The sequence below is a fragment of the Gorilla gorilla genome, chromosome 8, assembly GCF_029281585.2.
Source record: "Gorilla gorilla gorilla isolate KB3781 chromosome 8, NHGRI_mGorGor1-v2.1_pri, whole genome shotgun sequence".
Lineage (NCBI taxonomy): Eukaryota > Metazoa > Chordata > Mammalia > Primates > Hominidae > Gorilla > Gorilla gorilla.
Genome location: NC_073232.2, coordinates 105,982,547 through 106,126,725, shown reverse-complemented (window position 1 = coordinate 106,126,725; position 144,179 = coordinate 105,982,547). Strand labels below are relative to the sequence as shown.

The 144,179-nt window shown below is 41.7% G+C and overlaps 1 protein-coding gene and 1 long non-coding RNA gene across 4 annotated transcripts; one reads left to right on the top strand and one right to left on the bottom strand.

Annotated features, from left to right (window-relative positions):
• Positions 1-52,733: 52,733 nt before the first annotated feature.
• LGI1 (leucine rich glioma inactivated 1) lies at positions 52,734-93,143 on the bottom strand. Of its 3 annotated transcripts, none has more exons than XM_004049805.5 (8): positions 92,554-93,143; positions 92,082-92,153; positions 73,443-73,514; positions 73,276-73,347; positions 60,714-60,785; positions 57,972-58,141; positions 57,542-57,706; positions 52,734-53,925 (listed from the first exon to the last, which is right to left on the bottom strand). In XM_004049805.5, exons 1-8 carry the CDS (start codon positions 92,766-92,768, stop codon positions 53,090-53,092), a joined length of 1,674 nt encoding a protein of 557 aa, XP_004049853.1. In that variant the 5' UTR covers positions 92,769-93,143; the 3' UTR covers positions 52,734-53,089. The 3 variants fall into 3 exon arrangements, with proteins under 3 accessions (XP_004049853.1, XP_018891151.1, XP_055208487.1); XM_019035606.3 differs by having other exon boundaries at positions 52,734-53,144; positions 92,554-93,070; XM_055352512.2 differs by lacking the exons at positions 73,276-73,347; positions 73,443-73,514 and having other exon boundaries at positions 92,554-93,071.
• A 49-nt stretch (positions 93,144-93,192) lies between these two features.
• On the top strand, positions 93,193-141,321 carry LOC129524953 (uncharacterized). The gene is made up of 4 exons (XR_008668943.2): positions 93,193-93,432; positions 100,925-101,102; positions 104,802-105,601; positions 138,557-141,321. It is a non-coding gene; the product is annotated as an uncharacterized lncRNA (long non-coding RNA).
• The last annotated feature ends 2,858 nt before the right edge of the window (positions 141,322-144,179 follow it).

Genomic DNA, 144,179 nt, shown 5'->3' with positions numbered 1-144,179 from the left:
GGGGCTTTTATTGCCAATGAAAGTGGCTCTCAGCAGGAAGGGGAGCTGAAAAGGGGATGAAGCAGGAAGATAATCTTCCCCCAGAGTCGAGCCATCCTGACCAGACTCTTCTCTGAAGTTACATCATCAAGCTGTTCCTCCGAAGTCAAGCTGCTTCTCTCTGACGTCCTGCTGCTTCTCTTCTCCTCCCTCTTCTGGCAGAGCCTGGGGTATTTATGGGCACAGGATTGGGGGGTGGGGTGGGCCATGGATGGTTTTGGAAAAGGCAACATTTGAGCAGGAAAACAGGAATGCATGTTCTTGCTTTGGGCTGCAGTTCCAGGCCTGAGGTTGGGCCCCTCACTGGGGACTGCTCTCTTCTGCCCAGAATTTCCCTGCCTCCTGTCTCTATCATTTTGAACAATAAATTAACTGATCACCCTATCCTACCCAGCAGAAACTTGAACCTATGACTTCTGCATTCCAAGACCACTGCTCTGTTTGCCAGATTTTATTAATCCCAGGCTCCCTGTCACTGTCTCTCCTGGTATCTCCAGGCCTTTGCCAAGGCACACCACTGAGTACACTCAAATCCAGTGATCTGTTTAAACAACAGTTTTCTTTGAAATCTGCCCGGTTTCCAACTGGCTAATGAAGGTCAATCACAAAAAGTTTCTATTAAGAGGTAATTAGCAAGATGAAAATAAGCCTTGAAGTTTAATTGTTCAATGTGCCTTAAGGAATCCTCAGGAGCAGCTTGAATGTTTGTAATAAACGCAGGACAAAGATGATGTTCATTTTGTGTCAATGTTTAATACCTTACCCAAGGCAATTTTTATTAAACTGCAACCTCTGAACTTTTAATGCTCTCCGAATTTTTTAAAACAACAAAAATTGTGTAAATGAACGAGTTACAAACCCATTCAGGATTATTTTCCTTCAAGAGTGTGTCTGAGCAGAACGTCAGTTTACTTTCTGCAGTTAATTAATTCTGCCTTTCTTAAGCAGAATGTCTGATTGCCTTAAGCGATAGAGAGGCTTTTTGCTAGAACAGAAAGCTGTCTGCATAGTTTATGTTAATACAAACCTGCAGGCGGTAAATGACTGCTCTTTGGAAAGAAAGCAAATGGCTACTTTGAAACTATTGAGATGCATTAGGGCTCTTGATTTGAGAAACAGGAAATACTAGAGCAAAAAAACAAATTGATTTAAGCCATTCATAGACTAACAAGCACTCCTAGTCCCTTTGTGAACTTTGGGTTCTTGGGCCCAGCCCTCAGGCAAGTACTTGCTTCCTTCCATCCACCCCAGTGTGGATTCTCCTTTCTGCTTTGATCCCTGAATTAATAAACCACTCTGGGAAGGAGGGTCCTTTAAGTCAGCATGGAACCACCACCCCCAACCTCGGCCATCAAAAATCCATAAATCATTCAAAGCAGGAATTCTTCATAGCAGGAAATGAGCCTCTTGAACTTCACTTTAATTTCCCATAATCTTTGGAATTATAAGAGATAATCTGGTTCATTCTCCCAATTTCTGGTTAGGAAAATGTTAAAGGTGGTATGTCTTTTATTGATATCTGAGGCTCTGGATGAGATGAGTAGAAGTTGGAACTAGAATCCCACTCTCCTAGGGCAGCACTCACTCCACTGCACCCTCTGCCACTAACTAGAGACTGCAGAGACAGGGGTTTCCATCTTGCCAACAGTGCTGTGTTCTGAAGGTTCCCTTGTATGTTACTTATTTGGAACCTGGGACACACTTTGTCCTAGAAACATGTTTGTTTAAAAGGTGGCTGGGTTCTCCATCCAACTTAAAACCAGTTTTAACCCACATCACTGCTGCGGTCCTCAAAGCAGCCTAAGCCCTTGAAGGGGTTCAGAGTCTGCCACCCCAAAATATGCCACTCTGCACAAGGATTCTTTTGAACTGAAGACAACTGAGAAAAACAGACACAGACTAAGCTCTCTGCCTTTCCCTGTATGCCTGAGAGTGTTACCAAAAAATGAGGGGTTCAGTCCTGCCTGGTCCTGCTGCTCACTGCACAGAATGCCAATCACTGTGACAATGAGTATTGCCAGAGAAGAAGACTTTAATCAGGTGCTGCAGGCTAGGATGACAGGAGGTACAGTCTCAAATCCCTCTTCCAACGGACTAAAATTGGGGGACTTAAATACTGAGGAACGCAATGAAAACAGGAATTAGGGAGGGATAAGGAAGCAATTGTGATGGATGAGGGTCCTGGGGTCTCATTGTCTGAATGTGGTGATTTGATGAGTTTCAGTTCCTTGCCTGAGGGTTGGTTTCTTTTATTTTTATTTTTATAATTATTATTGTTTTGAGACAGGGTCTCACCCTGTTGCCTGGACGGGAATGCAATGGCATGAAATCATGGCTCACTGCAGCCTTGACCTCCCGGGCTCAAACAATCCTCCAACCTTAGTCCCCTGAGTAGTTAGGATTACATCTACATGTGCCTACCACTGTGCTGGGCTAACTTTTTGTATTTTTTTTTTTTTTTTTGGTAGAGATGGGGTTTCACCATGTTATCCAGGCTGGTCTCAAACTTCTGGTCTCAAACCATCTGTCCACTTTGGCCTCCCAAAATGCCAAGATTATAGGTGCATGCCAATGTGCCCAGCCAAAGGGTTGGTTTCTTGAGGAAGAAACTCAGATGAGACAAATGTAAGCTTCAAATTTTAAGACTGAGGCTGGGCATAGTGGCTCATGCCTGTAATACCAGCACTTTGGGAGGCCGAAGTGGGCAGATCACCTGAGGTCAGGAGTTCAAGATCAGCCTGGCCAACATGGTGAAACCCCGTCTCTACTAAAAATACGAAAATTAGCTAAGTGTGGTGGTGCGCACATGTAATCCCAGCTACTTGGGAGGCCGAGGCATGAGAATCGTTTGAACCCGGGAGGCGGAGGTTGCAGTGAGGTGAGGTCACATCACTGCACTCCAGCCTGGGCAACAGAGCGAAACTTCATCTCAAAAAAAAAAAAAAAAAAGACTGAGAGGGTCAACTTCTACGTTTATTCAAAACCTCATAAATATAACTTCCATGGGACAATTAGGCCGGTTTCAAAAGAAGATGATAAATTTCCCTTGTGAAGTTGTCCTCGCCTCCACTTCACATACCAGGAGTGGGATAACAACCTTATCCCAGAAACAAGATGGCACTGAGGAAGAGTCTACCCACACAAACCTTACTAACTAGCCTTATCTTCCATTAGACTCTTCATAAATTCACCTCCCACAACTTGATGCCCCTACTAGCCTAAGCCCATGTTGCTTTTTCTTTTTGATACAGGGTCTTGCTCTGTCACCCAGGCTGGAGTGCAGTGGTGTGATCATGACTCACTGCAGCCTAGATCTTCCAGGCTCAAGCAATCTTCCCACCTCAGCCTCCCAAGTAGCTGGGACTACAGGCATGCACCACCAAGCCTGGCTAATTTACATATGTATGTATGTATGTATTATAGAGATAGGGTCTCACTATGTTGTTCAGGCTCGTCTTGAACTCCTAGGCTCAAGCAATTCTCCTGCCTTGAACCCCCAAAGTGCTGTAATTACAAGCATGAGCCACTGTGCATGGCCCTAAAACCCCTTTTTGTTTGTTTTGTCACATCTCTACAAATGTTTTGTTCTTTTGTTAAGATGCTATATAAACCCCAAGTTCTTTTTTTAAAAACATTTTATTTTACTTTATTCTAGGTTCCGGGATACATGTGCAGGATGTGCAGATTTGTTACATAGGTAAACGTGTGCCATGGTGGTTTGCTGCACCTATCAACCCATCACCTAGGTATTAAGTCCCACATGCATTAGCTATTTATCCTGATGCTCTCCCCAGCAATCCCCTGACAGGCCCCAGTGTGCATTGTTGGCTTCCTTGTGTCCATGTGTTCTCACTGTTCACCTCCCACTTATAAGTGAGAAAATTTAGTGTTTGGTTTTCTGTTCCTATCTTAGTTTGCTAAGAATAATGACTAGCCCCAAGCTCTAACCACCTCTTTGAATTACTCATTTTTGAGTTTGTTGCACAAGTATGCATGATGTACACATTAATGAAATTTTATTTTTCTCATTAGTCTTTCCTTTGTTAGTCTAATTTGCAGCAGCACCTGACCCTCTCAACCAGACCAGAAAACCTAGAAGGGTAGGGGAAAAATATTTTTTTTCCTTTCCTACACACCTCTAAAACTCTAGTGCTGGGCGTTGACACTGGTTCCTAAGCCTTTCTTTTCCCTTTTTTAAATTTTCTTTGTAGAGACATGTCTCGCTCTGGTGCCCAGCCTGGAGAGCAGTGGCCTGATCATAGCTCACTACAGTCTCAAACTTCTGGGTTAAAGCAATCCTCCCACCTCAGCCTCCCAGAAGCTTGGACTACAAGTGTGTACCAACATGCCCAACTATTTAAAAAAAATTTTTTTTTAGAGATGGGGTCTCACTATATTGCCCAGGCTGGTCTTGTCCTCCTGACCTCAAGCCTACACCTTTCTGAAAGCTACGCTCTGAGGTCTGGGAGAACCCCAAATAAGCCAGGGTACAGAAAAAGAGAACTACAGTGTGTCCGGAATTGGTGGGTTCTTGGTCTCACTGACTTCAAGAACGAAGCTGCGGGCCCTCACGGTGAGTGTTACAGTTCTTAAAGGTGGCGTGTCCAGAGTTTATTCCTTCTCATGTTCAGATGTGTTCAGAGTTTCTTCCTTCTAGTGGGTTTGTGGCCTTGCTGGCCAAGGAGTGAAGCTGCAGACCGTTGCGGTGAGTGTTACAGTTCTTAAGGCAACGCGTCTGGAGTTTTTTCCTCCCAGTGGGTTCATGGTCTCACTGGCTTCAGAAGGGAAGCTGCAGACTTCCGCGTTGAGTGTTACAGCTCATAAAGCAGTGTGGACCCAAAGAGTGAGCAGCAGCAACACTTACTACAAACAGCAAAAGAACAAATCTTCCACACTGTGGAAGGAGACCCCAGTGGGTTGCCACTGCTGGCTCGGCAGCCTGCTTTTATTCCCTTATCTGGCCCCACCCACATCCTGCTGATTGGTCCATTTTACAGAGAGCCAATTGGTCTGTTTTACAGAGAGCTGATTGGCCCATTTTGTCAGGGTGCTGATTGGTGCGTTTACAATCCCTGAGCTAGACACAAAAGTTCTCCAGTCCCCACTAGATTAGCTAGATACAGAGTGTGGACACAAAGGTTCTCCAAGTCCCTGCCAGAGTAGCTAGATACAGAGTGTCGATTGGTGCATTCACAAACCCTGAGCTAGACACAGGGTGCTGATTGGTGTATTTACAAACCTTGAGCTAGATACAGAGTGCCGATTGGTGTATTTATAATCCCTTAGCTAGACATAAAGGTTCTCCAAGTCCCCACCAGACTCAGGAGCCCAGCTGGCTTCACCCAGTGGATCCCACACCAGGGCTGTAGGTGGAGCTGCCTGCCAATCCCGCACCCTGTGCCTGCAGTCCTCAGCCCTTGGGTGGTCGATGGGACTGGGCGCCTTGGAGCAGGGGCGGCACTCATCGGGGAGGCTCAGGCCGCTCAGGAGCCTATGGCGTGGGGGAGGCTCAGGCAAGGCGGGCTGCAGGTCCCGAGCCCTGCCCCAGGGGGAGGCAGCTAAGGCTCAGCGAGAAGTTGAGCACAGCAGCTGCTGGCCCAGGTGCTAAGCCCCTCACTGCCCGGGGCAGGTGGGGCCTGCCGGCTGCTCCGAGCGTGGGGCCACCGAGCCCACGCCTACCTGGAACTCGAGCTGGCCCGCAAGCACCCTGTGCACACAGCCCTGGTTCCCGCCCGCGCCTCTCCCTGCACGCCTCCCTGCAAGCTGAGGGAGCCGGCTCCGGCATTGGCCAGCCCAGGAAGGGGCTCCCACAGTGCAGCGGCAGGCTGAAGGGCTCCTCAAGTGCTGCCAAAGTGGGACCCCAGGCAGAGGAGGTGCCGAGAGTGAGTGAGGGTTGCAAGGGCTGCCAGCATGGTGTCACCTCTCAGAGTGATGGAGTAGGTGGCACTGGGGTATCTCTTGGAGGTCTAGGGGGTACTGGCAGAGAAGGGGTTGGATTTGAGAGCTTCTGAAACTGGGGGTGGGGATTGTGGAGAAGGACGTTTTTCAATTACAGGAGAGGCAAAATGCTCCTTCTATCCTTCCAGGTTATTTGGCTTGTCTGTGAATTAAATTGACATAAGAGATTTAACAGGAGAAAAACAATTCTAATTATGTGTGTATGCATGAAGTCCCACAAAAATATGAGACTCAAAGGAGCAGCCAGATGATTGAGATTTATGTATCACCCTTGAAGCTGTCCTCACAAGGGTAACAAGTGTTCTGGACAGAAACATTGTTATAATTAAGCGTTAATCAGGCTGTACTTTGGCCCACTTCCTGGTAACTGAAAGTCGCACAGCACTAGATAATGACCATTTGCATCCCCACTGTTGCTATAGGTGGGATTTCTGATGTTAGAATCATAAGGCTTTTAAGAATTAATTTGTATCTCCATTATTCTTACAGATAGAATTTCTGATGTTGGAGTCATAAGGCCTCTGTGTTTAAGAATTGCTTAAGAGGTTTTTTCAGATCCTGAATTCCAGTGGAAGAGCTGATGCCAACCGTTTGAAAGATCCCCACAGAAGAACTGAATCAGCGTGAGAATACAGTTTCCTTATCTCCCTGTCCCATAATTTCCCCCATGCACACTTTCACCCATCAATGATCTTCACAGTTAAAATCCCTAGCCCCAAACTCCTCAGGGAGATGGATTTGAGGTTTCCTACTGTCTCCTCATTCAGCGGCCCTGTGATTGAACCTGTTTCTCTACTGCAACCTGGTTTTGACGTGTTGACTTGCTGCACATCAGACAGTGAACCTATCACAGTTACACCCTGAGATACAGAAAGGAATAAGGGTTTGGGGTTCCTGCAGGGTGGTGGAGGCAAATTACAGGAAGGGGAGGGGAGGAAATGTATGGTGAATGGTGGTTGCCTTGCTATGCAGATAAAAGTCTCTCAGGTGATAAAAGTCATCTCTGAGTAGCTGTCTTCTTCCTACAGATACCTTTACTAATGAAGACATCCTTTATAAATGTAAATTTACTTTACAAAAGAGGACATTTGTGCATTATTTTAGTTGGGGAGAAGTAAAGAGCTTTTCCCACGTTGACTGGTTCACAATTTCTTTTAGCTCATAAGAATCAATATGCCAAAGTGGCATATTTTGAGATGATGTGTTTTGAACCTCTTCACAGGGCTAGAGAAGGATCCAGCGGGGGAGAAACAAAGGTTATTTTACGAACTCTTTTTTCATAAATTAAGTGGTCTGATAAGTTATGATGGGGCTCAGGGCATGCCACCTCAATACAGGACTGCGAAAGACCAGAATTTACAACTCCCAAATATGCCTTTTTGATATAAGATTATTTTGAGCTGGTTATCTTGAGAAACTGCAGACACAGGTGAAGTTCTGAAAAGTTACCCTTTTGTGAGAGAAATTTATGTCTATAAAGGAAATCTCCATTTGCAAGGGTGTTTCCCTCTCACACCAGGAAGACTAAATCTCTAAACATACTTTTTACTTTTATTTTTATGTTTTTTTTTTTTTTTTTTTTTTACTTTTTGTAGAGACAGGGTCTTACTATGTCACCCTGGCTGGTCTTGAATTCCTGGGCTTAAATGATCCTCCTGCCTGGGCCTCCCAAAGTGCTGGGATTATAGGCTTGAGCCACCACTCAGCCAAGACACCCTTAGTCAATGGAGAAGACATCAACCAAAATCTGCATAATAAACCTGGCTGTGTTTATGGCCATACTCTTCATTGTTTGTTTCAGAGAATGATAGTATTTAAGGCTGAAATTTAAACTCTTTCTTTGGGGTCTACTCTAGAGATTTACTTATTTCTCTGGGTTATCACTCATGTATACAGAAGGTGTACATATTATTAAATTTCTGTTTGTTTTTCTCTTGTTAATCTGTCTTTTGTTATAGAGAGTCTTGGCTAAAAACTCATGAAGGGTGAAGGAAAAATTATTTTTTCCCCCTTACAGTTCTAAAATGCCTATATGAAATTAGAGTAAATTTGGGAAGTGGTTCTCTTTTTATAGCAAAAGAAGTACCAGGAACAGCTCTAAAATACTCCCTTGGAGGGCCAATGACTGGATTAGTTTATCATTTCAAGGCAGTCTCATCAGAAGATAGCTATGGGTCTCCAGGGTGCCTGATGCCAGATCCTGGTCTTCCCCTAGACAGACTTGCCCCCAGGAGGTGCCTGGATGCGTAAATTGAAAGCACTGAGCATCTGCCCTCTTGTGAGCCCAGGAGTGGGGCACTCTTGGCTGAGCTGGGTACTGAGGAAGGGGATCTCTCTGCCCCCAGGATTTCCTACAGCCTTGGTTGAGATCTAGAATTTACTGACATCATCACAGTGGGGGCCCGGCATGGCCACTTGGACTTTATAAGACTGGCTTTCAACACAGATGCACTTGCCAGTAAGAAGCCACTGGCTGGTGGACTCAGTAGACTCAAGTACTGTTTTAAAATGTAGATTTTATTATTATTCAGGTTTGATGAGGCCAACAGATCAGGAGATGACTGCCATTGAAAAGATAGTTTGTTACAGTTCCCAAGAAGTGGGGACGATCCATACCACGGTGTGTGTGTGGTGGGAGGGGCACACTGGGAAGCAGCAGGGTTGGTCAGGAGGCAGAGGGAGGGAGGGGAAAACTCGAGCAAGAGCCTTTATTCCTGCTGCAGGAAGAAGCAGGTGAGGCAGGGTAAGCAGGCTTAGGATGGACAGTTTGAATAATTTCAGCTGGCTCTGATACATAGGGGGCTATGTCTCATTGTTTGGGAATTGGCCCTGGGGTGATTAGAGCAGAAGGCCCCAAGTGTGAAAGGAGGTGGGTATGTGGACTCTGGGTTGGTTGGTTTGCATATGAAAGGCACTCTCCAGGGGAGTCTGTACTGCCTCCAGGAATTAGTGATCCCTAAACCCCAGCCCTAAGCCCTAAGTCAGGGAGGGGCAGCCTCTTCAGGGTCAGCAAGACCCCAGATGTCAAAGCTTCAGAATACAGAAAATAAGACTAAGAGAGGTTGCTCACACCTGTAATCCCAGTGCTTTGAGAGGTGGGAGAATCACTTGAGGCCAGGAGTTTGAGAACAGCCTGAGCAACATATTGAAACTCTTATGATGTCTCCACTGCACTCCAGCCTGGGCAACAGAGCAAGATCCTGTCTCTGAAAAAAACAAAAACCAAAACACACACACACGCGCACACACACACACACACACACACACACACACACAGAGCGCACAAGAAACAGAGAGAGCAAATAAAAAGGCATGATTAATACAGGTACTCTCTGCTTCGGGAGGAGGAGTGTGGAAGCTGAACTTTGGCTGAAGTAAGCTGCCCCCGACCCCTACTCACCACTCTCCCCATGGATCTTGGATAATTCAGGGAAGGAGATACTTGCCTCCTACTAGTGAGGTAGATGGGGCCTACAAGAAAATAATTTTAAAATGCCAAAGAGGTGACCATGTTTGATCTTTGAGTTTGTGCAGCATTCCGTGCCAGTTACAATAGTGAGACCTCAGTTGATTAGTTGTAGAAAGAATTTTAAAGCACTTCAAAACTTCTTTGCAACTGTCATTATCCTAATAAAGTGGAAGCAAAAAGGAAATAAATGAATATTTAAATCAATTTAAAATGTATTGACCTCAACAGAACATTTTTGCAAGAAAGTTGCAAATATATTTGCAAGAAACTAATTCCTCAGGGATTGAACACTTTCAGGGAATTAGTTTGGTGGGAGTCAAACAGCACAATAAGCATATATGATCAAATACAAGGAGACTTTAAATATATATATATTTAAAGATGTATCTATGTATATATTCTTACTCTGTGTATGTGAAACTATGAGCTTGTTTTTTGACCTAATTCTCATTTATTTTCCTCGAAAGAATTTCTGTCCAATGTCTCCTGAGATGCTGTCCTCTGGTGTCCAGTTTATTGTTGAATAATGTTGCATTATTGAATAACTACCAAGTATTAGCACAGAGGTTATAATAATAAAGCACAAGCCTTATTCCCAAGTTGCTCCTGGACTAGGGATGAATGATTCTTAATGTTTTCTGGGTTGCAGATCCCTGATCATCCCTGTGGGGGTCCACAGATAGCAGATTAAGAACCCTGTTCTAACAGGAAAGGCAGACAAATAATTATACTACACGGTGCTCTATCCAACAGTAGATGGGTCTGCAACAGTTGTTCTTTACTTTGGCTGCCCATGAAAACATCTAGGGAGTTTTTTGTTGTTTTTTTTTTTTTGACAGAGTCTTGCTCTTTCGCCCAGGCTGGAGTGCAGTGGCGCTATCTCGGCTCACTGTAAACTCCGCCTCCCGGGTTCACGCCATTCTCCTGCCTGAGCCTCCCGAGTAGCTGGGACTACAGGCGCCCACCACCACGCCCGGCTAATTTTTTTTCTTTGTATTTTTTAGTAGAGACGGGGTTTCACCTTGTTAGCCAGGATGGTCTCAAGCTCCTGACCTTGTGATGTGCCCCCCTCGGCCTCCCAAAGTGCTGGGATTACAGGCATGAGCCATCACGCCTGGCCCATCTAGGGAGTTTTTAAGCACCAGTCGTTTGTTCCCTCATCTAGAGGTCCTGATTTAGTTGGTCCGGGTAGCAGCCTGGGTATCAGGAGTATTATTAAAAAGTTCCCTGGAAGATTCCAATTGTAATAAGTGGAAAGGTTCTGCAGAAGCCCAGTGTGATGGTTAGTTTTGGGTTCATCTTGACTGGATTAAGGATGACCTAGAGAACTGGTAAAGGATTATTTCTGGGTGCATCTGGGAGGGTATTTCCGGAGGAGATTGGCATGTGAGTCAGTGGACTGAGTGGGGAAGATTCACCCTCAATGTGGACAGACACTATCCAATCCACTGGGGGCCCAGATAGAACAAAAAGATATTCTCTCCCTTCTGGAGCTGAGATACAGTCTTTTTCTCCTGCCCTTGGACTCCAGAATTTGCACTAGCTGCTTTTCAGGTTCTCAGGCCTTCAGTCTGGGACTCAGTTCGTTTCCTTGTTTCTGAGCCTTTGGACTTGACCTGAGCCATGCTCCAGCAACCCAGGGTCTACAGCTTGCAGATGGCCTGTTGAGGGACTTTTCAGCCTCCATAATCACATGAGCCAATTCCTCTAATAAATCCCCTCTCATCTATGTCTATGTATACCCTCTTGACTCTGCCTCTCTGGAGAACCCTGACTAATGTACACAGCAAGGGCATGATTAGCTCTAGCATTCCCCCAAACCAAAATAGCCCTCACCCTACCCTGAGAAAAAATGAGAAGCAACTCAAAGTAGAAAAAAACCACCAAGAACCAAATATGACAGGAGAAGCAAGGCCAGATCTTGCAGAACAAATGTGTGTGGAGAGAGAGCATTGAAGCACTGTTTTCAGACAGCATTCAAGATGTTAGGGTGTGTTTGAGAGTTGGTGGTGGCTAAGTAGGGCTAGACATGACCAAACCCTGCAAAGCTATTAGAACAATGTTGTCAAGATTGGAAAATGTGTAGTTATAGAACATCCAGCAGACATTAATTAGCACAAGAGACCATAAAGGCCAGGACCTGGTAAAACTGGGCTGGAGGGAATTAACAACAGGAATAATAATTGCACCAAAATATTCATTGAGAGCTTACCATACTATACTATACACGCATTTTTTCATTTCATCCTCACAACTGGTCTTATAAAATAGTTTTGATTATCCTTTTTTTATACACGGGGATATTGGGGCTTAAAAGTATGAAAGACAAAGCGCATTGGACAATTAAGGAGATAATTTTACCCAGGCAATTGCAATACAGAGAGTGTTTATTTATTTATTTATCTATTTATTTTTTTTGAGATAGGGTGTCGCTCTGTCACCTAGGCTGGAGTGCGGTGGCACAATCTCAGTTCACTGTAACCTCCACCTCCTGGGCTTAATCAATCCTTCCACCTTAGCCTCCCGAGTAGCTGGGACTACAGGCACATGCCACCACTCCCAGCTAATTTTTCGTATTTTTGCTAGAGACAGGGTTTCACCATGTTGCCCAGGCTGGTCTTGAACTCCTAAACTCAGGTGATCTTCCTGTCTTGGCCTCCCAAAGTGCTGGGATTATAGGCGTGAGCCACCACACCTGGCCGGAGAATGTTTATTAATGAGGACCATCTCAAAGAAAGTGAAGGAGGCCTGGGTTTTATAGAAGCAGGTAAGTGAGGGAATGAGTCTTATAGAAGTCCTGAGGAAGGATGGAGGCAGGTCTTGTCATGAAATATGCTAGGGCAGGGTGGTCCTTTTCAAGATTAGCTATTTCCTGATTTTGGAGTATAAAATGGTGGAGGGGTTTCTTAACACTTGCTCTTTTCTCAGGGCTCAAGTAAAATTCAATATTATCAAAAGGTTGAGTAACTTGTCCAAGGTCAAGCAGCCAGTAAGTGGCCCAGCTGGATTCAGACCCAGCCTGACTGGTGCAATCTGTTCTGGATTTGTGGCCAGAACATCAGTTTCTGTAAAAGGAGGAATTGGATGCTATTCAGGCAGGAAAAGCTAGGCAAAGGGAAGACTCCAGAGAGCAAGATCCAGACTTAGTTATCCTGTGAGCCTGGGTGGAATCACAGGAGTTGGGTTCTAATTAAATAGTTCTTGGATCACTGTTTGAGAAATGCAACAAACCAGGGTCCAGGACAAGGGCCCTAGGCTGAGAGAGTCCCCAGGCCCCCTATAGACAAGAACAACTAGGAACTCGTATCAGCCCCAGGTGGGAGCTGACTCTGCTCTCCTCCAACCTTAGACACCCCTTGGTGCTTAAACAGACAGGTGGGCGGATATGCAGGGAGCCAGAGAGGCCTGCTCCACTTTTGAGCTCCCAGGGTGATCCAAGTGGCTAGCTGGCAGAGCAGCTAGAATGCTTCATGTTAATTAGCCGTTATCCTCTTGGACTCATTAAGCAAGTTCAAGGAGCTTTATTGCTTTGTTGACTGAAGGTTAAAATGAAAATGAGCTTTTTGAACTTGTGTAGTTTAATAATTAAAAGAGAGAGAGATAGTTCTGTGCTTTCTAATGCACAGGGCCTCAGATAAATTTTCCTGAGCGTTGTTAATGCCAATGTCTTCTCATTTAATAACTATTGAGCACCCACAATGTGCTAGCCATTGATAGAGAATGCTCAGTGACTAAAACAGATAAATATCCCTCCCCTTCTGAAACTTACAATCCAGCGACACAGGGAGATAATAAACACAATAAATGCATAAATTATGGGGAATTATAGGATATGATATGTGCTTTAAAAATTAGAGCAAGGTAAGGGGGCTTACAAGTGCTGGGGTGGGGTGCCGCAATTTAAACAGGGTGGTCAGTTGAGAAGTTGATAAGCGAGCAATGGTTTGAAGGTGAGAGAATGAGCCTTTCCGATACCTGGGAAAGGGCATTTTGGATGGAGGAGCTAGTGCAAAAAGCCCTGAGGTGGAAAGATGCCTGGTGTGCTCAGGAAACAGCAAAAAGTTCTGGCTGGTCCAAAGTACAAAAGGGGGAGCATAATAGAAGATGTCAGAGAAGTGACAGGGCCAGATGGAGTAGGATTGTAGAGGCCTTTAGAAGGACTTTTGCTTTTATTTTGACTAAAATGGGGACTAGAACGTTTGTTATCATATTACTAAAATTATTGTTCTTATTCGCCTACTCTTGGAGGAAGAGGCTTGGTCCTGCCAGAGTCACAGGGGATTCAGGACACCAACCAGGCATAAGAATGCCCATGTCCAGATGTCACTCCATGGCAGCAGTCAGAAAAGATGGGGACAGGGCAAAGACATCAGCGTCATGGTGAAATTGAGGGAACAAACAGAAGAAGCCAGAATTATAGGACTTGATTTAACTCTCTCGACTTCTGAGACGCCTTCACTTGACTGATCTCCCAATGAGAGCTGGGGACTCTTTTCATTGACTCAGAACTTGTCTCATTACAGCACTGATACATTCTATTATACTTGTCTGTCTGTCTGTCAACCTTCCCTCATAATCTCAGTTCCTTGAAGTTAGGGTCCCTGTGTCATTTATTGTCCTTTTTTCCCCACGTGTCAAACTCAATTCTGGCATATAGTGTCTACTCAGTGAATGATAAATGGTGAATAATAACATTTATTGAGTGTTCCTTATGTGCTGGGCATTGTCTTTGCATCTTATATGCATTAACCCATTCAATTCTCCCTGAAACTCTCAGAAATAAAGACTATTACTATCTCACTTCAGCAATGAGTAAATTAAGTTTCAGAGAGGTTAAGTAACTTGTCCAAGGTTGCTTTATAAGTGAAGAAGCTGCTATTTCAACCTAGGCAGTTGGAGTTCAGAGTCTGTGCTATTAACCATTACAAGATAAATGGATGGATGGATGGATGGATGGATGGATGGGACAGGTCAAAATTATGATACAGAGTTTGAATCAGTGTTCCAGAAGGGAGCAAGGATGGGAGAAATATTAAAATTTATATTTACTCATTAATAACTTGATAGTAGTATTGAACAAAACCCCAGGGGGCCAAAAGTACCTGTGTGCTGTTGAAAGAAAAAAGAAGAAGGAATGCGGAATGGATTTAAAAAGGCAATAATCTACCTGGGCTCTTACCAGATGCACTAACATCCCTAGCTTTGGCCCCCTTGGCTCACTAGCAAGGTCATCCCCAGGTTCTGGAACTGCCAAGTTTGATGGCCAACGCTGCTGGAGTGGGGGCAGGAGTGGGAGATTGTACCATGAAGGGTTCTCAAATGAAGTGAGTGTTTTTGGTTTTGTTTTTAACTTTTATTTTTTGAACTGTAATTCACCTAAAATGATATACACCATTTTTAAGTGTTGCAGTTCAATGAGCTTTTACAGAGAAGGTGAAATTTAGTGTACAGTCCTGGAGGAGTGAGCAAGAAGTTAAAGGTCAGGAGTGCACAGCACATGCAGGTGCACAGAACACTCAAAGAGCACGAGGTCTCTTGTGGCTGTAGTTCATCCTGAGAATAACATGCTGTTTGGGTATGGCAAGTAGATAAGGACGGATAAAAATCCAAAGGAAAGATAAGTCTGGCACATGTCGGAGAGAGGACATTAGTTTATAGTGCAGAGTTTTCACATTGTCGTTTGTTATGAGTTGCTATTTTTCTGTCTAAAACCTTCAATAAGAAGGCCTCTGCCTTTTGCTTTCTCTTTGGAATTCATTGATTCTTTCAATTTTATTTTCTTTATTTATGCCCTGTGGTGCTATTCCATATTCAAACAGCTGCAGGTGATGTTGCTTTCCTTCCCCCAATCCAAGCTACTGCATTAACCCCCACATATCCAGCCAAGTTCTGACGGGGAAGCCATTTATTCTTGAGGATGTAGATATGAGCATCTGCTCCATTTGGGATCATTGTTTATGGGCTGTGAATAAGAACACAATTCAAAGGTTATGAGAAAGGGCAGGACATCTACAATATAAACACATCAGCCCCCAAATGGAGAAGACATGCCAGATACAATGAGAGCTGAGAAATTAACTGGCCATGGTTCAGTTATTCAATACATAGGTAACTAGTACTTTCTGTCTGCTTGGCATGCCTTCTCTTTCTACCCAACTTTACTCAAATGACATCTTGTGTCCCTGAGACCTTTTTTGGGCATGCTATCTGAAAGTTCCCTCCCCAAATAAACATTTCCTATGAACACTTCTGATATGGTTTGGATCTGTGTCCCCACACAAATCTCATGTTCAGTTGTAATCCCCAAGTTGGAGGTGGGGCCTCATAGGAGATGATTGGATCATGGGTGCAGTCTCTAATGGTTTAGCACCATCCCCCTAGTGCTGTTCTCATGATAGAGTTCTCATAAGATCTGGCTGTTTAAGAGTGCGTAGCACCTTCCCCCTCTTTCTCCCACTCCTGCTCTGGTCATGTAAGAAGAAGGCCTGCCTCCCCTTTGCCTTCTGCCATGATTGAAAATTTCCTAACAAGGGCCGGGCATGGTGGCTCACTCCTGTAATCTCAGCACTTTGAGAGGCCAATGCGGGCAGATCACGAGGTCAGGATATTGAGACCATTCTGGCTAACACAGTGAAACCCCATCTCTACTAAAATACAAAAACTTAGCCGGGAGTGGTGGTAGGCACCTGTAGTCCCAGCTACTTGGGAGGCTGACGCAGGAGAATGGCATGAACCCGGGAGGCGGGGAGGTTGCAGTGAGCCGAGATCATGCCACTGCACTCCAGCCTGGGTGACAGAGCAAGACTCCGTCTCAAAAGAAAAAAAAAAAAAAAAGAAAATTTCCTAACACCTCCCCAGAAGACATCATGCTTCCTGTGCAGCTTGCAGAACTGTCAGCCAATTAAACCTCTTTTCTTTGTAAATTACGCAGTCTCAGTTATTTCTTTATAGCAGTGTGACAATGGACTATTACAGAAAATTGGTACTGAGAAGTGGGGCATTGCTATAAAGATATCTGAAAATGTGGAAGCAGCTTTGGAATTGGGTAACATTACAAGCAGAGACTGGAAGAGTGTGGAGGACTCAGAAAAAGACAGGAAGATGAGGAAAAGTTTGTTGTGACCAAAATGCTTATAGTGATATAAACAATAAAGTCCAGGCTAAGGAGGCCTTAGATGGAAATGAGGAAATTATTGGGAACTGAAGCAAAGGTAATTTTTGTTATGCATTATCAAAGAACCTTGAGGCAGTGTGCCCCTGCTCTAGGGATCTGTAGAACTTTGAACTTGAGAGTGATGATTTAGGGTATCTGGTGGAACAAATTTCCAAGCAGCAGGTCATTCAAGATGTGGCCCGGCTGCTTCTCACAGTGCATGTTCATACATGGTGAGCAAAGAAATGACCTGAAACTTGAACTTATATGTAAAAGGGAAGCAGAGTATAAAAGTTTAGAAAATTTGCAGCCTGGCCATGTGGCAGAAAAGAAAGGGCCATTTTCAGGGGAGGAATTAAAGCCAGCTATAGAGATTTGCATAAGTAAAGAGGATCCAAATGCTGATAGCCAAGACAATGGGAAAAAGCCCTCCAACGCATTTCAGAGACCTTCGAGGCAGCCCCTGCCATTACAGGCCTGGAGGTCAAGGGGGGAAAAATGGCTTTATGGGCTGGCCCCAGGACCCCTTGCTACTCTGTGCAGCCTTAGGACACTGCTGCTTGCATCCCAGCTGCTCCAGCTCCAGCTGTAGCTAAAAGGGCTCTAGTTACAGCTTGGGCTGTTGCTTCAGAGGTTGCAAGCTGTAAGCCTTGGTGACTTCCACATGGTGTTAAGGCTGCAGGTGTGCAGAGGGCAAGAGTTGAGGCTTGGGAGCCTCCACCTAGATTTCAGAAGATGCATGGAAAAGCCTGGAAGTCCAGGCAGAAGGCTGTTGCAGGGATGGAGCCCTCGTGGAGAACCTCTACTAGGGCAATGCAGAGGGGAAATGGATTGGAGCCTTCACACAGAATCCCAGTTGGATCACTGCCTAGTGGAGCTGTGAGAAGAAGGCCACCTTCCTCCAGACCCCAGAATGGTAGATCCACCAGCAGCTTGCTCCCTGCAACTGGAAAAGCTGCAGGAATTCAATGCAAGCCCTTGAGAGCAGCTATGGGGCAGAGCCTTGCAGAGCCACAGGGACAAGCTGCTCAAGGCCTTGGTAACCCATCCTTCATACCAGTGTGCCCTGGATGTGATACATGGAGTCAAAAGAGATTATTTTGGAGCTTTAGGATTTAATGCCTGCCATGCTGGATTTTGGACTTGCATGGGGCCTGTAGCCCCTTTTCTTTGGCAGATTTCTCCCTTCTGGAATGGGAGTATTTACTCAATGCCTATACCCCCCATTGTATCTTGGGAGTTATTAACTTATTTTTGATTTTATAGGCTCATAGGTGGAAGGGACTAGTCTTGTCTCAGATGGGACTTTGGACTTTTGAGTTAATGCTGGAATGAGTTAAGACTTTGGGGGACTATTGGGAAGGCATGATTGTATTTTGTAATGTGAGAAGGCCATGAGATTTAGAGGAGTTAGAGGTAAAATAATATGGTTTGGATCTGTGTCCTCACCCAAATCTCATGTTCAATTGTAATCCCCAATGTTAGAGGTGGGGCCTGATGGGAGGTGATTAAATCATGGGGGTGGTTTTTAATAGTTTAGCGCCATCTTCCTAGTGCTGTTCGCATGATAGAGTTCTCATAAGATCTGGTTGTTTAAAAGTGTGTAGTACCTCCCCCATCTCTCTCTTCTTCCTGCTCTGGCCGTGTAAGAGGTGCCTGCCTCACCTTCACCTTCTGACATGATTTTAAGTTTCCCGAGACCTCCCCAGAAGCTGAGCAGAAGTCGTAATGCTTCCCATACAGCCTGTAGAACCATGAACCAATTAAACCTCTTTTCTTTGTAAATTACCCAGTCTCAGATGTCTCTTCATAGCTGTGCAAAGACAGATTAATATATCTTCTCTGCTTAGTTTTTTTCCTTAACACTTGTCACAATCTAGCAGAGCATATATTTTACTTATTTATCTTATTCATTGTCTGTCTTCACCACCAAAATGCAAGCTCCAAGGAGACAGAGGTCTTTTTTCACTGCTGTTTCTGTCATATCTAAATCATAGCAGGTACTTTAAAAATATTTTTTGAATGAATGGATTGTGCTAGGTTCTGTTAGGAACAAAGAGGCTTTGAAGTCAAGAAACATCATTCAGTGATGACATAAGGCCTTCAATTCAAATAACATTAAAAAGAAATGAATGAATCAAGACAAAAGTTTCCACATCAATAACAGAAACACAAAGAGCTTACCTCAACCTAATTAACCAACTTATAGATTGAACAACCTTGAAATTCCTTAACATTTCTTTAAAAGGAACAGATTATTTAGCAGCTTCCTTTTTAAAAGCAGGGAACATAATTATAGATACATAGACTTCAGAAGGGTAAAGGATTTACAAGTCATATTTGCATGTTTTTAGGAAAATTCTGGTTTTTGCAGGTCTGAAGAAATGAGGAATTGAGACATTCAAAACAATTAAACCAAGGATGCAGATAACTACATTTAATATTATGATCTTACTTACTGGGAAGTTGTGTGCAGACTTAATTTCACTGACTTACGGGAGCTTTCAAAATTCTATTTTCCAGTTATTTTATCTTTGACTGAACTCTGAGTTTTTAGTGATTAATTAAATTTGTTTTTCTTTGCCACCTAAATTTTAACAAAATATTCCATCAGACAAGTAGATTGTGGCAAGTGTTATTTAGGTTTTTTAAAATAAGTTTTTATTCATTAGAAAGGCTCACAAGTTTTTTTCTGAGATAACATTTAAGAGAAAGTCACACATTTGAGTTTTTCATGCTAAAACGTTTCAAAATGTAAAGTTTAGGCTGGGCACAGTAGCACATACCAGTAATCTCAGCATTTTGAGAGGGTAAGGCGGGAGTATCACTTGAGCCCAGGAGTTCAAGACAAGCCTGGGCGACATATTCAGACCCTGTCTCTACAAATAGTACAAAAATTAGCCAGGCATGGTGGTATGTGCCTGTAGTCCCAGCTACTTGGGAGGCTGAGGTGAGCGGATCAGTTGAGCCCAGGAGGTTGCGGCTACAGTGAACCAAGGTTGCACCACTGCACTCCAGCCTGGAGAATAGACAGAGAGAGAGAGAGAGAGAGAGAGAGAGACCCCGTCTCTAAATAAAGCAAAATAAAATAAAATGTAAAGTTTATGAAGAATTAATACCTTTCACCCCTTGCGTTTACATTGGATATTGACTGACTTGCTGTTTTTTCTCTCAGTGTCAAATCAGAAAACCCTCTGCTACAGTTTGAGGAAAAGTCTTCAAATGTTCAACTTTTGTGTTTTTCTGCACTGAACTTGCATAGATGAGTGGCTTTTAAAATGTAGTTCAGGATTTACAAAGTGGTCCACATGGATTCTGGGGAATGGTGCAAGTGGGGGGCCCCTGCAGCATTAATGTTTCTGGTATGGATTAACAAACATTAAAGGCATTTAATGTAAACATTTAAGTTCATTAATTCATTCATTCAAAAACTGTTGTATTGAGTACTTACTAAATGCCAAGCACAATGCTAGGTGAGGGATTATAGCTGTGAACAAAACAGACATGGACTAGCTCTCATGGAGTTTACTTTCTAGTGCGGAGAAAGATACCAAACAGGCAAATAAATGAGAGATAATTTTAAATATATGACTTGCATTCTAAACAAAATAAAACAAATAAAACGGTGCGATGTGATAAGAGTAATAGAGTAGGGTGGGAGAGATTTGGTGCTTAAGGACAGCCTCTCTGAGAAGGTGACATGTGCTAAGACCTGAATGACAAGAAGAAAATTAGTCCCAAAAGATGGACTGAGATGAACTGTCGATCTCAGCTTTTCATGCCTGGAAAATTGTAATCAATTATCAAACTTATTTTTCATTCTTCCCTACACGTACTTGCTGCCCCAGCCAGGCATATGTCAAGAGTGACAACCTTCACCTCACCCCTCCATGGAGGTGACACATTCTTCAAAAGCCAAATGTCTTGATGCCTTCTTAGTCATAAATATTACTGTTTCTTAAATAATAGTAAAGGGCAGGGGAGACAAATTTTTTGGCATTTCTTGGCATCTGGGGAAAACCATCCACCTATTCCATACACCTTTAGCCTGGGGAAAAGGGAATAGAGTGTTATGTGAGGAAGACTTCAGCAAAGGTCTAAAACATGAAGGTGAGTTTTTGGACTCCAGTGTTCAGCTGACTGGGGCACCAATCTGTGAACTGACAATAGTTATTTAGTGTTCTGTATTCATGCATTGAGATCTGATTAAACCCTTTGGAAGATTCCTTCTCTTATTTCCAGTGGAACATCTTGCAGCAGGAACCTGAGGCTCCGTGTTGAAGCTAGGTTCCTGCATCTGCCACCTGGATCTTAAGCCACCCTGTCACTGAGTTTCAAGACCCTTCTAACAGTAAGTGCCTCCTATGACATGTGATATGGTTTGGCTGTGTCCCCACTCAAATCTCACCTTGAATTGTAATAATCCCCATGTATCAAGGCTGGTGGAGATAATTGAATCATGGGGGTGGTTTCCCCCATACTGTTCTCGTGGTAATGAATAAGTCTCACGAGATCTGATGGTTTTATAAAGGGGAGTTCACCTGCACATGCTCTCTTGCCTGCTGCCATGTAAGATGTGACTTTGCTCCTTATTCACCTTCTGCCATGATTGTGAGGCCTCCCCAGCCATGTGGAACCATGAGTTAATTGAATCTCTTTCCTTTATAAATTACCCAGTCTTGGTATGTCTTTATTAGTAGCATAAAAACAGATTAATACAACATGCTTCTCCTGCCTCTAAGCCTGTAGACTCAGTTATTCTAGAATGCTCAAGGCTTTCCAATGGGCCTGTGCAAACGTTGCCTGTCATTTAAAGCTATCTCCTCCCTAAAGTCTTTCCCAGTGACTCTGACTTCTCACAGCCCCTGTTGTGGTCAGCATAATATTCTCCTTGGCTATGACTTCGTAGACCTGCATTCTTTTAAACTCTGCTCCCAGAGACTATGATGATCAGCCTGGTCCAGGAACTTACTTTCCATCTGAAGGAGATTCAAGGGGAAAGAGAAAGAGAGTGGCCAAACAGATAGAGACAGGACTGATTCTCTGCTTTCTACAGTTCTTGGGTGACTTCAGAGACAGGCCTTCCTAATTTGGATCAAACTGGTCTTTCTAGTTCAAGACCACAGGTCACAGTATGGAAGCTTCTTAAACTTTAGGAGCAGAAGAATCACTTAGGAGGCTTACTACAAATGCAAATTTCCGGGGGTCAGCCCCAGAGGTTCTCCTTCAGTAAATCTGGTGAGTCCTGGGAATCTGCATTTATACAAGCACCCCCAGGTAATTGAGATATTGCTTATCTGTGAACATTTTGTAAAATACTTGCATAATGAAGTGCAAGGAACGATTGCCCACCTCTGCCTCTTCTGTGTAACAGGGTTCTCTATTGTAAGACAGGATCCTAAAATTCTAGTTCATCCAACAAACATTTATTTAATCCAGTGTCATACTAGGCATACAGATTAGGCCATAAAAATATTTGGGACATACCTATACTAAAAAGGTATTAGTTGCTTATCTCAAATTCAAATTTAACCAGGCATTTTGTATTTTACTTGGCATTGCCAGGTGGCATGGGGCTGGGAGGAATTGCTGCAATTTGGGTCCTCTGGCAAGCAGACTGAGATTGGAGTTCACTGCTCAGGATGTTTATTAGGAAGCACCCTTGAAATCAACACATGTGGAAGAGAGAAGGAAGCTAGATCAGGCTGAGAAAGAAGGCAAACTGAGATGCAGGCCCAACATCCTTGACCAATCCAACAGGTGGCTGTGAGCCAAAAAGCATCAGAATTGCTCTGCAATGGACTGAAATAGCTGGGACTTTATACGCCGGCTTTCATCCATTACTGAGTACAAGCCATCCCAGGAAGAGTGTAACACTAGGCAAGGCAGCTGTTTGCAGCTGAGGCAGGAGCTGAAGGGGCAGCAGCACTCTTAACAGCCAGGTAAGTCCTTCTTTGAGTGGGGATCCCTCTTCTTTGAAGGCAGTGAATCTCAGCCGGGTGCGATGGCTTATGCCTGTAGTCACAGCACTTTGAGGGGCCGAGTTGGGTAGATCAGTTGAGGTCAGGAGTTTGAGACCAGCCTGGCCAACATTGTGAATCCATCTCTACTAAAAATACTATATATATATCTAAATTAGCCGGGTGTGGTGGTGGGCGCCTGTAATCCTAGCTACTCTGGAGGCTGAGGCAAGAGAATCACTTGAACCCAGGAGGCAGAGGCTGCGGTGAGCTGAGATTGTGCCACTGCACTCCAGCCTGGGTAACAGAACAAGAGTTTGTCTCAACACACACGCACACCCCCCCCCCCCCCCACAAAAACGTAGTGAATCTCTGTGGCCCCTACAAGAGTCTGAGAACTAGCTACGAAGCCAGTCTGTGGGTTCCAGCCATTAAAAATTAATGTGATCTTATTTTATACTTGAGAGATCATAACACCTGGATATAGTGGTTACATTGATTCAGCCAGAAGCCTCTGGCCTACAACAGTATACCACCACTGGCTTTTTTGAGCTACTTCACAGTGTGATATTTTTGTGGACACCAATTTTCAAACCTCCACAACCCAGAAAATAGAATTGTCCAAAGTGAATGAGTGATTCATGGTGGAAACTCTCAGGGTTTAAGGAACAGAGCTGATGGAAAGCTGTGACAACCAGCTAATCATGAGGCGATCAACGCCTTTCATTCCAACAGTAGATTGTGACCAGGACAGTTTACCTAACACTGTCTCAGGGTTGCTGTATTTCCCATTCTTCATCCACTTATTCAGCCAACTGGTGCTAATTGAACTTTGGGCACAGAAATAAGAGCTCTTATTCCTCACATATAGAATTCCTGAAAGCTTCCTATTATTAATAGGACAGCTTGAGTGAAGATGGAAAGGTTGTTCTTGATACTTAATATGTTTAGGTATTTCACTCTTTCATATCTTCCAATGCCTCATTTGCCTTTCTTTGAAGCATCGCAGCCTCTCTTTCCTCTACATCAATAATTTATATATTTAAAAAAGCCGCACTGGTTTCCATAGCAACTTCAAAGGTGAACAGCTCATCTAGGCCAGGAGGATCTTCAGAAACTGTTTATGATAAAATCACCAGGTCTTCTAGAAAAAAAAAAAAGCCAGCCACTTAAAACATTTAAAAGCTAACACTGTGGGAGAATACCTCCCCCCAAAACATGCGCGCATGCACACGCACACGCGCACACACACACACACATACACACACACACGAGAGAGAGAGAGAGCGAGAGAGAGAGAGAGAGAGAGAGAGAGTGGCCTGATGGTGTACTGTGGAATTTGGTGCATTCTGGCATCTTTTTACAGTGTGGGAATGGGGCACAATTCCCTTAGCGACGTAGGCACAACACTATGCTGGGGGATGTGGGACTGGAGAAAAGGAATGAACCCTAACAAAAATGAGAATAATATTTTCCTGCTATAAAGTTTCATGGGGACCTCTTGGGTGCCCAGGGCTGAGTTCCTCATCTTTGTCAAATGTTGAAAGAATGCTTAAGATTCGATTATCATATTTCTGATTTTGTAGAGGAAGAATACAGGCTTAGAGAAAAATGGTATTTTGGAGAGCAAAGGCCAGAAGAACAGAAAATAGAGAGAAGGCGGGTGGCCATGAAAATGTACCACTCAGGTCTCCTACTGTGAAGAGCAAAATTGCCTGACTGGCCCCAGGTGCTGCTTCCGGATTCAGCACCACAATGTCCTGAGCCACACTCCCCAGGGGGCTGATCCCTGGGATGGCTGAGCATAGCAGAGGCACTAAGGCAAGCCCACTCCAGCAAGAGGTGTGTGGCTCTGACTCGAGGACTGTGGTTTGAGATGCTTCCTCCCCAGTGCTCCTTCCTGTCCAATTTCTTTCCCTGGGAGTCAGCCTGCATTATAGTCTGAAACTCGTCCAGCCTTCTCCCTCCCTCAATAATTCTTCTTGTGTGTCTAATTCTTCAAAAACATCTGTTTCTAGTGAACCCAAACTAGGGCACATATCATTTGAAATGGACAAAACACAGAGAAGAGTTAAGATGCACTTTGAATATGCTGGCCAAAGTCATCTTGGTCTTTAAAGGAGTGAAGAATGAAGTGAGCCTCGTGGTTCATTAAGAATTCAGCCAAATGGATGCTCAGCACCTTGGGCAGACAACTGTGTGCAGTCCATGTGCTCATGATCAAACTTGAACAACTGCTCCTTAAATTCAATGGGTGTTGACACATAATGTTAGTGACCAAACTTTATGGAGCAGAAGGAAAACAAAATGCCAAACTTCTTTTTTTTTTTGAGACGGAGTCTCGCTCTGTCACCCAGGCTGGAGTTCAGTGGCATGATCTCGGCTCACTGCAACCTCCACCTCCCGGGTTCAAGCCATTCTCCTGCCTCAGCCTCCCGAGTAGCTGGGACTACAGGTGTGTGCCACCATGCCTGGCTTAATTTTTTGTATTTTTAGTAGAGACGGGGTTTCACCATGTTGGTCAGGCTGGTCTCGATCTCCTGACCTCATGACCCACCCTCCTTAGCCTCCCAAAGTGCTGGGATTACAGGTGTGAGCCACTGCGCCTGGCCACAAAATGCCAAACTTCTTAAAAGAATAGCTTGAGTGTGTGATTCACTTCATTGGTCTCTGTGTAACATTATAGTTTGCATAATATATAATTCTATTATAAAGCTGGATTTTCTTCCACAAATATCCCGGTATGTCTTCATTTTCCCCCTCTTTCATCCCTATGATCACGAATCACCTGAAGCCCTCATTGTTTATTACCAGACTTACTTCAACAGTCTCCTGTTGGTCTTCCTGCCTCCTTCCTCCAAGCTCCTGGGACTGGACAGTTGATTTTTCTAAACCACAGATTTGACTACATCAACCCTATGCTTAAAACCCTCCAGAGGTTCCTGCTCATTTCTTTCAAAATAAAACTGAACTCTTAAATTTGGCTTATGAGACCTTCAATGAGGCAGGTGACACCCTCTGGGTTTCACTCTCTTTACTCCTCAGCCAGACACAGGAGTTTCTTGGACTCTTAAGAGCCCTTCTTTAGAGTAGCTTGGCATATCCTGATGAAGTCCAGAGAGAGAAAGGCATGTCTCAGAGAGAACTGTGGGTGTTACTTTTGGCACATTGGGTATATATATATATATATCTGACCATATTTTTGAGTGACTGATACCAATTTACCACATACACCATGGGATATTTCCATTAATAAATTCAGGTGTTTTTTTTTTCTTCCTGGAAAATTTTCTTAGATTATACTTTTTTAACATCAACTTTTTTTTTTTTTTTTTTTGAGACAGGGTCTCACTCTGTGGCCCAGGCTTGTGCAGTGGCGTGATCTCAGCTCACTGCAACCCCCGCCTCGTGGATTCAAGTGATTCTTCTGCTTCAGCCTGCAGAGTAGCTGGGATTACAGGCACATGCCACAACACCCAGCTAATTTTTCTACTTTTCGTAGATGTGGGGTTTCTCCATGTTGGCCATGTTGATCTCGAACTCCTGACCTCAGGTGATCCACCTGCCTGGGCCTCCCAAAGGCCTGAGATTACAGGTGTGAGCCACTGCACCCGGCCAACATCAACGTTTTGAAGTTTAACTCACATATATAAATATGTACCAATTTTAAATATACAGTTTAATAATAATAATAATTATTATTTTTTGAGACACAGTCTCGCTCCATTGCCTAGGCTGGAGTGCAGTGGCATGAACTCGACTCACTGCAACCTCTGCCTCCTGGGTTCAAGCAGTTCCACCACCTCAGCGTCCCAAGTAGCTGGGATTACAGGGGCGTGTCACCATGCCCGGCTAATTTTTGTATTTTAGTAGAGATGGGGTTTCACCATGTTGGCCAGGCTGGTCTTGAATTCCTGACCTCAAGTGACCCACCTGCCTCAGCCTCCCAAAGTGCTGGGATTACAGGCGTGAGCCACTGTGCCCAGCCCAGTTTAATAAATTTTAAAAATGTATATGTTCATGTTACCATTACCACCAAGATAATACATTTCATTATCTAAAAAAACTCCCTCCTGGCCCTTTGTCATCATTCCCCCTACCCAAACAATCACTAACTGAGCAGCTTTCTGCTGCTGTAAATAAGATTTACCTTTTGTCAAATTTCATACAGTAGGTACTCTTTCGTGTCTGGCATCTCTGACTCGGAATAATATTTTGAGGTTTATCCTTGCTGCTGCATTGCTGGGTCAATTGTTCATTACTTTTATTATTGAGTGTATGCCACAATGTGTATCCTTTTACTTTTGATAGGCATTAGGTTATTTCTAGTTTTTTTTTTTTTTGCTGTTATAAATAAAACTGCTATTAACATTTGTATACAAGCCTTCGTGTAGACACGTTTTTATGTTTATCAGGTAAAACTTAGGAATGTAATTGCTGTATTGTGTGATAACTGTGGGTTCAACCTTATAAGAAGCAGACAAATTATTTTCCAAAGGGGTTGTAACATTTTGCCTTCTCGACAGCAACGTATGAGAGTTTCAGTTGCTTCAAATCCTGGCCAACCCTTGGTATCATCAGTTTTGATCATTTTGGCCATTCTAGTGAGTGTGTATTGGCATCTCATTGTGGTTTTACTTTACAGCTCCTTGATGACCAAAAAGTTTGAGCATCTTTTCATGTGCATATTGGACATTCATTATCACCTTTTGTAAAGTATTTCAACATAGCCAATGTTAAAAATTGGGTAGTTTGTCTTATTACTGAGTAATAACAGTTCTTTATATATTATGCATACAAGTTTTTGGTCCTATGTATGTGTTATGAATATTTTCTCTCATCATGTGGCCTATTTCATTAATAATGGTATATTTGAAAGAGACAAGTCTACAATTTTGATGAAGTTCAATTTATCATTTTCTATTTTTGTTTTTCATGCCCAATCTAAGAAATCTATTATTTATTTATTTATTTTTTGAGACAGGGTCTCACTCTGTCGCCCAGGCTGGAATGCAGTAGCACGATCATGGCTCACAGCAGCCTTGACCTCCCAACTCAGGCAGTCCTCCCACCTCAGCCCCCTGAGTGGCTGAGACTCTAGGCATGCACCACCACACCCGGCTAATTTTTGTATTTTTTGTAGAGATGGAGTTTCACTATGTTGCACAGGGCTGGTCTCGAACTCCTGGGCTCAAGCAATCCACCTGCCTTGGCCTCCCAAAGTGCTGGGATTACAGGTGTGAGCCAATGTGCTCAGCCAAGAAATCTTTGCTTATCCCAGATCAGAAATATTTTCTGCTATGTTTTCTTCTGTAAGTTTTATATATTTAAATATTATGTTTAGGTTTATGTTTCATTTTAAATAATAAATTTTTGTGTATGATATAAAGTAAGAGTTGAGGTTCATTCTTTTCATGTGGATGTTCAGTTATTCCAGCATTATTTGTTGAAAAGACTACTCTTTCTTCATTGAATTGCCTTGGTACCTTTAGAAAAAAGTAATTGACCATATGAGTGTGGGTCTATTTCAGGTCTTTCTACTCTGTTCCATTACTCTATATGTAAATCCTTATGCAAATAACACTTTCTTGATTACTGTTCATTTAGTAAGTCTTGAAATCAAACAGTACAAATCCTCCAACTTTGTTTTTTTCCTCAAAACTGTTTTGACTCTTCTAGATACTTTGCATTTCCATATAAATTTTAGAAACAGCTTATTAGTTTCTACAGTAAAGTTTGTTGGGATTTTGATGAGTCAAACCTGTTGATCAATTTGGGAAGAACTGACATCTTAACAATATTGAGTCTTCCAGTACATGAACATAGTCTATTTCTCCATTTTAGATTATAGGCTTAAATGTGAGTTTTATTCCATTGTTTTATATGTCTTCTTCAGGGGTTCAAGTGATCTATATCTTTAATTTTCTTTGTTTATCTTCCATTTCAACCACTTTCTCTCTGAATCTTTTTGCTTCTGTTTTTAGTTCATTTTTATTTTCTTGTTCATTTTCCTGCCTCTGTTCAATCTTCTTAACTTTTCAGTTTAGTCTACTCTCCATTGGGTGTTTGTAATTTGGCCTTTATTCCTAAGATGATTTTGTCTTTTTCTTTCCTGAGTTGAATCAATCAATCAATTTATAAAATATGTACTTATCTGTTGTTTTGTTCATTCTGTTCTTGGTTTTCAAATATCTGATTCAAGGTGGTTTTTTTATATTTCCAAATATTTGAGGATATCAATTCCGTTTAAAATTTTGTGTTTTGTTGTTGCTTTGTGGTTCTTTTTTGGGAAGGACTTCATCAGCTAAAGGCTTTGACTTTGATTTTTTTTTTTTTTTTTTTTTGAGATGGAGTCTCGCTCTGTCGCCCAGGCTGGAGTGCAGTGGCGCGATCTCGGCTCACTGCAACCTCCACATCTCTTGTTCAAGTGATACTTGGGCCTCAGCCTCCTAGGTAGCTGGGATTACAGGTGTGTGCCACCATGCCCAGCTAATTTTTATATTTTTAGCAAAGACGGGGCTTCACCATGTTGGCCAGGGTGGTCTTGAACTCCTAACCTCAAATAATCTGCCCGCCTTGGCCTCCCAAAGTACTGGGATTACAGGCATGAGCCACTGCGCCTGGCCCTGATTCTAATTTTTATTCCCCCTTAAAGTAGCTTTACATGGATTTAGGATGCTTCATTTCATTGCATTGTATTTCATGAAGTTATTTACCATTTCTAGTTCAAGATCACCCTCTTCTGTCAGTGTAGTGAAATGCAGTTCCTTTAAGGGATGGCTATCTTGTTTTTTAAAGTTGTGGGGTGAATAATTTTCTGTTGTTTTTTTTATTACTTACCTATTCCAGTTTTATAATGTCCTATTCTGGTTTTATTGATGTTATCTTCTTTTATTTCCCTGAAAATTTTAAACAGTTTCATTTCAAAGTTCTTTTTAGATTCTTCTGTCACTTTAGAATGTAGATCTTTGATTTGTGATGACCTTTCAGTGTGCTCTGTGTCTTTTAACTTTTGCCGGAAAGTTCATATTGCATGAGAATATTCTCCCACACTTCCCTTGCCTGTGAGGCAGTTCCTTGGCTCCCTTAGTCTTGATCTCATAGGTTGACTAGACTAAACCTATGCCATATGTTTGCAGCTCAACTCAGAGCTGCTCATTTCTGGGGTGAAAATTCTCCACAATGCACGTGGTACAGACTGGTGTAAAGACTCACTCAGAATCCCTGAGTTGAAACCACCTTTGCAAAGATTATGACAGTAAGAGAAATCTGATATGGCTGACTCCATCTTGCTTCTAGCCTCACAGGTTGGCTGTCTTCACTCATTCCTGGGCATAGGACAAGCTAACATATTCTTACTTTTAACCAAATTAAAATTTATAGTTTAACTTGGAAGCAAGGATGATAATAGTTTCTCCCTGAAATGAATCCTCTCCTTGTTGGGGCCAGGGGGCGGGCTGAAACTACTTTCATAAGACTAATGAAAGGCCATAAGATTAGGATTCTGGGAGGGGCCTGAATTCTGCTAAAATGTCGGTATAGTTTTTATGATCCCTTACTTCTCAGGAATCGTGTGGCCAGAGGTCACAAGATTTATGACTTCCCTAATTGCTCATATAGATAATATCACTATTGTAGAACTTAAGATTGGTCTTTTGAGATGTTTTTCAGACTGATGCCACCCAGACTCATGACTCATAACTCAACTGTTTCTGTGCCCTCCTCTCCCACCAAGAGGTGGACTCAGTGCACAGATGGTGACCATTTTCCACACCCCTATGATTGCATTGCCAACCAATCAGCAGCACCCATTCTCTATCCCCTGCCCACCAAACTATCCTTGAAAAACCCTAACCCGTGAGCCTTTGGGGAGACTGATTTGAGTACTAACTCTATTTCCCCTGTGGCCAGCCTCACATCAATTAAACTCCTGCAATACCATGGTCTCGGTGAATTGGTTTTGTCTGTGCAGAGGATGGGACGAACCCATCAGGCGATTACAGAGTTGTTGTAAAGATTATTTTAAGCTGAAGACATTTGAGACTCAACAGATGCAGAAAAAGACTTTCTTGGAGCTTTCCTAATCTGACGAAAAACAGCAACTTTGGGAAATGAGACTACCATAAATCCCTTCTCCTAGGGAGAGTCCTAGCTGTGAAGAAGAGAGAAAGGCCACTAACACCTATGTAAATAAAACATCACAAACTTTCTTATCTCCCATTTATTCTCATAAAAATCCAATTGTCTTTCCTAAGGAAACCTATTTGTTCTTCTCATAGGAGCCTTTTCTCCTTTTTCCTTCCCCTACTATGTTAGGTACATAAGCCCTGAATTCTAACAGTGAGCACAATCACTGAGGGCATCACTGAGCACTCCTGTGTGTATGCACATTGCATGCTTAAATCAACTCTTTCTTTTCTCTTGTCAATCTATCTTTTGATGGTTTAGATTCGCAGGCCCCCAGGCACTGACTCTATGAAGGTAAAGTGTTTCCTCTCCAGCACCAGGAATAGCACTGATATGGTTTGGCTCCATGTCTCACTCAAATCTTATGTCAAATTGCAATCCTCACGTGTCAGGGGAGGAGACTGGTGGGAGGTGATTGGATCACGGAGGTGGATTTCCCCCTTGCTGTTCTTGTGATAGCGAATGAGTTCTCATGAGATCCAATGGTTTAAAAGTGTGTGGCACTTTCCCCCTCATTCTGTCTCTCCTTCTACTCTGCCTTGCTAAGACATGCTTCTCCTTCACCTTCTGCCATGATTGTAAGTTTCCTGAGGCCCCCTGACCATGTGAAACTGTAGAGCCTGTTGAACCGTGAGTCAATTAAACTCCTTTTCTTCAAAAATAACCAAGTCTCAGATAGTTCTTTCTAGCAGTGTGAGAATGGACTAATATAGGACTCTGCTTTGGACACTGACCCTGAGCAAGTGGTGTATTTCTGCCACTGTTCTAGATGTATGGATGAAGTTCTGTCATCCACTGTTCTTGGGTAGCTCCCCACTACCAAGGGCTACATTCAGTCCTTCCTCTGGACTCCAGTCTTGTTTGCCTAGTTCCAGTCTCACTGTTTGTCCCTGTGGTTTTATACTTTGCTTATTGTTTAAGTTTTACTCCTTTTTTGAGCCAGTGACATTTTCCTCTTGCATTTTTAGAGAAGCATAGAAATATGTATTTAATATCTAACCTGTCATTCCTATGGATTTGGAGCACAGGAAAGAGGATTATGAATGCATTTGCTCTGATATCTTTATTAAGAAGTTTTCAGGCCTTTTAAAAAGTGAGAATGCCAGTATTTATCTGAACTCAAAACAATGGTTCTTGATCCAGTAATTCTGTTTCTGGAACTCTTCCTAGAGGAAGTAATCCAAAAAATGGGGGAAAAAAGCTTCATATACAAAGATGTTCATGGATGTATTACTTTCTATGGTAAAGATCTGAATATATTATAAATATTTCCCAACAATAAATAAATATTAATATTTCCTTTTAATATAATATTATGCAGCTACTAAAATAATACTTTACAAAGAATATATGATATAAAAATGCTTATTATAATACAAGGGAGAAAATTTGTAGCCATTTTTTGTTGTTTTATACAAGCATGCATTAAAAAATAGCATCGAAAGACTAATAAAAAGAAACCACATCAATGCTAAAAACGGTTGTCTCTTAGTTTTTCTTTATTTTCAAAATTGTGTGTTATGTATATGAATCGCTTTTATAATAGGAAGATACCTAAATAAATATATTAACAAAAAGCTGAATGATAGAAGGACATTTTAAGACAGGCATCTTTCATGATTATAGAGAATGGATTGGCATACTACAAAATGATTGCTTCTAAAACACACAAATAGCAGAGGAAGCTTTTGTGTTAGAAGATTATTGGTTGTGATTAGATGGGTTTTCAGCATCAGGGCACAAGAAGCACCAGTTTGGTGACATCGAGCAAGGAGGCAGGGCTACAAGGGACTGGCAGATGGCAAGAACCTACACTCTGCAGGCAAATGGCCAGGCGCCAGGATCAGATGAGGGAAAGGGCAAGCTAGGAGACTGCGCCAGGGGAGCCAGTGGTAGGGGCCGGACAGGAGCCAACACTTATTGAGGGGTTGCTGAGTTTGTGCCAGGCACTGTTTTGGATCCTGAAATACAGGTGGAGAAGACTGACACAGTTCTTGCCTTCATGAAACTTACAGTCCGTGGCAGGGGTTTCAAGCTGTTTTCTTTTTTTTGGAAAGGGCTAGATAGTAAGCATCTTAGGTTTTGTGAAGCTATACAATCTGTGTTACAATTACTCAGTTCTGCCACTGTAGCTTAGTAAAAGCAGCCACAGACAACAGTAAATGGATGGGTGTGGCTAGGTACCAATGAAACTTTGTTTACAAAAATAAATGGTGGCTAGACTTGGATGGTGGCATAGTTTGCCACCTCCTGATCTAAGTGGAAGACAGACAGTAAACAAGTAAACAAGTTAATATGATGATTATGGATTGTGATCATTGTCAGGAAGGAAATCAAAAGGGTGATCTAGTAGTGAATTAGTAACACATTACATTTTACCTTTTACCGAGATGTGACATCCATACAATAAGGTGCACAAATTCCAGGATATAGAATGTTCTTAACACCTTAGAACTGGGTCCTGAAGCATTAGAATGACCTCTCCATCCAAAGAACTGGGCATGGGGAAGCATTCCAGGCAGAAGGGAAAACAAGTACAAGAGTCTGAGGCAGAAAAAGGTTTCGCATCTTCCATGAACAGAAGGGGTTTTCATGGGGCTAGATAGCAGTGAGCAGGGAATAGGGTGGGATGCTGTGGGTAGAGGAAAACCCCACAGACCTTAGAGGCCATTGTGGACATTCTGTATCTTATTCTAAATGTTATAGGAGAGCAATGGAGGGTTTTAAGCAGAATGGCATGATCTGATTGAAGTTTCAAGATGATAAGTGAACTGCTGTCTTCTTTCTGGACTTTTCTGTAGTAGTGTTCAGTTAGGACTGGGAACTGGGGCTAGGGGCTGGGGGCTGGGAGCATCCAGCCTCAGCTGGAGCTGAGATGGGCTGTGTGAGGAAAATCCATTAAAGAACACCATTACCATACACCACATACTGAACCATAAACATTGATTTATTTTGTAAAACACCTCTTTGAAATATTACTGTAACTAGATTTATTGGCACCTGTTTCCGAGCACTTAATTAGGAGATACTTTAAGAACTGTGCATCAAAGACAAGAACCTGAAGAAAATGCAAGCAGGGGGTTAAGAGGTGAGGTGAGCTGGCAGGTACAGATCTAGCAGCAGCAAGTCATGCTGCCGAGGTGGAGGCTCACGGGAGGCGGGAGGAGGGGGTCAGAATATATCTTTAGTGCCCAGGAAGAGACCCCGGTGGTTTTTGGAACCAGAGAGTTGAGGTTTGCTTTCATTGGTGTGGCTTGGTTCTGATTTAATGTTTTGAAGACATATTGTAGGGAATAGTTACAAAGTGTCCCTACGATGGTGAAAAGAGGGGGGTGGTGAGGGGGCAAGAAGGAATGGAGTTTTGTAAATGGAGAATTAGAGGAAATGACAATTTGGGGCCAAGAGCCTTCCTCCTTCTCTCCCTACCTGCCTCTCTTCTTTTCTCCTTCCTTCCCTTTCATTTATTTACTTACTTATTTATTTATTTACTATCTACCTTGGTTGAATGTCATCTCCTTTCTTTTTTAAAAATGCAGGGGCGAGAGACCAAGAGGAAGAAATTGAATCAGTATGTACTGCCTTACTAAGGTTGTCATGAAGCAAGCGCATACTAAAATATTGTTCATGTTTGTCTGACATTCAAATTTAACAGAGCACCCTGTATTTTTATGTGCTAAATCCGGCCATCCATCTATGCCTGTGGCTTGGGTTTTGCCATTTCAGCGTCAGCGAGTGAAACCTCCTCCTAATTACTCCCTGCTAATTGGAACCAGCTGCCACCAGGAGGCAGCCGGGCGCTGCTTCCACCCAAGACGAGGACAGTGTCTGAGATTCTAGGGAGCTCTGAGTCTACCTTCCTCTCGAACTCTCCTGACACCCATTTCCAATTCTAGCCACAACTTTCCACTGCTCTCTCCTAATCTTGCTTTAGTAAAAATAGCTAAACTTTAAAAAAAATTATACTCCATTTAAAGGTAAAAAGAACCCATAACATCACATGCATCTTGCCTCCCTAAATAATTGCAGTTAGAAATTAATTCATCTTCCTTTAAAAACCTGAATTTAGCCTAGACTAGTCACAGCTTCTGTCACTCGCCCCTTTGACCTGGGGGTCCCCTTCGCTCCCAGCTTTTCCCGTGTCCCTGTCCTTGCTCCCTCTCTCCACTGTGCCCTTCCTTCTTCAGCTGTCACTATGGTTACAGGGGGACCTGTTTCTGTGATGCCCTCTTCCATAGCCTGCTTCCGAGGTAATTTCCCCAGTGAATTCCACCTCCTCTCAGTTATCTCTGCCCTTATCCTACTTCAATGAGTGGGGGGGGGGGGGGGGGGGGGCGGGGAATCAGAGAGAGAAAGAAAGCACATGCATCCAGCAGCTCAGATATCAAAATTCTTTCTGTTACCAGGAGACTTTCTCCAATCAATGTTGCCTCTTCTTTTGTTTTCCTTCTTTATGAGGAAAAGCTGTTCCCGACTCTGCCTCTTACTCTGGCATAAACCTAAATCCACTTATAAAAGTTAACTAAACACCTCTTGGCCTTGTGACTGTAACACTGAGCAACAGTTTGCTTCTTTGCATACCTCCAATTCTGGGGTCAAAAGGGTCCCTTTAGGGCAGAAAAATGAACTGAAGAAAGAACACCAGCTCTGTCACATGGGGGAGACAGTGACACAGAAAATGTTAACCAAGCAGTCCAGGCCACAGGGAGATGTGTCCAAAGCCCAGGGCCCCGTAATGAGAGGCTACAGGCAAAGACTTTCCCAGAGAGGTGGAGAGGAAGCGTCTCCAACAGTGTCCAAGCAGCAAAGGTGATTCCAGAAAGCTTATGGTGAAATAACATGGAAGCAAAGATCACAAACAGCAGTGTTTTGATAAATATTTGGATGTTGGTTCGTTTGGTTTCTGCTAATTTGAGATTCTGTGAGTTAGATAATTTTCTTTGCTTCTCATGAGATATGGGATAACCTACTCAAATTATGCAAATGCTCATTCAAAGGAGGAAGCAGAATTATGTTAGTCTCTTCTATAATTCTATTGAAATGATGATTCATAGGGTCCATTCTCAAAGAAGACTTGCATCAGATTAACGCAGTCCAGCAACATTTTTTTTTAAATGTCATAAAAGGGCTGTAACTCACAGGAACTCTTCTTAAAATCCCCATGTCCTCACCCTTCCACTCCCTATTCACAGCTCCTTCTGGTCTCTTTCAGAATACAAATTCTGACACCCTCCTACGGCCTAACCTGTGAGTTACTTTGTGTTATTCTCCTCTTCTCCCAATTCTGCTCCATGGGAGTCCCCAAAAGAGGGCTATGCTGGGAAGGCTGTGGGAGAAGAAGAAATTGACTAGAAAAAGCTGGAACCTTCTTTAAGTTGTAGGGCAACTGGAAAGCTGGGAACACATTGACAGCAGCACTTTTGCCTGGTTAAACTTATATTGTTGGTCTCAAAATGTAAGTTTCCTGTAAGTCCAGACCTGTTGGGATAGTCATCTCACCTAGTGGCGACCTTGAGTGGTATTTGGTACTTGCTAAGCTGCTGCACATGAAGCTGTGCTGTGTTCAAGGGCAGTAAAATTCAACTACACTCAGTCTGCCTGCCCTTAACCAAGGAGGAAAGCAAGGTAGTCTGTGTGGGTATGAAGCCAGCTCTCTCATTGCGTGTACAATGCCTGCCGTGCTCACCATCACCTGAGCCAGATCATTGACCTTCCTGCTAGGAGGATAGAGGGCAGAGGTCTATGGGAAGATGAAAGCAAAGTGTTTGTTACCACACCCCCTTTGTTATGGAGGTGATGGGCATTGTTGATATAGGTGATGCATGGGCAAATCTGCTGACATGCTAAAAGGATGGGTAGTTGTTCATGCTGAATTGAATTAATTGTTTATATCTTGGCTGAGTCATTAGGAATCTATGTTACAGTCTCTGACTTTGCATGATCCAAAGCTGAATTCCGTGACTGTTATTCTGATTTTCCTCTTGGGATGACCAGGCTTTGGGGGACTAATCCAATCTTCCAAGGTGGGCCAGTGGATCGATTTCTGGGAAGAACAGAAGCTTCACGAGGGAGACATAGATATGAGTACTCTCTTCTTGCTAAGGAAAGTCTATTTAGAATACCAAAGCAAGATGCTATTAAATACTTTCTTCAGTTTCATTCTTTTTCTCTGTCCTTTACTGCCTTCCTTATCATCTGACTGAGGCAGGACCTTGGCAAACCTTATTCAGCAAAACAAATTATCAGAACCCTGGGAACCCCTGGACTCTGTTCTTGGAATCTCCGTAACAGTCTTGCTGGCCACTGTCTAGGAAGAAAATTTCTTTCCCCAAAACTCGTTGCTCACATTAGTTATACCTTTTCTGGGATCCACCCTTTTGTGGTCCCAGTGTCCTGGAGCACGGATGTTCATAGTGGCTGTCACATGGGCACTGTGGCCATGTGCATGGCAGGGGGGTTCTGCTGCCCTCTGTTGGCCACAGCAGACTTGGTCTGGTTGTTAACTACTGGGTCATGTCCGCCTCTGGCAAAAGGCTGCAGTTCTTGCCCTCTAACTCTCCTTCCTCAGCATTCCTTAACAGGTACCAAATCCTCCTATTATTAAGCATTGGATGAAGCCACGTTGCAGCTCCCATGAAGAGTTTATCTAACATTCCCAAGTGAATGATTCTAGCAGTCTATCTAGCATAGGGATCATGAGTTGTTTCTGGGAACGGCCCTGAAATATGGTCAGAAAATGTCTGAGCTCATCAACTCTGTCCTGACTCTCATTTGATTTGCTGTCAGAGAGTGATATCCCTGGATCTTGCCCCTACATAGTGTGGTAGTTTCTATTTGGAAGCCTCAAAACACAAAGCCCCTTCTATAGCATAATAATAATTATTATTATGATTAATCTGCTACTGCATCCTTTAAGTGGTGAGAATTACAGAAATCCCAAACATCAGCATCAGTTTGGTCCTTTAAACTAGAAATAAAGGGGAGAAGATTTGGAAATATGCTGATGGGGGCAAAATCAGTTATTTGGAAGAAAAAGGAGACTGGGTTTAGATACCCTGATGTGCCAGGTTATTGGGAATCAGTAATATATGCCAACTTTTATTTTACCATGAATATCTCCTCAAAGTCTTGGACAGGCTTCTCTCTGGCCCTTCTGAGTACACTAATGCAGGTTGGTAGTGTGGTTTCTGGAATGTACTTCTAGGAGGGTCCATTTACTAGGCAGCCTTTTTTCTTTGCTGTGGAGGAGGCTTTTAGCAGATGGGAGTGTTATATAATGGTCTGCACTTTGCCCCTACATGAGTGTAAATATTATAAACATGAACATCTGGCTGATATTACTGATGTCTACAGGGCATATTGGCCTCAGTTTAGGAGGGTGAAACAGTGAAACCCTCATCAAACAGTGACAAATCCAAGAGATGGCTGAGGTGGGATGGGGAGGGAAATTAGTCCCTTTTTTTTTTTTTTTTTTTTTTTTTTGAGACGGAGTCTCGCTCTGTCGCCCAGGCTGGAGTCCAGTGGTGCGATCTCGGCTCACTGCAAGCTCCGCCTCCCAGGTTCATTCCATTCTCCTGCCTCAGCTTCCTGAGTAGCTGGGACTACAGGCGCCCGCCACCACGCCTGGCTAATTTTTTTGTATTTTTAGTAGAGACAGGGTTTCATCGTGTCAGCCAGGATGGTCTCGAGCTCCTGACCTCGTGATCTGCCCGCCTCAGCCTCCCAAAGTGCTGGGATTACAGGCTTGAGCCACGCGCCTGGCCCCCTTTTTTTGTTTGTTTGTTTTTGTTTTTGTTTTGTTTTGTTTTTGACATAGAGTTTCACTCTTGTCACCCAGGCTGGAATGCAATGGCGCAATCTCAGCTCACTGCAGCCTCTGCCTCCTGGGTTGAAGCGATTCTCCTGCCTCAGTCTCCCAAGTAGCTGGGATTACAGGCGCCCACCACCACGCCCAGCTAATTTTTGTATTTTTAGTAGAGACAGGGTTTCACCATGTTGGCCAGGCTGGTCTCGAACTCCTGACCTCAGGTGATCCGCCTGCTTCAGCCTCCCAAAGTGCTGGGACAAGCGTGAGCCACCATGCCCAGCCAACTTAGTCCCTTTTAATCTTCATTGTGGGGAAACTTTCCTTTAAGAAAGTTATGCAAGTATTATACGAAAATAATTTTTTAAAATCAAATAAAGGAATTTCAATAAAAAGTTGATTTCTTTCTTTTTAAGGCTGAATAACATTCTGTTGTATGCATATACCACATTTCTTTTAACCATTCTGTCAATGGACATTTGGGTTGTTTCCACACACTGGCTATTGTGAATAGTGCTGCAGTGAACACTGGAGTGCTAATATCTCTTCAAGATCCTGATTTCAAATTTTCTGGACAGTCCCAGAAGTGAGATTGCTGGTTCATATGATAGTTCTATCTGTACTTTTTTGAGGAACCTCCATATGGTTATCCAGAGCAGCTGCACCATTTTGCATTTCACAGTGTACAAGGGTTCCAATTTCTCCACATCTTCACCAAAACTTTTTGTCTTTTGTTTTTTTTTGATAATATTCATTCTAGTAAGCGTGAGATGATGGCTCTTGCTGGTTTTGATTTGCCTGTGCCTGATAGTGATGTTGAGCATCTTTTCATATATCTACTGGCCATTTGTATGTCTTCTTTGGAGAAATGTTATTCAAGTCTTTAGCCCATTTTAAAATCAGGTTATTAGTTTTATTGCTATTAAATTGTAGGAATTCATATTTTTGATATTAACCTCTTATCTGATATATGGTTTGCATATTTTTTCCTATTCTGTAGGTTGCCTTTTTACTCTGTTAATTGTTTCCTTTGCTGTGCAAAAGCTCTTTCAGTTTGATGTAGTCCCACTTGCCTGTTTTTGCTTTTGTTGCTTGTGCTTTTGGTATCATATCCATGAAACCACGGCCCAGACGAACATCATTAAGGTTTCCCCTGTGTTTTCTCCTAGGAGTTTTACAGTTGCAAGGTGTGGTTTACTTTTGATATGCTCCCTCTGCCAATCCTTAGGAGGCAGCTTTTTCACTCTGTTAAATCATTTAAATCGTAAAGATGTATTTATTCCCCTATAATTAGCATTTTAATCCAAATACTTAAAAGAGGGGGCAAATTGGGAAGGGAAGAATGAACACCACAGCCGAGTGACTGCAGATATAAAAAATCCCTTCGTTAGTTTGGTTGTTTTTAATTAATAATTGAACTTAAGGCTGGGCGCAGTGGCTCATGCCTGTAATCCCAGCACTTTGGGAGACCAAGTCAGGCGGATCACGAGGTCAGGAGATCAAGACCATCCTGGCTAACACGGTGAAACCCCGTCTCTACTAAAAATACAAAAAAATTAGCCGGGCGTGGTGGTGGGCGCCTGTAGTCCCAGCTACTCAGGAGGCTGAGGCAGGAGAATGGCGTGAACCCGGGAGGCGGAGCTTGCAGTGAGCTGAGATCGCGCAACTGCACTCCAGCCTGGGCGACAGAGCGAGACTCCATCTCAAAAAAATAAATAAATAAAATAAATAATAATAATAATAACAACTTAAATAAAGAGGACCCAGAGGCAGCTGTTTCTAATATTGAATCATCACTGCACATGAAAAACGCATTTATTTCTATGCTATGCCCTTTTTTCAATGTAGATAATTGATAATTTCTTTTTCTTTTTTTTTTTTTTTTTTTTTGAGACCGGGTCTTGCTGTGTCACCCAGGCTGGAGTGCAGTGGCATGAACACAGCTCACTGTAGACTTGACCTCGTAGGCTCATGTGATCCTCTGGCCTCAGCCTCCCAAGTAGCTGGGTCCACAGGTGCTCACCACCACACTTAGCTGATTTTTAAAATTTTTGTAGAGATGAGATCTCACCATTTTGCCCAGGATGGTCTCAAATTCCTGGACTCAAGTGATCCTCCTGCCTTGACCTTCAAAAGTGCTGGAATTATAGGCGTGAGCCACCATGCCCAGTCCGTAATTTCTTAATCTTGCAAATCTACCATGCAAATGCAACTTTGAGCCCTACCTTCTAACTTGTCCGTTACAACTCCTGAGCCCCTCATATACAAACTTCCTAAATATCTATCAGACTTCACCCTTATGACAGAGTACTCTTGGGGCTACAGTTTAAAGCAGAACTAGGCAAAGGCCTCTTCTGGTTATATATCAAAGGATAATGCCATATTTCCTTGTCATTAATATTTTCTTTCATTTATTCATATATTCATGCATGTATGCAACATATGTGTTGAGCTCCTACATATACCAGTCACTTTGCTAAAAGACAGAGATACAGGCGTGAAGAAAACACAGCCCCTACCTATAACCTTCATATTATATTATATCAGTGTGGTTTTCATTAGGGCTGTTGGCAAATCTTTGTTTATTTCTATCTCCTTTCAGACACATAGTAGGATTATATTTCACTGTCCCATTGGTTTAGGCATGGCTATATGACTGGCATTAGCTAGCAAAACATGAACAGAAATGATGTGTCAAATTCCAGGGAGATGCTTTGAGAGCCAATCATGCCTTTTTGTCATGCCTCTTTTTCCTTCTGCTAAAGCGACTTACCAATGTTCCATATACTGACTAGTCTACCAATGCATACATGAACGTGTGATTATTATTGTGACTTGCACATAGTTCTTAGTTTCATGAATAAGAAGTAAATATTTATTATTTTAAGGCACTAAGATTTGAGAGTTACAAATAAACCTAGAAAAGGGTTACCAAATAACCCTGCCTACCCTGATTGATATAATCCATGTGAGTATAGCAGTCAATTACTATACTTAGTCAGGTGTGGTGACTCATGCTTGTAATCCTAGTACTTTGGGAGGCTGAGGCAGGAGGATTAGGAGGACCAATTGAGCCTAGGAGTTTGAGACCAGCCCCGGCAACGTAGCAAGACCCCGTTTCTACAAAAAATGAAAAAATTAGCCAGGCGTGGTGGTGTGCATCTATAGTTTCAGCTGCTTGGGAGGCTGAGGAAGGAGGATCACTTGAGCTCAGAAGGAGGAGGTTGCAGTGAGCTATAATCATGCCACTGCACTCCAGCCTGGTGACGGAGTGAGACTCTGTCAAACAAACAAACAAACAAACAAAGAAACAAACAAAAAACCCCAAAAAACCACTAAGGCTCTAATTTGAGAGAGACAAAGGTTTAAATCCTAGCTCTTCTATCTACTAAATCTACTAGCTACATGACTTTGGGTAGGCTTCTGAACCTCTCTGAACTTCAGTTCTTCCTCTGGAAAATAAGGATAATAATAGGATTGTAGTAAGGATTAAATGACTAAATGCATGTAAAATAGTACATGTTCTGCACATTGTAAATGCTTAATAAATTGTAACTATTTTTATTGCTTTCAATCATTAACAACATTTTTAGCCTATTAAACATAGGTACTCAGTCCATCTAAAGACAGGAAGAATGTGTGTAAGGCAGCTGAGTTATTGTACTAGATGGAATACTGTGTTTTAGGAGATGTGGGAAAGAGTAAGTTCTTCAAGATTTGGGTGAAAATAAGTGCATATATGACTATTTTGTGATAGTAGTGGGAAAGAGGTCTTTATATTTGGTCTTTTAAAATAGTATCTGTGCTTATTCACACTCCATTCAGAGTACTAGTCCCTCTTTACTAAACCTTGATGAATTCTGTGCTAAAAATACTTCTTTCCCATTTGGTGCACTGAAATGTCATATCCATTAAACACCGACATACCAAATGCTGCTTGCAGATACTCAACCCAGCAAACCCAAGTCAACAGGAAATTGGATCTTCCTCAGCTTGTTCATACTGCACATCTCAACAGATTATTCTGAAGGATTATCTAAATGCTAATTATTATCTTAGAACTATCTTAGAATTACGAAATAAAGAACTCATCTACTATAAAGAAGGTGGTATTGGGTCAAGGTCTCCAAACTTTCAAGCTGTTTTTTTCCTCCTTTATACCAGATAGTTACAGAAATTTCAGAACTGAAAGGGACTTTTGGGATGACCTTGTCCAGTTCCAATATCTTCTAGAAAATTGAGGCACCAAGAAACTTAAGTGTCTTGCCATGGGTAATGCTTAAAACTAGTATGTTCTAGAGCTTTTGGACAACTTTTTCTAACCACAGGCTTGGAGCTACTAACATGATACTGGTTAGTCCAATGTGGTTATTTATATCAGAGGCTCCCAAATCCCAGTTAGTGGGCTGGTCGTGGGCTATCAACATCAGAATCACTCAAGGAACATTTAAAAATAAAAATTCCTGGGTTTCATTCTTTGAAAATTCAGGTTTGATGGGTTTGAGGTAGAACTTCAGGAATCTGTATATTTAGTTAACTTTCTAGGTGATTTTGGAGTGGGGCATCCAGATTGGGGAACCATTATGAACAGAAGTCAGCGTTTTATGTTCTATTCTCTGCTGAGATTGGCCTGTGATAATTTTAGCCGCTGACTAGATACTTGCAGGAAAGCTAAATTAGGAAAAGTCTTGGACCACTAAGGAGCCTCTAAGATTTTAATCTGCAAGGCCAACCTCAAGGTGATTAAAGTATAGAGAGAGGGGAGCTAGTGCTGCCCTTGACAGATACAGATTGATTTGAGATGGAAGCACATTCAAGTACAGAATGGAAAGTGATCTAAGAACACTTGGTCTCTCCTCTCCCAGAGACGGGTGGCCACTAAATTAGAATTGGCAGCTTGACTTCACTTAGGAAAACATCATTCTGAAACAAAGGATACCGGTTTAAATATTTTAAACAGAATATTTGAGGGAACATACTTTAAAACTGCTTATAGAAAAGGTAACAGTAAATCATTATAAATAATAGACCAAGATGGGAGGTTATATTTTGCCAACTTTTGAAAAATAAGAGCTGGAAGGGATCTTTGAAACCTTTTAGTGAAGGGATTCTAGACACGTCTGAGGGTGTGGCCATCCTTTAGTAACTCTGGCTCTCTAAGCAGAGGTTCTCAAAAGAGACCACACCTCCTACTGATAGCATTTGTTGTTTTGCCTGTCTGGTATTCTTTCCTTCCTTTTAATAGCACTCCAATTTTACTTTAGGGAATCACTCTTACCTCACTCTCACTCTATGTGGTTCTCATCCGTGGGTTCCAGGGGTGGGAACATGGCCCAACATGGGCCAATAAGCATTCTACCCTTAGCCACAACAATTGCATCAGGATGGGCACTGGGCCGATGAGCACCAGCCCTGAGCTTTTGTTAGAACTACTAGAGAAGAGGAGTTCCCAGCCTTTCTGTTGGGCAAGGCTACACCAGCAAGACTAATGTTGGAGCTGTTGGTAGGCATTTTTCCACCATGAAAGGAGGGACTGACTTAGGAAAAAGTCAACATAGACTAAAATAGGGCCAAGAGTCAGGGAATGACAGATTTATGAAAATATCATCTGAGCATCTGGTCCAGATATTTCTGAAGCTAGATGTTCTTTTATGTTTCAACTAGTTTAGTTAGGCTTCGGTAACTTACAACCAAAAAAAAAAAAAAAAAATTCCTGGCTGCCATGACTCCTCAGGGATCAGAATCTGGGCTGTGCATTTAGAAAAATCCTGATAATTCTGATACACTCCTTGAGAGTGGACAGGATTTGAAAACAGGAAATGGGAGTATGCATTTACTCAGTGGAGCACTTCTAGTTGAGAATAATTTAAGCTAGTTGAGGAAATTTGGCCAAAATCACATGGCTAGAATACAACAAACCTCTTGGGAGCTTGATTCTGTCTTCTTTTGGGAAAAAAAATATATATACATATATGTATATATATATTTTTAAAAAGTAAAGGCACACATCACTTAATATAAATTTGCTGACAGGGACAATGTGGTAGAATTGCTTCATTTTATCATTCAGGGATATCTGACTTTTATTGACGCAAAAGCCACACAGAAATTTGAAGAGCTATTTTTCACACAGTGTTCCCTCCACTGATGTAAAAACAATGACCACATTTTAACAACAGCAAGTTTTATTGGAACATAGGTAATTTTCTAGAGGCCAAAGTCCCTCAATGTTCCTCAATAAGAATGCATGCATATCACACACTGTGACTCCTGTTGTCTTCTATGTTGGAGCACACCAATGCTGCTGGAGTGGTCCGCTCACTTCACTGCCACCTTCTACCTGTAACTTCTTGGTGGGCCCCACTGCCTCACCTGGGTTTCTGTTCCACCTGTTCTTCTAGAGGTCCACAGACATCCTCAGCTCTCACAGAGAAAGATGTGATGGGGTGTAAGCATTTTCCACCTATCCTGATCAGTGATTACAGCTCCTATACAATAATGTACCACTTCTACAACTCATACCAGCTTAGCAGAATGGAGTGGTCAGATGCAGGCTCCCAGGTCAGACTTGCTAGCTGTATGTTCATGGACAAGTTGCTAATTTCATTAGTAAAATAGAGGTATTCAGAGTAACCACCTCCTGAGATACTTGTGAGGCTTATACAGTATTTAATCTGCAAACCCACTCTATGACTATCATTATTCACATTTTGCAGATGAGTTTGATTAGCTTGTCCCAGGTCCTAGAGCTAGAGGAGGCCATATTGGGATGCAAATCAAGGTCTGCCTGACTCTTAAACACATGCTGTTACCACTATGCCCACTGCCCCGGAGAGAGAAGTATTGTGGACATCAACAGGATTGACCTACAGGCAAAAAAACCCAGAAAACATGTGTCATGATTCATTTCTTCTTTATACCCTTATAGAAGTTACTTTTGCCTCTTTCAAGTCAGATTTTTTGCATGCTGGCTTTTAGAAATAAGCTCCACTGGTTTGTAAATTATTTAGGGGTAAGGACAATTTTTTGCTCATTTTAATTTTCTTTCTATCATCTACCATAGTGCTTTGCACATAGTAGGTGTTCAATAAACATTTTCAGTGAAATTGAGCTTGTGTTGTGTCCATACATATAAATACCTACCAAAAGCTCTATGATAATGGAGACACATCAAATTTCTGAGTGGCGTATCTGTCTATCTGGCAGTTTACAGAGTTCTGAATTTTTGATATATACTTTGTCTTTAGGCACTTTGTAGCGTGGTGCCACTGATGGATAAGATCCAAATGAATCTTTCTTTGCTTCTTAACTGGTTGTATAGCTGTGGGAAAGTTACTTTGCTATTCTAAGACTCTGCTTTATCATCTGTAAAACAATACTATTATCATAGGATTAGAGTACAGATAAAGCCCTTACGATAGAGACTGATTCATAGTAAGTGCTCAGTAAATGTCACCTATCACTATGATTAAATTAAAATGTTAAAGAATATGTCCTATATTAAAGACATTTTATTTTAGAATTGTTAAATATGTGTGTATAGACAGGGCCAAGAGAATGAAGTATGAACAACAATTATCCTGAGATCTGGCATTATTAAGAGGACCGATTTCTGGGATACAGATTTGCTGGGAATTACTGTTAAAAGCTCCAGCTAGGGAGGATGCTCCCTCTGGGGCATCTCTGAGTAGTACTGACCACAGATGTGGATTCCTCTCTGGGGATAAAAATTTCAAAGGGCATAGGCTTTCTGAAAGTGCTAGTGTCAAGCTTCTTGCCTTTTTACTCCCCATGGCTTAATTCAGTCAGTTCCCATCCTTCAGTTTTGTGAACCAGGTCTTAGGTAGATCTGCAGTGTGTGTGTTTAATAAGGATTTACTCAGGAAATAAATTGTGTCTCTTTCACCTTCAAGCCTACCCAGGTTACCAGTGGGGAGCTGGCAGACTGTCAAATCCTATTCTTTTGGGGTAATCCATGGCCAGGAGCTTTTGTGGAGCTGGGAACTCACTACAGGGGATGTGGCTGCTTGTCAGAGATGCAAACAGGAGCATTGAAGCTTCTGGGCTTAAGTGAGTTGATTTTCACCAAGTTTTTGGACCCTCTTCAAAAAGTAGGACTATTCTAGGAGCTTAGGGGTGGCATGGATGGAAGAATCACATATTTCTAAGACACAGTCCTGACCCTCAGAAATGTGTAACCTGGTGGGAGAGATGGATATATTGACAGCTAACCATAATGCAAGGTCGCGTGAAACATGAGCCTTGCTCATGGTACAAAGCAAGGGGCCAAGAAACCCAGAGGAAGGAGAAATCACACCTAACTAGTTGGTTGAGAAGGACTAAGATTTCAAAAGCTAGAAAAGCAGGGAAAGGGCATTCTGGGTGGTTGGAGCCACTGAAGCACGGAAGCATGTCAGTGCTTAGATGAATAGAGATTGGCAAATTGTGTGGGTAACTGGAGTGTGGGCAAGGTAGAGGATGCAGGAGTGGGAGAAAAAACAGGCCAGATCTTGAACTCCACCTTCAGGACTTTCTAGGGCCATTTTAGGTCTTCTTGAAATGTGTTGTCCCTGGAGGCCCTGATGCTGTTGATAGAAATCATATTAAAATGCCTTATATCCCACATTATGATTGATATGTAATGATAAGAGCCGAGTTGAGTGAGTTGAGCTGTAGTTGTTTCAGTTCAACTATAGTTCATCTATAGTCAGTTGTTTCAGACTATAGATGTGGTCCTGGGACCAATGCCAGTCCAGGGAGAGTTTGGAATCAGTTTGGGATAAGTACAGAACTTGAGACATTACCACAGCAACCAAGTGTGTGATCGTTTTTCCAGTAATTCCTTTTTAATTTCCAAAAAGATTGGTTCACAATATATTGGTCCAAAATACACTGGAAATTATAAAATTTTGATGGTTCAAAAATTTTCATACATTGGAATTTTTACATAAAAGTTTAGAAGCATTAATCTGATCGAAATAATATTACATTTTGAAGACATTTGACATTGAAAATGAACTTGAAGATAGAGCAATAGAAATTATACAGTCTGAACTGTGGAAAGAAAAAGGATGGAAATACCTAGTACTTACCATCATATCTACATTACAGTAAATTATGCCTAAACCTTCTGAATTAGTTGGAGATAATTTTGTGACAAGTACAGGAATCCATTCAAACTAACCTGAAACAAAACAAAATGTGTGTGTGCCTGGGTTGTTGTTAGAAGGTTATAGAAGTCTCTTGTATTAGTCTGCTTTTATACTGCTAATAAAGACATACCTGAGACTGGGTAATTTATAAAGAAACAGAGATTTAATGGACTCACAGTTTCACATGGCTGGGGAGGCCTCACAATTATGGCGTTAGAGCAAGGGGCATCTTACATGGCGTCAGGCAAGAGAGAGCTTGTGCAGGGGAACTCTCCTTTATAAAAACCAGCAGATCTCGTGAGGTTTATTCACTACCAGGAGAACAGCATGGGAAAGACCCGCCCCCATGATTCAATTACCTCTCACGTGGTCCCTCCCACAACACGTGGGAATTGTGGGAGTTACAATTCAAGATGAGATTTGGGTGGGGACACAGCCAAACCATATCATCCCTTGAGGAATTCAAGGGCAGGGAGATGAATCCAATGTTAACCAGCATGGAGGCTGCATACATATAAAGACCTGGTCCCCTTTATCTAACTTGAGACAACTGAGAAGGGACATCCCAGCTCAGTTGTCTCAAGTTAGAGCAGCTACCAGGTTGCCTGAGGCTTTTATTGGAATTTTGTCACAGTTCAGTGCCTCCCTCCACCCAATTCTATTTCCATTTTCTCCTTCCCAGGTGATGACCTCAAGAGGACTCCTGAATTAATGTCTGTACAGTAATTTCTCAGAGTCTGGTTACCAGGTAACCCAACGAGGAACACTGTACCTCCCCATCTTCCTCTCACTATCCCTCCCTCCTCACTTCCTCTTCCTTTTTGCTCTCCCTTGTTCCCTCTTTTCCTCCCTCTTTTTCTCACCCTTTTTCTCTCTTCTTTCCTCTCTCTATTCTGTCTCCTGCTCTCCGTCAAACTGCGTAGTTTCTCACCTCTGCTCCTTTCTGAGCTCTCATGTCATTCTCTTTTCACTTTCTGACCAGTTTCCTCAGCTCTTCAGGCACATGGACCATGATGGCTGCCCCCAGATGGTGTCTTCAGCTCCCCAGTCACCATCACTGTGGTATATGCTGTTGGTATCTCACCCCGATGCCTTTACTGGGCTGATGTCCTCATCTTGCAGCTGTTGTGGGTATCAGTTAATAACAGCTCATATGTGTACCCTTCTCTGGAGGACTATCCTTTACCAACTGGAAGCTTCTCTCCTGGAGATGCCCAAAAGGTTTTGCCCCACATGCCTTAGCCAATGACTGTCAGATGGGTGGGGGCATGCAAAAGTCCATCCTCCTTGCCTCAAGGCAGGACACACTCTGTGGTACAATTCACACTCTGGACAGCCCCCTAGGATCATGTGCAGGCTGCTTTTTCCTGTCTTTGCATAGCATCTTCCCCTGTTCCATGCTGCTCCTCTCACTCCCTTCAGGTGTAGCCTTGGAGCACTCCCTCAATCAATCCCTCTGCCTCTAAGGAGCCTGACTTAGGCTCATCTCCTTACAGATCCTGTGCCTGTGGCAAATTGGCTCAGCCTTTGCTGTCCTAATTCCAAATATCCAGGAGACAGAACTCTCTTAAAGTTCTCTCTCTTTGAACTCCCATTCAAAGACCAGTGCTCCCTACGTGCAGCTTGGCTCAGGCTGAGCTCAGCCCAGCATCTAGGACAAACACCTGGAGTTCATTTCAGGTGAACATTGGGAACACATTACAGGTGCAACCTTCTGTGGCTGCAGAGGAGACAGAGTTAAATAGAATAGGGTAGATGAAGGGTACATGGAAAGGGGACAACTCTCAGAAAAGGCTAGTCAGTTCCTGCAAAGGTGAACCCTACCCATGTCCTCCTCCTCAGTCTTTCTTGAATTAATTTTCTTGGTCTTCTCTTTACCCCTCATCAATCTTCCCATCTACATGCCAAGTTCTAATCAGATAGTGAATGTTTGAAAAGTGGCACCACGTGATGGAGAAAGGACTAGGCTGAGTGTCAGGATGGATGATGATCCTAATTCAGCTAACTCGCTTCACATACACCTCTGGGTCTCCAGCTTTAAGGTAAATTAGAGAGTCAGTTTGCTAGCTTCAACAGTCAGTGCTTTTCTGAAAACAAGAAGGGCTGGCTGGGTGCTTTGGCTCATGCCTGTAATCCCAACTCTTTGGGAGGCTAAGGTAGGAGAATGTCTTGAGGCCAGGAGTTGAGATTTACCTGGGCAACATAGCAAGACCCTGTCTCTACAAAAATTTAAAAAATTGGCTGACTGTGGTGGTACATGCCTGCAATCTCAGTTATGCACGACGACCACTTAGCCCAGGAGTTTAAGGCTGTAGTGAGCTATGATTGCACCACGACATTACAGGACCCTAAAATTAAAAAATAAAAACAAATAGAGCAGAATCTGGGTCTTTTAATCTCTGCATTCCTGAATTCAGCACAATGCCTGGCAGAAAGAACATTGATAACGTATTTTTTAAAAGGAGCTATTCTCAGCCGGGTGCGGTGGCTTATGCCTGTAATCCCAGCACTTTGGGGGGCCAAGGCAGCGGATCACCTGAGGTCAGGAGTTCAAGACCAGCCTCATCAACATGGCAAAACCCCATCTCTAGTAAAAATACAAAAAAAAAAAAAAAAGCCAGGTATGGTGGCAGGCGCCTGTAATCCCAGCTACTTGGGAGGCTGAGGCAGGAGAATTGCTTGAACCTGGGAGGTGGAGGTTGCAGTGAGTCCAGATGGCGCCACTTCACTCCAGCCTGGGTGACTGAGCAAGACTCCATCTCAAAATTAAAAAAAGAAAAAAGGAGTTATTCTCTAAAAAATGAAATGATGGAGAGTTACATTAAGATAATAAGGTAGAGCATGATCCCAAAGTATGCACTATTCTGAGTGTAGGGTGCCTGTTGGCAATAACTATCACTTGGTAAGGGCTCAGTTGTGCCAGTTCCATGTTAAGTATTCTACTGCTGTTGTGTAACAAATCACCCAAAAACTTAGCCATTTAAAACAATTTAAGCCATTTTATTATGCTCATAGAGTCCGTGGGTCAGGCATTTGGACAGGACACAGTGGGGATGGCTTGTCTCTGCTCTGCAATGTCTGGGGCCTCTGCTGGGAAGATCTGAAGGCTGGTAGTGACTTGTCAGCTGGGGCTGGGATCACCCAGAGGCATCTTCACTCACAGAACCGGTGGCTGAGGATGGCCTTGTCTGGGTCTGTTGACCAAAGCACCTATGTGTGGTTTCTCCATGGGGGCTGGGCTTCAACACAGAACAGTAGCCTCAGGCTAGTAGAACTTTTGAAGGTGTGTCTGCTCACAGCTCCAAAATCAAGTGTCCCAGTTTACAAGATAGGAGAGAAACTTCTTCATTTTTATTACCTAGCCTCAGAAATCAACTATATTATTCCCACCACATTCTTACAAGCAAGTCATAAACTAATTCACGTTTAAGAGTAGGTGAACTAGGTACTGCCTCTTGATGGGATGGGGGAGAGGCTGTCACAGAGCACATGCGATGGCAGATATTGTTGTGGTCATATTTGGGAAATAAAATCTGCCTTGCATGTACTGTCTCAATCCTTCCATTATCTTTGGAAGTAGGTATTATTGTCCCTCTTTACAGGGAAAGAAACTGAGGCTCAGAGGGGCTAAGCAGGTGTTCTCCAGTAGCATATGATGCTGCTTACAGGAAAAGGGAACTGAAAAAAATAAGACATTCAAAGGCCAGTTCGGGAGTGAGGTATTCTTCTCTCCCATAATCCTGATGTCAGAGTTAATATCTTCCCCATATGGGAATCTGGTTCCTGTGCATAACTCCCCAGGGAGTTGCTTCCCAGAAACTATGTAAGTATGTGTGTACCTTTGATGCCTCAGGTCTTCCAGATATGCACTGTGTGCCAGCAGCTACTGTCTGCCCTCCCCGACCACACTTATATGGCAAAATAGTCCAGCAAACAATGAGCAGGAGCAAGCTCTGACCCCCTCCGTGAAGGCAGCACACAGAACCAGTTTGTGCCAGGAATATCTTCTCTGCCATGATCCCCCTTTAAAATTACATCTTCCCTTTAAGTGCAAACAAGAACCTAGACTTCCAGAAAGTCATCTTGATACTCCCAGGATACTTATAATCTGGAATCTTTAGAAGGTACTTGGCACTCACTGCTTGCTCTGCAGGTTTTTTGTGTTCTAACACCCCAGTTAGTCTTCTAAGGCCTCAGAGGGCAAGGTTCATGCCCTATTCTTCCTCAATCCCCCACCCCTGCTGAACAATACCCCATTCTTAGTAGGGAGGCAATGATTAGGTCAAAAGGCCTCAGAAAGTTTATTATGATATTATAACAGGAGGACACGTGCTTCTTTAAAAGCATTTTTTGAGAGCCTACTCTATCACCGGCATTGTGCTAATGACCCATGTGATCTAGAAGCAGAAATTTAGAAAATCAAATATGAGCCTTTTGGGCACTCTGCAGCAGGTAAATAACAAATCAAAATTGCTATCTAGAAGTGAAGCATCCTTGGTCAGATTAAGAGGCCTTCATGACAGGTACATTTGAGGCAAGCACTGTAAGGTTACAATCTCTATCAGCTGTCAGATGTTTAGAAAGACCCTAAATAGGGTATTGAGATCCTAATTCTTGATTTTACTTTCTCCTAGAAATTGTCCGAGTGATGATTTTAGCTGGGCTTATCAGTCAGGAAAGGATGGGTCTTGCTGTCCTTAATTTCAAATCAGTCTTCTTGTAGTAGGCAAATTTCTCTACCTTTCTTTTAATTTGTCACCATTTCACCTCAAATTATCCCTAAAGGCCATGACCTTTGGAAATACCTTTGAATGTTCAAAATCAGCTGATCCAGCCACAGATAAACCTGGTCATAATCAATGGGTAATCAATATCATATTACCCATAATTTTGTCTTCACTCATTCTTCACATCGTAAATCCTTGATCCAAATACAATACTATTATATGAAACTATTTCTTCAACATACCAACAACAAGAATGAAACAGCTCCTGTAAATAATTACCTTTGGGATATGAAAGAAAATGTAAACATTTTATTTGGCAGTTGTTTCTGAACACATGAATAAATAAATGGAAAAGTACATATTAATATTTCTTTTTGGAGTAACAGATACCATTAAACGCTTATTTACACATCTTCACTGCAAAGAACAGTTACACAATTAAATTTTGTCTTATAAAAGGTAACTTCCCACATCACTGGACTGGACAGTTAAGGATGGAGATACTGGTAGTGCTTGGTTCTAGCAGTCTCAATGTTTGAAAGGCATTCATTTGCAAGTGTGATAAGAAGAGTCATCATGCATTGAGTTCATCCGGGTCATGTACTGTAGAAAATTTCTGATGGCAGCCACAGAATTTGGTGTCTCATGCGCTTAAGTCAACTATGACATGTTTGTAAATCTGTGTATTTCCCTTAAAACTGGAAGCAAAAAGAAAATTACGCTTATTAATGGACACATGTGTGAATGATCTTGGTGCCTGAACATTTAATTCCTGAAATTTCACAAATTTGGCTTTCTCTGCATCCCAGTTATACACTTGAGTAAAGGAGTAATCACTTCCAAGAATTGCATATTGGTAATTATTTATTTGAAGAGGCTGGAACACCATGGATCCTCGCGATGGCATCCTCTGAATATCCTGGAACGAGGAGCCTCCCCATTTCATGACTTTGGAATCACCAATGAATCTTGTCAAGCAAATGTACACGTCCCCTTTCACTGAGAAGTGCTTCACTGCGTACACATCCTCCATGTTAGGAATGTCAGTTTGGTTAGTGAATAATTGTGTTGCTTTGTTCCACTGATAAATTACAGGACGCTGGGAACTACTAGACAGAATTAAATGAGGCGTTCTGAGTGTCTGAGGTGTTCTGACTATTTCTAGATATTCCACATCAGTGTCCCTGTACCACGCGTGTAAGGATTGATGGGAGTAGAATCCGTTTCCGTTCCATTTGTAAATGGTAGTAAAACCAGCTTTTGAACTGTCAGCAACAACAAAGTACCAGTTGTTTTCAATCTTGAATGTTTCAATGTCATTGGGTTTTCGGATTTTGAGAATTTCAATATCCTGGATTTTTATGAATTTATTTGCAAAACTGTCTCGCTTATAGATGTGAGAACCACCAAACAGCTGGGCCACAATAACATAGAGCTGAGTTTCAATGACTATAGGCTTGCATACTACAGTGGATGTGCCTGGGAAAAGACAAAGGAGAGATTAGTTGTGTGGCCATCCTCTTTTGGAGCATGTAAACATGCAGGCTGGGGCCATACAACTTCCACCCAAATCAGCCTGAAACAAGAGATCTCCTTGGTTGATTAGGCAAGGCTGGTCTCCAAAGCCCAATGGCAGCAGTGTCCTAAAGTTCTGTGCCTTTGTGCCTCGTGGGGCCTTGTTGCCAACAATTGAGTTGTTAATGTCATATCTAGCCTGCGCTAGACGTTCAGGACACACAGCTATGGCCCGAGTGTTCTCCTCTTATTTCTTGCAGAAAGAAAGCATTAGTTTCCCTTACACAAAATGAGTTAATCATAATTCTAATGAAAACTACTGTTTACTGAGCATCTATTATGTGCTTTCTCAATTTACCTCATTAATTTTCCCAACAATCTTAAGAGATAAATATTATCCTTTTTCCACATGAGTAAACTGAAGCTCAGAGAGGCTGTTCTGGTAGCAGAAGGCAGAGTTTGGGATTCAAAGCCAGGCCTACCAGCATCTCTATGCTTTTAACCCAAGCTGGGGACAAGTTAGCTATTCCAGGACTTCAAATTTGGTTTATCTAAGATCTTAGATAACCAAAGGCTAGCGTTGTGGTCTGGGTAGCCCATGGCTCTACTGTAATTGTTTTGCTCTAAGTCTGAACTGCTTCCTGCTCTAGAATAATTCGCCTTTCCCCTGCAAAGAAAGGAGATGCCACTTGTCACTTTTCTGGAGCTTTAGGTCACTGGTGGCAGGAGTGAAGAGAAGGAAGAGGAATCTTTAAGAAAATCGAAAGAAGGGTGCAGCCACGGGCAATGCTCCTGAAAGTTATTTTGGAAAATCACAGAAAATGATGTGGGATCTGTCAGTGGCCTAGCTTGGTATCCTCTGGGGAAGAGTTTGACATTTATCAGTAGATTCTGATCTCGCAGAAGGAGTTTGGCTCTAGAAAATCCAGAGACAGCTGAACAAATCTGGGCTTTAGGCCTCTTCTGACTACAGCGCTAGTGCGGGGCAGAAAGTTCTACATTAACTCTTTCTACTAATTGGCTTCATCCATAGTCAAAATAATTTTATTTGTGACTCTTTTCAGGGCTAAACTGATTGTATGATCTTAAGAAAATCATTTAACTTCTCTGAGGCTCAGTTTTCTTTTCTGTACAATGAGACTTTAGACTAGATTAAGGATGGCCACCAGATTCCAACACATGTACCAATACTGATTGACTCATTGCGTGTGATTGTCTGGGGAACTGTGTTGAGAAGGATTCTGTGGCCGTGTCTGCACTCTACATGAAAGATTCCCATGATAGATTAGTGGTGCCTGTCTAGAGTGAAGGAAGGGATAATGACTGAGTATGGGCACATATTTGTCATCTGCTATGGTTGGAATGTTTCTGTCCCTCCAAAATTTATGTTGTAGCTTAATCCCCAGTGTAATAGTATTAAGAAGTGGGGTGTCTAGGAGGTGATTAGATCATGAGGATTCCACACTCATGAATGGAATTTGTGCCCTTGCAAAAGGGCTTGAGCGAGTCTGTTAGATCTTTTTTTGCCCTTCTGCCATGTTAGGACACAGAGAAGGCACCGTCTTTGAAGCAGAGAGTGAGCCCTCACTAGACCCTAAATCTCCTCGTGCCTTGATCATGGAGTTCCCAGCCTCCAGAACTATGAGAAATAAATTTCTGTTCTTATAAATTACGCAGTCAAGGTATTTTTTGTTACAGCAGCAGGAAGGGACTAAGACATCATCCTAGACAAGATGAGCTCTGAGATGTGTTCAGAAAGTTTGCAGATGTATGATTTATTTCTCTTGTAAGTGCTCATCTAAAGAGTCGTTCAAAGAAATTGATGAACCATACACAAGTAAGAAAAGCCTGGTTTCGACTGCATGAAACCCTGCTATAGTCCACTGGAAAACTTATGGGGGCCTAGGGAAGCATGACCTTCTTCCTTTAGAGAGGAGGATTCTAAAAGAAAGGAGGATTCCAAAAGGGTCTCAGTTTGGAAGTGATCCCTTTATTTAAGCAACCCCAGCCTCAAGCAAGCCCCAGACTTGTCTTGGTCCTTTGAGCAATGAGGGTGATGGCTACCAGCAAAATCTATCATGACCCTCCATGCCTTGTCTAAAGGGTTACCTTTTATGGGGAGGTGTGAGTGCTCTTGAGAGCAGATTTAAAGGTATTAGAAGCTAAAACTGATATTAAAAATTGTAGAGGGAGCCCTATGTTCTAACTTATGACTTATAATTTTAAAAATTATTAAAATGGGACAGCAACTTAAGAGATCAGCTAAGTAAGCCCAGGCAAGGTGGTTCACTCCTGTAATCCCAGAACTTTGGGAGGCCAAGGCGGGTGGATCACTTGAGGCCAGGAATTCGAAACCAGCCTGACCAACTTGGTGAAACCCCATCTCTACTAAAAATACAAAAAATTATTGGGACGTGGTGGCGCATGCCTGTAGTCCCAGCTACTTGGGAGGCTGAAGGACAAGAATCGCTTGAACCCAGGAGGCTGATGTTGCAGTGACCCCAGATCATGCCACTGCACTCCAGCCTGGGTGACACAGCAAGACTCCATCTCAAAAAAAAAAAAAAAAAAAAAAAAAAAAAAGAGATCCAGATAAGTAAAAGTTTTCATAGAAAGAATTAGATTCCGGCCGGGTGCGGTGGCTCACACTTGTAATGGCAGCACTTTGAAAGGCCAAGGTGGGCGGATCATGAGGTCAGGAGTTCAATACCAGCTTTGCCAATATGGTGAAACCCTGTCTCTACTAAAAATACAAAAATTAGCTGGACATGGTGGCACGCACCTGTAGTCCCAGCTGCTTGGGAGGCTGAGGCAGAAGAATTGCTTGAACCTGGGAGTTAGAGGTTGCAGTGAGCTTAGATTGTGCCACTGCACTCCAGCCTGGGTGACAGAGCGAGACTCTGTCTCAAAAAAAAAAAAAAGGAAAAAAGAAAAGAAAAGAAAGAATTAAATTCCATGGCCAAATTAAGGGTGAAAAATATTGGAAAAATTTCCTCACTGCAGGACTTCTCAGATCTACAGGTGTCTGTATTATGAACCTACAAGACCAAGATATGGTTCATGAATTTATTGGACCACAAAATCCTTTTCATTACAAGGCATACATTAACATTTTGTAGAAGACACGTTTGTGTAACAAATTTGAGACTTATTGATCTAAAATAACCTTCTTATTTTATAGTTAAGAAAAAGGGGTTGGGGGTGTCAGTGAGTATGAGCAGCTTGCCCAAATAGACTGTGGCAGAACCTGGACTAGAACTCATGATTCACCATCCAATACTTTTATTTGAAGAAAAATAATCAAATATTTACTGTTTATGTATTATACTAGACCCTATGCTAAGTTTCTTGAATATGTGTTCACATGATCTTATTAACAACCTTGTGAGTTAAGTATTAATATTATTCCTGTTTTACAAGTGGGGAAATTATGGCTTAGAGAACAATCCCAGGTCACTTAACAAATGGTAGAGTTGGAATTCAAATGCTAAAGCATTTCCCTATACCACTCATCTTTCCTTGTTGCCCTTGGCTGAAGCAGTTTAAATTCCCACTCAAAATATCATTAGGCTTTTCATACCTGTAATGTTGTCATAATTCCGGAAGGTCTTTTCCACATGGTCCCATTCAAGGAAAATGCATTTTCCAGTAAAAGGCTGAGCGATGACTACATACTCATCATTCAAATAAGAAAAAGTGTCTATGGACAATGATTGATAAGGCAGGTCTTGAGACTTTGCAAATTCTGCAAAAATAGGAAATGATAAGTAACTGTGAGCTAATACCTCTTTCCTTGGCTAGATCTTAAATATTCACAAGAAATACGTTTATTTCAGAGAATGACCATTTTACTTTTAAACACATGAAGCATTGTCAATGGTTCATAATTTTTTAAAAATTAAATTGCTCAGCTAGTTTTTAAGATATAAAAAATATCAGTTCCTGCACATGAAAAAAAAAGGTAGCCCTTATTTTAATTTTTTGAGGTGGAATGATGATCAGTACATTACCTGTAATGATGCAATCGAAATCCTTCGAGGAGAGACTATTGATTTTGCGCTTCTTGTATTCTGGGGGGCCTTCGCAGTAGATGTCTTCAACAGTTGCATTGGTGTGGCCAAGCCATTCCACTAGCCATTTCAGTTTACAGTCACAATTAAATGAATTACCCCTCAGGTCCCTGTAAGACAAACTTCAGCTGCTTTTGCTGTACAAGGGCCCTACCCACACAGGAAAGAGTTCTACATCAACAATTAACATGTGCAGAATGACCTTACCCGGCATTGCATCCTGCCCTATAACCTGCCTGGAACCTGACTGACCACTCATTCACTTTGGGCTCAGAGAGTTAGCACCATGCACACTTGAAGACTACCCAGTCAATGGAACCTCATCACTTACTCCCTCTTGAATTCCAAAGCGGCTTAGTCTAGGGCTGTGCTGTCAATAGAAACAGTATATGAACCATAATTGTAATTTAAACTTTTCTATAGCCACATTAAAAAAGTAAAAAGAAGCAGGTATAATTCATTTTAATAATATGTTTTATTTAACCCAATACATACAAAAGATTATCATTTTGACACATCATCAGTATAAACATTATTGAGATATTTTACATTCCTTTTTTATACTAAGTCTTTGAAGTCCAGTGTGTATTTTATACCTATAATATATCTCAATTCAGATGCTAAATTTTACCAGAAATAGGTGATCTATATTTGGATGTCATAAAATTCATAATTGAAAAAAATAGGTGTATATACCCAAATTATTCCAAGCATACTTAACATTTTCCAATAATTGAGCTGAGAATCAGCTTTTAAATTTAAATTTAACTGTTAAAAAATTAAGTAAAATTTAAAATTCAGTCTCTCAGTTGTACTAGGAGCACATTTTAGGTGCTCAGTGACCATAAGGTCTGGTGGCTACCCTATTGGACAGCACAGGTCTAAAGGACAGAATGTAGTGATTATTGTAATGTATTTAATTAAATCAAGTGAGCTATTTGCTTTTCTTCTTCCTCACAGACATAATTAATCCTGATCCTCTTCCATGGTCTACAAATTCAGTTTAAATAGGAAATGACTTTGACACAGCAGAGTTAACACAGACATACAATCGCTCATGCCTATAATAAGTTATACAGCATAGACCATTTACATGTCCACATATGACCCCAACTCACCAAGTTCTCTGTGTATTTGCATTGCTTCTGTTCAGGAATTCCACCTCCTTTCCTGGTCACACAGAATTCTTAAGATAGGTGCTGCCTACTCTTCACACCACACATAAATAATTTTTAAACGCCCAAACATTTAAAAATGTTTTTTAGAGAATACTTTCAAGAAAGCCAAGAAATCCACTAAAAGGCAAGTTGGCATGGATCCTTGTACTTCTAAGATAATTCTTGATTTGGGCATATTAGAGTAGGTCCAAAAGGCTAAACCCATCTTGGGATTCCCATGAGAGACTGAGCCAATTTCAATAATTTTTTGTTTTGTCTTTCACTAGTGTAGGGTATAGACTGACACAAAAATGGGGTAAAGGACCCCCAATGAGCTACATCCCACGTCACCCATGGAGTGTGTTCTAACTTCCAAGACACTCCCAGAACTGACCTAATCTCCCAGGAGAACTCTGAGCCACACTAATGAGTGGCAACCTTTCAGGCTACTGTAAACCAGAGAGGATAACTATGGTCTGTCCAGGACTCTCTTGGAAGAATCCTGATTTGGGCATTCTCCTGGAATTAAACCATATCATTCAGGAATTGAGGTAATAGACATGGAGGAGGGGCTGGGGAAATACTGCAAGGAACAAAGAAAGTTTTTCATTAGGCTACTGATTTGAAGTTAAATACTGGGCTTGGAAGAAAGTACTTGACTCAGATTTTCTTTTTGTTTGTTATTGGAGAAAAGTTGTTTTGAATATATATTCTACAGACAAGTACCTGAATAATTTTTTTAAAAAGCTTTTGTTTTCATATATCCTTTCATTTGTTCTGTCTTCCACCTTATGACATTTAAATACCTTTCTAATGTTCTGGAAGGCAAATAATGAAGCTGAATTGCTTTTGAGAGGTTTAGGCATATATTACTTGCTTTGCTTACAGCAAAATATACAAATTCCTTGCAAAGATCTTTCACTCTGAGGCTTAAAAGTCAAAGTTTGAAAGCTCTTTTGTTTGAAAAAGGGTCAAAAATAATTAAGTTCATTCCCTTCCTGGGGCTTAAGCCAAATTCCTGGGGATTAAGCTTAGAGTTGTTGTTCGGTCTAATGAGAAAAAAGGCAAACTTTTCTCCCTTCCCCCACTTCCTGCTCCATTTCTCTGTTGATTGACCAACCCAAGGATGTAACCTTTCATCTTTATTCTGTCAGTTTCCCAGACTCCTTTATGTTTTTCCTTTGTAGCCCTATTTCCTGGACCTCATGAGAAAAAAGGGATTTTGAAATTTCTAGCCGGGTCTCTTCCCACCCCGTCAAAGTCCTTTATCATCGCTCCCTGCCGTATTGACACACACTTTGTTAAAGGAATGCCTGGGTGCCATGTATTCAGAATTTCCAATGATAAATACCATAGAAGACTCAAATGTTAGTCCATGTAAATTTAAATTTTTGGCCAGTTAAAATTTAGATTTAAAAATCCTAATTTTAATTTAAAAGCCAATTAAAAATTATAATAATACCAGGCTTCCTTGTTAATGACTGCAAATTAATTAATTGTTCAGTGATTTCTTAGGTCCTCTTACACATTTGTTAAAGAATCCAGGCCTTTGAAAATATCTTTTGGGAGTGTCTGGAGATTGTTGTTTGCAAGGCTCCTGGAAAAAAAAAAAAAAAAAGATGATGTAAACTGTAGTGATAAATTAAACAAAGGCATTTAATGATAAAGCTTAGTTACGAGTCTCTTTTATCATTTCCGGCCTACTAAAAGACTTGTGGTCCTTTTCTTCTTCTGAACTACTACTCAGATTCCTGCTATTGTCCTTTCAGTTCCTAACCTGTCCACTCCATATTTATTTACTTTTATTTCTTGAGACAAAAGTCTCGCTCTGTCACCCAGGCTGGAGTGAAGTGGTGTGACCTCAGCTCACTGAAACCTCTGCCTCCCGGGTTCAAGTGATTTTCCTGCCTTAGCCTCCTGTAGCTGGGATTACATGTGCCCGCCACCATACCCGGCTAATTGTTGTATTTTTAGTAGAGACAGGGTTTCACCATGTTGGCCAGGCTGGTCTTGAACTCCTGAGCTTCAGTGATCCACCCGCCTCGGCCTCCCAAAGTGCTGGGATTACAGGCGCACTCAATATTTAAACAACACTTTATGTTGGTTAAAAACAACGATTCCTGGGCATTGATCTTTCCATTTAGAACAGAACACGAGAGATTCACACTCTCAGACACTCAATCTAGGGGATATCTCCCAAATGATGACTAACCAAACTGGTGAGTGTCCATCTCCAAAATGCCCCCCCTCCTCTTGCCTGGGCTGCCCCTTCTGCCTGCTTCCTCCTCGCTTGCTCCGGAGAGCAACCAAACCTCCAACCCACAGTGCCAGTAGCTCTATCTCTTCCCCAGCACATCCTTTCTCCTTTCTAAAGCCCACGCCTCCTTTTCCTTTCTAGCACCATTCATTCCAACTCAGAAAAAAGTTTTCTTATAAAAACCTATCCATCTATTCTCTTTAATCATCCCCCTCTTTCTCCTTCTTCTGGTTCTTTTCCTGTGATCACAGGAATGATTTTCCCTTTCCCTTTCTATTTGTTCTTCCGTAAATCACTAGAATGATTCTAATCAAGGTTAATGAGTAAAAAATTGTCCTGATAATGTCAAGGAAAGGGAAATGTGTCCCTAGTACACAAATATAGACATAGCACAGTGCTAATGCTGTATGACTGGGGAAGGTCACCAGGTAGTGTAATTTTCTATTTTTAACCAGCACCATATATATACACGTTATAAACTTTTCTTAGAGGTGTTTTTTTTTTCCACAATAAAAATAAAAAACTAAACTAAAACTAAAGAGCCCATACCATTAGCCCCTAAACCCTTGAAAATTCTCTCAACTTCCCTTTAAAACATTCTCAAAAGTCTATGTCTTCTACCTCCACTAATTAAATATAAGGTCTCTCAAGTGCAAACATTCATGATCTTTAGAACTTATTTTTAAGTTAGTTATGTTGTTTTTCTAGGTTTTAGAAATTACTGCTAGTTTGGAAAATGGTTCTCAATGAACCTTGGAGTGCAAGAATAGGAACTGAGTCAGAATGTTCCATTGTCAATGGCGGTCCAATTGTGACAAAGAGCATGGCTTTTGGAGTGATTCTGAGCTACGTTGGAATCCTGACTCCAGCATTTACTGGCTGTGTGACTTTGGTAATGTATCTTCTTGGAAATTCAGTTGTTTCATTTTTAAGTGAAGATAATAATACCTTATCTCATAAGATTATTGAAAAAAGGAAATGAGATAATCAAGGATGGTGCAGGCATCTGAACTACTCTTAGAGTGGCTGGTGTCGGAAGAGAACGGCTTCTGTACGTATGTTGTCCAAGAAACAACGTTTAGAAACAGACCACATGAATGAACTGCTATGACTGTCCACATACAGCAAAATTAATAAAATGCTGCTAAGGAAGACTATTCAAGAGAATGTCTCCATAATTCATCTTACTGACTGGTGTTTGAATGAAGAGATTTTCTGATGTCTTGGACCAGTCCAGAGTCACTCCCATGTTATGTGTCTCAGTTTATTTTCTGGCACAATGTGGCTTAAAGTTATCATACTAACTTCTAAGTGGATGTCCCTTCCTCTGAAGCTGGTAAAAACTGCAACTGGCTGCAGGGCATAAATTTAGAGGAGGCTGAGTCACAGGACAGTGGGCATGCAATGATTAAGTAGTCAAATCCTGAATTACTACTGCCAATAGGGGCTATACAGGAGAAGGCACCATGCTTGTCTTACTGTCCAAGGGGAATTCTTTTTTTTTTTTTTTTTTTGAGACAGGGTCTCACTTTGTTGCCCAGGCTGAAATATAGTGGCGCGATTACAGCTTACTGCAGCCTCAACGTCCCTGGCTCAAGTGATCCTCTGGGCTCAGCCTCTCCAGTAGCTGGGACCACAGGTGTGTCCCACCATGCCCAGCTAAGTTTTTTTTTTTATTTGTAGAGACAGGGCCTTGCTATGTTGCTCAGGCTGGTCTTGAACTCTTGGGCTCAAGCTATCCTCATGCCTCTTCTTCCCAATGTGCTGGGATTACAGGTGTGAGCCACCGTACCCTGTGGGATTCTTTTAAATAATGAGTGAATCTGGAAGTTCTACTTCCTGCCCAAAGGAGTAGAGCTTTAGGCCTCACATGATCCACGTGCAAGCTAACCACAGAACAGATGGCAAAACAGAGCTGCAGACTCGGAGCTATGGGGCTTCCAGAATGGAGAGGTGTATTTTTGCAAGACAAGATGGAGGGCTTCTAATTCACCAGAATTGCGAGATGGGGCTGAGAAGGACAGGCTGGCCCGATGGGCTGTGGAATGAGGCATTAAATTTCCTGAGAACCTCTTGTGACAGGCTTTTGCCTTGGGAATCAGTGGGTGGGGGAGGCAGGGGAGCCAGAGGGAGAAATGGTAGGTGGATTCGCTGAACCCAGCGTCAACCCTTTGCTGCTCCACTACCAAAAATTCAATGAAATCCTTGCCCACAATGAACTGCTCTTAGAGGAGAGAGGATGAAGCTTCATGTCTAGGTTTGGTGAGTGATGGGCATGAGAAGGCTGCCTGGATTCACTAAGAGAAGCAGACTCAAGAGGAAGTAAGATTCAGAAATGAGAGTGAGGCTTCCAGACACCCAAGGCTAGGGAGCTGGAGTTCAGACAGCTTCCCTAAGTCTCTGGGAGGCCCCAATGACAGGTTACATTTGGATAAAAACAAAGCAGGCAGAGGCATTTGGGCAGAGAACGATTTAGGAAAGCAATGCTGACAGAGCCTGAGAATTACTCTGCAAAAAATGTAACAGGTTGCCAGGGCATGGTAGCTCACGCCCGTAATCCCAGCACTTTGGGAGGCAGAGGTGGGGGGATCACCTGAGGTCAGGAGTTCGAGACCAGCCTGGACAACAAGGCAAAATCCTCTGTCTGCGAAAAATACAAAAATTAGTTGGGTGTGGTGTGTGCCTGTGGTCCTAGTTACTCTGGGAGGCTGAGGTTGGAGGATGGCTTGAGCCTAGAACTTGAGGCTGCAGTGAGCCATGATCATACCACTGCAGTGAGCCATGATCATACCACTGCACTCCAGCCTGGGTGACAGAGTGAGACCTTGTTTCAAAAACAAAAACAACAACAACAAAGAGATATAAGGGATTGTGTAAATAAACTATGGTCCATATGTAACACGGAATATTTTGTAGGAGATTTTTAAAATGAGGTAGGTGTAGGGTTACTGGAATCTTTCACTTTTCTATGTAAATACATATTTATGTTGTGAGTTTTTATCATCAAGCATGTATTATTTTATAATCAGAAGAAACAAAGAATAAAGTTGACTTTTTGAAAGGATCCTGTTGCTTAGTATTTGTATATATCTATGGTTCTGTCCAGTGAGGGTTCAGTCATTCGAAATCAATCATTTGGCTGCATTTGTCAAGTTCCAAAGCTACCTACAGGGTTAGATTAGGAATTACCGAACTCGGGGGCCTGAGTGGTCAGGTCATGCAAATGTCTTTCACAAGACATCCTGCAGGAGGTAGCTGCCTGTTTCCTGGAAAACTCTCATGCGGTTTCAGGCCCTCACCCTTTAGGGAGGTTTGGGGCTACAGGGCAGCCGAGGCTTGAAGCCACCGCTGTGGTTCTTTGTGCCAGCTTAAAGCCAGCTGTGATGAGGGCCTGTTGTCTCCACAAATCATCATGGGCATCTGAGGGCTTCAGGGAGATTTGCTGCAGCGGAGGGCTGCTGAGGGCACCGGGGTCAGGGGCACCAGGAAAAAAAAAAGGGCAAGTCACGCGACGTTCCCTGAAGCCTCCTCAGCATTTACTCATTAAAAAAGGGGTAAATAGAATGAGATCCTGTGTCTATCAGGGAATTTTAACAGCTAGAGAGACTGAGATAGCACTTTGTGGGTTAGGGTTAGGGTTATTTTAGGGTTGATATTAGGATTATTTGATTCTTCAGATTCCACCTCTGCACCGAGTTTTGCTACCAGAAAGCAAAATACCTGGATAAAATTTTCCCAGTTCTGTCTTCATCCCACTCCCAGCTTCACAGAGTAATGATATAATAATATTATTATTAACTTTTCCTCAACAGAAGCTCTAGTTGCTATACGTGCTAAGTATTTTTAAAACTGGTTGTAGCTATTCTTTCCTGCATCACTTAGTGTAGTGTAGTGGTTTAAGTGCCAACTTCGTCCAAATCCACCAGGGATTAAATTTGAACGTCATCACTCTTAGGAATGTGTCCTTAGCCAAGTTAATTTCACCTCTCTGGGTTTCTGTTTTGACATCTGCAAAACTGAGTAAAGGATATGAATTTCACTTATTGTGAGAATTAACACATGTAGCTACTAATATTTTTATATACATATCTTTGTAATGGAGTCCAGGAAAAACTGTATCTGCAGGTGAATTTTTAAACCTTATGTGTTAAGACCACAAAACTAATCTTTTTCTTTGTTGTTATTGTCATTAAACAGTGATATTAAATATCTAAACACTTTAAAATATTTGCTTCAGGAAGCTGAGATCATCTATTCTTTCTGCCTCTCTTAGTAGGGATAATCCTATGCATTGGTATTCTTAAAAGTCCCATCTTTTACTTTTATTGATACACACACACACACACATATACACATACTACATATGCACATATATATGGAATAATAATTTCTTCACTGCAAGAAAAGTTGGAAAGTGCAAAAATTATTTTTTTAAAAAAGGAGAGAAATAATAATCATAGCAGAAGTAACCACTGTTAAGATTTAGTCATGTTTTCTTCCAGCCATTAATACAGAGCCCATCAAAAGCAAGTGATTCTGGAACGTCATGTTACGGGTCCTGGCCCACAGAGTGTCTAGTCCTTCTCTTTCCTCTAGAGTGTCATGATTAGAGAGAGTGTCACGAGTTGAGAGAGTGTCACCCTGAATTGCGGTAGGGGACCCTCCTTCCTCTGCAAAGATCTGTTAGCCAAGAGCTGTTAAGCAGAGCTGAATTTTAATACTAGATATAAGAATTCTTAATTCTTAGGAATAGGAGGAAGAAAAATTATGAAGGACAGAGAGGCAAGGAGTCCCAGGTAGCCACCAGAGTTGTCAGGAAAAAGACTTTCTACATGTTTTGGTTTAAGGAGTACCAGGCTCCTGTGTTGGCCAAAGTGGACCCCTTGCCAGTCAGACTCACTTTAGGGCCCAGAACTCAGCCACAGAGTACAGGGGTGACGTGGACAGGGAAGTGGATATCTGAGTTTGAGCTCGGGCTATTCCCTTTTCTATAAAGTGAATGATCACTGGGTCAGAATGATCTCCAAGTCCTATTCTTGCTCTTAAATCACAGCTTTGTCATTTTCACTGAGAGGCTATGGCTTCATCTTTAAAATTAATAGATGACACTAGGATAGGTGATACTTTAGGCCACATACTTAGGGGTCAGTGCGTTTGACAACCGGCTTTTCCAGCGGATGGAGATCACACTAGGTGGCACTAGAATATCTGACTGGGGTGGGGTGGAGCCGATTGGGAGAGGGGTGAAGACACAGTCAATGAGAGACTTGAGGAAACATTTAATCAATGTTCCTTTATTTCTAGGATAATTCTGCAATGAGTACTAGAAGGATGGTTCTCTTTCCATTATCTGTAGTGCTAGCATAGTGCCTGGCACAAAGTAAGCCCTCAATAGATATTTTTATTTATTTATGTATTTATTTATTTTGAGATGGAGTCTCACTCTGTCACCCAGGCTGGAATGCAGTGGCGCTATCTCGGCTCACTGCAACTTCCGCCTCCCCGGTTCGAGCAATTCTCCTGCCTCAGCCTCTTAAGTAGCTAGGATTACGGGCATACGCCACCATGCCCGGCTAATTTTTGTGTTTTTAGTAGAGACGGGGTTTCACCATGTTGGCCAGGCTGGTCTTGAACTCATGACCTCAAGTGATCTGCCCGCCTTGGCCTCCCAAAGTGCTGGGATTACAAGCATGAGCCACCGCACACAGCCTAATAGATACTTTTAAATGAATGAATGAATGAGGCAGGCTGGAGTAGACGAGAGGAAGCGTACATATCTAGGCAAAGAAAAGAGCAGAGAATGCTCCTTTGAGGCCCCCTGTGCCAAGGCACTGGGGGAGAAAGCTCAAAGCCCTGTGAGTGACTAGTGCAGTCCCCACCAGCTGGTGTGGACCCCCCCCCTCAGGAAGGACCCTCCCTCCCCACAGCCCCGCTGTGGTAGAAATCCCAAGGCAACGTGGAGGCTGTTTAAAGTTGCCTTCAACTAAGCCCCATTCTCTAGGTCCTGATTCAAAGTTCACCTAAGAAACATTCTTTTATTTATTTATTTACTTATTTATTTATTTGAGACGGAGTCTCGCTCTGTCACCCAGGCTGGAGTGCAGTGGTGCGATCTCGGCTCACTGCAAGCTCCGCCTCCCAAGTTCATGCCATTCTCCTGCCTCAGCCTCCCGAGTAGCTGGGACTACAGGCGCCCGCCACCACGCCCAGCTAATTTTTTGTATTTTTAGTAGAGATGGGGTTTCACCGTGTTAGCCAAGATGGTCTCGATCTCCTGACCTTGTGATCCGCCCACCTCGGCCTCCCAAAGTGCTGGGATTACAGGCGTGAGCCACCGCACCTGGCCAGAAACATTCTTTAAAACAACTGAGATATTGCGCAGCTGAATGTCTAGTTACCTTGAAACTGGCTGAGTAAGGTCAAGTGTTCTCAAAGGCAGACGGCCATTCCTTCTTCACAGAAATGATGACCATTTCCTGCCCTTTGGTGTATTCATCATTTACCCAAGAAAACCTCCGATTATGACTGTGGAACCCACTGGAAAGTCTTCTCTCTAAGGCAGACCAGACTGGCTCAAACACCACGTTTGTTTCAGTGCCACCGGGCTCTGCTGCTAAGAAAGCATCGCCCACAGCCATCTGGGGTGCACCCAGCCCCCCTGCAATGCAGATTCTCAGCTTGGGTTTGTGTCTCTCTGAACCTGCGGCGGTGCAAGTGCAGTTACTTTAATTTCATAGAAAGTGTTTAAAGGGGATATACACTGTAGCATTTAGAATCCTGATTCAGGACTAATGGAGGTTATGCAATGAGTTTTAGTTTTTTCCTACACAGTGGTGCTTACTACATACCAGGCCCTGTTCTGAGCACTTTGTAGTTACTTAAATTTCACAGAAAATGTTTAAGTGGTATATACACTGTAGCATTTAGAATTCTGATCCAGGACAAATGGAGGTTGGGCAGTGAGTTTTAGTTATACAGTGGTACTTACTATATACCAGGCCCTGTTCTAAGCACTTTGCATATATTAACTGACTTAATCTCAAGACAACCTTAGGCACTAATACTCTTAAATGCCTTGTTATTCCCCATCCCATTTTAAGAGATTATTATTATAACCCCATTTTACATGCCCAGTCTGTAGCACAGTGAAGCTAAATGGCCTGCCCCAAATTCCACAGCTGTTAAGGTGCAAAGCCGAGGAACTGATCTGAGGTAGAGAAAAGTGCACTTTGAAGCCTAAAGTCTTAAAAATGAAACTAATGGCTCAGATAGATGCCAGATTTATTAATAAGTAGTAAATAATGGAAAATAAACTTGTCCTATTGAGCTGGCAGAAAGACAGTTGAACCCAGGCAGTCTGGTGGCAGAGATCACCCTCTTAGCTGCTACATTGCACTACCTCTTTACATATAAGGCAATGTGAAGGCTAAAACAAAGACATCCTGTGCAACTGATTGGGAACACGCAAGCATCCTGAGTTTGGGGACTGTTATATAGTCCTTTGTACCCCCTCAGTGCTGAGCAACCATTGGATACTCTACAATACATATAGATTGATGATAATTTTCTCCAAATATTTATATATATGCATGCAAACAATGCTCGCTCCACTGGGCCTTAGCCACAGTGACACTTAATGGCACACAAAACAATCATTACTAAAGACTCATAGGTATTACTAGAAGCCAATACATAATGTTTGAAGATTTTGTCATCATTGGCCATAAGCTAATTTTTTATTCATAAACTAATTTTTTATTCATGTTTTCCTGATTACCAAAATAACATATATTCATCAGAAAAATTCAAATATACAAACGATTGCTAAAATATACAAACCATTCAAACATTAAAGTGAAACATGCATAACATTAGAACAATGATTCAAAATAAAGTAATTGAGAATCCCAGCATTTGACAGGCTTTGAAAGGACTTAACTTTAAGAAGTCTGTCTCCCTTTTTAAGGGTTAATTTGCAGGGTTTTAAGGGTTAATTTGCAGGGGAGGGGGGGATCTCGCCTGATAGCCAGGTATATATAATAACTTTTTTATTTTTATTTATTTATTTATTTACTTCTTAGAGACGGAGTCTTGCTCTTTCGCCTAGGCTGGAGTGCAATGGCGTGATCTCGGCTCACTGCAAGCTCCGCCTCCCGGGTTCATGCCATTCTCCTGCCTCAGCGTCCAGAGTAGCTGGGACTATAGGCGCCCGCCACCACGCCCAGCTAATTTTTTGTATTTTTTAGTAGAGATGGGGTTTCACCATGTTGGCCAGGATGGTCTCGATCTCCTGACCTAGTGATCCGCCCTCCTTGGCTTCCCAAAGTGCTGGGAAGGCCACCACGCCCGGCCTATAATAACTTTTAAGTTATCTGTAAATGTCTCTTAGAAGAGAAATCTACTGACATCTCTGTATAAGAAGGTGAGAAAGTGCATTGTTTCTTAGGCGTGAACTAAATTTATATAAAGGCACAGGTAAGGGAGTGGCTTTAATGTTAGGCCAGAGTGGGAACCAGCTGGACCTGAAAGTATACGTCTAATCCCAACTATCTGCATTTTGAGATGAAATATGAGGGTAGGTCTCCTGTTTTCAGGATCTTTTCTTTCTTCTCTAGTCATATTTTCTCCTCAAATCATGTCCCATGGAAGGATCCAGCCAGCTCAATAAAAGCTATCTGGTCCTGCAGTAACTGGCACAGTGGACATAGCACCGGACGTCTCATCAAAGACGGTGGGAGCTGTCTGGCTTTACCACTTAGTAACTGGGGAGCAGCTTCAACTCATGGTATACCTCCACTTGCTCGTTCATCTATGAACGTAGTGCTACTGCCCTGTCTCTTTCACGGGGTCGTCAGGAGACTATGATGAAGTCAAGAATGTGAGAAAGCTTTGTAACCTCTTCCTGCAATGCATGCAGGTTAGAGGGTGAGGTGCTAATTCCTCACAGCTTGAATGTTTGCCTTGATTGGGAAGGATTGATCTGAGGTGGAGAAAAGTGCACTTTGAAGCCTAATGTCTTAAAAAGGAAACTAATGGCTCAGACAAATGCCAGATTTATTAATACGCCATAAATAATGGAAAATGAACCTGACTTACTGAGCCGGCAGAGGGAAATTTGGGTTTCAGATCCTCCCTACTCCATCTCTCCTTGAAAGACAGAAAGGAAAGAAGGAAGGAATAAAAGAAGGAAGGAGGGAAGAAAGGAAGGAAAGAATGAAGGATGGAAGGAAGGAATTGTACCATGAAGAATAGCATAATTTGAAAGGAGAACATAACTTGGGGACAAAGGCACTCAGTGAGAAAATATTTGTCCAATTTCTCTTGCTAGCCTGAGCTTCTCTAAGGTGGGACTAGATCTTACTCATCTTTGTAGGCCCTACTCCTTGTAAAGCATGTGTCACATCTTAGAAACTATTTAAGATGAACCATATGGCATTGCCATTTTTGTAGATAAAAAACAGCCTAACATTGGCAATGCCATATCAGTCAACCTAATAAGTGTTAGCTAAAGATACAAGAGACCTAAGGGTCATATTCATTTAGCCACAGCCTTAACCCCTGTTCCCTCATAACACCTTCCTACCTCCAGCACCAGCTCAGAGAGGTGGGACTTCTCTTTCACTGCCTGTTAAGAGTCATGCCTCTCTTTGAAGGCTGCCCTTGGTGTTCCTTGAACCTGAAATTTTCTGGATGTTAAGCGTGTTCTGTATCAGCCTCTCTCTCTTATAGGCTCCATACTGCTAAAGAAAGGGCATCATTAAGACCCACATTTAAATTCCCATTTCATTTGATACACATAATAGGCTCCAGTAAACAAAATGGGTGTCCTACACTAGGATGTCAAACAGACTTTTTCTTTCCCTTTTTCCTCTTCCCCTTCCCTCCTTTCTCTCCCTTCCCTTCCTCTCTCATCTTCCTTCCTCTTTTTCTTTCTCCCTCCCTCCTTTCCTCTTTCCTCCCTTCCTTCCCTCCCTTCCCCTCCCCTCCCTCCCTCCTTCCTTCCTTCTTTCCTTCCTTCCCTCCTTCCTTCCAAAACAGGGAAACATTTTTTCCTGTTCTGTGCATGGAGCCTGAGAGAAACCACAGGCTTTTAGGCTGGAGAGGAGACACAGCTGGATGAATTGGGCAGGTGAAGCTTATATCTGGGTTCCTCAAGAGGACACCAGAGTCCTACATCCTCCCTACAGCTCTCATGATGCTAAGCATTGGACAGAGGCCGTGTGGATTGGGATGTATGTGAATCTAGTGGATTTCAAGTTGAGGTCATGAATTTCCATTTCTCCTTCCATATATTTGTTTCTTTTGTTTATTTGTTGTCTGAAAAATGAGGTTTGGCAGTGTTGAGCTCTGTGATAAAATTGCATAGCATTCATTCTGTAAACAGCCATCTTTGCATCATATCATGTCATTGACATGAAGAGTAGTATTGCAAACACTGTTTTTTATTATAATAACTCTATACAGAAGCCTTGAAAGGTATGATTTTGTAAAAGATATCTGGCTATTAGCTTCTCTTTGCTACAAAACAAGCAACAGGAGAGAAAGGGGCCTGGTGGAGGCAGAGTGACAACCGCGTGGACACACTGGAAATCAGGCTCAGTCCAAGGACAGGCATTTTTGTCTCCTTTGTTCCCTGCTGCATCCTAGGGCCTAGAGCAGAGCTGGGAATGAAGTATGATGAGAGAACAGGTTAAAGCTGACAGAATGACTATGACACTTGGATCTCTTGCATCTGTATCTAGAACTGATAAGATACATATTAGGTAGATTGAGAAATAGCTGTTGAAAGGATGAAGAGTCACTGCAACTCAACAATTAAGTAGATGTTCTCATAATTCCGTAACTAATCAGCTCACGAGGCATATATCCCCTCCAAGACTGTTTCCTCATTTCTGAAACAGGGATTATTGTGCCTGTTTGGCAGGATTATTGAGAGGATTAGATGAAAAGTGATGTAAATGTTAGTGCCTTTTCTTTCCATGCTCTTCTAGTTTCCTTAAAATAATCTGTGTGTATGTGAGAGTGTGTGTGTGAGTGTGTGTGTGTATGTACATGTGTGCCTGTGTGTGTGTGTGTGTGTGTGTGTGTGTGTGTGAATGTGTTTGTCTGTAGAGGGTGAGGGAGGCTAGAAGAAACAACTTGTTTGGGTCCTGTTGTTCAGGGTTTCTCAACCTGCCCACGATGCCACTTTAGGCTGGATAATTCTTGGTCGTGAAGGGCTGTCCTAAGCAGTAGATGTTTAGAAGAATCCCTGCCTTTCACCCACTAGATGCCAGTTACATCCCCAGTTGTGACAACCAAACATGTCTCTAGATATTGCCAAATGTTCCCTGGGAGACAAAATTGTTCCCTGTTAAGAACAACTGCTGTTAGCTGTAATCATCCATTGAGTAATTAAATATTTCACTGATAAACAAGTTGATCAGGTACTTTGAAGACATCGCCTGTGGCTATATTATGTTTAAATGTATATAAAGTGAGGGCTTATAGAGAAAAAAAAGCTGATATCAAATTATACAGTCAACCCATAATGATCCATGAAGCAAGTAATGATGTAGATAATAAAAGAAGTTATTTCAGGCACACAATTTCCCTGCATTAGATTGCTTTTCTAATTATGGTTGGTTTTGGATAAAAATATTAATAGTAATCAATTTATTGAACACCCTCTGATAGATGACAGGGAAAGATGGCAAGTGTGCATGGAGAGAAGTCATTTGGGTTTCTTAAATTTTTATGGACACTCATAAAGTAGGTGTATTAACCACAGGTGATCAAACTGCATTGTCCATTAGCAAGCTTAAAAAGTAATAGCAACATTCATACTTACAAGTGAATTAATGACTTTAGTCCCCGGAAAGTATGTCTTGAAATTGACTTGATGTTGTTGTTTTCTATGAATCTGCAATAAGTTATAATATTTTTTGTCAAACAGTTACAGGAACTTGAGAGTACTTGTCCTGAATCATCATGTTTTAAAAAAGCTTTTCTACTTACAAATACTCTAGATGTGGAAGACCAATAAAAGCATCATCACTGATCACATCAAAGGAGTTCGATGTGAATAACCTGCCCAGAAAAAGTACACAATGAAAATGGTGAAACTGACAGATTGTCAATCATGGCTGCTTTTATCTCTCAGAAAAATGAGTGGGAGTTGTATACAGAAAAATGTCTGCATGGCTGTCTGCTACAGTGTTAGTTATGCAGATAATCTATGCAGCATTTTTTTACTCCTAATCATCTCCTCATCAAAGGCTCATCAAGGGGTGCCTGGTGCCCGACTCCTCACAATGACTGCCACATACCCTGGGTGACATTTTGAGATACAATCAGAGCAGCTATGATAGCCAAAGCAGCCAAAGCAGCATTTTACATATTTTCATGACAAAGGCACTAACAATCTTTTCTGCTTGTTCTAGAAACCTCTGGAGTGTTCTAACTGGCAAAAACAATGGTACTTTGTGGTTTTGAGCCTGGGAAACCTAAAAAAAATTAAGCTGCATGCCTGGTTTTGCTGTGACATCTCGTAACAGACAGGCAGTTGACACTGGCTCCATGAACACCAACCAACCTCCTCCTTTGCAAACAGACTGAAAATGGGAAACATGAGGTTTGGGAAGAGTCTTAGACCCATTTTATTACCGAATAGTTGAAGCTTTTACTTGGACAAATATATCTGCAATTTCAAAATCCACAAGGATTTGGTTTAGAAATTACTGATGAAAAAGAACATCAATCAGCCATCCCACACCCTGTTGAACTCCTTGGAGAACTGAATGAGAGACTTAAAAGAGGTAGTTTTAGGCCAAACAGTACAAGAATATATTATATTATGTCAGAATGTAATAATAATAGTAATTCTGTTAGTAAAGCTTATCACTTTTACTTTTGAAGCCAGGGATTAAATGTAACTACCACTAACTAGCTTAGTGAATTCACCTCTGAACCTGTGAACTAGACGAATTAAAACTAGGAGATCTCACTTTCTGAACATTTATGAGTAATTTATTTGTCATCTGGGATTGCTTCAAATAATCAGAGGAGGGGGACAACAAGGGGTTAGAGAAGAATTGGCATGAGTTGATAATTTTTGAAGCTGAAAGATGGATACACGAGAGTGAATTTTACTATTTTGTCTACATTTATATATACTTAAAATTTTTCATAAAAATGTGGAGAGTGGGGGATAGGAATGAACCAACCAAACAAAATGAGATGATTTCTTGCATTTCTTCCTAAACTATCAATCCTAGAGTGGTGTTGGATTGTCTTCTAATCCCTCATGCCTCTAATGTCATGGCTTTGTACCCAAATAATTCACGAGGCTCTGAAAAGCCAGCACTAATGAACAGTGACACATGTTAGAATTCCATGTTACTAAAACAAATTCAAAGCTGTATGATTTCCATCACAGCTTTGGCAATTGTGTCTCTTCTCACTTCACGGCTCTGGAAAACAAGAAGACTTCTCAGCTTGACTCCAAGGTAAGCTAACACCCAAAGGCTTCCTTAGGTTCCAGACTTTCATTGCATTCAGTATAGGCAGCATCAGCAGTGGAGAGAATGGAATAAGGCAGAAATTGGTATACACAAATATTATACCTCCCACACTCACTGATTTGAAAAATGGCCCAAGGACCAGGAACTTCTCATATTCCAAGTTGCCAGAAGAAATAGTTTCCATTGCTACTTCCCTTTATGTTAAATCAGATGCAGGACATAGTGGGAAATGAATATTAGGGGGCAGAACTTGCCCATGCATGTCACGGGAAGAAAAGAGAGGATTTCTGCTAGATTTTTTGTCTGCTTGTTCATTTCTTATCCCTAGCACCTGTGATACAGCGCCTGTCCTCTAGTGGACACTGAATAAATATTTGTTGGACAAAGAGGAATTCACTTTACACTAAATTCTGATCATTACAAGACTACTGGATTAAATATTTCTTACAGCAGGAATTTGCCCTTATTTGTTTTTGTGTCTCCAGCCCCGAGCACAGTTCCTGGCTGAATAATGTTTGTTGAACTACATTTCAAGGACTAAAACCTCTAGTGAGAACTACAAATGCATATGCAAAACTAAGGATGAATATTCAAGGAAAGGAGCCTAAACACAATAAAGTACATCCTATATGACTGTACTTATATAAAGTACAAAAACTAATCTATGCTGCTAGAATCAGGAGAGTGGTTACCCTTGGAGACAAGGAGTAATTGGAAGAGAACACAAGGGGCATCTTTTGGGGTAATGATAATATTGAGTTTCTTGACCTGGGTGTTGGTTACAAGGGTATTCACTTTGTAAAAAGTCATTGAGATGTACATTTATAACATGCACTTTTTCTTTATGTATATTATATTTCAATTTAAAAGTTTCTTATAAAAGCTAAAAAAACACTCTCTGGCTAAGATAATAATGAATACCACAATCTCTCAATGCTAAATTCAATTGTAGTTTCTATGGAAAAAGATGTATAAAATTATACATACATTCTAAAGATAGTTGAGTGGGCTATCCATTTTATTATCCTACGTATACTTAAAAAGACTCCTACATCATATTCTATACAGAGGATGAAACTCTGACCCTTAATTTGTATGGATTCCTCTAAATATGTTTGATTTCATTATTATAATTTGTTATTGAACCAGATATGTTAAAGTATTCCACAGTCTCTGTTAAGGGAAACCGTGCCCAACCCACCCCACCTACACAAAAAACAGAACTGGGGCAGACCAGGGTGGCCGTGTTCTACACTGCACAACCTCTGTCCCTTTCCACAGAGTAGCCAGTCTCTAAATCAACCAGCATCCCATGGCCCAAGTAGCCTGGTTTAAAAAGGTGAGTTGGGCTAAGACGAGACCCTTCTTGGGGATCTGGAATTGGCAGACTGAGAAATGGAGCCAGCCGGTAGAGAAGCTAAAGGATAAAGGATGCCTTAGGGTTGAATTGGATCCATGGTAGGTAAAATTATGTGCAAAGAATGCTTAGGAGAGCGTAGAATTGTGGTGGAAAACTCACCAAGATAAGTTTTTTGAAGACTGGTGTGGGAGAGATACCTAGATCTGTGTTGAAACCTGAGCCAATGCTTCTGAATCCTGCTTGCTCTTGGAATCACCCAGACAGCTTTAAAAATACTGATACTTGGTTCCCACTCCTGGAGATTCTGGTTAAATTCTAAACGTGGGGTGTCACCTGGGTTACTAAAAAGCTCCCTAGGAGACTCATATGCAGCCAGGGTTGCACATGGTAAGCTTGCCAAGTCAGTCAAAACACTGTCCCCTTTACCTGTGGTGACCAAGGGGTCTCTGCTCCTTGCAGCAAGTCTGCCTGGAGCCATTGGTATGGGGAGTGGAGGAGCTGTGGACTTTCTTGTCCCTATAACTACGTGTAGCCTAGAGTCTGCAATAATATGAGTTGGAAGTGACAACTATCCTCACAACAGCAGCAGCATCATGGAGGGGTTTATGAAACCAATGTACCATCCAAATGACCTCGTTACTCTGAGCCACAGATCAGAGATCTGGACCCTGCAGGCCTGCCAAGCAGCCAGCCCGTGGGTTTGTGCAGAGGTCGTGCGGAATTTGCCCTCTGCCCCAGTTCCATGGGAACACTTGAGGTTTCTCTTCTTTTTTTAGGGAAGCATTTTCCTAAGAAGCCAGGCATTTTCCCCTAGAATTTTGGTGGAGGTGGACACAGCGGTGTGCCTGATCTGTCTACACCCTCCCCCAAGGGCTGTGCACTTATTAATTCAGTAAGAAAAGGGGCTGTGGGAGGAGAGGGGAGGATTTTTTCTTCTGCAACCACGGGAGTATGTTTCCTTACCAGGAGGGAGATTTAGAAAAATCATTTATATGAACTGTGAATTCCAGGCAGGTACTAGCTTATTCTTTGAATAATGATCTTTGCCTTCATAATAGCCTACATGTCATAGACTCCTGCCTGGATTTTCTTATTTGGTCTTTAGAACAACTCTGTAAAAGTAGTAAAGTAGGTAAGATCTATTTGACAGAAGAGGAAACTGAGGCCCAGAAGGCTACTAAACGCTTTCCTTGAGGTCACAAGGCCCAAGACCCCTGGTTCAGTACCCTTTTCCACACACTGGGTGGCCTCTCAGCACAGGTCCCAGGTCACATAATGACATAATAACTACCTTCTGGCGAGCAGCCATAATAACACCACTCAGCTCATACGGATTTAAGAAATGTGATTAAACAATAATGCCTTTCTTAGAGGAATTAATTAGAGTAAGCAGTCTTAAAATCACATTCAGATAATATCAATCTGTGTTTTTCAAGTAGAAAGTTTGAAAATTTTGAACACGCTTTGTGAGGTTTTTCCAGTTTTTTTTTTTTTTTTTTTTGACAAAGTCTCGCTCTGTCACACAGGCTGGAGTGCAGTGGCGCGATCTTGGCTTACTGCAACCTCCGCCTCCCTGGCTCCAGCTATCCTCCCACCTCAACTTCCCAAGTAGCTGGGACCACGGGAGCGCAACGCCAAGCCTGGCTAATTTTTATATATATTTTTTTATAGAGATGGAGTTTCACCATGCTGCCCAGGCTGGTCTTGAACTCCTGGACTCAAGTGGTCCAACCGCCTCGGCCTCCCAAAGTGCTGAGATTACAGGCATGAGCCACCGTACCCAGCCTTGAATACACTTTGGTGAATTCTGTTTATAAATAACATATGCTCATTGTAGAAATTCTGGAAAACACAGAAAAGCTTAAAGAAGAAAATGAAGTGCACCATAATCATACTACCCAAAGACACTGATATGCATAAGCATAATGCATATATGATATATACACGTATGTATTTATAAAATTGATGTAATATTATATCACTGTGTATCCTTCTTTTCATTTGCTTATTATATCATGAACAATTTCTCATGACAATCAATTTTTCAAAAATATAGTTTCCATAGATGAGTAAGTTTTGTATTATGGATATATCATGATGTAACTTTTTAAATTATTGATTCCAATGTTTACTATTATAAACATGATTATAACCATCCTTATATATAAATATTTTTCCTATCTCTACTTATTTCTTCATGATAGACCAAAAGTACCATTATTAGATTATAGAAGGTTTTTAAGTCTCTAGTTCTTTACTGCTGACTTGTACCAAATTACATGTCCAACTCTGAGTAAGGAAATGCCTATCTGACCAAATCCTCACCAACATTTCAAATTATCATTTTTATTTCTCTGTGAAATCATGTCCTTTGACCCCTTTTGTTGCTTTCTAAGCACTTTTTATTTATTAAGGATATTACTTCATCTTTTCCTATTTCTTTCGATGCTAAAAGTTTTTTCCTACTGATTACCAATTTGCCTTTTCATTAATGATTTTTAACATATAGAAGTTTAAATTTGTATTTAACAAAATACATCAACTCCTATTATGTATTATTTCTTTGCGTTTAATCTTTTTTTTTTTTTTTTTGAAACAAAGTTTCACTCTTGTTGCCCAGAGTTTCACTCTTGTTGCCCAGGCTGGAGTGCCACGGCACGATCTCGGCTCACCACAACCTCCGCCTCCCGGGTTCGAGTGATTCTCCTGCCTCAGCCTCCTGAGTAGCCGGGATTACAGGCATGTGCCACTGTGCCGGCTAATTTTTGTATTTTTAGTAGAGACGGGGTTTCACCATGTTGTCAGGCTGGTCTCGAACTCCCGACCTCACGTGATCCACCCTCCTCGGCCTCCCAAGTGCTGGGATTACAGGCATGAGCCAGTGCGCCTGGCCTGCCTTTAATCCTTTTTTAAAAAAATTATAAATTTAGGCGGTGCAAGTGCAGTTTTGTTACATGGATATATTGTGTAGTGGTGAAGTCTGGGCTTTTGGTGTAACCATCACCCGAATAGTGTGCAATGCACCCGTTAAGTATTGCATCATCCCTCCCTTCCTCATACACACCCACCCTTCTCAGTCTCCCATGTCTATCATTCCACACTTTATGTCCATGAGTACATATTATTTAGCCCCCACTTATAAGTGAAAACATGCGGTATTTGACTTTCTGAGTTATTTTACTCAAGATAATGGCCTCCAACCTATCCATGTTGCTGCAAAAGACATGATTTCATTCTTTAAATATCCTTTCCTGTCTTGAGATCAAGGAAATATTGCCTACATCTTCCCCTTAACATTTTCTTTTTAATATTTAACTCTTCAATACATTTGGGACTTACTTTTGTGTATGATGTGAGGTAAGACACAGCCTTGATATTTTCTAAATATTTACCCAAATTTACCCAAGGCTTTCTGTTGAATAATTAACAGAATTAACAGAATCTCCCCTATTTGAGTATGTGATATCCTTCAAATGTCTGGCACATTTCTTTTTTTTGGCATTTTCCAAGGATCAAATCTTTGATTTATTTTTTTATTCCCACTGTTTTCTAATTTATTATTTTATCTTTTCTTTATTGCTTTTCTCCTGATTTCCTTAGGATACTTATTAAGTTTAGTGCTCAATAATATACTTTTATTCTTTCTGATTAAAAAATGAAAGTATTTAGAAATGGAACTTTACTTTGTGTAATGCATCCAGTAAGTTTTGCTCTGTACTCATCTTTTAAACTTGCGTATTTGATTTCAATGGGAATTTAGAATAATATTCTTAAAATTGCCTGTAATATTTTTTTTAAAAAAAGCTTTCATAATTTCATTATTAATATTGCTCTGGGATCAGAGGATGTGACCTGTAAAATGCTAACATTAAGCTCTAATTCCTCCAGATTCTGCTGTCTATAGGGACGGGTCATGACTAAGTGACACTTTCACACCAAGGTCATAAAGCTATTAGGGGATTCCTGGTTGAACGGAGAGGTAGGACACACAGAATTTACTTCAAAAGGAACGGAAAAGTAGGCAACAGGGTTAACATGGAGCTCAGAGTTCAGAGGGAACCAGGGCCAGCAACAGAGAAGTAAATGAAGAAGCAGAGGATCTAAGAATGAGGATATAGCTACAAGCGGTCAAGGGTAAGGCTGCCCAAATTCCGGGTGAGAGGCCAGAGACGGGAATGCATAAGAGCGAAAGGACTGGGCAGGCTCATGTGTTGGTGCTAAGTCTGGTGGGCCACTGAGGTGGTTTCCTGCCCTGGGGCCTCGCCTCTTCAGAGGCCAGGGAAGCAGCACACTGAAGAGGGAATCAGGAAGCCTGGGTCCTAATATAAATTTGACCATACCTTCTGTGTCCTAGAGCATACCACTTTTCTCTATGTTGTAAAGCGAGGAGACTAGACTAGATCATTTGTGAGGTCTTTTGTAGCTCTAAAGATGTATGAGTCTATGCTTATAGCACTGTAGCCTTCATTCATGGAAGAGTAGGCATGTGGAATCTGGGGAGCAGGGAGGCTGGTCTGCAGATGGCTGAATGGTGGGGGGAAGGGTGACTCCTGCTAAGAAAACTTCCCATTGTCTCAAACTAGACTGCTCATTTGGTCCCGTGCCAGGCACCCTGGCTCTAATGACATGTACTTCTTCAGACTCTCTCCAGTCACCTATAAAATCTTGATTGCCATTAGAATTGTATCTGGCCCATGAGTGGCCTACATCCCATCTTTCAGCCTAGAGCAGATTTTCCTGGCTATGGAGGGGAGATGATCTAGGAGGCTCTTCCAGATGATTCCCAACTCCACAAAAACCACTCTGATTAAGAAGGGAAAAGTGAGTAGCCAGCGCCTGGTTGTCACTTAGAGAATGAATTGATTGGATTCAGAATAGAGAATCAGGTTTCTAAGCTTGTAACTGCCAGTTATTATTGTATGTTTACACATCAAGTAGGTAAATCTGTTTCATCATCTGTTAAAATAGGATTGAGGATGCAAAAAGACTTCCTGGATGATTTTAAGAATTATGTGAGATAATGTGTATGAGCATGTCTCCAATGCTTCTGCCAAGGAATAGCTAAGCAAAGAGCACAGACATCAAATGTCAGAGCTGGAAGAGCTCTTACTTAGATCTAGGAAAAGAACACATGTTTAACTGCTAAGGAAACTCAGGTCCCGTGAGGATGTCACCTGCCCCAAGAAGACTTTGATGGACATCTTCTAGGATATTAGGTAGGACACGGACAGTGTGTACAAACATAAGTGTGCACACTCCCAAGTGAACACGGGTTTATTTGCATATGTATATGTATATGTAAATGAAAGAGCACAGGATGCACAGGTTATAGCTGTTGGAAGATATGGAGGGACAGCTGGAGGGGCTTGCCAAATTGCTTAGAGCTGGCTTTGCTTAAATGATTCAAACCCTTTGGTTTTTACTAATACTCTCCTTTATCCAAAAGAATAGGGCTGGTTAAATGATAATTAATAATAGGCTGATGACTCACTTTTAGTTAAATGCACACATTATAAGTGCATGTGCCATGTGAATAATTCACATTTGAATATTTAAAAATATGCTCCTAACACAGAAAAGCATTAAAATTGGAAGAGCATCACACACAAGTACATTATTTGACAGTTCTTTTTGACTCTCAACCTTGAAAATTCAGCTGATCCTTAATTAGATTACCAACTCTTCAACCTGGATTGATTGGAATAACCTTAATTTGGTTCCACACTAATCTGAGGGTTGGGGGTACTCCAGAGAGATACGTAGTCCAACTCCTCTTTTTACAGATGAGGAGACTGAGGCTGGCAGAGGTTAAGTGACTTAACCAAGGTCACATCTTTTGTCAGTGGTGGGGCTAGGATTAGGATGTGGATTTTAGATTTGCAGGGATGTCCTTGACATGCACACTAGCAAACATTTGAGCATGGACCCTCTCCTTTTGGAGTGGTAACCCCCTTTTGGTAATCCCCAATCCTCCTGGGATTATCTCTCATCCCAGAGCAGTGGAAACTCTTCTTTTCTAGGAATTGGCACAACTAGTCAGCAGCCCACCCTCCCCATGTGTTTATAAAATCACCCTGGATCTCCCCGGTCCTGGAACATCAAGGAGAAGGGTCTACTCCATGCCAGGCCTCATTTTCAACAGCTTGACATCTGATTTTAATCCTCAAATGAACACTAAGATGTAGGTTTTATATTCTCCACATAAGAGATAAAGAAAACCAAGGTAAGGGAGGTGAAGTGATTTGAAGCTTGTAAGTGGCAGAGCTGGGATTCCAGGCTCAGGCTTCCTCTCTCCCTCCCCGACTTCCCCAGGACTGGTGAGTGGCCATGAGGAAGCCAGCTCCCTCTTTTTAGTATCAGCTCTGCCTAGTATCTGCTGCAAACCTACAACAGTCTTGCCCAGAATTTCCCAGAGTGTATTCCCTGGAACGCACGATCTTCAAAGGGTTGAGAGGTTTATGTACACAAAAACTGGCAGACACATTTAGGAAAAGTGGGTTAGAGAAGTTAATCAGGGTTCTTAACTATGCCTTTTCTATCCTTAAGTAAATTGAGACTCTTCAAAATGGAATTAAATATACAGTTTCCTGGTCTCATTGATAATGAGACTCTTTTATCATTGAGCTTCCTACAAAATGAATATTCCATGGAACATACCCAGGGAAATGCTTGTTTAGCCATTTAGAAAATAGTTGTGATGAAACCTGCTCCAAATAAAAACAGTGACAGTGTGTATTTACACTCAGAAGCCTTTTCCTGTTGAATGAGCTGCAAGAAGTCATCTCCTTCCTCCCAAAGATGGAGATCTACTGGGAGGTCCCTAAAGAAGGGGTGTGCGCTAAATTGGTTGACCAGGTAGAGAGCCTACTGAGGAGACTGACTCCCAGAGGTCACATCAACAAATCCACACTAACAAAATGGTCTCGAGTTGCTCCTTATATGGAGACAGACCGTTTAATGTATCCATTAGGATGAGATTCTTTCCACCTGCGTATCCTTTGCTATCCAACCTCTCTAGAATGAGGTGGGGTACAAATAATTAAGCTAAAAATAAAATGAATTATCACATGCATATATTTCCAAAGTACTGTATGTTCCATAGAACCAATATTCTACGGGATGTTAAGAAAAGTGAAACAATTTTGAATAATTTCAGAGATGTTTCTATGCCAAGGTAACTTCATTGTAAATAACCAAGCAGGGATAGAACGTGCAGTTTCCCAAATTTATTTGAGCACAGAACTCTTCTTTCAGGTCAACTGCTCCACAGGACACAAGTTTAGACAAGAGTAGTCTAAGGTGTAACTTTAAAGTAAATAAGGCCTTTTTCTTTTGCTTTTTTCTTTTCTTTCTCTCTCTCTATTTTTGTTTAAGCAAGGAGATCAGAGCTTACACATATAAATGAGAGTTGCAACCTAGGGAAACTAGCTGCTCTTGCCAGCAATGCGGCCACTCTTTCAAAGGGCTTTTGAAACTCCTTTCAGTCATTGTCTCCAGGAATTAGGGCACATTCTCCTGAAAACTCTCGTTAATGGCAAAGGTTGACCCTTTGAGAGGGGATTTGATTTTGGGAACAAAACTATGCAAAGTGAAGCATGATGATTCATGTTCAGGAGGAAGTAGACAGAAGTGGTTAAAAGTGAGGACATGGGTTTAAACTCCAACTCTGCTACTTAATAGGGGCGTGACATTGAGGAGGCTATCTTTTAGGACTCAGTGCTTCATTTGCAAAATGGAGATAATTATATCTACCTCAAAAGGTTACCATGATGATGACATTAAAAATGAGATCTATAGGCCGGGCGTGGTGGCTCACGCCTGCAATCCCAGCACTTCGGGAGGCCTAGGCGGGAGGATCACGAGGTCAGGAGATCGAGACCATCCTGGCTAACACGGTGAAACCCCGTCTCTACTAAAAATACAAAAAATTAGCCGGGCGTGGTGGTGGGCGCCTGTAGTCTCAGCTACTCAGGAGGCTGAGGCAGGAGAATGGCGTGAACCCGGGGGGCGGAGCTTGCAGTGAGCCGAGATCGCGCCACTGCACTCCAGCCTGGGGGACAGAGCGAGACTCTGTCTCGAAAAAAAAAAAAAAAAAAAAAAAAGAGATCTATAAAATGCTTAGCACCAAGCAATACAAAAATAACTAATGCCTCTAATAAAACCTTGCCTGGTTTTATTGCGTGGCTTGTAAACTGGCAATGAAGACAATTCTCAAAGGAGGGTCCAGAAATCTTTAGCCATGGAAGCACAGTTGGGCAAAATCTATGGCCCTCTGTGAAGTCAAGAGTTATTTGTATGTATACATTCTAGTTTGTATTTTTTAAGATTTATTGCCTTTTGATCACATTTTACACATGCAAGCACCTGCCATCTTGCTATATAAAAATGAGCCTAACAATTTTTTTCCAATCCTTGCTCCATGAGAGGGATACTGAAACATCATTTTATCATCAACCACCACAGGGAGAGCCTGGTAAGTTCCCTTTGGACCTGTTTGGGAGATTGGGAACTACAATTATTGTATTAATAACCTTATAACAGCCAGTTTCATATTATGAGGTTCTTTCAATGAACAACCTAATGTATTGGTTTGTTAGAACTGATTCAATAATCTTTGTCCATTTCTTTTCTTTTCTTTTTTTTTTTTGAGACGGAGGCTTACTCTGTCGCCCAGGCTGGAGTGCAGTGGCTCGATCTCGGCTCACTGCAAGCTCCGCCTCCCGGGTTCACGCCATTCTCCTGCCTCAGCCTCCGGGGTAGCTGGGACTACAGGCGCCCGCCACCACGCATGGCTAATTTTGCGTATTTTTAGTAGAGACGGGGTTTCACCGTATTAGCCAGGATGTTCTCCATCTCCTGACCTCGTGATCTACCCTCCTCGGCCTCCCAAAGTGCTGGGATTACAGGCGTGAGCCACCCCGCCAAGCCATCATTGTCCATTTCTTTAACCATGCCATTTCTATATTATATTAAAGTAATTGTTTGTAGAATACAACAGAATTTTAAGATAGGAGGAGACCTTAGATGTAATTGAATGCAAGGGTCTCAAAATGCCAACTTATATTTGTTTGGTCTTTATCCTGTTTAAAAATCTACTTCCAGATTTCCACCTTCCCCTAAAAATGAGGAAGATAGGGCTCCATGTGCATGTACCACATTCCCATCAGCAATAGTCAGTTGGAGCAGAGGATTTTTAGGTAAGACATGTCTTCTCTGGTTTACCTCAGTCACCACTACTCCTTATTGTCTTATACTCAACTGCTTCCTTCATGGATCTTACCGCCCCAAACCCCACTAGCATTTGAGTTTCAGAACCACAATTTAATCTACCTCTAATATTTTATGCAATAAAAGCTGAGGTCCAGTGATATTTTGTGACCTACCCAAACTATTGGGTAGTTTTGTGACCTACCCAAACTATTGGGTCATGCAGCCCAATAGTGGCCAAACTGAATTTCAAACCCATGTTTCCTGATTTCTAGTTCAGGCCCCTTTCTATGCTACCATAGAACCACTCATCTGAAGACTGCCAATGTTAATTATTTAAACAAAATCTGGCACGTTTTACAAAATGTGGTGCCAGTCATTTTATTCATGAGGAAGAAAGGAGAGGGTTATGACTTTTTTTTGAAAGGTAAATAGTTCATGTTTCCTGTAAGAAGTATTTAAAGGAAAGATTTCTCAGCAAGTTCTGCTGGGGAACTGTGTGTAGAACCACAAAATGTTTAAAGCTGAGATTATCGGCAAACCCAGATTATACAATCAGACACTAATCTGATGTTACGGTAGTTCCAATTAAAGTGATTTTCAGATACTGTAATAAAGCTAATGTGTATTGAGTTACATGAACCTTGCAAAGCATTTTTCATGCATTGTTTTACTTAATCCTTACTGTAATTCTGTGCAATAGGTACTATGGTTCTTCCTCATTTTGTAGATATAGATATCAAGACTCGATTAAGCTTGCCCCAAATCATACAACTAGGAAGCAGCAGAGTGGGGATTTGAACCCATGCTTATCTGCCCACAAGTCTGTGTTGTCTGCCTCATTGCCAGCTCACCAGGGTCAGCTGTTTTGATATTACAGCTGATGCTGTAAAGCCCCTGCAGACATTCTGTAGCCCGTATTAGCCACAGGATCAACAACCAGCAAGCATCACCATCATCACTAATCAACTGAATATCATTTTGAACAAAATGAGAACGCTTATCAAGACTATCTTATAATACATTTAAGCAGGCCAGGCACATACCCATAATCCCAGCACTTTGGAAGGGTGAGGTGGGAGGATTGTTTGAGGCCAGGAGTTCGAGACCAGCATGGGCAACATAGCAAGACCTCATCTCTACTTACATAAAAATAATTTTTTAAATGAAACTAATGCATTCAAATACAGGCAAAGTATAATTTACCATATCAAGAATCACTACCAGCTTGGAGCTGCCATATCAGGGTGAAAAGTGACAGCATATCACTCATCTTTGTGTCCTTCACAAAGCCCAACATTGTACCTGCTACCCAGTAGAGCCTCAAAACATGTCTGCTAAAATGGGAGGCTTTTGTTTTCATTTTGTTGCTGCTTGCAACTATACAATAAATAAATACTTATTTTGGCTAAGCAGTACTTAAGTCAAAAAGGAAATTATCTTTGCGTTATTGATTTTTCTTTTCATATTAATAATGCTTAACTAACATTTCCCTCCGGATGTCCAGTCAGGCTGGATAAAGGAGCATCTTACCCTTCCCAGGACAGACTAGTCGGCCTCTGCAGTCTGACTAAAAACCAAGGAGGCCAAATGTGAAGTCAGCCTGGGACAAAAGAGATTCGAGCGGTGGGTCTAAGGAAAGGCTTAGATGCTTTGCCTTTGAAATCTAGTATGCTGGAAATCTCCGCTGAGGAAGTTTGAATTCACAACTTCATGAGCAAATATCTCCTCGAGTTTTTTTTATTTCGGCTCACTTCCCAGACCTCCACACCATTAGTCCACGTGAATTCAGATAGGGTGCACCAAACATCAGAAAGAGTGTGAACATGACCAGCATTATCTGCTGAGAGTAACACAGGAGTCTTCAGCACAAAATCGATGGAAACATAAACTGGATTCAACAAATACATGGGAAAACATGTCTGGGTTTTTCTCTGGGGCCACAGCTTATTGGTGATCCTCCATGAAAGACACAAGGCAGATACAAGCACCATAACTCTAACAAATGGCACACAGTGCCAGACATCAGTAAAGTCTAGAGAATTTGAGAATCAACAGAGGTCATAGAATGAGATCCTGCAGAACTTGTTTGGGCACGTGTGTGTGTGTGTGTGTGTCTGTGTGTGTGTGTGTGTCTGTGTGTGTAGAGTCAATGATGTGAGTGATAACCTTGGACAAATAGAAAGGGCCAAACGCTATGGATGCCAGCTCAGGTGTCTGGACTTTCTCTGTTTCTAGGGAGTCATGAAAGCACGGAGAGCTGTGTCTCAGGAAAGGCAGCGCTAATGGAGATGGGTCAGATGGGAACTGAAAGCAGACAGTGAGGCGTGGAGGCTCCTGCCACAGCCTGTGAAACAGTGAATGAAATGCAGCCTCAATGAAAGCAGTGGTGCTGTGGTGAAGAGGAGGAGGCAGATTCTCATGCTGTCGGACAGGATGCTTGTCCAGGTGGAAGTGGAGAGTGAAAGAGAGGGGTCAGGTAATTCTGAAGTTTCTTGCCTGAATAACTGAAAGGATGAAATACACTTTCAGAGAAAACAATTGTGGTGAGTGCTAGTTTGTGCGGTTACGAGAATTAATTCACTTCAAGTAACAAACCTGTACATGGACCCTCAAATCTAAAATAGAATTTAAAATTATTTTTAAGAAAGTAAAAACAAAAAAGTAATTAATTAAAAAGTTAAAGATTAGATCTATGGATCATTGGGCAAATTGTAGACAAAACAGCCTAGATGACTGAAATTTTTGCTTTTTGGTCCATCATGGGGGCATCAGCTGGATACAAACCAAAACGTGCTCACCTATAACCAGCTAATAATTCCTTCAAAAACACCCTTGGCTGATAGGTTTGGCTTGAGTGGTCATTGAAGACTGCTAAATTGTAGGCTTCTAATATAAGGAGGAATAGAAAAAGGTAGCAATTGCTTTAAAGGTAAAGGAGGCCATGGATATTTTTTCCTGGACAGATCATATTTTGAAGGACTAAACGATAAAGCCTTAGTAAGGATGGACTTATTCCTTCTTTTGTTCATGCCTTTTGCTTTTCCATTTGCTTTTAGTTTTTAATTTCTTATGGATCAGGTATTTATGTGTTGATTGTGGATTAATTTTTAAAATAACGCTATTCCCCTCCTTTGACCCTGAAAGATCAATTCTGTCTTTCAAACAAGACCACATCCAATTGGAATACTAAGAAATTTTTTCTGGTCACGTCGGATTCTTACGTGCAGTGTTTTTGTTTTGTGTTGTTTTATTTGAGCATGATACTAAAACTACCCTGGAAATCACTCCCTGAAAATAGAACACTCTCGGGAATTACAGGGGTTTATAATTAAAATATGTTATAAGTGGGTGGCGAAGTGGCCACATTTTGTCCTCTTAAATTTGAATTTCACTTCCATCATGAGCCCATATCATTGGGGACTTCAGTCTGTAGCTGAGAAAGAACAGGGCTGTAATGTGTGAAAACACATTTCTCTAAACTGCATTCACTAAAAGTACCACTTTCTATCACTGAAAGCAAGCTAGAATGCATAATCGTTGTCATTGGTTATGTTTCGAAACTGGCCCTATGTAAAACATGAATGAAATTGCATTTGCTTGGGAAAGGTTTTTGTTGTTATGTTTAAACCCATAAATGAGATTTTTTAAAAATGTATTTTACAACTAATCTAATGAATTTTTATTGAATAATTTTATTCTTTCTCTCTCCACTCTACGGAATGTGGGTTTTTGTTTTTCTTGTTCTCCAACACAAACTGCCAGCCATGGCCTACCAGGATCTTTTCCCAAACACTGCATGTAACTTCAGATACCATGTCTATTTTCCTCAGTACCCCAGACTGACATTTCAACAAGTACTTCTCATCATAGCTTTTTCAGAAGCTCTGAAAAAGCATCTGGGGGCATACTGACATTATCAGATTTTTAGGGTGGATGATGGAAATAGGACATTTGCTTTAACCCTTCCCAACAACAAAGCAAGAAACCAACGAACTGTCTTCCTACATCAATCAAGCCGAATTGATTCTGAAATTTATCTCTTTACAGTGTATGATGGGTGAGTGTGGCAATTCACAATCACAAATGCTGTTGGAATTCATTGCAAACCTCAATGGCTTGTGCGATCTAGGCCTAATCTGGTGGTCCAATGCCATTGGTCTTCATGTTCCAAAGGGGGATTGGCAGCCCATATGGGGTTTTCAGGGCACTGGACAGCCCTGTCTCACAGAAGAGATCTTTCTGTGGGGGATCCATGCATTCCCACAATTGTTATGATCGTTTCATAGTTCATATTCAGAGCCTTCTCATATATCTCCTACACACTGCACATGAGTTTATTAGACCTTTTCCTGAAGATAGGAGGAAGCAGAGAATATTGGGCAAGAAGGATGGAGAGCAGAGTCTTCAGGCACAGGGTCCTGGAGATTAGGGACAAACTTTGGCCCCTGACAATTTTGCATAAGTTCAGCACTGGCACAAGTCTACCATGTTGAGGTTAGCCAATCCGAGTTAACCGAGAACACACTGGGCGAGAATTACTCGCCTTTTGTTATTTCTGAAACCTGAACTGCTTTTAGAAATAAAGGCTGGAATGTTCCATAGGAACTCGGAGCATGGGACACGGGCATGGCACACACTCGGTTGGGCTATTTAAAAACCAGTCCCTTGGCTTCCCTCTGTGATTCTAAATACATGAAATCACATTACCCTGCAGCAGCCGGTAACTATTTCTATAACATTGTCCAGCATCTGTGCTTGCCGTGACTGGGTCCACCCAACAAAAACAAAGTGGAGATGTGGTAATTGATTAGGTTAATCACTCCAGGCTTTCTGTGCCACAGCTAATGTCCATCTAGTGTCTACTGACACTACTCCTGGAATTTTAAGGACTGATCTATGTAACTATCCTAGGGGAAGGGAGGTGCCTTAGCATATCAAAAGGATGCTTTTTAAATGAGCTATTTATTCATTTAACAAGTGAGCACCAGAAACACAATTTATCACTTTCTCAGAGACAGCAAATTCTTATCCTATGGAAGGATCCCAGCATTAGAGACTCTGCCCCTTTCTGTGGGAAAGAATCTATCTTTTTTGGATTTGTTTGATGTGCTAACTAACACTTCCCCCAGTCACACCACTAGCCATCAATCAAACAGATAAACCCCTTAGGAATATCTAGTCAATTGCTAATCATTTGAAGACATCAGCCAGTAGAAGGACATTAGCCAACATCATTACGTAATGTCAAAACAATTGATCAAGTTTGTGAATTCAATGAAACAGTCAAACCAGTTTAGGAATTTCATATAGACAAAGCAATAGATGAGGGACTTTTAGCTTTTTAGCTTCATATAAAATTTTTAAACCCTGCCATTTATAAATGTGTAAGCATTTGGCATACCCTATGCCAAGTGTTTCATCCACTTAAACCTTGGAAGTATGTGTTCTCACTTCCATTTTAAAGATAAGAAGACTGAGGCTTAGTGAGATATACTAATCTGCACAAAACTACATGTTTAGGTTCTATGAGTGGCAGGGTGAGGTTTAAACACTTGTCTCTCCAACGTCCACTCCATGCTGTTTGCCTCTGTGTATGTAACTTCAAACAGCCAAAATGGCCAAGTAAGGCAAGAAAATAAAAAAATAAAAAACAAACAAGTGAAAGGCTTGGGTCCTGAATCATGCAGTTAAGATAGCCAAGACTCAGCTGATCCACAATTGTCTAATTCTGCCCATATCCGTCCAGCTACAAACCAAGTCTGCGACCTGATACCTGAGTCCTGGGAGACCTCTTGACCCCCATGTGATACTGCTGTAAGAACTAGGACTCCAATTGCCAAACATTACACATCAGAACAAATTTTATGTGTTCCATTATGCCTGTGAACAGATCTGATTTCTTAGTCAAATATTATTTTTTTGAATATTTTCAGGCATAGACTGAGTATGTGGTTCCCTTGTGGCCAACTCAAAACATATAGCAGAGAGTAATCCTTTGCACTATCCTATATTAATATTTTCTTTCCCTCCTTGTAATGGAACTAGTTATAAATTAGATGAGATTAAAAAACAGTCTCTTGAGAATTAACATTTTAAGGAATTACCTAGAAAAGGCTGAGGTGTTTTTTTTCCCCACATGGTAAATCATACAGAGTAGCAGCCTGCCCCAGATCCCCGGAGACAACATCTTGAGCGCATATGTTATGCTGGGTTCTGTATTGACTAATTCAAAAACTCCAGGGCAAAAGAACCAAAGTTCCCAAGTTAAAAATGAAAGTAAAATAGTGGAATGGAATTGGGATCATTGTTGCAAGATTCCAACAACTTCATAAATAGCCATTAAAGTAGACAGCATGACAGGTTAACAGATTTACCATTGTAAGAATCAACCTGCACTGTTGGTGTGAAGTCACAAACAAACCCATCTACCTCTCACTTTACTGATATTCTGTTTTCTCAGAAATAGAATCACATTTGACAAAATTAATATTGAGATCATTTTACTAGAAGGCTTATCCAAATATATGCCATATTAAAAATAGTCATGATATAAATATTTCTCACAAGAGCTGCAGCGATGGTGTGAATAAAAAACTCCCTTCTGAGATTTCAGTAAAACCAGATCTCACAAAGGATCTGAAAGAAAACAAAAAACAGAAAACAAACAAACAGACACACACAAAGAGACACACACACACAGAACAAACCTTATGTTAATCCGGTTTAGCATAACAGTGACTATTTTGACACTATTTTATGAAGTACGATACTATTCCTTCCCAGATGAAGTAAGAGAAATGAATCGGCTACAGGTTTCTCATGATAATGTTCAGGGCTGGGGGTATCTAAGCATGTTCAGTAGCAGCTAAAAAAATCAAAAATTCTAAATGCAGCAAATGTTAGCACTGTCAAATGGCCAAGCATGCAAGAGGAATCTCTCTCTCCATGCCCTTCTACAAATACATGCAAAGCCCCAAATCCACCGGCTGGAATTTTTAAATCGTAAATTAGATATCAAAATGCTTACGGGCCTTACAATGAGATAACATCAGGAGGAACGGTGCGTGGAATGGATCTGGCATTCTCACATAAAGCATTATCTTTGGTACAAGTACACACGGCAGGGCATTTTGGCTTCGCTGGTTTCTTCCCCTCAGTCAGCAAAAGCGCAGATAAGAGACATAGGAAATAAGCAATTCTTTTCAGGGGAATGCAGGCATTTCCCATCCTTTTGCTTCTTTCTGATTCCATGCAGTCGAGAAAATATCCCCAACCATGAACAGGGCTTCTGGAATTCAGATGGTGATTGTCTTGCTCTAAGAACAGGTCACATAGGAGTCCACCCTTTTCCTCTGCCTCTGTATCTCTGCTTTTTCAAAACAGAGACCTGCAGCTGATTCGTGAGCTTCTCCTCGCTCCAGCAATGCACTGCTCGGGGGAAGAGACCTGTGAGGTACTGTGAGATGGGAGGGATCCAACTGCTGGAGGAGAGAGCCGACTTGCATCACCACGAAAACACTGAGCACAGACCAGCCTTCGAAGGCAAAGTGAAGTGATGTCACAGAAAATAAACAGCTTTCTGCTTTCACCGGGAGGCCCTTTAATTGTTACCAAAAATAGGACGGCATTATGTCTTATTAGTGAGTGGGTGGGCGGGTGGGTGGGAGCAGTCATCTTGCATAGGATGTCGGCAATCTCAGAAACCTCTGGGAGTCTGCTTTTCATGTAGCAAACAACCTAGTAAGAAAAACTAGCTTTGGAGCCAGCCCTGGCTGGAAAAAATGAAGTTAAATGAAACTCTCTCCACAATATTGGGCTAAAACCTTTTGCTGTTTCTTGCTGAGCCTACCTGGCTGATGCCATCAGTGAAAGACAAATCAGAACAGATGAAGAATGTGTCTTTCAGGGGATGAATGTGAGTAAATACTTTTCTGACACTTATTAACTGTCATGAATGATTGATTTTCCTATCCCCCTGGGTCCCCCACGTAATTCATTCTCTCCTTCCACGACAAGGAAGGGAAACAGAAGTGCGGGACCCTCTCTGTGTATAATCCACCTCCCTCTCTTCTCCCACCCTCCCTTCTTTGGCAGTAGCACCAGAAGCCTGGAAGGAACTCCCTGCCAGCAGGAGGCGGCCAGCTCTAGCTTCCTGGGGCTTTGAAAAAGGCCTGGCTCAGCCCCGAGGCTGTGACATGGTGGGGGAAATGCTGGACTGAGAACCAGACACCTGGCTTTGAGAACGCAGGTCTGCTGTGAACTTGCTGAATCTATTCTCCTGTCTGTAAAATGGGGATGATAGTAAAGACATTCTGGAATTAAATGAAAATGATAGGCTATGTTACTCGTGTACTTGATGTGAGAGGATGGGCCCTTGGAAAAGAAAATTCATTTAAAGAAGCAATCAAGAGCCCCTGGCCTTGGGGTGGGATAGTTTAGTCCAAGAGAGTAGGAAGACCCTTGGGATGGAGGAAGATGAGGAAAACAGACCCCCGGTTATCTCACTATGGCGAAGGCGGCCATCCTTCAAGCTGGCACGAACGGCCTGGGATATCAGTCCACGTTCCTTTCTCCTCTAGCTTCTTAGGCTGAAAGTATTAAAAGGACTGCTTGAGCAAAGGCGATTTTGATATAACCTCATTCTGCATCAGAGCTGAAAGCATTGCCATTCTACCCTTTCGCTCATGTAGCTGGCCCCATGCTAACTTCAATCCCTTGTTCAGTTCTCTGTAAACTCTTTGCGGGGGACAGTGCCATTCATGTGCATTCTCACATTTGATAACTGTCTGTTTACCCCAGAAGACTGCAAGGTCCACGAGGTTAGAGACCCTGCTAGGGAACCCAGGGCCTGTGTAGCATTGTGCATGTAGTGGGCAACCTGGATGGCTATGCCAGCAACAGCAGAGTGTACAGTCCATTCATGGTCATGCCCAGCCAAATAAACTTACAGTTGCACCTTGCAGTTCTAATAAAGAGATCTAACCTAGTCAAGGAAGTCAGGGGCCAATTCCCTGAAGTAGCAGTGATTGAGCTGAGTTCAGAGGTAAGGAGGAGTTACAGAGAGGGTTGGTGAGAACACTCCAGGTAGAGGGAACAGCATACATAAAGTCTGGCTCATGATCTGCAGAGCAATGGGACACCTCTGTAGAATCAGGCAGGGGAGTGATATTAACTGGTTTGTGTTTCAAAAGGACCAGTAGGTTATTATCACTAAGTCAGTTTTTGTGGGGTTGTAAATACTGTGTGTTGTTTTTTACGGAAGGGAAAAAGAAAAACTCTTCGTTGACAAGAAGTCATGATTTTAAAGTGTATTCTACGAATGCTTCACTGTCAAGGACGCTGTGGAGGAGGGAATGGAGGGCAGTGTTTTTAGAAACTGTGACCTCTGCGCAAGCCTCACTTTAAACAGTAAAAGTGTCACTTAAAAGTTGGCTGCAAGTCGGGTTTTTGTAAATTGAACCCTGCTTCAAGTGCCCAGTGGAAACTTGCTCCGTAAAATAATTATGTGGTAAAAGTTTTATGGAGGATCGTTTTTATTCAAAGTCACCCTCTAAATCAACTGACTTGTAAATGATGTGTTCTGTAACTACAAAATGAAGGCATCGAGAAGATTCAGGGACCTCAAAGATCCTGGATTCGATCCCTGCATATTACAGATGGAGAAACTGAGGTACAGAGAGGACACACAGAGACCACCACTCTGCATGGGGTAAGCCCCATGGCAGAAACTTGGTTACAATGACTAACGTAATCGATCAGGCTAAGTCACTCCCTACGTTTCACTTTCAAATGTTTCAAATCATGAAGACTGCTTGACTAGCTGTTGGCTTTGTGGTATGAAGACACAGCCAAAGAAAGGGTGAGCGGTCTTTTTCTTTTGACTTGGTAAAGCTAGGAAGGCAAATGAATGAGGGGAAGAAATCATATCCATACTATTCACTTTGCAGCTGTATTTATCTGGCAGTTCAGTTTGTCAGTTCAAGGGGGAAAAGGACCATTGGGGAGGGGAGGGGAGGAGAAACTCTAAGGACAAATTACAATGGGCATTCTGAAAAGACAGTAACTTTTATTTTTCTATGGCATTTAAAACCCAGACTTGAATTCTTTATTCAATTAAAAACACCCACTAAGGTCAGGCAAAATTTAACCATGTAATGCAGGATGCTGGCGGCCTTTTTGGGAGGAGAAACCACTTCCTGGCTCCAGAACTGGATCTGAGGAGAGACTCGGGGAGGTGAGGGCAGGTTGCTGCATTGAAGTCTTGAGAGGCCTGAAGAGGAGGCCCCATTGCTGATAATGCTTCCCATCTTACCGCTCCAGGAAGCCCCAGGGAGCACAGAGATGATGTAGGAAGCAGGAGGTGGAAGCTTAGGAGTTTCCACCATCTTGGAGGCCTTCAGATAAGGTGTGGCCACCCACCTGTGGATCACAATAGGGACCCTGGGGAGAGGGGCTTGGAAAGGATTAAAGCAGAGTTGGAAGGAGGCCCAGGGAAGCCAGGAGGCCTAGCTGAGGCAGGCTCAATGCCCAGTCTGAGCTGTAGAGGAGTAGCTGAGCTCTGCACTTTGCCAGCCATATGACCATGGGCCGATTTACCCTTCCTAAGTCACAATTTTCTCCTCTGTAAAACGAGGATAATAATAATATGTATCACATAGAGTTGTTGAGAAAATGAAACATGATAATGTATCTAAAAGTGCTTCTTGTGCAGTCTGATACGTGTGAAAGATTTATTATCATCTTCACCGTCATCACCATCATTCTCATCATGGTTGCAACAGGACTTGAATTCTGAACATGTGACTTCTGGGACCTGGGAAGCAAAGCTCTCAAATAAAAATGAGGTTAGCTGAAGCGTATATTCACTCTGGGAAGCAGGCACTTCTGAGCAGTATGACACACTGTGGCCTTGTCAAGGGTTCCGCCATGAGAAGGAACCAAGTTGCCTCCTGGAAAAAAAAAAAAATCTCACCAGTTTGGGTGAGAGTAGGAGCACACATGCTTGGCCCAAGGACAAGGTCTACAGATGGAGAAGATTAAGGTGGTTGTGAATACAGGATGAAGACTTTTTTCAGCCTACTGCCCTTGAACACGTGTAAGTTAGAAGGGAGTAAGAGGAATCTCTTTTGGGATCCCTGTAACAAAGTGGGACTTCTCTCTAATGTGGTGGGCACCATTGCATGGCATGCAGGTGCTATAAGGAACTATGCACAGTGGTGACACCAGAGGCTGCTGAAGAGGTAAGACAAACAATGCTCCCATCCAGGCCTGGGAGTCAGACTAAAGTCATGGAATTTTTCACCAGCAGCAGCTCAGCCTTGGTGGCCCAGCAGCAGTGACAGGCCTGCAGACATCAAAGGCACTGGGAAAGGATCCCAGCAGGGAAGCAGAGCAGAAGAGAAGGAAAATGAGGGACAAGGAATGATGTTTGGGAGCACATGTACAGTGTTCCCTGGACATCCTCAGAAAGACCGGAAGGGGGTTCTCGTCTGGGGGCTTCTGGTGGTTCTGGAAGAGCTGTTGAAAGCAGAGTGAGAAAGGAACAGCATGTGCCTGGTTATGATCCCAGTTTTCCCCTCAGGCTGGTGTGGCCTAGGAAACACACATTGTACAAGTAAACAAATCACTATTAGGAGGCTTAGAAGATCAAGCTTGGCCTTGCCTCCTTTTACAAACACTCAGACATGCAAACTTGTGTCATTTTAAGCAGCTTTCTCAACAGAGCAGGGTTTGCAAAGCTGCGTGTCAGATATGATAGTGGATCGGGACATCAATATCAATCTAGTGAGTACAAGTAGAATTTGAAAAATAAATAATTTCAAATACAAAATTGGAGCATATTGCACCATTAAGGATAACTATTGCCTTGTGAAGCCTTTGTTTCCATTCTTTGTGTGTGTATGAAGGCACAGCTGTGATATAAATCATGCTTCTTTCAGTTTACAACCAAAAAAAAAAAAAAAAAGAAGAGAAAAGAAAAAGAAAAGGAAAAAAAAACTGCATGAGAGGATGCTAAAGATCCTTTCCCAACCCAGGAGTCCAAAATGGCAGGGAAGTGATCTTGACTCCAATAAATTTCACTTACTGGTTGAAGTTAGCAATTAGACCTGTCGGAATATTGTTTCTGTTCTTCACTGACTGTGTGAACTTAGGAAAGTTGCTTAGCTTCTCTGTGCCTCATTTGCAACAAGGAAGTAAAAATAACAATACTATCTCTGCATTGTTGATATTAGGATTAGTGATGATGTACATGGAGAGAGTGTTGCAAAAAAGGCATTGGACTACTGATAGTTCCACTGGAAATAAGTGGGAAGGGGATTGAGGGCCAATCTTTAAGATTATTTAGCAGTAGTGTGTCATTAGGACTCTTTGGTAGCAAGTGACAGACACTGACTCTGCCAACATAAGTGTAAAAGGACCTTGTTGCCATGGTGATTGAGTGACTCACAGAATCCAAGGAAGGGTTGACCAAGCAGGATTTAGAATGAAGGAACTTGTGAAAGCTTGGGAGTCTATGTGGCAGGAGCTAATGGATGATGCCCTCTGGCAAATTCAGTCCAACCTGTTCTTATCCTTATGTTCCTCCCCAAAAGATGAGTATGGTGGACTGATCTTGGGTCAGGCACCCCTGCCCATTGCCCTGGGAAAGTGGGGCACCTTGACTGGCAATCTCACCAAGAGTGCACATGGTGGGAGAGAGGTGGTTCCACAAAAGCAAGTTGGGTACTGCTGTCAGAGCAGAGAGAACAGGCTGGGCAGGTGAAATCCAGCGATGCTCATTTGGGTAGGAGTGCTGGGCTCTGATAGCTAATATCATTGGCCCTTGCCCCTAACTCAGCCTCATGGTTTGAAAGAGAAATGACCAGAAGACAATTTAGACAAATAGATATGAATACTTTCTCCAAGGACAGCTAAACTCGCGTGTTCTAACTGTGGAATCAGGGGATTTTCACCTTTTATAGTCCATGAGAATAGAACTTGGGCCAAGAAAGGGGTTGAGAAGTAATAATAATGAAAGCTGACTCTTATAAAATGCGTATTATGTGCCAGCTGCCATTCTAAAGCACTTTACCCATATTAACTCACTTAATCCTCATAACAATCCCATGGGCTAGATAGATATTACTATTATTTCCCCTATATTAGCAGAAAAGGAAACAGAGGGTCAGGAGGTTAAGTCATGTGCCCAGGGTCCTGTGGCTAGTGAAACGTGGTGCTGGGATCGAAACCAGGTGTCCTGGCTCTGATGTCCACAGCATTAGCCACTGCTGGACACTGCCTCTCTGATGGGCTGTGTAGAATGAGGGATACCGTGAGCTGCTTCGGAGCAGGTAGCGCCTCACTGGCTGGGCGCTACTATTGTACTACAATTCCCAGCATGCAACTGGGCTGGCTATCATCTTAACCCCTTCTTCACCAAAAGTTCCTCACTGTCTTGGATAAAATCTTTTTTATTGGCAAAATCTGATCTCCCTCATGGATAATTATGCAATTGAGGCATAAATGTAGATATAAGTGGCAGCAGATAGAGGAGAGGGTAAGATTCTAAGTTAAAGTACCCTCCACATTTTTTAGTATTTGAAGGAAGACATTGGAGATTACTATGGGAAAGATTTTTTAACTTAGAAATGTGTACTATGAAAACGTCGATGGGGATGTTTTAAAGCACCCATTCTCAAACTTGGCTACACTTTCGAATCACCTGGGGAATTAAAAAAAAATACTTAAAGTTTGGGTCACATTCCTAGAGGTTCTGATTTAATTGATCTGGGGTATGACTGTTAAAAGCTCCCTATGAGATTCTAAAGAGTTCCCCATGGGTATAAAACAGGAGGCGCAGCTTGTCATGCAGTGGGGGCATATGGGGAAGCATCAGGGCTGGTCAGGGGCCCAAGGGAGCAAGGGGAAAATGCAGACAAGAGCCTTTATTGTGATTTCTGCAGGAATGGTAATGCAAGACAGGGTAAACAGGCTCAGGATTGGCTCCTTTGAATAAGTTCGGTGAGCTTTGGGGCACAGGGACTGTCCCTAGTTGTCTGTTACTGGCCCTGGGGTGATTACAGTAGGTGGATGGTGGCCCCGAGAGACGGCCCAATAAAGGAAGTGATTGGGGGTATGGATGCTGGATCGGTTGGTTTGCATAGGAAAGGTGCGCTCTCCCACGTGAGTCATTTACTGTCTCTCGGAATTGGCTAACCCTGGGAGTGGCAGTCCCTCCAGGGTCAGCACAGCCCCAGGTGTCAAAGCATCAGGATACAGAAAATTTAAAAACATGTTGAATTTATCCTTCCACTCTTCAGCAGAAAGTAGCTGACCGGGCTTAAAGAGAACTGGGAACAGCTTGAAGCCTGGGGAACCATCCCATTAGGAGTGGTGGTCTGCAGGGAAGGAAGCAGGAGGGCTAGTGAAACAAGGAGAATTTCAGCCATGGCTCTAGTTTATCAAGATTCCAAACCTGTCACGGAATGACACCCAGGCGAATGGGAAGAAAGGCGGCAAGTTCTGCCTTTAAAAGCCTCCTTGTAGAGACCTCTGCACTCCCATGTTTACTGCAGCACTATTCGCAATAATCAAGATAAGGAATCAAGTTAGATGTCCAACAACAGATGAATAGATAGAGAAAATGTAGCATATACACACCATGGAATACTATTTAGCCATTAAAAAACAGTGAAATCCTGTCATTCATGGCAACATGGATGTTGGAACTGGAGGACGTTATGTTAACTGAAATAAGCCAAAAACAGAAAGTTAAACACCACATTTTCTCATTCATACATGGAAGCTTAAAAAAGTTGATCTCATAGGAGTAAAAAGTAGAACAGAGGATACTAGAGGCTGGGAAGGGTAGGGGGAGGTGGAGGGCATACAGAAAGTTTTGTTAAAGGATATCAAATTACAACTAGATAGGAGGAATAAGTTCTAGTGTTCTATACCACTGTAGAATGACAATAGTTAACAATAATAGAGTTTCAAATAGCTAGAAAGAGGATATTGAATGTTCCCAACACAAAGAAATGATAAATATCTGAGATGATGGATATGCTGATTACCCTGATGTATCAAAACATCGCTATGTGCCCCATGCATATGTACACTTATTATTTGTCAATTAAAAAATAAATATTTAAGAAAGCCTCCTTGAAGGCAGTACCCACAATTTATTTATCTTTTTATGCCCTTGATTAAATGATCATTACCTAGCAGAAACAGTTAAAATGGTCTTATAAAAGAGAAAAGTTAGTTTAGAGATGTTGGCTGGTACTTTGCTCTTAAAAAATAGAGTTTTTCTTAATTTTTATTACCAAAGTTAAGTATGCTGAATTTATAAATTTCTATACCTGTCTTTAAACTCAGGCAGAACCTGAATTAACCATTGATTGGAGTTTATTGCTTACGTCCCCAAGGGAAGCGCCTCCTCTGGCTCATGCTGGTGGGAGAAAATGAACCAGCCCTGCTTTCTCTCCCTGGTTCAATTCCCAGCAAAGGAAAAACAATGTAATTCATGATGATGATGACAATGACAATGACGACAACAACAATAACCAACCTTTAACACATCCTTATAATGTGCCAGACCCTGCGGTAGGTGCATTAGAATAATTACCTCATTTAATTATTGTAACATAGTTTGGTTAATTTGCCCCCATTTTTCATATGAGCAAACTGAGGCATGGAGAGGCTAGGCAGCTTGCCCAAGAATAAGAGTCTGTGCTGGCTTGAAAGTGAGGCATTCAGACATTAGTGTCACATGCTCTTAATCGCTCCACAGCACCATCTCCTTGGATCGGAGTGATTTCCTGGAGCAAAGGTAATCTGATCTTATTCACACAGGAGTGGGCAATAACTGCCTGAGTACAGAACTCCTATGAGGCGATTGGTGCTGGAACCCTGAGTAGTCTAGTTGCATAACCAGCATAACCCTTGGAAAAGCTGTCGCATAAGGGAAGGCTGCCTCTGGGACTAGAAGAAAGACTATGCCAAGATCTGGTTCTGCAATAGATGAGCTGTTTGACCTTGGGCTCAACGCTTCACATTTAGGCTCTGATTTTCAAAGGAAGTTCTTGGGCTGGGTAATCTCTGGAGATCCTGTCATGTAAGCAGCCCCTGCCAGCACTCATACTGGGGAGTGATTACCGTAAAGACAAGGAAAGTGTTAAGCAGGTTCTTGCACCTCCCAAAGTAAGTAGCAAATAGCTGTTGGGGTGTCCTGAGGAGTTCTGAAAACATTGGGCCTAGTTGCCTCCTGCTTCATCTTGCACCATATGCCTGAAGCTAGTGAATGAATAAACATCACTCGTGGCTATTTCTGGATGCTCAAGAAACTTTGAAAAAAAGAAAAGAATGATTATTTCGTGAGGAGAGTATTATAGAAGACCCAGGGGAAGACAGGGTAGGGAGGAGAGTGAGGATTCTCTTTGTTGTGATCCTAGAATTCCCATTAGGTGGACTGGAAATGCTAGACTTACCATTGTTGGACTGGAAATGCTAACATCCTGAAACTCTTAGGACCTCTGCATGAAGAATTGTCCTGCCCCAAATGCTCTTAGCACCCCCACTGAGAAGGAGTAAAAGAGTTTCTCACAGTGGAAACACTGTGAACTTCTTTATGCATTTTTCTGAACATCAATCAATAATCCATTAACTCGGGGAAGCTGAATGCTCTTCATACAGGAATCCAAAATAAATTGACAGATATCCTCTGGGAAGAACTGTAGAAAGGCTCTGTGGGCTTGAACAAGGCATTTCATTTCCTTGGGCCTCAGTTTCTTTATCTTTATAGCACTAACATTCTATAGCTTCCTAATTTCTCTCCCCAGAAAGGAGAAATAATTTGCAAACACAGAGGCTTAGAAAGAGTTTGTTTTCCAGTTCGGGGCATGCTAGGTACATGTACTGCAGTTAACCAAAATGCACATGGTAAAGTTTAAGCCAAAAGAATGCAGAATCAGGCCGGGCATGGTGGCTTATGCCTGTAATCCCAGCACTTTGGGAGGCTGAGGTAGGCGGATCACAAGGTCAGGAAATCGAGACCATCCTGGCTAACACGGTGAAATCCCATCTCTACTAAAAATACAAAAAATTAGCTGGGCATGGTGGTGGGTGCCTGTAGCTCCAGCTACTCAGGAGGCTGAGGCAGGAAAATGGCGTGAACCCGGGAGGCGGAGGTTGCAGTAAGCTGAGATCGTGCCACTGCACTCCAGCCTGGGCCCGAGAGAGAGACTCCATCTCAAAAAAAAAAAAAAAAAAAAAAGAAGAAAAAAAAGAATGCAGAATAAAATTATCCCAGAATATTTTTAATAAGGTATGATCTGAATGACTTAGCATTTTTTTCTGGAAATATATTTAAATTTTATCAGACCTAAGCACCAAAAATTTAGGCAAGGTCATGGAAGGCCACCCTTTTTACTGGCTAGACTTGAATAGAAATCTACTCAAGAAAAGAAGTTTGTTAGGGAATTAAAAAAAAGGATAATTCCAAGTCATGGGCAAGGTGGAAACAATCTAGCCAGAAAATATATTTGGGGGTGGTACTAAGGAAAAGCAGTGGCTCTAAGAGGTATTGCCCTAGAGTGGGGCATGGTTATTGGAATATAAAGTTGAAAATATGATTACTCTTCTATCTTTCTCTTCTTCTTTATGGCTGAATCACTCCCAAGATAGTTCTTAGCAGGTTTTTATTTATTTATTTATTATTTTTTTATTTTTGAGACAGAGTCTCACTGTGTCACCCAGGCTGGAGTGCAGTGGCATGATTTCAACTCACTGCAACCTCCGCCTCCTGGGTTCAAGCGATTCTCCTGCCTTAGCCTCCCGAGTAGCTAGGACTACAGGCCTCCGCCACCATGCCTGGCTAATATATATATCTTATATATATATATAGTATTTTTAGTAGAGACGGGGTTTCACTATGTTGGCCAGGCTGGTCTGCAGTTACTTTTTTTTTTTTTTTAAATATACTTCTTCATTCTTTCGAGGAAGCTATTAACTGCTTTTGTTTTGTTTTAGTTTTTTGGTTTAAGATTCTGAAGTTAAGAGGAAAATCATGCAACTAATCTGTTCATGCTTTGGAAACTTGAACTTCATGATGTTGGATTTCAGCCTTTTTGCTTTTGTCTTATCCCTTTAGAAGGGATCTGTTTTGTTTTGTTTGGCTTTATACTGTCATTCTGGAAGAACTCAGAGCTTTCCATTGCTGCCCGTGACTTATGGCCTGTGTTACACCCATTGGTTTCTGTAGGAATGATGACCCAAGAAGCTAGGAATTTGACCGCAGAAAATAGCAAAGCAATGAGGAAACTGGTTATGACCATAGGATTAGTGCCCTGAGGGTCCAGGGCAGAAATGGGTGTTAACAGCAGAGAAGCACCAGGCTTCTGCACCAGCCTACTGCTGGCTCACATTCAACACTGCCCCTATTGCTCCCAGCAGTGCAGCAAAGAAGACAAAGGAACCCATGCTTGCTGGGCCCCCTGCAGGCCAGGTGCTTCCCATACATTGTCTCTGTTGATCATTTCACCTGCCGTGTGAGCAAGGCATTATCCCCACTGAAGCTTACAGAGGTTAGACTCGTCCAAGACAATATATTTTGGCTTCAAACTGACTTCTGTCTGTTTCCAAAAATGTTTTTCATGTGACTTATTTTTGATGTATATAAACTTATAGACAGTTCTTGAATTCTTGTCTATGTGAAGCACATATTGTGTGAAGTATTTGCATGGGGCCAGGCGCGGTGGCTCACACTTGTAATCCAGCACTTTGAGAGGCTGAGGTGAGCGGATCACCTGAGGTCAGGAGTTCGAGACCAGCCTGGCCAACATGACAAAACCCTGTCTCTACTGAAAATACAAAAATTAGCCAGGTATGGTGGCAGGCGCCTGTAATCCCAGCTACTCAGGAGGCTGAGGCAGGAGAATCACTTGAACCCGGGAGGCAGAGGCTGCAGTGAGTCGAGATTGCATTACTGCACTCCAGACTGGGGACAGAGAGAGACTCTGTCAAAAAAAAAAAAAAAAGTCTGCATGGTATTGTTTGCTTATATGATGTTTAGAACAAGGAAATGACTGAGGCTGACCATGCTCTGGCTCTGGAGGCTCTCTGGGGATACCTGGAGGAGTCTTTGGGTCACACCAAAACACTAGGATGCAGCCTAATGTGAAGATTACAACTCAAGTCTTGGCTTTGCTATTTAGCAGCGGAGTGACCTTGGGCAAGTTTTCATTGTCTCTCAGCCTCAGTTTCCTCATATATAGCATGGAAATAATACTAGCGTTTCTCTTACAGGATCACTGTGAAAAGAACATGAGATGCCCTTTGCAGGGACATGGATGGAGCTGGAAGCCATTATCTTCAGCAAACTAACACAGGAACAGAAAACCAAATACCGCATGTTCTCACTTATAAGTGGGAGCTGAACCATGAGAACATGGACACAGGGAGGGGAACAACGCACACTGGGGCCTGTGGAGGGCAGGCGGGGGGAGGGAGAGCATCAGGATAAATAGCTAATGCATGCTGGGCTTAATACGTAGGTGATGGATTGATAGGTGCAGCAAACCACCATGGCACACATTTACCTATGGAGCAAACCTGCACCTCCTGCACATGTACCCCAGAACTTAAAATAAAATAAAATTTTAAAAGGACACGAGATAATGTAAGAAAGTAGTTAGCACATAGAAAGCTGTTACTATTCCAGTATGTCTCCTACTACCCACGGTGCCCCTTATATAAGAGCGCCCTCCTGAGGCTGTCAGAATGACTGGGGCGAGGCAGGGAATGAGAGGGGACACCAGGCCTGAGGAGTGAGGAGAACAGACTAGAATGGCTTCCTGACCGAAACTACACCCGCTCAACCCCAGGCCTGTGTAATAGGCACTTCCACTTTAGTGTAAGGGTAAATCCCAGAACCCTGAAGAAACACAGCCCAGAGCTGGCATCCTTTTGGCCATTTCCTGGAGTGGAGCCGGATTTCAGAGGGCTGTCTCAAATGACAGTGTCAGCACTAGGAGCTGATGGTTAAAGCTTTGCAAGAAAACAGCATCCAGCATTTTCTTTTGCTACTCTCATGGACCAACATGAAAGTGAGTAATGATGGACACAGGCTTTGCTTAAGTGGTGAGTCTATCATCCAACCTTTGACTATAATTATGTTGCTCAGATTAGAGCTAAGTAAACACTAGATTTGTTTTTTTTTTTTTTTTTTTACTACGAGCAAATGAATCTTATTTCTTACTCAGCATAGTTGTCCCAGTTTGTTTATTCAACAAACGTTTAAGCATGTTCTCCATGCGTGGTGCTTGTGGCACTGGGCATTCAGTAGAAAGCTAGAGGCCAGGCGTGGTGGCTCACGCCTATAATCTCAGCATTTTGGGAGGCCGAGGCAGGTGGATCGATCACCTGAAGTCGGAGTTCAAGACCAGCCTGGCCGATATCGTAAAACCCCGTCTCTACTAAAAATACAAAAATTAGCTGGGCATGGTGGCACATGCTTGCAATCCCAGCTACTTGAGAGGCTGAGGCAGGAGAATCCCTTAAACCCGGGAGGCCCAGGTTGCAGTGAGCTGAGATCGCGCCATTGCACTCCAGCCTGGGCAACAAGAGCAAGACTGTCTCAAAACAAAACAAACAAAACAAAACAAAACAAAACAATAAAAAAGAAAGCTAGACCCACAGAGTTCCTGCCTTCTAGTGGAGGAGATGAGCAATTAAACAAGAGAAAACAAGTGCGGTGAGGGTGATGTGCAGGCTGGCGGAGCAGCAACAACAGCACAGAATCCTGACTACGGTTTGAACTAAACCCAAAGGGCCCCGATTCTGCCTTGATCTCTCCAGAAAGCCTCCCAGGGCCCTGACTTCCCTGTGCATGTCAGGTGACCATGGCGGTGGGCAGCTTCCCACCTCAGCCTCTTCCCTCAGTGAGATCTGGGAAACCTCCTCCCTCCTTTGCCTCTGAATTCTCACAAAGATGACCAAGGGTTTTGAGGCATAGTTTTTAGGAAAAAAACAGGGAACAAGGAGAATAATAATAAAGAAGAAAAAAAGTACAAGAAGTAAAAGGTATCTTGCCTTACTGGGCCTTGGTTAGGTGTTGAACATTGTGCTAAGAATCTTTCGATGTATATTACACTGTGTCGTTCATTTCTCTGAGGTTGATATTGTTGATATGTCCATTTTTCCAGATAAGGAAACTGAGGGTAAAGAGGAGAAAGAAATAGGTCATAAACTTAACCAAAGGCAGAGCTATTATTTGAACCCAAGAAAATGTGAAAGTTAATTGATCATTTCTTAAGGGCAATTTTATTTTATTTGTTTTTTGCAGGGGCAGTAGAGGGAGACGTTGTTGTTCCCAGAAAGGGGCCTTTAGGGAGAATAAAGAAAGGAATCCTTGATAGGAGTGCTAAATCCTCCAGTACCTGGTAGTGCTGGCCACAGGAGGAGCTCAATAACTATTGAATAAGGCAGTGAGGGAGGGCATGAGGAAGGGAGTGAGGGGATGAGTGAGGCCCCTCCCAGCCTACCAGGACCTGTATGGCTTTTCTCTCATGAATCCCAGTCACAAGCCAGCTGCCTGCATCCTCTTTTCTTCCATCTTGCAGCTGCCAGGCGTTTAGGGTAGCTTGGTGGTTGGTTTCCACCACTCTCCTCAGTCCCTGAAATCCTCATTCTTACAACACTCGCTGTACCTGGGACTTGGTCTCCATGGCTGCTCCAGATGTTACTGCCCTGGAAGTCAATCCCACAGTACCATTTTATTTTAAGGGTCAGAGGGCTATAGTAGTTCAAGACCCCGGTGGATGCCTGAAACCATGGATAATACTGAACCCTATTTAATTGTGCTTGTATGGGTATTGATGATATAATATTGCAAAATTACTACAGACATTATAATTACATTAAAAATAATACTAAGTTGAAGAATAATTCCATGACAGTAAATCAGTCTAAAATAAATTAAAATAGAAAACTCCAAATTAATGGCAGCAAGTATATTTAAAAATAAGAATATGAGTAAAAAGACAAGACCTGACAAAGGAGAGTTTCAACACTACTGTTTATATATATATTATACTAAGTTTTGATTTTTTGTTCGTTTGTTTTTGAGACAGGGTCTTGCTATGTTGCCCAGGCTGGAGTGCAGTAGCTATTCACAGGCATGATGGTAGCTGATTGCAGCCTCAAACTCCTAGGCTCAAGGGATCCTCCCGCCTCAGCCTCCTGAGTAGCTGGGACCAGGGCAGCATACTCTTTTTGATCTGATAACTGAGACGGCTACTAAGTGACTAACGGATTGGTAGCGTATACATCGTGGATACACTGGATAAAAGGATTATTCACATCTGAGGATGGAGTGGGAGGGTGCAAGATTTCATCATGCTACTCAGAATGGTGCTCAATTTAAAACTTACAAATTATTTATTTTTTAGAACTTTCAATTTAATATTTTTGGACCTCAGTTCACCGAGGGTAACTGAAACTTCAAAAAGTGAAACTGCAGATAAGAGGGAACTGCTGTATGACAAACAGTAAATATGAGGAAGTTGTAGAGGTTATGAAACCTTCCCAACCACTCTACGAATGACCTACTTTTAGCTCTGGCTATCATATAGTCTCCCCAGAGTCAGACGACAGTCTTGCCACTTGCCACCCGGGTAGTGGTGATCTTTAGCAGGTTACTTAATCTCCCTAACCATGTCTGTAAAATGGTTCCCGTCTCCTCAGGTTGGAGTGAGCATTAAAGATGGTTCTGTATTTGAAATCTCTTAGTACAAAGAAAATGCTAAATAAATGTTGTCAAGGACTGAATTTTGTCCCCCCCAAAATTCATGTTGAAGCCCTAACCTCCAATGTGACTATATTTGGCGATAGTGCCTTTAGAAAGTAATTAAGGTCAAATGAGGTAAAAAAGGGTGGAGCCCTAATGCAGTAGGATTTCTGTCCTTAGGAAAAAGGGGGCCCGGCGAGGTGGCTCACACCTGTAATCCCAGCACTTTGGGATGCCAAGGCAAGCAGATGGCTTGAGCTCATGAGTTTGAGGCCAGTTGGGCAACATAGTGAAACCCCATCTCTATAAAAAATACAAAAATTAGCCTGGCATGGTGGTGTGCACCTGTAGTCCAGCTACTTGGGAGGCTGAGGTGGCTGGATGGCTTGAGCCTGGGGGTGGCAGAGATTGCAGTGAGCCGAGATGTGCCTCTGCACTGCAGCCTGGGCAACAGAGCCAGACCTTGTCTAAAAAAAATAAAAAATAAATAAAAAAAGAAGAAAGAAAAGAAAAGAAAAATGAAAGAGACACCAGAGGCGCACATGCGCAGAGGGGAAAGGCCATGTGGGGACAAAGAGAGAGAGTGACTGTCTGCAAGAGACCTCAGGAAAAACCAACCCTGCCAACATGTTGATCCTGGACTTCCAGTCTCCAGAACAGTGAGAAAATATATTTCTGTTGTTTATGCCACCCAGTCTGTGGTATTTCGTTATGGCGAACTGAGCAGACTAATACGCATGTTCAGTCTACTTCCTTTGCTTTCGTTGTTGTTTGAACACATTTGCCAGGCAAAGTGTCAGAGCCCCTGTATTAGAAAGTGGTCAGTGTGTGGGCTGGTAAGAAGAATTTACCAAAAACAATATAGATTTGAAAAAGGAAAGTTTTAGAAAGAAAGAACGCTGCAAAAGGGTGCAGCAGGGCACCTCAGTGACAGAGGACTGAGCACACTGTGGTGGATTTTCCTTAGGAGCATTTATGGACCTTAAGGCAGGAGCTTAAGGGTAATTTTGACCATATTAGCCAGGTAGGTCATGATACATGATTACATCTGTAGACATTTTGGTGCCTTACTGTCAGCAAGGGTTGCACAATGAGTTTTGACATGCATGCATTCTGGAGGTGTATAGAAATTCTAGTTATGACATTTTTGAAAGAGATCTAGATGCTGACTTTAGATACTAGGGAAGTTTAATTACTTCTAAATTCCTCAGATAAGGAGTTTTTGTCTCTGGAGACTGCTCGATGGTCACCAGGTGATTTTCCTCTCCTCATTTGCTCCCTGACAAATATCTTGGTCATATCTTTGACCCTTTATATTTATATTCCCCCATGTTCATGTATACCTGCTGCCTACTGGGGTCTCAAGAAAGGGAAAATGGTCCAGTGAAGAGGGGTGATGAGTCTGTCTGGCTACTTCCTCCTGAAAGGGGGCTTTGAGGGGATAAGTTGCGTTTTTCTCTTTTTCGCTCTGTGTCATAAAGGGAATGAAGGGTCATGAAAAACTCAGTCACGGGGGGTGGGGACTGGATTCTATCAAGAGGCCCCGTATAAATGGAAGTTGCTGTTGCAGGCCAGTATTGAGACTGCATAGTCATCTGTAGGTGGAATCGTTGTATTCTGGAAGATACAAACTTAATGAGAGCATTAAAAATGCAGGGAGCAAATATTAAAAGAAAAATGACAAGGAAAAAAGGTCCAAGGAATGGGAGAAGCCCAGTCTTGGTTACTTTGGGAAAGTGTGTATAACCATCTGGCTTGTTTGAAAATTTACTGGGACATAAGTTTCCACTTCTCCAGACAACAGATTTTGTTGATGACAGCACAGACTCCTCCTTGTTCAGGTGGAGGTAATCAAGAACTCATCTATTATCAAAAACCATTTCTGCTAGTGAGTATAAAGACTTTTCTAGTGCTGATAGACTTGTGCCAGTTTTTTCTAAGATTATTTAAAAGGAGATGGTAAGTTCTTGTAGTGTGATTTCACGGTAAGTAAAACCTCCCCAAAGAGTGACAGTTGTGATAGTTTCCACAACTCTGGCCACAATAAGTCCTAGGACCCTTTATCTTCTGGAATGGAATTCTGAATTGGAAGTTATACTCAAGACAGTGATTTGGGTGGGAGCTATTGTTCCTAGAGTACAATCATCAGAACGAAGGGAATTATCAAGGTAGAATAGGGCCAAAACTTGAAAAGCGTTTAAATAATTATTGGCAGAGCCACAAAGCCATAAGAGTCCATGAGGGGGCAGGTATTATAGTGTGATGAGCTTATGAATGCATAAAATATATGTAGATATGAATCTATTTTATCATGTACTAGTGCAAAACATACACAAATCTATTATACAAAGTTAAAATTTATCAAATCTTACACAAACACTTATGGACCATACATGGTGCCATTTGCAGTCAACAGAAATGCAGCCAAGCATGGTGGCACATGCCTGTGGTCCTAGCTGCTTGGGAGGCCGAGACAGGAGGATTTCTTGAACCCAGGAGTTCAAGGCTACAGTGAGCCATGATCGCACCACTGCATTCCACCCTAGGCGACAGAACGAGACCCTGTTTCAAAACAAAAAAACAACACCCAAAAACATAAAGATGTGGTATTAAGTCATAATTGCATAAAATGAACCGTAGTAATACTATGCTACTGTAATAGTCTCGTAGCCAACTTCTGCTGCTATTGCAGGGAGCCCGAATGTTGGGAGTATTCACTTAAAACACCGTGTGACACTATCATCTCCATGTGAGCCGTTCGCTTCTCTAGCAAATTGCATATCGCAGTAAAAATGATTTCCTGAGATTCGTGTGCATTTTTTCATTGTGTTTAGTACAGTGCTGTCAACCTTGAATAACACCATAGTACCCATACAAAGTTCCACTAGTGATGCTGGAAGTACTCCCAGGAAGCAGAGAAAAAGTCATGACGTTATTTTAAAAAAAGAAAGGTGAATTGCTCGTTATGTAGCAGATTGAGATCTGCCGCTGTGCTTGCCCACCATTTCAAGATAAATGAATTCAGTGTAAAGACCATTGTAAAAGAAAAAGTGGAAATTCATGAAGCTATCGCTGCAGCAACACCAGCAGGCACGACAACCTTGCAATTTTTGCAAAATTTTTTTATATTGATGCATAATAGATGCACATAGTTCTAGGGTGTATGTGATAATTTAATACATTGATGACTTTTTTTGAAAAGATCACATTGGTGTACTTGCGATATCCAATACATTAAATATTTGTCTTTTTTTGTTATACTAGAGCTGTTTGAATGCATCTAACTATTTTTAAATGTTCAAGATGTCATTCTAAACTGTGGCTCCCTACTGATATATCTAACACTATTTCTTCTATCAAACCACATGTTTGTACCCATTTTTCCACTTTTCTTCATCCCCCTGACTCTTACCCTTCCTGGCCTCTAGTATCCACCAATCTACTTCCTATCTTCATGAGATCCACTTTTTTTAGTTCCCACATTTGAGTGAGAACATGTGATATTTGTCATCCTATGATTGGCTTATTTCACTTAACATAATGTCTTCCAGTTCTATCCATGTTGCTGCAAATGACAGGATTTCATTCTTTTTTATGGTTGAATAATATTCCAGTGCAGTATATATACCACATTTTCTTTATCCATTCATTCATTGATGGGCACTTAGGTTGATTCCATATTCTGGCTATTGTAAACAGTGCTACAATAAACATGGGAGTGCAGGTATTCCTTATATACATTAATTTCCTTTATTTTGGATATCTACCCAGTAGTGGAATTGCTGGATCATGTGGAAGTTCTATTTTTAGTGTTCTGAAGAACTTCCATACTGTTTGCCATAGTAGCTATACTAATTCACATTCCCACCAAACAGTGTATGAGAGTTCCCTTTTCTCCACATCCTTGCCAGCATCTGTTATTGCCTGTATTTTTGATAAAAGCCATTTTAACTGAGGTGAGATGATATCTCATTCCGGTTTTGATTTGCATTTCTCTGATGATTAATTATATTGAGCATTTTTCATATACTTGTTTGCCATTTGTATGTCTTCTTTTGAAAAATATTTACTCAGATCTTTTGCCATTTTAATATCTGATTACTTGTGGGTTTGCCTTTTGTTTTTGTTGTTTGTTTGTTTGTTTGGTATTGAGTTGTTTGAGCTCCTTATGTCTTCTGGTTGTTAATTCCTTGTCAGATGGGTAGTTTGCAAATACTTTCTCTCATTCTGTGGGTTGTGTCTTCATTTTGTTGATTGTTTCCTTTGCTGTGCAGAAACCTTTTAGCTTGATGTAATCCCATTTGTCTATTTTTCCTTTGCTTGCCTGTGCTTTTGAAGTCTTACACAAAAAAATCTTTGCCCAGACCAATGTCCTGGAGTAGTTCCCCAATGTTTACTTCTAGTAGTTTCATAATTTCTTAGACGTAAGTCTTTAATCCATTTCAATATGATTTTTGTGTATGGTGAGAATAGGGGTCTACTTTCTTTCTTCTACATGTGGATATCTAGTTTTCCCTGCACCAATTATTGAAGAGAATGTCCTTTCCCCATTACATGTTCTTGGCATCTTTGTTGAAATTGTGTTAGCTGTAAATGTGTGGATTTGTATCTTGGTTTTTTATTGTGTTCCATTGGTCTGTGTGTTTGCTTTTATGCCAGTACCATGCTGATTTGGTTGTAGTAAATTTTGAAGTCAGATAGTGTGATGCCCCCATCTTTGTAGTAAATTTTGAAGTCAAAGAGTGTGATGCCCCCAATTTTGTTCTTTTTGCTCAGGATTGCTTTGACTATTCGAGGTGTTTTTGGGATTCCATATAAATTTTAGGTTTTTAAAATATTTCTGTGAAGAATGTCATTGGTATCTTGATAGGGATTGCATTGAATCTATAAATTGCTTTGGGCAGCATCGTCATTTGGACAATATTAATTCTTCCAATTCATAGGCATAAAATATCTTTCCATTCGTTTTGTATTCTCTTCCATTTCTTTCATCAGTATTTTATAGTTTTTCTTATATAGGTCTTTCACTTCTTTGGTTAAATTGAGTCCTAGTTACTTTATATTCTTAGTAGCTATTGTAAATGGCATTGCTTTCTTGTTTATTTTTTTTCCGATTGTTTGCTGTTGGTCTATATAAATGCTACCAATTTTTATATGTTAATTTTCTATCATGCAAATTTACCTAATTCATTTATCAGTTCTAATAGTCTCTTTGTGGATTCTTTAGATTTTTCTAAGAACAAGATTTTACCATCTGTAAACAGGGGTAATTCGGCTTCTTTCTTTCCAATTTGGATGCCCTTTATTTCTTTCACTTACCTAACTGCTCTGGCCGGGACTTCCAGTATTATATTGTCTTGTTCCAAATCTTAGAGTAAAGGCCTTCAATTTTTCCCTGTTCAGTATGATGTTAGCCGTGGGTTTGTCATATATGGTCTTTATTATTTTGAGGTATGTTTTTTCTATAGCTAATTTGATGAGGATTTTTATCATAAAGGGATGGTGAATTTCATTGAATGCTTTTTTTGGCATCTATTTAAATAATCATATGGTTTTAGTTTTTGCTTCTGTTAATGTGATGTATCCCGTTTGTGGATTTGCATATGTTGAACCATCCTTCCATCCCTGGGATGAATCCCACTTGATCATAATGAATGATCTTTTTAATGTGTTGTCAAATTCAGTTTGCTACTATTTTGCTGAGAATTTTTGCACCTATGTTCATCAGTGATATTGGCCTGTAGTTTTCTTTTTTTGTTGTATCCTTGTCTGGTTTTAGTATCAGGGTAATGGTGGCTTTGTAGAATAAGTTTAGAAGTATTTCCTTATCTTCAATTTTTTTGGAAGAGTTTGAGTAAAATTGGTATTAGTTCTTTTCTAAATGTTTGGTAGAATTCAGCAGTAAAACCATCAGTTCCTGGGCTTTTCTTTTATGGGAGACATTGTATTACAGCTTCAGTCTTGTTACACATTATTGGTTTACTGAGTTTTATATTATTTTCTTGGTTTAATCTTGGTAGGTTGTATGTGTTCAGTATTTTAACCATTTCTTCTAGGTTTTCCAATTTCTTGGTGTATAGTTGTTCATAATGTTACATAATGATTCATTGTATTTCTGTGGTCCTAGTGGTTATGTCTCTTTTTTTGTTTCTAATGTCATTTAATCTGGTCTTCTCTCTCTTTTTTTTTTTTTTAGTCTAGCCATAGGTTTATTGATTTTGTTTGTCTTTTCAAAAAAACCCAACTTTTTGTTTCATTGATCTTCTGTACTGTTTTTAGTCTGAATGTCATTTATTTCTGTTCTAATATTTATTATTTCTTTCCTGCTACTAATCTTGGGTTTGGTTTATTCTTGCTTTTCTAGTTTCTTGAGCCGCATCATTAAGTTATTTATTGGACGTCTACTTTTTAAAATATAAATGTTTGTTGTTATAAGCTTTCCCTTTAGTACTGCTTTTTCCATATCCCATAGATTTTGGCATGTTGTATTTCCATTTTCATTTGTTTCAAGAAGTGTTTAAATTTCCTTCTTAATTTCTTCATTGATCCATTGGCCATAATTTAATTCAGAAACTATACAAACACATAGAAATTAAACAACATGCTCCTGAATGAGTTTCCTCTTATTGTTGATTTCTGGTTTTATTCCATTGTGGTCAGAAAAGATACTTGATATGATTTCTACTTTTTTGCATTTGTTCAGACTTGTTTTATGGCCTAAGATATGGTCTATTCTTAAGAATGTTCTGTGTGCTAATGAAAAGGATGTGTATTCCACAGCAGGTAGGTAACATATTCTGTGAATGTCAGTTAGACCTATTAGGTCTTGTGTGTAGTTTAGCTCTGCTATTTCTTTGTTAGTTTTCTGTCTGGAAGATCCATTCATTACTGAGAGTGAAGTATTAAAGTCCCTTGCTACTACTGTATTTCAGTCTGTCTCTCCCTTGAGATCTATTAATGTTTGCTTTATATACTTGGGAGCTCCAGCGTTGGGTTGCGTATATATTTGTAATTGTTATATCCTCTTGCTGGATTGACCCCTTTATAATTATATAGTGACCTTCTTTGTCTCTTTTTACAGTCTTTGATTTGTAGTCTATTTTATCTAAGTATACCTCCTCCTGGTCTTCTTTTGGTTTCCAGTTGCATGGAGCATCTTTTTTTACCCCTTCCCATTCTGTCTATATATGTCTTTATAGGTGAAGTGGGTTCTTGTAGGCAGTACATATTTACGTCTTTTTAAAAAAAATCTACTCTGCTGTTCTATGCCTTTTAATTGGAGAATTGAGTCCATTTACATTCAGTGTTATTATTGATAAGCAAGGACTTACTATTGTCATTTCGTTGCTTATTTTCTGATTGTTTTGTAACTCCTTGCTTCTTTTCTTACTGTCTTCCTTTGTGGTTAAGAGATTTTCTCTGGTACTATGTTTTAATTTGTTGCTTTTTATTTTTAGTGAATCTATTATAGGTTTTTGCATTGTGGTTACCATGAGGCTTACAAGAAATATAGATATAAAAGGTTATTTTAAAGAGATCATAACTTATCTTGGATCATAAAGAATAGAAACAAAAAAATGAAAAAAACTATGCTTTAACTCCATCCCTTCCACATTTGACTTTTAGTTATCTCATTTACACATTTTTATATTACCTATCTCTTAACAGGTTGCAGTAGCTTTTTTATATAGATTTGTCTTTTGGGCTTCATACTACAGTTATGAGTAGATTGCACACCACAATTACAGTATTAGAGTATTCTGGGTTTGTCCATGTATTTAATTTTACCAGTGGGTTTTATACCTTCAAATGTTGTTGTTTCTGCATGTTAACTTTTTTTTCAGGTTGAAAAACTCCCTTTAGCATTTTTTAAGAGACAGGTCTGGTGGTAGTGAATTTTCTCAGCTTTCGTTTGTCTAGAAAAGTCTTTATCTCTCCTTCATATGTTTTTTATTTTGTTAGTTTTTTTGTGGTATAATATTCATAATATAAAATTCTAATTTTAACAATTATTAACTATTCACTTCAGTGGCATCATATGCATGAACAATGTTGCAAAACTGTTATTATTTATTTTTAGAACTTTTTCATCATCCCAAACAAAAACTCTTTTTTTCCCTCTCTTTTTCATATTTGAAGAATAACTTTGCTGAATACGGTACTCTTGGATAGCAGTTTTTTTTTTCTTTTAGCACTTTGAAAATGTTGTTTCACTCCCTCTTGGCCTGTATGGTTTTCACTGAGAACTCTGTTGCCAGACAAACTGGAGCTCCTTTATATGTTATTTCCTTGTCTTTTGCTGCTTTTAGAATTTTCTGTTGTCCTTGACATTTGAGAGTTTGATTATTATGTGCCTTGGGGTAGTTTTATTTGGGTCAAACCTGTTCGGTATTCCCTGAGCTTCCTGTATCTGAATATTTATATCTTTCTCAAGTTTGGAAAGTTTCTGTTATTATTTCTTTGAATAAGCTTTCTAACCTTTGCTATTGTTCAACTCCCCCTTCATCACCAATAATTCTTAGATTTGGCCTTTTGAGGTAGTTTTCTGTATCTTGTAGGCAATCATTGCTTTTCATTCTTTTTTCCCCTTTGTCTGTGTGTTTTCAAATAGCCTGTCTTCAAGTTCACTGAGTGTTTCCTCGACTTGATCTATTCTGCTGTTGAGAGCCTCTAATGAATTTTTCAGTATGACAAATGTATTTCTCAGTTCCAAGATTTCTGTTTTTAAAAAATTATTTCAATATCTTTGTTAAAATCCTTTGATAAATTTCTGAATTGCCTTTCTGTGTTATCTTGGAGATCACTGAATTTCCTTAAAACTGCTATTTTGAATTCATGAGATAGCTCACATATCACCATCTCATTAGGGTCAGTTACTGGTTTCTTTGCTTTGTCTATTTGGAGAGTTCATGTTTCTGTTTGCTGTTGTTTCTTGTGGACCTACATCTATGTCTTTGCATTGGAAGATCGGTTATGTATTTCTCCTCTGTCTGGCTTGTTTTGGTTTTTATTGGATATGTTTGCTTGAAGTTTCTTTACTGCTAGGTCACAGCCTCCTTTTTGGCTCTAGGTGGTGCCTTAAGCCCAGGTTCACTTTGGCTCCAGTAAACGATTATAGCACTGTCCTTTCCAAATAGGGGAGGTCCCAAAGGGGATGTACTGGTAATTTGGGAAGGCTGTCTAGAGGTTTGTGCCCAGGGGACTTGTAGGATGAATCCCCTACAATGTGGCAATGCAGAAAAGCTGCTCTGTTTTGGTGTCTCCTTTGGCTGAGTGAAAGAGCATAGTTTCCAGGGCTGTAAATGGCAGTCTTAACTCCTCTCTTTGTCTCTGCCTGTTCTCGGGAATATTTCTCCCTTCAGGTGCTCATGATGCTTCCCATAGGTTAAGGCAGAAACTGGTTGTCCACCTCAATTTCACTTTTTTGGGGGGGATATCTTTCTGTTTTGTGCTGGGAAGAATGGTAGGAGGGGTACTGCGGATGTGGAAGTCTGAGTATATTACCATCTGCTTAGAGTTTATTTATTTTTATTTTTTTAACTTCGCTGTGGCCCCAGAAACTCTCTCATGTTGATATTTGAGCTCTGGGATATTTCTGGTTATGATCTCAGAGCTGTATATTTGTTTTTGGTTTTCTGTTGGGGAGAGTGAAGCAAGCTTGTTTCTACATTACCATTTTGGAATCAAAAGCTGAAATACCCTTTAATCTAGTGTTGAAAATACAGCTTTTACGTGGATGCAGGACTGCTATAAGAAAGGCATACCCATAGACTCTAATATGATTAGTGAAAAAACAAAGTCCTTACATAACAAAGCATAAGGAAGGTGAAGGATCTAAAGCTGGAGCATTTAATGCCAACGAAGTATGGTTTGATAATTTTAGAAAGAGATTTGCCTTTAAAAATGTCAATATAAGAGAATAAGCAGCTCTTACCAACCAAGAGGCAGCAGATAAATTCCTGGACACTGTTAAGAAAATCATTGAGGGCTAAGTGCAGTGGCTCACACGTATAATTCCAGCACTTTGGGAGGCCAAGGTAGGCAGATCACATGAGGCCAGGAATTCGAGACCAGCCTGCCCAACATGGTGAAACCCCAACTGTACTGAAAATACGCACACACAAAAAAATTAGCCAGGCATGGTGGTGTGTGCCTGTAATCCCAGCTACCTGGGAAGCTGAGGCAAAAAAATCACTCAAACCAGGAGGCGGAGGTTGCAGTGAGCCAACTCATGCCATGGCACTCTAGCCTGGGTGACACAGAAAGACTCTATCTCGAAAAAAAAAAAAAAATCATTGAGGAGAAAGAATATCTACCTGAACAAGTTTTCAGTGCAGATGAGATTGTGGATATGGCCAAAAAAAAAAAAAAAAAAAAAATGGAGGGAAGTTGAAGGTTTTCAAGATGATCCTGGAGAAATTTAAGAGCTAACAAACACCACACCAAAGACAGCAGAAGACAACTTGATGGAGATGAGTGATTTCAAACCAGTGCCAGGTGATGAAGACGATGTATGGAAAGCAGTTCCGGAAAACAAATTGACATTAGACAATCTAGCAGAGTAGTTCTGATCATTCATGACTGCTTTTGACTTTTTTTCTAACATGGACCCTACTAAGATATAGACACTGAAACTAAATCAAATGGTGAAAGAAGGATCAGTACCATATAGAAAATTTTTAGAGAAATGAAAAAGCAAAAATCAAACAGAAATTATAATGTATTGCTGTAAAGTTACACTGAGTGTGCCTGTTTATTCCACCTTCTCTTCTACCTTCTCCATGTTTTCTGCCTCTGCCACCCATGAGACAGCAAGACCAACCCCTCTTCTTCCTCTTCCTCCTAAGCCTACTCAACATGAAGATGATGAGGGTGAAGATCTTTATGATAATCTACTTCCATTTAATGAGTAATAAATATACTTTCTCTTCCTGATGATTTCTTTAATAGCATTTTTTCTCTAGCTCACTTTATTGTAAGAATACAATATATAGAAAATATACAAAATATGTGCTAATCAACTATGTCATTGATAAGTCTTCTGGTCAACAGTAGGCTATTAGTAATTGAGTTTTTGGGAAGACAAAAAGTTATGCGCAGATTTTTGACTCTGCAAGGGGTTAGCACCCCAACCCCTGCATTGTTCAAGGCTCAACTGTAAAATAACATGTGATTGTGAAGGGTTTTTATTAACAATTTTAGGCATTGTTGTCATGTAATGGAGATGTTTGAGGGCCACAGGGAGAACCCCTAGAACTTTCCAAATCATGCCAATTAAGTGCCCACTTGGTCACACGGTTATTGATTTTTACCTTAGTGTTAAGAGCACTTACTCGCTTTTTACCTTAAATTCCTTTTGCCACCCATCTGGTTCTCCAGTTTCTAATTAAAATTTGGAAGTTTCATGAAAATTCGGCAGGAACAGTTTTTATGAAATGTTCGCTACAGTGGAGCAGATTGTGCTGCTCATCCGAGGCAGCTCTCAAACTAATTTAACTCTCAGCTCTGTAGACTTCATACAGAAAGGCAGGGGAAGCAAAAATGGAGCTGTGATGAATGATGCCAGTTGAAATGCCTCATGCTTCTGACTCATTTCAGAACCATTATCATCTCGATAGAAACATCCCCTCTACCCTCCATATTTTTGCGAGGAAACGTTACTAGAAAAGCAAGGTCCAGAGAGAAGCAATGCATTAATGTTGTGATTAGGCTTAAAGATAAAGCAGCACTGGACATCCAGAGTTGTCTTTGTCACTGGATCAAAGGGAAGAAATAGCACTGGAAGAAATGGGAAGGGAAAAGTCTACATACCTAAAGCAGGGCCGACATCATATAATGATAAGTAGCTGTTACTTACTAAATATTTACTCTGTGCCTGACACCGTGATTATAAATAAATGTTCTCGTTTGATTCTCAGAATTGCTGAATTAGTCAGGTGAGGCTAACAGCCATAACAAACATCCTCAAATCTCAGTGGCTTGATATTTTAAAGGCTGATTTTTACCCATGGCACAGTATGGGCAGAAGGAGGGGAGGGATTCAGGTTCCTTCCTGAATAAACTCACCCTCCCCAGGACCTTGAAGTTCTTCACTGGATCTTCTGCATCTCACTGGCAGATGAGGGTAGAGGGAGCAAGTTCACATGGCAGGGACCCCATGGGAGGGTTCTTAAGATCTAGGCCTGGATATAGCATGCGTCACTCCTGCCAACATTCCATTGGATAGAATGCAATCACATGGCCTGCCTAGCTGCAAGAAAGGTTGGGAAAGGTGCACTACGACTACGACCAGGAGGAAAAGGAAAGTGTGAGGAACACATAGTCTCTGACCTAAGTACTTATCATTACCCCCATACTACAGATGAAGCTGAGTTTTAGACAGGTAAAGCAACTTGCCCAATAGCACACAGCAAGTAAATGGTAGAATCAGGATAGGTTTTTGGCATGGTAAGTTCTTGGAAGAGCCCAGGAACCTGACTACAAGTTATTGAGCTTTGCAAGTAGAGCAGAAACTGTCACATTTACGGAGCACGTTCTACAAACTTGGACATTTTTTTTTTTTGAATTTGTGGACATTACAGTGAAATATGTAGACATTATAGTTTTCAACACTACAATGGAAAGACAATAGTGGGAACAGGGTGAGGACGAGGTAATCTAAAGGTGATACCTCTTTAAGTACTTGATTCCCCCCAAAGGTTCAGGTCTGGTCCCCTGGCTTGCTCCCCAGGTGTTAGATGATAGAACTGAGCTCATCTTGTGCTGCACGCAAGCATGCACCCTTAACCACTGCAGACTCTCTCAAAGATTTATTTAAGATTCCCTTGTTTAACATCACCTACTTTGATATGGCTACAGGGGAACCTACCACATTTTAGACTTAGGTGCAAAGCATTAGATCTTATCCCACCACTTCCTTGTCCCACAGAGCAGTGGTAGTCCCAGTGTGTCACCTGAGGCTTAAGGTGATGAATTTATTTCCCTATGCTGTGTTCAAGCCATGTAGAACTATCAATATCCACATAAACTCACCATGTTCTCTTGACTCCCGGCCTTTGTACTCATTGTTCCCTCAGCCCCAATGAGTCTAGAATCACTGGTGTGGACCTAGATGTCGGCAATTTTCTTTAGCTACTCAGGTGGTTCTATTTCATGGCCAGGGTTGAAATCCAATGACAAGATCAGTCTAAGCCAATCGTGGCCAGTCACATTCTCCTTGGCCAGATCAGTGAATGAACATACTCCTTATCAATCCACATAGATAGGATTTTGGGAAGTCAGTTCTCATGATATGATCACTATCAGTTCTCTGATTGTCATAGACTATCTTGAGTGTATTTTCAAGGGCCCCTTGTATTAGTCATTTCTCACACTGCTATAAAGAAAAACCTGACACTGGGTAATTTATAAAGAAAAGAGGTTAAATTGGCTCACAGTTCTGAAGGCTATACAGGAAGCATGGCAGCATCTGCTTCAGGGAAGGCCTCATGGAGCTTTTACTCATGGCAGAATGCAAAGTGGGAGCAGGCTTCTAACATGGCAGGAACAGGACCAAGAAAGAGAAGAGGGAGGTGCTACATGCTTTTAAACAACCAGATCTCATGATAACTCACTCACCTGCTATCACAAGAACAGGACCGAGGAGATGCTGCTAACCCATTCATGAGAATTCTGCCACCATGATCCAATCACCTCCCATCAGGCACCACCTCCAACACTGGGGATTACAATATGACATGAGATTTGGTGGGGACACAGATCAAAACCATATCACTCCTATAACACTTTTAGCTTGTTCCTATCGTAGAATTCTTCCTTGTTATGCAATAGGCCAGCCTGGGAGATGCTGCCCTAATGATTTGGAAGACTGTCTACTCCTATGTGCCATTGTAGCTCAGTAGGGCACCCTAGGGCCACCGCCACTCTGCAGAACACTGAAGTGGTGACAGTGGGTTCTAGTTCTCTGCACCAAGTCTAAAATGTGGTAGAAAGGGGAACTTTCAAAGCATTTTGTACATGTTGTGAGGAAAGAATGACTGCCACTTTAAATCTTGACTCCTCTGTACACCACTTGGCCCTCAATATAACATCTTTAAATAGCCCTGCCTTTCTACGTCTCCCAGCTCCCCACCCTGCATGGATTCTGTGTCCAGACAAGTGAAGGTTTCTTGTGGCTGACCGTGAGTTTCCTGCTACTCTGCCTTTGGTTACACTGTTTGCTTTCCTAGTATGCTCATCTCTTCCCCTTCCCAAACTCCTCAAATGTTACCACCTTAAACTAAAGCTAAGGGTTTCTAGGTTCTCCAGCGGAGAGTGGAGTCAAGAAAAGGGTTCTAGGAAAATTTCAGGGTGTGGATGCTGCATCTGTTGATCCAGCCACCTAGGCACTATAGATGCACCTTAGGCACAAAGTGGCTCTGTGTGTGTAAACTGGAAGTTCGGCACCCCACAGGTGCTGTAACATCAGAAGCTCAGACCTGATTAGTGCAGGTGTTCCAAGGGTGGGCACAGTCCTGGAGCAAGAGAGAAAAAGAGAGAGGGAGGGAGAGACAGAGATAGACACAGAGAGAGAGAGAGAGAGAGAGAGAGACCATTTATCACCTAAAAATCTCGAAGAATCTTTTAGGACTGTCAATAGTTATCTGTCTTGATACTGTAGTAATATTAAAACAAATAGGGTCTCATTCTAGATAACTGAACTTTATGGTTTTTGCACTGATGTAAAGCAACACAAACAGCAGACAACAGAGCCCTTTGGTGGACTCACCAGACTTTCTGGTTTCTTCTATGAGGTAATATTAACTAATTAACAATGAATAAGTTAATCACTTTGGACTATCTGCTCCTGGTACTTCTACCAGGGTACTTCATGGGAAAAGTACCCTATAGGAGTAGGATAGGTTCCCCTGATCAATAAGATGAACTTCAGTTATTATGGTTTGAGCACCGTATTAGTCCGTTTTCATGTTACTGATAAAGACATACCCGAGACTGGGTAATTTATAAAGAAAAAGAGGTTTAATGGACTCATAGTTCCACATGGCTAGGGAGCCCTCACAATCATGGTGGAAGGCAAAAGGCACATCTTACATGGCGGCAGGCAAGACACAGAATGAGAGCCAAGTGAAAGGGGTTTCCTCTTACAAAACCATCAGATCTTGTGGCACTTATTCACTACCATGAGAACAGTATGGGGGAAATCGCCCCCATGATTTAATTGTCTCCCACAGGGTCCCTCCCACAACACCTGGAAATTTTGGGAGCTACAATTCAAGATGAGATTTTGGTGGGGACACATCCAAACCATATCAAGCACTAAAACAAATGAGACATTATTTTGCACCAAAGGTAGATGAAGCAGGACATGCCAATCAAATTGATAAAATAAAGCACCTTTAATTTTGTGTCTCATTTACTTCCTCAAATTTCTGATGTACTGAAATGATTCAGTAAGTGCATACTAAGGACTTGTCGTCTGCTGGGCACTCTTGAAAGTGCTGGAGTGTGGCAGGGAACCAGGCAGAATGGTCCCTAACCTCAAGGAGCTTCTGGTCTGTACTTAGAAGCTCTTGCTCTGTTTTCAGAATCTCTCTTTTGCTGGTATCTGGCTGTGATAGAGGGAATTCAAAAGCAGCTTTAAAATGTTTCCTGCAGAATAACAAAGCAGTAGTTACCAGTATGAGAAGAGGGGAATTGCTACTTTGACACCTACAAATTGAAGGATGGATGCCTTTGTTTCACATCTGTTTTCTCCATGTGAGAAGCAGCCAGCTCCACTGATTGTGTACTGTTGAGGGTGACCACTCCATTTTTCTCTCCTGGAAACATGTAATTTAATGTGAAGCATCTATTGATGAACTGCAAGTATGAAGAATTCTCAGGATAATGTACTTGATTTTCCCCTTGAAATGCAATTCACATTTATTAAGTATCTTTTCTATACAAGGCATGGAGCAAGGTGCTTCATGCACATAATCTCATTTAAGCCTCACAGTTGCCTCTGAGGTAGGTGCATCATTAGCCAGCTTTTATAGACAGGATAAAAGGGAAAAGAGGAAATGGTAGCCCAGGATTCCAAAAAGTGCAAATTCATTTCCAGTGGATGAATACACTTATGATTTTGTTTCTCTTAGATGGGGTTATGATAAACATCTTTAATATTAATACCTGCCTTACATTTGCATAATTCTTTCAACTTTTCAAAGCACCTCTTTTATATCTTATTTGATGCTCATGCTAAGCCCTGTGCTCATAACAGTCTCGAACTCCTTGATGGTGTCTCTTTGAGAGCCTAAATCTCTGCAGAGCTGGCTTTTGTTGCATAGCTAAGGTTCAGGACTAAGCCAATAAAAATCTTGCTTCCAGACATCTAATCTGCATCTTCATTTGCAAGGTCTCCTTGGGATGGTGTGACCTGCTGTTTAGTAAGGACATCAGTGCTCTCATACCAGTGATTACTATGGTTACATCTGCCCCAACATTCTCTAAAGCCCTAGATTTTAGAAATATTGGTGTCTTTACTACCTTGTCCTTGTCTGGATCTTCCTGTCATGCCTGAGTTAATGATAGCCAAAGGGAAAGGAATGAAATAAAAAGAAGGAAAAAGACAGCTCTGTGAGCTTGTACACTGAGGTGCATGTATTCTCAAAAAAACCAGAAACCAGCTTAAATGAAGAGGGAGGGGATGGTGGCAGATGAAGCATAAAGCAGGTGCTTACTTAATTGCTGCAGCTGGTGCCAAGTGTTTGGCATAATTTTTCTCCTTATTTTCAATTATTGGCACTGTTATTTTACTTTTTAGCTGAAGCATCTGAGAACAGTCTAGGAAGCTTCTCTGCTCCTCTCACTTTTACAGGAAAGCAAGCAGGCATTTTTTTTCCTGAAAGTATTGTAAATAAACACAATCCTTGAAATTTTTTCTTGTGCCCCAAAACAACTCATCGACTATAGAAAAGGAAGAGAAATTGGCTTAAATGCAATTTGACGTTTTCATTCTGCCAAAATTACTATGGGTTGAATTTTTAATTTGTTTCAGAAGACGATTCAACTGTTCAGCCTCATCTATGTGATTTTGATTTCAGAATAGCATGTCTGAGCCCAGAGCTTCCTAAGCTGTTTTCTTTAAAACACAGATTGTTAAATTCTCCAATTGACATGGCATATTCATTTTGCTATTTGACTTTTTTCTTTTAAGTAGTGAAGGTAAAAGTTGCAAAAATATTGGATGAAAGTCATTTCATGCCCTGTTATTCCACCAATTTTTAAGAAGAGTAAGCGCTGTGCCAAAACCTTATATAGAACAATGTGCAAAAAACAATACAAGGACCCATGAGGAATGCAAAGATAAACAAGATGTAGTCTTTTTCTTCAGCAGATTTAGTCCTGAAAGGAGAATAAAATGAGTACAAGCAGTAACATAACAGTTTTGAGGGAAGTAACAATGATATGCTAAAAAAAAAAGCACACGTATATCAATTACTTTTGATGGCAGATCTAACATAAAGAAAATAAAAATGTTTCATCTTTCTCCCTTTTAAAGTAATTCTGCTTAGAGAATGCTATTTAATCACTGTATTTAAGGTGACATTTGAATTCTGAAGCTTTTATCTCCTATTGACTCTATTCTAGAGAGAGAGAGAGAGAATGTACATGTGCACAGTTTTGAGCAGAAAAAAATATTTTTATTTTAGAATTTTGTTTCAGATTGCATTTCAGGAAAAGGAAAGGAGAAAAATCGTGCTCCCAGAGGGCATTGGGAAATGTGGGTTAAAGTCTTGTTTTCACCTTCAGCCATTTGTGTTTCTGGGTTCCTGAGTGCTTAGGCTGGGTAACTCCAAGTTTCCTTTCAGTCTTCATAGTCTGAGTGTGATGCCTCACATCTTGTCCTGAATGAATCCAGTGGCTTTCCCATAGGGAGCAAAGGAAACTGAAGGCTTGAGGGAGTATCCAAGGTGCCAGGAGGCGTAGGGAAGAAAGAATGGTACTACTGGATGAGACACTCTTGGGCCTCTCGGTTTTCTTAACTTCCTATTTAAATACTTCATCATTTGTAGAAAGCCTTAAGTTCAGAGCCATTCACAATTTATACTGGGTCTGATTCCTTTTCATTCCCACTGTAGCATTGGCTTTTAAGAATGTAGAAGCATGGCCTAGCCAATATATATATATATATATATATATATATATATATATATATATATATATATATATATGATTTACAGGCTAGTTAGAGTTTGTGCTGAGCTGTGTCTGCAAATAAGCCTTTAAGGTAAATGAAAGAAGTTCTAAGGAACCTGAAAAGGAAATGGGGGAGAGTGTGATGTGACAGTGAGCAATGTCATTTTTCTCTGTGGTTCTTTCCTGTCTAATTTCACAGCCAGCAACCTGGTCCAGGCCCTAATTAACCACATGTCCATAGGCTGCTGCTGATGCTCTAACAATATCCAGTCTTCAGACTGTTCCTGTCCAGTTTACACATCATTGTCCTTCCTCAAACACTCCCTTCACCATGGTGCTTCCCTAGGCAGTGATTTATTATGAGTCCTTGTTACCTGGTACAACTCGTCTCTTTTGTTTATTTACTTATTTATTTATTATGATTACATATATTTAAAGTATACAACATGGTGTTTTGATATACATAGAGCTAGTGAAATGATTCCTGCAGTCAGGCAAATTTACACATCCACCACCTTGCATGGTTACCTTTTTGTGTGTATTTGTGGCAGAAGCTTCTAAAATCTATATTAACAAATTTTTAGCATACAAAACAATATTATTAAACTCTAGTCCTCATGCAGTCCTTTAGATCTCTAGACTTATTCCTCCTACCTAACCGCAAGTTTATACCCTTTGACCTACATGTCTCCATTTTCTCCCAATCTCTGCCCCTGGTAACGACCATTCTATTCTCTATTTCTATGTATTGGACTTTTTAAATATCCTACATACAAGTGAGATCATGCCATATTTTTCTTTCTGTGTCTGGCTTATTTCACTGAGCGTGGTGTCTGTAGGTTTATATGTGTCACAAATGGGGATATCTCCTTTTTTTTTAAGGTTGAATAATACTTGATTGTATACACAAGAATTGTACCACACTTTCTTTATCCGTTCATCCATTGATGGACAGTTAGATTGTTTCCATATCTTGGCTATTTTGTGAATAATGCTGCAGTGAACATGGGAGTGCAGATTTAGCACTATGAGGTGCTAATTTCATTTCCTTTGGGTATATACCCAAAAGAGGAATTGGTGGATCATATGGTAGTTCTATTTTTAAGTTTTTGAGGAATCTCCATACTGCTTTCCATAATGGTTATACAAATTTACATTCCCATCAGCAGTGTGTGAAGGTTCCCTTTTCTCTACACTTTTTCTAACACTTGCTATCTCTTGTCTTTTTGATAATAACCATTTAAATATGTGTGAGGTGGTAACTTACTGTGGTTTTGACTTGCTCATCTCAAATCTTTAGCCCAGGGTTCGAGGTCCTTCATCCAGGAAGCATGGTATTAAAAATAGGAGACTGAGCTTTAGTTTTGGCCTTTGCAGCTTTAAAGCTGTATGATTTTGGGCAAGTTGTTGAACTTGAACTTCCCTTGCCTTCATTTTCCTCTTCTGTAAAATGACTTGGAATTGAGGTCTCCAACTCTAAGTGATCTCCTGGAACTGCTGGTCAAACATGGCCATCTTGGTATCACATTTCCCAGGAGTGCCCAGATTCAAATAGGCTGGCCTGTGGTCCTATTAGCACCTACCAGAAACTTGGCAGACCTTGGGTCCCAAGTTTTTGTTTTAAAAATATGGTCCCCATAGGTTTCCAAGGCTACTTCTTGTTCTTCTCCAAGGCTCCAGACTAGTCAATGGCCTCAGGGGCTCTGAACAAACCTAGCTGCTTCCATCCTATTTGTTCTGGCTGAGTCATTGCCCAGCAACCTGGAGTCCCTTACATTTACCCCATGGCTATCAACTCCCATGATGGTAACTTCAAAAGCCATATTGTTGGCCCCAGTGACCTTTGCCAATCTATTGATTTATTTTAAAGCTCCAATTGTTCCCCCAAGAGTATTTATTTTATTTTATTTTTTTGAGACAGGGTCTCACTCTGTCACCCAGGCTGGAGTTCATGGCTCACTGCAGTCTCAACCTCCTGGGCTCAGGTGATCCTCCCACCGCAGCATCCTGAGTTGCTGGGACTATAGGTGCCCACCACCATACCTGGCTAATTTTTGTATTTTTTCTAGAGATGAGGTTTTGCCATGCTGCCCAGGCTGGTCTCAAACTCCTGGGCTTGGCTGAGCACGATGGCTCACTCCTGTAATCCCAGCTCTTTGAGAGGCCCAGGCAGGTGGATCACCTGAGGTCAGGAGTTCGAGGCCAGCCTGTCCAACATGGTGGAAACCCGTCTGTACTAAAAATACAAAAAAAAAAAAAAATAGCTGGGTGTGGTGGTGGGCGCCTGTAATCCCAGTTACTTGGGAGGCTGAGGTAGCACAATCACTTGAACCTGGGAGGCAGAGGTTGCAGTGAGCCAAGACTGCGCCATTGCTCTCCAGCCTGGGCAACAAGAAAGAAACTCCGTCTCAAAACAAAAACAAAAACAAAAACAAAAAAACACAACACCTGGGCTCGAATGATCTACCTCCTTCGGCCTCCCAAAGTGCTAAGATTACAGGTATAAGCCACTGTGCCTGGTTCCAAGAGTACTTTTTTTTACAACATGATTTTCATCATATACATGCATTCTATTATAGGCTATTTTTTTCATTCAACATTATATCATAGATACTTTCTCTCATTGTCCCATGTCTGGGCACTCCTGGGAAATGTGATACCAAGATGGCCATGTTTGGCCAGCAGTTCCAGGAGATCACTTAGAGTTGAATTCTTGGTATTGTATTAACTTTTCACCTAATGTTGGACATTAAAGTGTTCAGTCTTTCATTATTATAAATATCCCACTATATATAGCCTTTTGAATTATTTTTCTAGTTGAGACTCAGATGTTATCGTGAGATATAACTTTCTTATTTTTTATGTCATGCTGTAGTTTGGCGATCCTCCTTGTGTCCCTAGCTAATTCTTAGGCACTCCTTTACAGCCGGTGTCCCCAGCCTCAGGCTCCCCTGCTACCCTAACATTCAGCAGACGGCCTTGCCTAGGGCACTACATAACTTTGTCTCAAAGATCCTGCCTCTACAACTATTCCCTGATTTAGTAGTTCTCAAAGTTTAGGTGCATCAGAAACACCTGAAGGGCTTGTTAAAACAAGCCCTTTTTGCTGGACCCTCCTCCAGAGTTTCTGAAGCATTGTGTCTGGGGTGCAGGCCAGAAATATTCATTTCTAACCGATTCCATGGTGATGCCCACGCAAGGACAAAACTTGGTGAACAACTGCTCTAATTCTTTCATCTGATCTCAGGGGAAACGGTTTAGATTCTCTGACTCCACCCCATGACCTGTCCTCTGAACCTCTTTCCCATCTTCACTGGGACCAAGCTATCACTCCTAACCTGTTTCCTTTCAGTGGCTTCAATACCTGCACCTTGAAACCCTCCCTTACTCCATCCTTCAAGGACTCTCTTATCACTGCTGTCTCAATTAACCTTTCACTTTCCAACATTACCCAACTCTAACCACTAACCCAAAAATCTTTCCTCCTGCTGTGGGTTTTTCTGAACTTGAACTTGTGATCTTCGCCTGCTGCTTCAGCGTCTTATCCACGTATTTCCTTTTTAATTTCCAGAAATTTCCCAAGGATGCTCTATTGAAATTATCTGGAAAGTTAAAAATGACCCCCTTCTTCCCAAAATCAACGGCCTTTCCTTATTATGTAATAATAGCAGTCAATATTAATTGACTTCCAATTGTGTTCCAGGAATTGTGCTAAACATTATATAGATAGAAACAGAAGTATCTCAGGTGAAGATTATTCTTATGTCAATCTTATGAGGTAGATATTATTTTAGAGATGGAAAAAACTAGGTTCAGAGATGTGAAATAATTTGCCCAACAGACCAAGTGAAGGAGCCAGGATTGGACTCGGCTCTGCTTCCACATCCCTTGTGTTTAAACACTTCCAGAATAAGCACAGACTCCCTAAGCACCTATTAAACTGCCAATTCCAAGCTCCAGTGCCAGAGACGCTGACCGAGGTACGCCCAGAACCTAGGAATCTGAATTATTAATAGTCCCCCTAATGATTCTGATATGTGTGATCCCAGAACCACACACATTTTGAGGAATGGTCCCACTGTATTGACATAATTGGCCACTTCCTCTCCTTAAAGACTTCCCTCCGTTGCTATGATATAGCTTTTTTTTTTTTTTTTTTTTTGTCCCTTGGGCTCTCTGATTCTGTTGTTCTCCATATCATTCGCTCTCTCCTGCCCATATCACTGCCCCCCAGAGTCTGTGCTCTGCCTGCTCCTCCCTCTGCTGTCTGTCCCCTGAAGCCCATCCTCTTGCTGTGCTCCAACTCAGGCAGATGGTCCCCAACCTTGTCCTTCTAGTGCCAACCTCCTGGCAAACGCCATGGAGCAGCATGAAATAATTTTGGAACGGTGAAGAGCTATAGCCCAGGCCCTGGACAAAACTGTGAGACAGGTGACATTGATCCTGGTGCCCCATCACCCCACTGTGCCCTTGGTCTTTCCTCTTGCTCATAAGATCTCTGTGCCTTGCAGTTTTCTAATCAAATCAGTTCAGCCAAAGAGCTGATCATTTTACGCTCTCATTCTAATGTGTTAACTCTCCCAGTCATTTGCATTTTTAAAGCCTTTTATCTCTCTTTGTGGGTTCAACTGTTGTTCCTGTATTGAAGAGGTTTCAAGCTTCATTTAGCAGATAGTGGGAATTTAGAGGGAAACCAGGACTGAAGAGGAAGGAGGAAGGTGAGCAGGTTTGGAAGGGGACCCTTTCTTCCCCTTGAAATGTTTTGAAGTTTAGAGCCAAGAGCAGAGAATAACAGTGCTGGGAGGGCAGAACTTGGCCTCTCTTGCCTCCCGCACATCCCAACGCCCTGAGCAGGAGCAAGCCATAACTGGGTTGCTGCAGACCTGTCCCTAGAGGTGCAGAAGGTGAGGACAGACTGGAGAGCTGGTGGCTTTGCTGGCTTCCTGCCACCCTACGCTCGGCGTGGCTGACCTCTTCCTCTTTCAAGTGTCAGCTTAAATGTTCTCTCTTCCAAGCAGCCAGTCCTGATCACCATGCTTATGGGGGCCCTTCTTGGTGATTCTCTGCGTTTGGTAGTTTTCCTTCATTTCATTGATCATTGTTTGTAATTATTTTATTTACTAGTTCTTCCTGTCTCCATTTGTAGAGTAAGGCTAAAGAGGGCAGAGACCATGTCTGCGTGTTCCCTCTGTGCTCATAGCACAATGCTAGTTCATAGTATATACTGAGAATTTGTAGTGGGAATGGCTGGAGAGTTACACCTCCACCACCAGGCACTTAAGAAATAGTTCTTGAGCTTAACTCAAATCCCCTAGTAGCTATCCTGGTGCTGAAAGACTTGAGGCAATCAGAGAGCATCGTGTTCACCCCACTGTTGGGATGAGGTGGGGAGTGCAGGGAGGTGGCATCAAGAAAAGTTAGGGAAGACTTTGAAGTAGGCAAAAAGATTACTGGGTGTCCTGTCTGGAACTCTGTTGAGTTTACATTTTTATGTCTTTGAGCTATTTTACAACTTTGCACATTTTAGAAAACTGACAGTAATACAAATAATTCTTGCCCATAGAGATGCAAATGAATTTTTTCTAGTGGAGGTGCAATTGATAATTGCCCTGTGGATATTGATCAGCTTTGCATCTATTCGTACATCCATTTTCACTTTCCTGATTGCCTATATACGTGTGTGCTTGAATTTTCCTTTGAACTGGTTGTAACATCATACTGATTCCCTCATTAATTAGTAAAATAAAATTTCTGACCCAGGTTAATTTTATATTTATACACAAGTCACAGTTTTTAAAAAATTGTTTTTGGCTGGGTGTGGTGGCTCACACCTGTAATTCCAGCATCCTGGGAGGCCGCTTGAGCCTGGAAGTTCAAGGCCAGCCTGGACAAACTAGGGAGACCCCATCTCTACAAAAAATAAAAAATTACCTATGTGCAGTGGCTCACGCCTGTAATCCCAGCTACTCAGGAGGTTGAGGTGGGAGGATCGCTTGAGCCCAGGAGCTAGAGGCTGCAGTCATCCGTGATCATGCCACCGCACTCCAGGCTGGGTAACAGAGTGAGACCTAGTCTCAAAAAAAAATAAATTATTTTTTTAATTGGACTGTATCAAAATCAAGAAGTTTTGTGCATCAAAGGATATTATCAAGAAAGTAAAAAAAACAACTTACAGAATGGGAGAAAATATTTGCAAATTATATCTAGAATATATATATCTACAATATGTAAATGTTATGATTTAAATGTGTGTGGCCCTCCAAAATTCATACATTGAATCCTAATCACCAAGGTAATGGTATCAGAAGATGGGTCTCTAACTGAGTACCCTCATTTTTCTAAGAGATAGTTTAATTATTGTTTTCTGTCTCTTCTTGTCTCTTTCTCCTTTTCCCCACTTCCTTCACTCTGTCACCCAGGCTGGAGTGCAGTGACACAGTCTCGGTTCACTGCAACCTCTGCTTCCCGGGTTCAAGTGATTCTCCTGTTAACCCCTTTCCTCTTTCTTCTTTTTCTCTTTTGGAATGGGAATGTCTATCCTATGCCTGTCCCACCATAATATTTTGAAAACAAGTAACTTGTTTGCTGGAGGGGGATTTGCCTCAGGATGATTTGTACCTTGAGTCTTACCCATATCTGATTTAGATGATTTTTAGGTGAGACTTCTGACTTTTGAGGTGATGCTAGAATGAGTTAAGACTTTTGGGGCTATTGGGATGAAATGAATGTATTTTGTATGTGAAAAGGACATGCATTTTGGTGGGCTAGTGGTGGAATGCTATAGTTTGAATGCATGTGTGTCTCTCCAAAATTCCTATGTTGAAACTTAGTGAACAAAGTTACAACATTAAAAGGTGGGGCCTCTGGCAGATGACTAGCGCATGAGATCCCTGCCCTCATGAATGGGATAACGCTCTATAAAGGAGGCTTCAGAGAGCTTCCTTCTGCTTCTGCTCTTCTGTCACTTGAGGATGCAGCAAGGTGTCACTTTGGAAGCAAAGAGCAAGTCCTTATCAGACACTGACTCTGCTGGCCCCTTGATTTTGAACTTCACAACCTTCAGAATTGTGAGAAATAAATTTCTATTACTTATAAATTACCTAGTCTGTGGTACCTTGTTATAGAAGGAACAGACTAAGACAATAAAGAACTAAAACTCAACAGCAAAGCAAAGAACCCAATTCAAATATGGGCAAAGGACTTGAATACTCATTTCTCTGAAGAAGATTTACAAATGGGCAATGAGCACATGAAAAGACTCTCATTAGTTGTTGGGGAAATGCAAATCAAAGCTACAGTGAGATACCACTTCACAACTACTAGTATAGCTACAATAATAATTTTTAAAAGGAAAATAATAGGTGTTAGTAAGGATGTAGACAATGTGAGAGTGTAAAATGGTGCTGCTGCTGTGGAAAGGAGTCTGGTGGTTTCTCAAAAGGTTAAATCTAAAACTCCCACATGACTCAGCAATGCTACTCCTAGGTATCTATGCAAAAGAAAGCAGAGACTTGAACGGATAAGTTGTACACCAATGTTTATATAAGCATTATTCACAATAGCTAAAAGGTAGAAACAACACAAGTGATGTGGTTTGGATCTGTTTCCCCACCCAAATCTCCCGTTGGAAATGTAACCCCCACTGCTGGAGGTGGGGCCTGGTGGGAGGTAATTGGCTCATGGGCAGTTTCTAATGGTTTAGTACCATCCCCCAGTGCTGTTGTCATGATATCTGATTGTTTAAAAGTGTGCAGTGCCCCCCTACTTCCTCCTGCTCCCACCATGTGAGACACCTTGCTCCTGCTTTGCCTTTCACCATGATTGTAAGTTTCCTGAGGCCTCCCTAGAAGCCAAGCAGATGGTCAGCATCATGCTTCCTGTACAGCCTGTGAAACTGTCAGCCAATTAAACTTTGTTTCTTTATAAATTACTCAGTCTCAGGTATTTCTTTATAGCAATGTGAGAACAGACTAATACACCAGTGTTAGTCAACAAATGAATTGGATAAACAAAATGTAGTATATACAGGCCAGGCACCGTGGCTCATGCTGGTAATCCCAGCACTTTGGGAGGCTGAGGTGAGAGGATCGCTTGAGGCCAGGAGTTCAAGACCAGCCCGGGCAACACAGGGAGACCGTGACTCCACCAAAAAAAAATAATATCCTTTGATGCACAGGAGCTCAAGGCTGCAGTGAGCCACGATCATGCCACTGCACTCCAGCCTGGGCAAAAGAGTGAGATTTTGTCTCAGAAAAAAAAATGTAGTATATACATGTAGTGGAATATATTCTGCCATTATAAGGAATAAAGCGTTGATATACAGTGCAACATGGATGGACTTTGAAAACATATGCTTAGTGAGATAAGCTATGCACAGAAGGACAAATACTGTATGATTCCACTTATGTGAAGTACCTAAAATAGGCAAATTAATTGAGACAGGAAGCAGAATATAGGTTACCAGGACTGGTGGAAGGTAGAATGAGGAGTTATAGTTTAATAGGTCCAGAGATTTTTGGGGGGGATGATGAAAAAACTGTGGATATAGATAGTGGTGATAGTAACACAACATTGTGAAAATAATTAATGCCACCGAATTGTCCATTTACAAGTTATTTAAATGATAAATTTTATGTTACATATATATATATATTTAACCACAATTTTAAAAACCATCTTTTAATGTAGAGAGAAACCATGGCCAGACTATGCTCTCGATGGCACCATGATTGAGGATCTGAAAGTCTTGTGGCGTAGTTCACATTCAGCTCACTTACAAGCTGTGTGACATGAATAAGGTAGAGTTGACTAAGTTGGGGCATCAGTGACTGAAAGGGAGGAGACAAAGGGAATTTCGAGGTTTCTGGCTTGAGCACCAGGGTTGATTGTGATGAGGAGAGACTGGCAGAGGAAGTGTTACCAACCAAAATTGGGTCCACTCGGCCAGGGCAGCAAAGCCAAACACTGACAATGAGATTTGCAGCAAGAAAAAGAAAGACATTTATTGCAGCACACCAAGCAAGGAGAAGTGGACAGCTAATGGTTAAGACCTGAGCTCCCAGATGACTTACAAGCAAGGGTTTTTACAGGCAAGGGTACATTTCAGGAAAGTAGAAGTTATGGGCAAAATCATAAATACCTGGAGGTTAGACATTCATTTGGACCCAAAAGTGTGATATCTTCAAGCAAGAGCTTACAGGTCATAGGTGGATTCAGAGATTCCTTGATTTGCAACTGGTAAAAAAAAAAAAAGCAAGGCTTTACCTAAAACCTTGGGGCCAGCAGAAAGGAATAAGTTTTGGCCTGTAGGTGTGATGCTCTTCAGGCCCCTGAGGAAGAAAATTAGAACAAAGAATGGCAGTCAGAGTATAGTCCTCAGTTTCCCCTTATCCAAGATCTACAGGAGGGGAGTCAGCATTTTCTATCTGATGGGGCTCCAGGTTTCTGAAAAACAATTCAAGGTGCTATCTTTAGTTTCTATAGGGAATGAAATATTTTGTGAGTCTGGCTTACTTGGATGGCTTTTTTTTTTTTTTTTTGAGACAGAGTCTTGCTCTGTTGCCAGGCTAGAGTGCAGTGGCAGGATCTCGCCTCACTGCAGCCTCCATCTCCCGGGTTCAAGTGATTCTCCTGCCTTAGCCTCCCAAGTAGCTGGGACTATAGGCCCCCACTACCACGCCCAGCTAATTTTTGTATTTTTAGTAGAGACGGGGTTTCACCATGTTGGCCAGGAGAGTCTCGATCTCTTGACCTTGTGATCCGCCCGCCTCGGCCTCCCAAATGCTGGGATTACAGGCGTGAGCCACCGCGCCTGGCCTGGATGACTATTGTTTAAGTTATTATTACCTTCTTGCTTTGTGGGTGATTCATTTACTTCTCTAATTGCTGGTTGAAAGGTGCCTGGAATCTGCCTTGAAGGGATTCAAAATTTTTCCTTTATCTCTACGCTGGGGTTTGGGGCCTAGTCTTGCAGCCTAGTTCACATTTCAGCTCAGTTACTAGCTGTGTGACCATGGAAAAGGTAGAGGTGACTGAGTTGGGGCATCAGTTCCAACTGATGGCAGGCGCCTAAGAGAGGCCTCTGCTCTGTCTCAGAAGTGGGGTTAGTTTGGAGCAGAAGGTAAGAGTTCAGTTTTTGTCATATTAAGTTGGAGACAGCCATGAGGGGATGTTAAGTGAGGAGGTGACTATGAGAGTCTGGAGCTCAGTAAAGACGTCTGGGCTGGAGGTATTAATATAAACTGGGACACATTGGCATGCAGATGGTCCTTTGAGCCATGGAAATGGCTGATAGCATAAGATAGAAAAGAACAACCAATCCAAGCCCCACAGAACAGCAGGGGCCTGAGAAGGCAGTCTCTGAAGAAGAGAACTGAGTGTGGGGTCATGGAGGCCGAGAGGGACTACTGGCCTTACTCTTGCCCTCTAGCTACTCTCTGCCCAGTAACCTGGGGTCACTTCAGCTGCTACTTAATTTTTGTCATGTGAGAGGGCAGCACCCCATACATAGTGGTTCTGGTCATACACAGAATGTTTTCAACAGCAACAGCACGACAGCATGCCTCCTCCTCCTCCTCCTCCTCCTCCTCCTCCTCCTCCTTCTTCTTCTTCTTCTTCTTCCTCCTCTTCCTCCTCCTCCTCCTCCTACTTCTTCTTCTTCATTATTATTATTGTTATTATTATTTGAGACAGAGTCTCCCTCTGTCACCCAGGCTGGAGTGCAATGGTGTGATCTCAACTCACTGTAACCTCCACCTCCCAGGTTCAAGTGATTCTCCTGCCTCAGCCTCCTGAGTAGCTGGGATTACAGGCGCATGCCACCATGCCCGGCTAAGTTTTGTATTTTTAGTAGAGACGGGATTTCACTATGTTGGTCAGGCTGGTCTCAAACTCCTGACCTTGTGATCCGCCCACCTCGGCCTCCCAAAGTGCTGGGATTACAGGTGCGAGCCACCACGCCTGGCTGACAGCATGCTTATTGTCAGAAATTTTGCTAAATAGGATAGGATGCATAAGAACATTGCCAAGTAAAAAGCAAATCTGCACTTAGTGAGGACAACCTTTTATTTAAAAAGATTACTACAGGAGAGAAAGGGACTATTGCAGTAGGGGAAGTGTACTATTGCAATGGGGAAAATACTGAGACCTTAAGAAAGGGACTCTCTCTTGAACAGAGAAAAGTAACCAAGGCTAAAAACAACAGGGTGTGGGGAAAGGGAATGAAAGGGTGGCCTGATGGGATAGTAGGCCATACAATGTCTTACTCTGAGGCCAGCCTGTTCTCAGGATGGGCTGTGTGCTGGCTCAGGCTGGGAGTGGGGGTGGGCCAAAGTGCAGGGGCTTAGAGGAAGGAGAGAAATTGAATCAAAGTTTGGTTAACAAGCATTTTGTTCAATTGCTCAGTGGGGACAAGCAGTTCAGCTCATCATTTATCAGGTAAGGAATGAGAATTTGTTCGGTCTGTATCTAATTTTGCCATAGGTTAAACACAGGGCATCTGTGCATCTTATCTAAGTCATATGAGAAAGAGTCGTTCTGATGCAGAGCAGATGAGTCCCAAAATTGGGGCTTAGCAGAGGAGGGTTCTTGGCTGCACCCAGGAAAGAATTCAAGGGTAAGCTGGTGGTTTTAGACAGCAACTTTTATTGACACGGCAGGCCCCAGCATTGGCAGCAGCAGCAGAGGTACCAATGGCAGTGTGCCCAGAATAGCAGCTCAAAGGCGAGTCTGCAGTCATATTTATACCCACTTTTAATTACATGCAAATTAAGGGGCAGATTATGCAGACATTTTTAGGAAAAGGGTGGTAGTTTCCAGGTCATCAAGTTGTAACTGAAAGGGGCTGTAACTTCAGGGTGTTGCCATGGCAATGGTAAACTGACATGGCATACATGTGGGCGTGCCTTACGGAGAGGTGCTTCTGCTCTGTCCCTCTTTTAGCTAGTCCTCAATATGGTCCAGTGTCCAAGCACCACCTCCAGAGTTGAGTCCCACCTCCTACCTCAGTTTTTTGCAGTAAGCTATTTTCTAGAACATGCAAAAAAAGGTTGGTGTGGGGGGATGGGAGGGGTTTACTTTACCCATCACTGTCTTCCAGGAGCAAAGGGCTTCAGTGAAATTCAATATTGTCAAAGCGCTCTGGGATGTGAATTCCATCCCTCCAGTCTGGGTGACACCTTCATCTTCTCAACCAGCATTGATATTCCTGCCCAGGAACTTAAGAACTGCCCCTTGCTGTGGTCTGGGTCTCAAGGCTCTTTTCCTGGGAGCTTAAGACTTTTGACTTTTCCCTTGAAGGCGTCCGCATGCCTCCATGCCTGGCTTACCTGCAGCCTGTCTAACCCCCAAGAGATGCATCCGAGACAGCGTCATAACCTCTGCTTCCAAACCACCATCACTAAAGGCACAGTCCTGAGGGAAATGAATCATCGCCTTGGAAATTTGCAACCTATGGGCTGAATTCAGCTCACAGAAGTGTTTTTTCCACAGGGTGTTTTGCTTTGATTTTTAAACTTGAATTAGATGCCTATATAAAAAATCAGGATATTGAATCTAAAAATCCAAATTTCTAAATCTAAAAATCCAAATTTCTAACTTCTCCTGAAAAGTAGATTGCTCCAGCAGTTCTGGCCTGTGTTTCTATTGTATGCTCCTACACTGTTTAACAAAACTTCTGACAATAAAATTTGTTATTTAAAAAGTTCTATTTATGAATACAAGTATTACTTTGAGTGCTGTTACTTTTATACAGCCTAAGTGAGGAGGAGTACAAATTCCATCTTCTAATCACCACTGTTCCATGAATCTATTCAGTCTTTTATATTTTCTGTGGGTGTTTAAGTATTTCTATTTCCTACCACCAATTGTCACTTTGAGTACTAGGACAACTAGCCAAAGAGATTTTACTTTCGGATAATTTGTTAATCAAGACATCATTTAGAAAAATTACTTACTGTTTATTTCGAATTGCCTGACTACATAATAATGATGACATGTATCCTTAAACACATGACCTACTTCACTGTACATTTTACTTGATCATCCCAGCACACTGTCTGCATGGTCAACTTGGTGTTCATAAACTGTGAAATCATGTGATATGGTCAACTCCTACTTGGAGCTTGCTTATACCTTATATAGAGAGAGGGGCTGTGGGGCATCACTGGTGAGTGTGGGAGGCCTGAAAGGAAGTCCTATATCTCCCTCTCCTTTGGACGCAAAGGCAGCACAGTTTGAAGCCCAGAGTTAAACTGTGGTTTCAGCATTGTGAACACAAGTGTAAAGTCCTGTCTCTGAAGCCTTTTCCTGCTCTCTCTTAGGATTAGGGGCTCCTCCCTAGTGTCCCCATAGCTTTCTGGGCCTGTTCCTATTACTGCCCACCCCATTGTATTGTAATTACTTGTTTCTGTGTCTGTGTCCTACCTAGAGGTGAGTCTTGAAGATGGGAATGACGTCTTTCCCATGATTATAGCCCCAGGCCCAGCGAGGCCTTGAGGAATGATCTAGAGACACAGCACTCTTCAACCTTGATTATTACAGTAGGTCTTCCCACTTTGCATTTTCCTAAGTGAAGCATGAAACCGTCATACCTCCAGGTATTATATGACAGAAAATAACAGCATCAGTTTCCCGGTGATGTTTAGCATTCCTGGTTTCTGCCTCTCATCTCATCTGACCCGGTAAGTGTCTCCCTATCTCTTAATCACAAGGCTCCTTATCCACAACTGTCTCAGAGAGGGGTTTACCAGACATCCTGTCTCTGTTCTCATCTCCTGGGAGCAGGCCAAAAATGACAATCAATTCATTTGGCTAATTGGTATACTGCTGTCTCTCCACTTTTGCTTCCCAATGTCCATTCCAGGCACAGGATTTGTGCAGTGCAACCTCTCTGGCAGCCTGCTCCAGGCATTTCCACAAGCAAGGGCTTGACCTTTGGCCAGCTTGCAGATCACTATTGGGCTGTGTCTCTATTCAAGGACCGAGCTTTACCATGCAGGTGTGGAGCTACCTTCTTCCAGATCTGAGCTTATAAATATACAGAAAGTGCAGGCTGACCTTGCCAAGTGTTCAAGGCCCGGGCACTGTCAGTCCTTTGGATGCTGACTAGAGTCTTTCTCAGCATTTACAGAGCTCCCGCGGGCCTCTGTCTCAATGCCTACAGGAAATTTGTCTTTGAGTATGTAAGCACTTCTGTGGCATAATTTCCAAGGCCCCAGAAAATTCCACCTATCCACTTCCTAATCTGTTCTTTCACGCCTGAAGTTGCTTAAATCACCAAAACTTCCATTTACCAAAGTTTTAAAAACCGCTAGGAGCAATTAAGTTTTTTAATGTAAACTTTTTATTGACTACAACACTCATACATAAAAGTGCACAAATTATGGTTGTGAATGAACCACTCATGTAACCAACACCAGGACCAGAAACAGAACTTTGCCATGTCCTCAGAAGCCACCCCTTCTTCCTTGTATCCCTTTGTAGTCCCTTCCCCTCCCTCATCAGGGAAACCACTATCCTAACTTGGAACAAGATAGATTACTTTTGTTTGTTTGTTTGAATTGGCATATACAATTATAAGTATTTACCTTGTACAACATCTTGTTTTGAAGTACATATAAAATGTGGAATGACTAAATCTAGCTAACCAATATATACATTACCTCACATAGTTGTCATTTTGTTTATTTGGTTTTGTCTTTTATATAAATGGGATTTGTTGTATGTACTCTTTTTCATATGTAATGCTTCTTTTGCTCAGCTCAATACTCATGAGATTCATCCATGCTGTTGCACGTAGTCGTAGTTTGTTGATTTTTATCACTGCATAGTATTCCACTGTGCAAATAAACCACCTTTTACTTAACTATTCTAATGCTGATGGACATTTGGGTTGTTTCTGGATTTTTATATGCAAATAGCGCTCTTATGAACATTCTTGTTCAGGTCTTTCAGTGAATACATATATACTTCTCTGTTGGAAATATATTGAGGAGTGGAATTGATGAAACCTAGGATAGGCACGATCAGCATTAGTAGGTACAAGGTACTATCAAACATCTTTTCCAAGGTAGCTGTACCAATTTACACTCCCATCACCAGCATATAAGAGTCACAGTCATGCCACATCTTCTCCAACACCAGATTTGTATTTTCCATTTAGCCATTCTGATGGGTGTGTAGTGGTAGTGGTGTGCTTACTTGATATTTATCTGATAACTAGTAAAGATGCGTGCTTTGTTTTATGTGCATTGGCCATTTGGCTATCTTTCGTCTGTGTATTTTCTGGTCAAGTCTTTTGAGAATTTTTCTATTAGGTTTCTGTCTTTTATGTAATAGTTTTTTTTCTTTGAGACTGAGTCTCACTGTCACCCAGGCTGGAGTGCAGTGCTGCAATCTTGGCTCACTGCAACCTCCGCCTCCCATGTTCAAGTGTTTCTCGGGCTTCAGTCTCCCGGGTAGCTGGGATTACAGGTGTGTGCCACAATGCCTGGCTAATTTTTGTATTTTTAGTAGAGACAGCGTTTCACCATGTTGGCCAGGGTGGTCTCAAACTCCTGACCTCAAATGATCCACCCACCTTGGCCTCCCAAAGTGCTGGAATTACAGGCGTGAGCAACCGCGCCTCTTGGGCTGTCTTTTACGTAATGATTTTTAAAGATTTTTATATATTCTGATAATTTGTTGGATATACATATTGTAGATATTTTCTCCCACCCTATGTCTTTTCATTTTCTTGATAAAGTATTTTAAGTGAACAGAAGTTCTTTATTTTGTTTTCCTTACGGTTAGCTCCCTGTGTGTCCTATTTAAGAAAATTTTTCTTGCCCTAAGGAAGTTATCATATCATGAAGATATTTTCCTACATTTTCTTTGAAATTGACTTTTGTATGCAGTGTGAGGTAGAAATCATTTTTTTTTACTGTATTATTCAATTGACTTTGGTCTATTTATCGAAAAGACTATACTTAACCCTATACCATTAATCATAGGACTATATTATATATATAGGTCTGTTTCTGGACTGTATTTGAGAAGCAGTTAATTGTTAAACTTTTCTAATTATTTTCTCAAGTAGGATTTATTACATACTTACTATGAACTAGGCATCACATTATGCTAAGCATTTCAACTGTATCATTTCATTTCAAATTTCATCAACCCTCTATGAGATAGGAACTATTATTATCCCCGTTTATAGATGTGAAAATCAAACAAGTTGCCCAAGTTCTCCTAGCTAGTACATAGCAGAATGCAGGTCTAGTTGACTTTAAAGTATGGTTCTTTACTGTTTCGCAGAGCAGCCTTTGAGGGGGAAAGGAACGATAACATTTTGGGGGTTGATGGGGGAGAAGTGACGGACAGGAGTGAGGACCTATAAAAAGATGAACAGGTGAAGAATGAAGAGGTAGAGTATGCTAAAAACGACGTCTGCAAGCATCACACTTTTGCTTGGAAGAGGTATTTTAATTGTTTGTGTGTTTTGTTGTAGTGCCAAATCCCCATTTGAAGCCAACTTGTCATTTCCCCAAGACAATGTCATTTTTTAGTCACCCCCTCCATTTTCATCAGGGGCACCTATGTTATTTCAGTGTCTTCAGTTTTGGAGGTACCTTTCACTTCTGCATCCTTTGTGCCCTATGCCCAATGACTCATATCTTTTACCACTTATTTCTTCAACTCATTCTTAAATGAAATTTTCCGTTTCCATTCCCACCACTTCCTGTACTCTATCTATATTGCCTCCTCTTTAAAACAATAGTGAACATTTAAGTGAACATTTAGTGAACATTTAAGTCTTACCATGTGCCAGGCAGTAGCCTAAACACTTTAAATGCAACGTTTAATTGATTCTCACAAGAATACTGTGAAGTAGTTACTGTCATTATTCCCATTTTACAGAAGACGATGAAAATTTGAAGAACATTAAGTGGTGTTCAACGCCACATAGCTGGTAAACGGCAGAGCCAGGATTTATATATTAATTTGATTTCAGATATCTACCAGTCCAAACCACCACTGTATTATTTACAATACTTCCCTAGCTCTAAACTAATCTCTGCACCCTAGCATTTAAGAATGCCCCAAATCTAGCTCTAATCTCTCTTTCTGATCTTTCACTATTCCTTTTCAAAAATTCTTCTCCAGCTCAAGTGAGCTACTCAAATTCCTCTAAAGAACCTGTGGATATTTCCACCTCTAATCCTTTACCGAAACTCCCTTGCCTTGACTGCCCCCTCCTCTCATCTCCTCTCCTCTTAAGAGCTACATTTAAGTCATAGCTTAAGTCCCACTTCCTCTACAAAGCCTTTCCTGCCTCTTACTAATCCCTCTGTCTCAATTTATCTGGTACCTTTCCTCCATAAAAAAAGTTTCTAATTCTTTTAAGTATCACAAACCACCATGGGCCTTATTGAAAGGCAATATGTATGGTGGTCAATAGCGTGAGCTTTGGGCTAGGCGCTGTGGCTCACACCTGTAATCCCAGCACTTCGGAAGGCCGAGGTGGGAGTATAGCTTGAGCTCAGTAGTGTGAGACCAGCCTGAGAAACATAGTGAGACCCTGTATCTACAAAAATTTTTTTCAAATAGCCAGGTGTGGTGGCAGCAGCCTATGGTCCAGCTACTCAGCAGGCTGAGGTGGGAAGATTGCTTGAGCCTGGGAGTTGAGGCTGCAGTGAGCCATGATTGTGCCACTGCACTCTAGCCTGGGCAACAGAGAG

What these genes read in the sequence shown, in the direction of transcription:
- LGI1 (XM_004049805.5), bottom strand. Translation starts at nt 92,768, where the DNA reads ATGGAATCAGAAAGAAGCAAAAGGATGGGAAATGCCTGCATTCCCCTG. An exon ending in CTGGATTCTTTAACAAATGT is followed by an intron (nt 58,142 to 60,713) that starts GTAAGAGGACCT and finishes TTTGTCTTACAG; the next exon opens with GGACCTGAGGGGTAATTCAT. An exon ending in GAATTATGACAACATTACAG is followed by an intron (nt 53,926 to 57,541) that starts GTATGAAAAGCC and finishes GTCTTTTCCCAG; the next exon opens with GCACATCCACTGTAGTATGC.